We start from the raw sequence: 138,597 nt of genomic DNA on the forward strand, positions 1-138,597 counted from the left end.
TTTTTTGTTTTGTTTTGTCCCTTAAAGTCCAAAGATCATTTCTTTTGCAGAGAAAACAAAGAAAATAAGAGTTGAAGAGTCATTCATTATGTGTAAACAATCTTCCTCCATGTAAATTGGGCTAATTTCTCCTTAAAAGGTTTTATGACCTTCTTGAGACTCAGTTGGCTCAGGGAACTAAAGGATAGCTGATGTCACTTCCTCATCTCCTATGTACAAAGGAACCATGAGGAGCTCCAGCTGGAGCTGGTAGATCAAAATCACCAATTCAGGCAATAGGCTCTAAGTGTCCTAAATACCTATGCTTGCTGAATATACTTATCCTGTTTTGGCTAAATAAATTTCTTTTTCTTAACTGTTGAAGGGCCTACGAGTGTCTCATTTTATTCCAATATTGAACCTAAACTACCACAGAACTGGACTGAGTGAAGCTCGCCTAGAATATTTGGGATACTCTTTCAGGACTAGAACATAATGAACTTGTTGAAGTGGGAAGTAGTCCAGAGGAAGGTAAGCCTCTCCCTTCTGCCTTTTGTGGCTGAACTTGGAAAGGCCATTTACAATAGGTATCATCATTTCCTCTCCTCTTATTCTCTTCTTAACTCTCTACAGTCTGACTTCTGACCTTAATCAAAACTGCTTTCCTCAAAGATATTGATGTTCTCCTAATTGGCCAAATCCAATGACCTTTTCTCATTCTTCATCCTTCTGTGCTCTCAATCACCCTCTTCTCCTTAATGCTTTTATATCTCTAGGTTTTCAGGAGACTGCTCCCTCCTTGTTCTCCTTTTACACATCTGACCTCTCCTCAGTCCCCATTGACAAATCTCAGGCTGCAAGTGGGAAGGGAGTCAGAAGCAGATTACAGGGGTGCTTTTGCTGGCCCTGGGTACACAACTCTGTTGCATTGCCAATACTTAGATCTGAGTTGCAATCCTGGGTTGCACTCCAAAGGCAAGAAAGAGCACTAGCACACCAAAGCTTGTGGCCACAGTGGAGCAAGGACCTCATCATAACTCCAGGGAGGAGAAGAGTGCTCATGGTTGCTCATAGACCAGAGCACAGGTCAGAAGAGTAATAAACACACTTCTCCCTAGATCAAAGGTGGGGAACTTGCAACCTTGAGGCCACATGTGACCCTACGGGTCCTTGGGTACAGCCTTTTGACTGAGTCCAAGTTTTACTGAACAAATCCTTTCATTAAGGGGATTGGTTCGGTGAAATTTGGATTCAGTCAAAGGGATGCACTTGAGGACCTAAAGGGCTAGATGTGGCCTCGAGGCCACAGGTTCCTCATCCCTGGCCTAGTTCATATCATTTTGGAAGAACTAAAATCTAACATGAAGCTTAGTATAGTGCCCACTGTATTTGAGAAACTTTAAGAGATAAAAGCCAAGAAATAACCTGGAAAAATGAGCAAACAGCAGAAAAATATCCTGACTACAGAAGGTTACTAAGGTGACCAGGAAGATCAAAACAAAACCTCAAAAGAACACAACAAAGTCAGAACTACTACATCCAAAGTCTCAAAGAAAAATATGAATTGGTCTCAGGCCATGGAAGAACTCAAAAAGGATTTTTAAACTCAAGTAAGAGAGATAGAGGGAAAATTGGGAAGAGAAATGAAAGTGATGGGAGAAAATCATGAAAAAAGAGTCAAAAGCTGGGTAAAGCACAAAAGCACAAAAAAAGGAAGCACAAAAAAATACCAAAGAAAGTGACACCTTAAAAAACAGAATAAGGCAAATGGTAAAAGAGGCACAAAAAGTCACTGAAGAGAACTCTTTAAAAAGTGGAATTGGTCCAATGGAAAAGGAGGTACAAAAGCTCACTGAAGAAAATAATTCCTTAAAAATTGTAATTGGGCAAATGGAAGCTAATGGCTTTAGAAGACATCAGGGCGGAGCCAAGATGGTGGAGTAGAAAGATACCTATACTCTAACACTTCCCCCACAGACCACAAAATACCTGTAAAAAATGACTCTCAACAAATTCTAGAGCAGTAGAGAACAGAACAACAGAGTGAAAGAGTTTCCAACCAAAGGTAACCTGGAAGGCCTACAGGAAAGGTCTATCCCATGGGACACTAAGTGGAGCAGAGTCCAGCCCTGGTCACATGGCACTGGGAGGAACAGGACCTGAACAGACCTCCAGTGCAGAATTCCCAGCAGGGAGGGTTCCAGATCCCTCAACCTACAAGCAACAAAGAAAACTCCAAAGGTCAGTGTGAGAGGGCTTTCCCAGCTGGATGAGAGGGGAACTGGGTTCTCCCAGCAATAGCCCCAGGCAGCAGCAGCAGCAGCAGTGAGAGTCGGGAGGCTACAGTGACCCTAGAAGCAGCCTGGGTCCATTGTCCAGGCAGCTCAGCTTAAAGCCTCTGGCAGAACTGAACACCTGATCTGAACCTCAGCCCTTAGTGATAGCCCTGCTCCCACCCAAAGCCCCTGGAGGAGTTGAGCAGCTGATCTGAATCTCAGCCTTGAGCATGGTACTGGGGAGAGGAGGAACACTAGGAACCTCCTCTTGACAAAGGATTCAGAAGTCAAGTAACTGGCTGGGAAAATGCCCCCAAAAAGGGAAAAAAAAGTAAGACTGTAGAAGGTTACTTTCTTGGTGAAAAGGTGTCTCCTTCCATCCTTTCTGATGAGGAAAAACAAGGCATACTGTCAGAGAAAGTCAAGGCCTCTGCCTTCAGTACCTCCAAAATGAATATGAAATGGACACAGGCCATAGAAGAGCTTGAAGAGCGTGTCAACAGCCTGCTTAAAGGAGAACCAAAAAAATGCTGAGGAAAATAACACCTTTAAAAAGAGGCTAACTTAATTGGAAAAAGAGGTCCAAAAAGCCAATGAGTAGAAGGAGGCTTTAAAAAGCAGAATTAGTCAAATAGAAAAGAAGGTTCAAAAGCTCACTGAATAAAATAGTTCCTTAAAAGAGAGAATCGAGTGCAGGGAAGCTAATGACTATGAGATAAACTAATAAGTCAGAAAACAAAACCAAAAGTTTGAAAAAATAGAAGAAAATGTGAAACATTTCATTGGAAAAACAACTAACCTGGAAAATAGATCCAGGAGAGACAATTTAAAAATTATGGGACTACCTGAAAGCCATGATCAAGAAAAGAGCCTGAACATTATCTTCCATGAAATTATCAAGGAAAACTCTGCTGATATTCTAGAACCAGAGGGCAAAATAAATATTGAAAGAATCCACCAATCACCTCTTGAAGGAGACCTAAAAAAAGAAACTCCTAAGAATATTGTGGTAAAATTTCAGAGTTCCCAGGTCAAGTAGAAAATATTACAAGCAGCTAGAAAGAAACAATTTGAGTATTGTGGAAATACAATAACACAGGATAACACAGGATCTGACAACTTTTACATTAAGGAATCGAAGGGTTTGGAATATGATATTCCAGAAGTCAAAGGCACTGAAATTAAAACCAAGAATCACCTACCTAGCAAAACTGAGTATAATACTTCAAGGGAATATATGGTCATTCAGTGATATAGAGGGCTTTCAAGCATACATGATGAAAAGACCAGAACTGAATAGAAAATCTGACTTTCAAACACAAGAATCAAGAGAAACATGGAAAGGTAAACAGGAAAGAGAAATCATAAAAGACTTTCTAAAGTTGAACTGTTTACATTCCTACACGGAAAGATAATATTTGTAACTCTTGAGACTTTTCTAAGTATTTGGGTAGGTGGAGGGATTATACATACACACAGATACACACACATATTGACAGAGAGTACAGGTTGAGTTGAATCATAAGAGGAGATATCCATAAAATAAAATAAAAATTAAAGGGTGAGGGAGGAAAATCCTGGGAGGACAAAGGGAGAAATGAAAAATCTTGTTTAATGGAGGAGAAAAGGGAGAAAGGGAGAGGGGAAAAGTGAAGCTTACTCTCTTCACATTTGGCTTAAGAAGGGAATAACATGCTCACTAAATTTGGTATGAAAATCTACCTTCCATGACAGGAAAGTAGGGGAGAAGGGGACAAGTGGGGTGAGGGGGATGATAGAAGGGAGAGCAAATGGGAGAAGGGAGTAACTAGAAGTAAACACTTTTGGGAAGGAACAAGGTCAGATGAGAGAATAAAAAAAGGGGAGGTGGTACAGCGTAGGATAGAGGGCAATATAGTTAGTATTACATAACATGATTATTATGGAAGTCTTTTGCAAAATGACACATATATAGCCTGTATTGAATTGATTGCCTTCTCAGTGGGGATTAGTGGGGAGGGAGGGAGAGAAGTTGGAATTCAAAGTATTAGAAACGAATGTTGAGAATTATTATTGCATATAACTAGGAAATAAGAAAAACAGGTAATGGACTATAGAAATTTATCTTGCACTACAAGAAAAGAGAGAAGATAGGGATAAAGGAAGGGTGGGGTGTGACAGAAGGGAGGGTACATTGAGAGAAGGGGTAATCAGAATGCAAGGTATTATAGGGTGGGGGGAGGGGAGAGACGGGGAGAAAAATTGGAACTCAAAATTTTGTGGAAATGAATGTCGAAATCTAAAAATAAATACAATAAAAAAATAAAATTAAAAAATAAGACATCAAGAAATAATAAAATCACAAAAAGAAAAAATAGGAAACGTAAGCTCCTATTTTTGCCCTCCCCACCTAGATACCTTTATTAAATGGGCTGTGTTGCACTTTAAAAAGTAAGCATTCATTTAAAAAGTAATCATGATCCCCAAATGGCCTTTAAGTCCTTCAAAGCTCAGATCCTCCCCCTCCCCCAATGGAGTGTTCAGACATCTAAGAAGGGGAAAGAATCCCAGGGGGAGGGGAATGAGGAGGGAACTCCCCTTCTTGAGACACAGCCAAGAAGAAAAGGACCCCAACGTTGCCTGGGCTTTGGGAGAGAGCCAAAGTCCACAATTAAACCACAAGTTTTTCCATAGAAACCCAAAGTTCTTATATATTGTCTTTTTGCCTCTGGCCCCAGTTGGAGGACCCAGGAGAGGGAGAAAGAAGGGTAGATATTATTTTGCTTCACTGTTTGTCTTCCTTCTTGCAATTCATGTTTCTGAAGAGTTTGTTCTTTGCATTTTAATCACTTTACAAAGAATAAAAACTGGATTTATCAAAAAAAAAAAACCAACCTGGATAATACATTGAGGAGAGATAATTTAAGAATTATTGGACTACCTGAAAGCCATGAGGAAAGAAAAAAACACAGACATCAAATTTCAAGAAATTATCAAGGAAAACTCAGAATCAAAGGGTAAAATAGAAATGGAAAAAATCCACCAATCACCTCTTGAAAGAGATCCCAAAAGAAAAAAAAAACAGGAATATTATAGGCAAATTCCAGAGCTTCCAGTTTGAAGAAAAAATATTGCAAACAACCAAAAAGAAACAATTCAAATATCATGGAGCCACAGTCAGAATAACACAAGATTTAGCAGCTTCTATATTAAGGGTTTGTAGGGCTTGGATTATGATATTCCAGAAGGCAAAAGAGATAGGATTACAACCAAGAATCACCTATCCAGGAAAACTGAATATAATCCTTCAGGGGGAAAATGGATATTCAATGAAATAGAGGACTTTTAACCATTCCTGATGAAAAGACCAGAGCGGAATAGAAAATCTGACTTTCAAATATAAGACTCAAGAGAAGCAGGGTGAAGCCAAGATGGAGGGCTGGAAGGATGGACCTGTAGCAGCTCCTCTCCATAGCCCATAAAATATCTGTAAAAAATGACTCTAAACAAACTCAAGAGCAGTAGAAGCCACAAAACAACACAGTGAAAGAAATTTCCAGCCCAAGACAACCTAGAAGGCCAACACAAAAGTTCTATCACACTGGGTGCAGAGTGGAGCACAGCCCAGCCTTGGCTGTGAGGTGCAGACAGGATCAGAGCAGGCCTGAGAGGGTGGAATCCCCAGCAGCAGCAGCAGTTCCCAGATTGTTCAACCCACAAACACCAAAGACAGCTTCAAAGGTCAGTGAGAAAGCTCTTTCACTTGGGTGAGAAGGGAACTCGGTCTGGCCCCACGTGCAGCAGCCACTGCAGTGTCCATTTTTGGAGACTTTGGCTTAAAGGCCCTGGAGGAACTGAGCAGCTGATCTGAATCCCAGCCCTGAGTGGCAGCCCTGGGGTGAGGAGGAATGCTGGTGTCGTGGAGGTATAGGTGATTGTGGAGAGGGAATCCTGGGCAGAAGAGTGCTTGTGGTTGCTTCCAGACCAGGGTGCAGGCCAGGAGAGGAGTAAATTCCTCTCCCTGGATTGTGCCACCTTGGAGGAACTGAGAACTTACAGGTCCCCAGAGTATACCCTCCCTTTGACAAAGGACTCAAAAGTCAAGTAGCGGGCTGGGAAAATGCCCCAAAAATAAGACTATAGAAGGCTACTTTCATGGTGAACAAGTATTTTCTTCCATCCTTTTGGATGAGGAAGACCAATGCATACCATCAGAAGAAGACCTAAAAGTCAAGGTTTCTGCATCCAAAAGCTCCAAAATAAATATGCAATGGTCTCAGTCCATGAAAGAGCTCAAAAAGGATTTTGAAAATCAAGTAAGAGAGGTGGAGGAAAAATTGGAAAGAGAAATGAAAGTGATGCCAGAAAACATGAAAAGCAAGTCCACAGCTTGCTGAAGGAGACCCAAAAAATGTTGAAGAAAATAACACCTTTACAAATAGGCTAACTCAATTGGCAGAAGAGGTCCAAAAGGCCAATGAGGAGAATGCTTTAAAAAGCAGAATTACTCCAATGGAAAAGGAGGTTCAAAAGCTCACTGAAGAAAATACTTCTTTCAAAATTAGAATGGAACAGATGGAAGCTAATGACTTTATGAGAAACTAAGAAATTACAAAACAAAGTCAAAAGAATGAAAAAATAGAAGACAAGGTGACCTATCTCATTGGAAAAGCAACTGACCTGGAAAATTGATCCAGAAGAGAAAATTTAAAATTATGGGACTACCTGAAAGCCATAATAAAAAAAAAGAGCCTAGACATCATCCTTCATGAAATTATCAAGGAAAATTGTCCTGAGATTCTAGAAACAGAGGGTAAAGTAAATATTGAAAGAATCTGCCAATCACCTCCTCAAAAGAAAAATTCCTACAATATCATAGCCAAATTCCAGAGTTCCCAGGTCAAGCAGAAAATATTGTAAGCAACTCGAAAGAAACAATTCAAGTATTGTGGAAATACCATCAAGATAACACAAGATCTAACAGCTTCTACAGTAAGGGATTGAAGGGCTTGAAATATGATATTCTAGAAGTCAAAGGAACTAGGATTAAAACCAAGAATCACTTACCCCACAAAACTGAGTATAATACTTCAAGGGAAAAAATGGTTATTCAGTGAAAGAGAGGACTTTCAAGCATTCTTGATGAAAAGACCAGAGCTGAGTAGAAAATTTGATTTTCAAACACAAGAATCAAGAGAAACATGAAAAGGTAAAGAGAAAAGAGAAATCATAAGGGACTTTCTAACGCTGAACTGTTTACATTCCTACATGGAAAGATAGTATTTGTAACTCTCGAGACTTTTCTCAGCATTTAGGTAGGTGGAGGGAGTATACACACACACACACACACACACACACACACACACACACATATTGACAGAGAGTACAGGTTGAGCTGAATCAGAAGAGATGATATCCATAAAATAAAATAAAATAAAAATTAAGGGGTGAGGGAGGAAAATACTGGGAGGAGAAAGGGAGAAATGGAATGGGACAGGTTATAACTCATAAAAGAGATAAGCAAAATCTTGTTCAATGGAGCAGAAAATTCTTGTAATTCTTGAAACTTTTCTCAGTATTTGTGTAGTTGGAGGGATTATATGTACATGCACACACACATCATATATATATATATATATATAGACAGAGAACACAGAGTGAATAGAATAGGAAGGAATGATAACTAAAAAAATAAAATTAAAAGGTGAGAGAGGAATATATTGGGAGGAGAAAGGGAGAAATGGAATGGGGTAAATAATCTCTCATAAAAGAGGCAAGGAAAAGCTTTTTCAATGGGGGGGAAAAGGGGGAGGTGAGAGGAAAAAAGTGAACCTTACTCTCATCACATTGGGTTTAAGGAGGGAATAACACACACACTCAATTAGATATGAAAATCTATCTTACACTACAGGAAAGTAGGGGAGAACAGAACAAGTGGGGTGGGGGGATGATAGAAGGGAGTAAAGCTGGAAGGAGGGAATAATTAGAAGTAAACACTTTTGGGAAGGGACAAGGTCAAAAGAGAGAATAGAATCAATGGGGGGGGGCAGCATAGGATGGAGGGAAATATAGTTAGTCTTTCACAACATGACATTTACGGAAGTCTTCTGCATAACTGCACATGTATAACCTATATCTAGTTGCTTGCTTTCTCAGTGAGGATGGGTGGGGAGGGAGGGAGAGAAGTTGGAACTCAAAGTTTAAAAAACAAATGTTTAGAATTGTTTTTACATGCAACTGGGAAATAACTGTCTTGCCCTACAGGAAAAGAGAGAAGATGGGGATAAGAGAAGGGAGGGGTGTGATAGAAGGGAGGGCAGATTGGGTGAAGGGATAATCAGAATGCATGGTGTTTTGGGGTAGGGGGAGGGGAGAGATGGGGAGAAAATTTGTAACTCAAAATTTTGTGGAAAAGAATGTAGAAAACTACAAATAAATAAGTAAACATAAAAAAGAATAATAAAAATACGAGTGCACATGAATCTGCAAATCTATTATGTGGAATTTGCTATTCCATTCAAATATGTAATAAATTTATCACGTAAAAAAATAAAGAAGCATAAAAAGGTAAACAGGAAAGAGAAATCATAAAGCCTTCAGTAAGGGCAAGTTGTTTACATTCCTACATGAGAAAATGATACTTGAAACTCCTGAAAACTTTCTTATTATTAGGGCAGTTAGAAATAGTATGCATAGGTAGAGAGCATGGTTGTGAGTTGAATATGATGAGATGAATATCTAAAAAAATAAAATTAAGGGATGAAAAAGAGTAATGCACTGGGAGAAAGAGAAAGAGAGAGGTAGAATGGGGTAAATAATCTGACAGGAGGGGAAGATGGGGAGATGAGGGGAGCATGTGAACCTTTCTTTCATCAGAATTAGCTCAAAGGGAAATAACATACATACTCAGCTGAGTATAGAAATTTACCCTACCCTACAAGAAAATTGGAGTGGAAAAGAGTAAGAGAAAGGGTTGTGGGGAGGGAACTAATAGAAAGGAGAGTGGATTGGGCAAAACAGTAGTTCAAAGCAAAACACTTGAGAATGGACAAAGTGAAAGGAGAGAGTAGGACAAACGGGGAAATAGAATGGAGGAAAATACATGGTAATCATAACTGAAAAAAAATAACAGCAAGCTTCTCGGATAAAGACCTCATTTCTCAAATATATAGAGAACTGAGTCAAAATTAGAGAAATAGGAGTAATTCTTCAGTGCTAAATGGCCAATAGATATGAAAAAGCAGTTTTCAGATGAAATAATCAAAGCTATCTGTATTTAGGTGAAAAGATCGCTATTGATTGGAGAAATGAAAATTAAAACAACTCTGAGCTACTACTCTATATCTATCAAATTTGCTAAAATAAGAGAAGGGGAAAATGACAAATGTTGGATATGGTAAAACTGAGACATTAGTGCACTGTTGGTGAAGTGATACTGACACAGCCACTCTGTAGAGCAATTTGGAAGTATGCCTAAGGGCTATAAAACCATGCATACCCTTTGAACAAGCAATACCACTACCAGGTCTGTATCCCAAAGAGATAAAAAAGTGGCAGCAAAAAATTGAAAATTGAGGGGATGCCCATCAATTGGGGAATACCTGAACAAGTTGTGGTATGTGAATGTAATGGGATACTATTGTGCTCTAAGATATGAAGAGCAAGATGATCTCAGAAAAACCTAGTCACAAGTGAAATGAGCAGAACCAGGGGAACATTGTACATAGTAATAGCAATACTGGATGATGATCAACTGTGAATAATTTCACTGTTTTCAGCAATACAGTGATCCAAGACAACTCTGAAGAACTTATAATAAAAAATGTTACCCATCTCCAGAGAAAGAACTCATGGAGTCTGACTACAGATCAAAACATGCTTTTTTTTTTTTTTTTTTTTTTTTTACTTTATTGTTCTTGGAGGGTTTTTTCTGGGGGGGGGGGGGTTCTTTTCACAACATAACATGAAAATACATTTTGCATGCCTGCATATGTAAAATCTATATCAAATTGTTTGCCTTCTCAATAAGAGTTTGGGGAGGGAAGGAGAGAGGAAGAAAATTTGAAACTCAATTTTCAAAAATGAATGTTAAAAATTGTTTTTACATATAATTAGGGGAAAATAAAGTATTAAATAAATACTTTTTAAGAAGAAAAAAATACCTCCTCTTCTCTGACCTGCTGTCCCCTTGGTTCAGATGCTCTTCACCTCAGGCCTGGACTATCACAATAGCCTGCAAGTTACTCTGCCTGCCACATTCCTCACCACTCCAGTCTGTTTTCCATTCAGCTGCCAAAGTAATTTCCCTCTCACCTCCAAGAGCAAATATAAAATCCTTTGCTTGGCATTTAAAGCCTTATTAAGCCCTCTGCCCCTTCTTAATCATCTTACAATACACTGTACCCCACCGTGTCCTCTTCTGCCCTCCCTACTTTATGATTAAGATATTCCTATCTCGTGGCCTCAGGCATTTTCTCTGGCCGTCCTCCACGCATGGAATGCCCTCTCTATCTTTTCCTAATGATTCTCCAAGTTTCCTTCAGGTCCATATTAAAATCCCACTTTCTACAGGAACCCTTTTGTAATCCTTTTTCTCCCTGTTTATCATTTCCTAGCTATTTTGTATACATTTTTGCATGTATTATCTAGCCCATTAAATTGTGAGATCCTAGACATCAGATACTGTCTTTCCTCTTACTTTGTATTTCCAGCACTTACAGTGACTGGCACTTAAGCCTATCAACTGACTTACTCACCTCCATACTTTTGATGGGGTGTTTGGTGATGCCTCCAGAGATGCTGATTGCTGGCCATGACGTGCCTTCCACTCCTGGATATTAAATAGTAAACTGTTTGTGGTCATTTAACAAGGAGGGACCCATGTGAGAATGTTCTTGAGAAGTGTACCTTGGAGATAATTTTGGTAAGCTGTGTTTTAGCCTTCCATAGGTTGGGACTTGTAGCCTGGTAATTTATGCCTTCTTCAAGTTCTACCAGAGGATCTCGTCAGAATTTTGTATTCCTTCAAAGTACACTGGAGGTATTGGATTTGGGGTGTTCAGAAAGAGATTTTTCTCATCAGGAAAATACAAATTCAGAAAACCTAGTAGTACTCAGGCCTTGTTGGAACTGACTGCATTTGTTCTGCTAATAGTATCATCACCCAATTACCTCTGAGGAAGTCTTCTAAAATAATTCCTCTTTTAGCTCTAAAGGAGCTATATTTATACAAATCATTTGGTTTTGAATAGCCGTTTGGAAATGTCAATGCAATTTAACCATCAGTCTAAAGACTATGGACCTATATAGCCTGCCATTATGGCATGAGGTACCCCAGCAATGAGAGAAGGCAAATTCTCTGAAATTTTAGAAATGTCTAACAGTTATGCTGAGGAAACTGAGTTTTGTTTTTTAATTTGTAATTTGAGAAACCAGCTTCAATTTTGCCCCATGGATTTTCCTGTGATTCTTTGACATGAGTCCTTAGGGAAGGTACTTGAAGGAACAATGTATCTCTTCCCAGGAATTAGGGAGAACACAGACTCATTTGAGGAATTGGGGATATCGACCAGTATACCAAACTTCCATTTAATTAGCTGAGGATGGGCAAAGGTACTTCACCAGTTTAAAATGTTTCCAGTCACCTCAAATTGTAATTTGTCTCTCTCCTCTTCCAGTAAAGGTCCCCTGAAGAATACAAGTTGAGTCTTAGAAGCATTTCCCCTACCCAGGCATAATGATTACACATTTCACCTGGCAACTACAGTATATATACTGAACTTGAAGAGATTTTTACTTCGTTACTTTCTGTGTTGATTTGTGTCTTTCTCCAGCATCTGACAGTAAAATCAAGCCCCAGCCACTTGCACATTCAGCACTCCCGCTGAGCTCATTATGGCAACGGCAGCACAGGCCCCAGTAACTTTCTCCATGGGAAGGTGAGGAGAAGGGAAGAGTCAGACCCCAGCAGTGACAGTGGAATAGCGGAATAGGCCTAAACACTCTTCCTGTCTCAGAATAGAACATGAGATCAGGTTAGCAACTGACCACAACAGAGAGGGCAACAGCCACCCCTCTAGGGTCTCACCAAAGGAGGGCATAGAGACATACTCTCTGTACAACATAAATCAAATATGGGACAACTGTTTAAGCCACCATCCTTTCTCTGATCCTTTTGAAATCCACTTTATCAAAATTTAGATGGTGTCATACTTTGCCTAGTTTTTCTATCACAAATTCTAAAATGCAATGGACACTTATCCACAAAGTTCCCATCATCTCTCTCGTCCTTAAGATCCCAAGTTTATGAAGATTTAAAGATGGAAACCATTTAATCCAATTTTCTCATTTTAGTAATTAGGAAATTGAAGTCTGTATTGGTTAAGTGAATTGAGATTTGAACTCAGGTCCTCTGACTCCAAATTCAGTCTCAGATGCTATACTAGGCTGTTGAGAATCAAGTACAGAATGAAAGTTCTTTTCATTGGTTCCTTTTAAAGGAATAAATTATCATTAAGGCAAATCAAGAAATTAGCTGCTTTTCTTGAAGCAGAAAGACAGATGAAGCAGATGTTTTTCTTTCATGAATCAATCCACCATTGTCTACGTGTGAAGAATTATCTAAATTATCTAAAAAGCTGTTTTTCATTGACCGCATTTTTTCTTTAAGTGAATCTTGCAGTTTGGAAAAAGGTCAAAAATTTTTCCTTCCACACTTTCCTCTACTCCTTTGCTTGGGGATTCATAATTATGGAATACTGTACATGTAAGAAGCGTGCTTGCTCTGGGAAGAACAATACTCATTGTTGAAGTCAGGGAAGCTCTCATTTTATTTTACATTCCTTGTGAATGGGTAACTCCCTAAAGGAGCACAGACAAATGCAAGGCTATTTATACCCTGCTCCCAATTCAAATTTCTCCCTTTGTTTTCCATTGGTTAGAGGCAACTTCCTGAACTATATTTCATGTCCTCCTCCTTGATATGTTCCCCCTCCTTTGTCATGCATCACATGTGCATTTAAATTAACTAGCTCCACCCTGGGGGTGTGTTGGATAATATTAAACAGCTCCTAAGCATGTGAACAAGTTTCTGACTTTTACTTTACAGAAGCCTGGTTCTGTTGGTTACACCTCCAATTAGAACCAGTCACCTCTGACTTACATTCTGTTATCACTCCTGCAAAGCTGAGTGTAGTATTAGTTCTGTGGAAGCAGAATTCCTTCCTTTGTTTCTCACATATATATTTTCCTTTTTGATCAGTTTTGCTGATTGTATTCTCTTCATCTTTTTTTTTGTTAAAAGAAATTCCTTTGCTATATGGGATGGCTCCCTGGGAGAGGGAAGAGAGGACTTAGGGGGAAATTCAGGTTATTTAAAAATAAAATATATCAAAATTCATTTTAAAACATTTTCCCCTTTCTTTGGCAATTATCAAGCGCTGAAAGGTACCTCTTAAAGTGCCATATTTATTCACAGGGAGGTAACCACCAGGGCAGAGAGAAAAAAACAAAGAAAAAAACAAAAAAAAAAAACAAAAAAAATGCAGAAAGAAATTTCCAGGAGTCAAGATGGTGGAGTAAAAACCAGGGATTTCCCCAAGCTCTCCCTGAATCTCCTCCAAATACCTGTAAAAAATCATTCTAAACAAATTCTAGAGCTACAGAACCCACAAAATGACAGAGTGAAACAAATCCTCAGCCCAAGACAACCTGGAAAGTTGATAGGAAGTCTTTTGCACTGGGCAGGGAACAGAGCCCAGTCTGGCATGGGCCACACCAGCAAATACTAGCTGGAACAAGCCTCAAAGGACTGAATATGGGCAGTTGTGACCGTTTCCATACTTTTCAACCCACAAGCCCCAAAAAAGTTAGTGGGAAAACTCTGTGGGACCTGGGTTGTTGAGGGCTAGGATGGAGTGCTGTTGGCAAGTTCAGGATAGACCTTTGAGGAAACTGTTCTTTGAGACTGTGCTCATTATCATCCGCCCCTCTCCCCCAGATGTTGCTGTCTCCATGAGATAAACAAGAGAACTACAGAATACAAGGGATATGTAAAATAGATGCCCTCTAGGCCACCTTGACAAAGAGTTAGAAAGTCAAGTGTTTGGCTGGGAAGATGAGTAAACATCAGGACAAATTTTAAACTGTTTTAAAACAAAAGAAAGCACTTTTAGAAGAAATATTTTAAAACAATCTCTCTTGTAAAGCCTACTAAATTTTCATTTTCAAGACAATGTATTGATAAATTAATATGTAATGATCTATAAAGCAGAAAAGATCTTGCTGTTTTAATCTGAATTTGTAGTCATTTCATGGCCTAAGCAAAAGTTAAAATGAGTGTTTGAACTTATTAACAACTTAATTTCTAGAAGTTTTTCTTCCAGAGTAAATGTAATCAGAGGAGAAATTAGCCTGTGAAACAGCAATGTACATCTATTCAGTTGTAAGGTTCAAGTTTGAAATCTCTTTTGTTTAAGACAATACAGTTATGCTAGTGAAGAGTAATAACTTGTGAGCTGTCTTGTTTATGGTAGAAATATAAAGGAAAGTAAAGCAGTCTGAATGTTGGGGTTCAGACTCTGGCAACCTCCCTGAATTCCCCTTGAATCTCCCCACCTGGCTTTTCATACTCAAATTTGTAGCCAGCTCTTCCTGAATCTTCCCACTTAATCTGGCCTTTCATATTCAAATCTGTTACCCTTGGCCTAGCCTGACCTTCCTTTTTCTGTTATGCCAGGGAAATTGTCTTTTATTTATATTCCTTTTGTGCCTGTTTGGTCTTTGTCTAACCTCCATGCCAGGTTTGTCTTTCCCAGAGTGCAAGCCATCAACTTCTAAATAACTGCTCAGGCTATGTATCCCTTGAACAGGACCCATCGAGGCAGGGACAGCTCTACATCCAGTCTCAGCAGGAAGCAATTTCAGAAGCTGAGACCTTTATCCCTTACCCCAAAAGATCTTGGGTCCCATCTCATACACAACTGCCAGGGCCTATGATAGAAGGAAATAGACAAGCAGATAGCTTGCTCACACGGACAGTTTTAGAAGCACAGCATTCCCACAACCAATTTCATAAGTCAGCTTCCATGCTTCGCAGGTAATTTCACATTACTAGAAAACAAGCAAAAAGCATTGTAAAGTCTTGTCCACATTGCATTCCGTTTTTGCCAGCTCCATCAAATACATCTATGAATCCTCGAGGATGCAATCCTCTTGAAATACTGCAAATAGATGTCACACATGTCCCAGAATTTGGAAGGCATAAATACCTTCATGTGACTATAGACACATATTCAGGTTATGCTATTGCCACCCCACTGACTGGGGAATCAACAAAATTTACTATTGATCATCTGTTTAGGTGTTTTGCAACTCTAGGCATTCCACAAATTATAAAAACAGATAATGGTCCAGCTTAAACTAGTCAAGCCTTTATTAAATTCTGTCTGTCATACAGAATACAGCATAGAACTGGCATCCCATATAATCCTACTGGCCAGGCCATTGTAGAATGGCACAATTCCGACATAAAAACTCTACTCCAAAAACAATAAAAGGAGAAGGCAAAAGAAGAAGAGTTGACATGGTGTTGTATACCTGACACCAGATAAAGAGAGGCTTATGCCTGCTCAAAAACAGTTTCAAAAAGGCAAAACACACTTTACTGATTGGAAAAAAGTGAAGGTGAAATGGAATGACCTAAAGACAGGGCCTGTGTTAACGTGAGGGCAAGGGTATGTTTGTATTTCCAAAGGAAATGGTGAAGAAGTGATCTGGATACTGGAAAGAAACATCTGACCTCTGCCATACATTGGAGAAGATATGGATCAAGGAAAAGAGGAAAGAGAAGAAGCCACTCATTCTGCTTCTAGGCACCCTTCAGCTGACCACTGCAGTAGAAGGAACTGATCAAGAGGGAAATAGACGAATTTCTGTGCATAATCCACCATGGGTTAGGGTGGTGACATGGGAGAGGAAATAGAGGAGGAAATTATGGTAGGATATGGGTCAAAGGTTTTTGGGAAACAAATTGATAAAGAAAGAAAAAAAATTTTGCATTTATGATTGGGAAATAACATGCTTTAATTGTATTATCACTGAATGCATTGGTTCTCATATAGCTAATACTAGCATTATTTCTGTAATTACATGTCCTAGGTTTGCTTTAATGCCTATCAAAAGTAAAGGCTGATATGTGTCTGTATCTGATCAAACTTTTAATCCATTAATGTTGAAAGTAAAACAGAAAAGATGTATAAGTTGCATTATTTTAGGCACTGTAAGCTTTGTGGCAGCACTGGCTTCCTCTGTATCAACTGGTTTATCTGTACATATCACTTAATGGATGCTTTAAGTGAAACTATTGTGCTGGTGGGAAATGAAGTTGATGTTCTTGAAACAAGATTGTCCATGAGATGTGATTATAGGTTCATTTCTACTTGTGTTACTCCTATTATAATAGCTCTCTATATAATTAGACCAAGATTAGAAATCATTTGAATGGGATATAGGGGAATAGCAGTCTTGCTTTGGATATTGAAGATCTTACTCAGATTGCTAATGATACAGATCGGGCCTCCAAGGAAAATCTGGACCCCGATGAAGCTGCAAGTGTGATTTAGGATTATTTTGCTAATACAAATCCCTTTGCATCCTTGTTCCATTGGCTCATGTCTATATTACCTCTATCTCTTTGTTTCTCTGTATTGGGCCACCTGTTTATAGGTGCCTTCTCTCTCATGGAAAGATCTTCAAACCCAAGTACCTTATCTCGGGTTACAACAAAAGAAAGGGGGAATTGTTGAGGGCCAGGATGGAGTGCTGTTGGCAAGTTCAAGATAGACCTTCAGGGAAACTTCTTTGAGACTGTGCTCATTATTATCTCTTCAGACACCCCCACCCCATGTTGCTGTCTCCATGAGATAAACAAGAGAACTACAGAATACAAGGGATATGTAAAATAGATGTCCTCTAGGCTAACAATCTTTAAGACAATAAGACTGGCCAAATTACTAGGACAGGGGACAAGTAGAATGTCACATAGACTTGCAGTTTGTGTCTATAAATACCCTGACCCTCAGGATCAATAAATGGAGTTGCCCTATCTTCTCTTGCCTGCCCTTCTTTCTTTTTCACCACTGTCACCGAGCCATGTGGGGAAGCAGGCCGTCCACCACACTGGGTGAAAGAGTAGCATGCAGTCTGGCTGGGCCATTCCCAGCCTCCTGGCACTCCAGGTGGTGGCAGCAGCTGTGACAGCAGCAGCAGCAGTGGCAGAGGCTACTTCTGGAGCTCTGGGTTCACAGATGGTGGGGGATCAAGCAGCTGATACAAAATCCCTTCAGCCTAGAAGAGTATACCCACCCCTACCTCTTCCCCACTGGAAGCAAAGTCCTACCCTGACAAAGAGTTAGAAAGTCAAGTGTTTGGCTGGGAAGATGAGTAAACATTGTAAAAGAACTCAGACTGAAGAATCTTTAGAGACAAGGAAGATCAGGGCATACAACCAGAAGAGGACAGCAGAGTCAAAAGACTCCAAGAGTAATGTGAATTGGTTAAAGGCCATGAAGGAGCTCAAAAAGGATTTTGAAAATCAAAGAGAAGTAGAGGAAAAATTGGGAAGAGAAATGAGAGGAATGCAAGAAAATCATGAAAATCAAGTCAACAGTTTGCTAAAGGAGACCCCCAAAACACCTTAAACATAGACTAAACCAAATGGCAAAAGAGATCCAAAAAGCCAGTGAGGAGAAGAATGCCTTAAAAAGCATAATTGGTCAAATGGTAAGGAGGTCCAAAAGCTCCCTGAAGAAAACAATTCCTTCAAAAGACTTTCTAACTCTTTGTCAGGATAGGACTTTGCTTCCAGTGGGGAAGAGGTAGGGGTGGGTATACTCTTCCAGGCTGAAGGGATTTTGTATCAGCTGCTTGATCCCCCACCATCTGTGAACCCAGAGCTCCAGAAGTAGCCTCTGCCACTGCTGCTGCTGGAGCAAATGGAAGCTAACGACTTTATGAGAAATCAAGAAATTATAAAACAGAACCAAAAGAATGAAAAAATAGCCCTGTTGGCAGGTCAAGAAGACTCCAATGGCTGCATCAATTATGAAGCCTTTGTCAAATACATCATGTCCATATAAATGCAACTCTCAAGAACAAGTGATCTTTATGAAGACTGACTGGAACCTTAAGCTATAAACTTTAGGAACATTCACATTCAACTCTCCAGATCAGTTGACCAACAAGGCAGGAAAAAACAAAGGAATTTGGACCATACTATACTGAAGGTCTCCCCAATTTTTTATGTACCTTTTGAGTTTCCTTCAAATCCTACTGCACAAATCAAATGTTTGCAGAAGCAAGCCAACTGGACAAGGTTTCTACAGGTCTCAAGTCTAAGTTATCTCTCCTTCTGTGCTATCCACCATGGGTAAATGTGTACCCTTGAAAGAATCTAACAATCAATAAATCACTTTGGTCAGTCAAAAAAAAAAAAAGAATGAAAAAATAGAAGACAATGTGAAATATCAACTGGAAAAACGACTCACTTAGAAAACAGATCCAGGAGACACAACTTAAAAATTACTGGACTCCCTGAAAGCCATGATCTAAAAAAGAGCCTAGACATATTCTTTCAAGAAATTATCAAGGAAAACTGCCCTGATATTCTAGAACCAGAAAGTAAAAAATGGAAAGAATCCACTGATCATTTCCTGAAAGAGATCCCAAAAAGGAAAATTCCTAGGAATATTGTAGCCAAATTCCAGAGCTCCCAGATCAAGAAGAAAATATTGCAAGCAGTCAGAAAAACACAATTCGAGTACTGTGGAAGCACAATCAGGATAACACAAGATGTAGCATTGTCTACATTAAGGAACTGCAGGTCTTGGAATATATTCCAGGGGTCAAAGGATCGAGGATTAAAACCAAGAAATACCTACTCAGCAAAACTGAGTATAGTATTTCAGAGGAAAAATAGTCATTCAATGAAATGGAGTACTTTCATGCATTCTTGATGAAAAGACCAGAACTGAATAGGAAATCTGACTTTCAAACGCAAGAATCAAGAAAAGCATGAAAAAGATAAACAGGAAATAGAAATCATAAGGGACTTACTAAAGTTGAACTGTTTACATTTCTACATGGAAAGATAATATTTGTAAATTGAGACTTTTCTCAGTATTAGGGTAGTTGGAGGGATTATATGCATATGGACGGAGAGCACAGGATGAGTTGAATATGAAGGGATGATATCTAAAAAAATATAATTAAGGGGTGAGAGAAATATGTTGAAAGGAGAAAGGTAGAAATAGAATGGGGTAAATTATCTCTCATATAAAAGAGGCAAGAAAGTTTTTTTAATCACGTGAGAGGGAGAGAGTGAACCTTACTCTCAATGGATTGGGCTTAAGGAGGGAGTAACATGGACAGTCAATTGGTTATGAAAATCTATTTTACACTACAGGAAAGTAGTGGGAAAGGGAATAAATGGGGGGTGGGAGGATGATAGAAGGGAGAGCAAATGGGGCGAGGGGTAATTAGAAATAAACATTTTTGAGGAAGTACAGGGTAAAAGAGAATAAAGGGGGGGCAGGATAGGATGGAGGCAAATAGTCTTTTACAACGTGACTATTATGGAAATATTTTACATGACTACACATGTATAGTCTATATCAAATTGCAAGCCTTCTTGGCGAGAATTAATGGGAAGGGAGGAAGGGAAAGAAGTTGGAACTCAAAGTTTTAGAAACAAATGTTAAAAATTGTTTTTACATGCACCTGGGAAATAAGACATACAGGTAATGGGGTACAGAAATCTATCTTGCCCTACAGAAAATAGAGGGGAAGGGAATGAGTGAAGGGAGAGGTGTTATAGAAGGGAAGGTAGATTGGGGGAAGGGGTAATAGGAATGCATGATGTCTTGGAGTGGGCGAACGGTAGAGATAGGGAGAAAATTTAGAATTCAAAATCTTGTGGAAATGAATGTTGAAAACTAAAATTAACAACAAAAAAGAAAAACTAGGGTTCAAGAATCTCTGACCTGTGGGGTGGCCAAGCTCAGCTTTAGAAAGTTATCAAAACTCGTAACAGAATTTCTGCAAATGGAATTGGGAATTCACATGGGATCAGAATATGAGCTGCAGGGGTGTTTTGAGCAGCACAACAGAAAACTACTTCAATGATGGAAGCAGCAAAATGAGGATAATAGGAAGAGCGAGATAATCCCTCCACCTTTTTTGCCCTCCCTCCAGCCTACCTAAGCCTTCTCCTATTTCTTTTTGCACCATTCCCTCAATCCTTTTTGTTTGTATTTCTTGTTTCATAGTCATTGATCTCTGGTCCAATCTAATTCTGAAAGAATCTATTTACCTGAGTATGGCTTTGCACTTCCTATGCTAAGATGCTAATTTTTCATCCAATTCTTTCCTCTAGATCTTTAATTTCCTTTCTCATCTTATCTTCTACAAATTTCATTTCTTTGGCAGTTTCATTTTAAAACTCTTGCTTAATTTCTTCTAGGACTACCTTTCTGAGAAATCTGTAATTTTCTTTGAGGAGTTGCTTATACATGATATGGTGTTATTGTATTCGCTGGAGTTTGTCTTCAGCATCCTCAGTTCCATGTTTACCTTTGGTATTTTCTCCTTTTCTAACTTCATTTCCCTAGATGTTCATTTGTGTTGCTGTTAGACTGTGCACTTCTGGAAAAGATGGTGTGGCCTTCTTTAGCATAATCTGTATTATCTGGCATCTGGATAACAAGTATTATGTTCTTCAAAGACCTCAGCATTTGATCCTGCCAACATATTGCACCCGAGTGGTCTCATCATTGCTCTCTTAGTCTGAGGCCAAAAGGCTTTTGGGCTCTATTTTGGGGTCAGAGTAATACAGCTTCAGGCTCCATGTGTCCTTGGCTAGACTCTGGTCTAGGTTGCCATCTCTCTGTTCCCAACATACAGCTTCAGGCTCCAGATTTACTTGGCTTGCCCCTGGTCCTTGAGCTGGGAGATTACTGCACTCCCAGGCCATTTTTCTGATCAGTTGCCTTATACGATGTTGACAACCTTCTGCATTTTTGTGGCAACCTGGGCTGGCAAAATACAGTTATTACAGTTTCTTCTCATATTTTATCATTTTTCAGTCTGCTATTTTTTTTTAAACCCTACTCCAATAGTTGCAAAAACTGTGCAGTTGTTTTTCCAGTCACTTTGCACCTTAAGGAGAATATCCTGTGTTCTTAATGGTTGAAATGACCTTGTTCCCTGCTCTGTCTTTTGAAATTCTAAAAAATACATAGCTGGGCTCCGTGACATATGGAGCCTTGTTTTGCTGCCAGTTTCTCATGCTATCAGTTATGGCTGAAATCCTGTTGACATCTGATTTGCTTGGTACACATCCATTCTGAGCACTGAGGTTTCAAAAGCCCATTTGTTAGAGGTGAGGGTATGTTCTGATACCCCTGCTGGACTCCTACTCAGATCATTAGAAGTCTTCAAACCCATCTACCAGAGGAATTGACTGAAATTGGTCCTTACTCTTGATCATATTCTATCTGGTGTCCTTTTTAGGCCGGAGTATATTTGGGATGGTTGGACTCCTCTATGTGTTGCCATTTTAACAGAAGTATGAACACGTTAAAAGGTATAATATGAACATGACCTCTTTTTGCTGTTCAAATTTCAGCCAAGCTTTACAAAAACAGACTAAATTGCTTCCCCCGCCCCTTTCTTTCATGGCCTTGTGTTTAAATATAGTCTTGAATATAGCAGCATGAGGCTTTTATGAAAACGTATTTATTTATACTAGAAACCCTTGATATTAGGCAGTTATTTACTCACTCTAGTAATTTTTCCCATTTTATAAATACTTTGAAACTATAGTGATGTCATGTAAAACAATTATAGAATGGAATAAAACAAAATTTCATACATGTGTATATATGTCTATATATTCATACATATTATTGAGGCGGAAAATCATTGTGGAGAATGGGCCTACTTTCCTCATTACAAGCAGCAGCAACTGCCATCAACACGCATATGGGGATATGGACCCAGAAATGGTAACATTTGTGTCTCATATTTTAATTCCATTATATTGTTTTATGCTAGTTATGTTTATGGATTCTTGCTTTGTGGCTTTAATAAATCATTTAATAAAAGCACTATTGATTTAAAAGAAGATACCTAGAGTGTGAAGCCTTATATTACTAGGAGGTTAGCTTCCCAACATGCCCCAAGGCAGGGGTGGGGAACTTCCAACCTTGAGGCCACATGTAGCCTTCTAGGTCCTTGGGTGTGGCCTTTTGACTGAGTCCCAGTTTTATAAAACAAATCCTTTTATTGAGGGGAATTTGTTCTATGAAGTTTGGGTTCAGTCAAAGGGTCACACTTGAGGACGTAGAGGGTCACCTTTGGTTTTGAAGCTGCAGGTTCCCCACCCCTGCCTAAGAATACCAGTCCTCTTTCCAGGAAAGTTCTCACAGCTATTATCTGGGGTAGAAGTATGGAGTGGCGCGCAGTATATGCCAGGTCAAACCATCACCAGTTCCTGATACAGGTTCCCAAGAACCTTGAGAATAGCAATTCTTCCAGCCCAATGAATGCAGTCATTCTGGAAAGCAAGCTCTGGTTAGATGCAGCCAGGAACTGTTCCTGAAAGTGCTTTTACTACAGCTACTGCAGATCCAGAAAAGAAAGCTCTTTCCACCAAAGACTTTGACCTGTCAAATGGGCTGACATCAGAAACTGATAGGATTTTATTAGTGGAAATGACATTAAAGAAAAAGGCATTACCATTACCATATGCTTTGCCACTGTACTCTAAGGACTATGGGACTTTTCCATCTCACTTGTAGCTGAAACCTTCCATATGTGCAGTCTCCTTCACAAGAAGGTGAGCTCCTGGAGAGTAGGGACCATCTTGCTTTCGTATTTGTATCCACAGCACTTAGCCACAGTGCTCTGCACATAGTAAAAAAAAATTTTGAGGGTAGGAAGGGCAGTATGGCCTCTTTATTTAAGAAATCTTTGAGAAACAAAGACATCAAAAAGGTAGACAAAAGTATCAGCATATATTTACAACTTCCCAGAGCACCTAATAAATGCTTCATTCATTCTACCTGGTCAATATACTAGTTTGCCTCTAAATATATTTTTTAAGGGTAAAAAAAAGAGGGGTCTGAATCTGTGATATCACCTTTGGAGGTCTCCTGATGTGAAATCTGTTTTGACCAATGAAGATTAGTTAATGATTAGCCAATGTATAATTTCATTGGGTTGGATGGAATCTTGAGAGGTGAAGTGACTTGCTGAGGGTCGCAGAGACAGTTAGTCTGTGTCAGAGCTAAGACCTGGATGCAACGACCACCTTCTATCTACTTAAAGATGCCTATTACGCACTTTGTTAGCATTAATTCTAGTTCTTCTCAGATTGGAAATTTTGAGCTCCAAACTCTCTCAGAGATATGGTAGTCCTTGGTGGCAATTCTGGAAGATCTTTAGCACAGAAACACGCATTGCTGTCTTTTGATTTGTATCCTCTCTGCAATTTACAGATGTAGAGAGTTGCTTAGAGCACTGAGAGATCTTTACAATTTCTTTTTTTTTTCTCATTAATTTTTAGCAATGTTAACATCATTGCTACAAAACTCTTCATTGTAATGCTTAGGGAAGAAAAGTTAAGTCTAAGGACAAAAAACATTTTTTTTTCCTGCTAAGTAATCTTATTAATCAACACCAAGAAAATCTTTGAATATCAGAGAAAATATATCTCTAAACCCAGTGACTAAAAACACCATATGCTCTAGAAATAGCAGTCAATTATAATTGTAGTTTCTGTGGCATTCAGTTCACTGTGATCAGAATGATAAAGAAAAACAAGTGTATATTTGAAACTTTTACTCCGAGTAAAAGTCTGTCTACTCTTTGAAATTCCCCTTGATTTTTTCATTTCCTCAAACTTTTATCTTCCTTCTTTAAATTCTGCAGAGTTTCAGTGGGAAATTCTCTGTAATGAGGTGATCATCATGAAGCAGGACCACAATGTTAACTTCAAATTCTATAAAAAAGGAGAAAATATAAAGACTTGTATATTTATTGTCATCCCTTTATGAAAACAAAATATAAATTCTTTGTCAGAATCAGCTGGCTCTAAATAGAAGACCTCACTAAAGTGACAGTTTAGTCTGTTATTTTCTTGTTTTTATGTTTAATCTATCATACTTTAGCTTAATCTTTCAATAAAAACAAAACTCCTATTTTTTATCATTTTAAAAAAATGACTTCTGCATACATTTCTATCTCATTTAAAGAGAGATAGTTATTACATTTCAAAAAATATACTCCCTCATCTGTCACCTTTACTCTAACAAAATAAATTATTTTGGAATCATAGGATTCACTTGCACTTTTTTTCTAATTCTGCTTTGTCTTCTGAACAATAATTAGCAATTTATTTCTGTCCTACTCACTTTACAACAGGCTTGCAATAGTCCAGGTGGAATTCTGATTCCTCACATTTGCAAAGCAGAAAAAGCAATTTCTCTAACAGTGCAATTTTTCTTCTCTAGAAAATACATTTATATATAAACAACTTTTGCTTATGTCCTCTTTTTTTTTTTACTTTGAGCAAATGGAGATCTTTACTAGCTCTTTAGATGCTCTAGTTAAAACCATTCAAATTTTACAGTGAAATAATTTGATAGAAAATGAATCCATATCTGCTTCTTACACTGTGAAGAGGGGAATTAGAATCATAAAACTATAAAAGAAATGGATAATACAATTAAATATGCCTGGAGGCCCTGGAAAGATTTTGATCCTTTCAATGTTTGAAATAGGAATTACCCTATTTCTACTTTAAGGAATTCTTTTGCACCATTTAATTCACCAACTGAAAATACACTCACAGGCTCCTCAGTATGGAATACCTTGAATATTCTAAAGTCATTCCGCTCTTCCACAGGAGCTAATGCTCCCCATTCTCCTCAGTCTACTTTACCTTTAACCAGAGCCCAGATCTGCATCCTTCCTTTCTGTTTCAGCAGAAGTAGTGCTGCTTAGGCTAATAAAATCAGTGGTTTTCCCCTAAACATGACATTAAACCTAATTATAATTCTATATTGTTTAATTATGTTTCTCTGACCAAAAACTGAAATAAAACTCAACTTGATTAAACAACAGACAAACTTTGGAATGGGAGGAATTTACAAATTCTACAGCATGAAAACCTATTACAATGCATTTTTTTCCACTGAAAAATATCTGAGAATAAAAGAAACTAAGAAATTGTTTCAAAACTTTAAACTGTGGTCTTAGCTTCAAGGAAATTAAACTTTGAATCTACCTTTTGTTGATGCTCAAACAGTAAACCTATTTTATTTTCATCAACTAAAGCTACTGCCATGACTCCATTACATTATGCTCTATTTATACAGCTCTTTTTACAGTGAAAATTATGGCCTAATTAACTCATAAGACATTCTGATTAGATATATTTGGATTATGCATATAAAATTATGACATTAATAAAAACATATTGGATTAGCTGTCTCAAAGCATAAACTACTATTAATTGCTCAGTGAAAACAGAAGAAAGAACAATACAGTAGAAGTTTCTTTACAGATCTCACTCTGCCTTCCGCTTGGCACAAGAGATCTGATTCCTAAGAATGAAAGAGAAACACCACTCCTTGGAAATGTTCAGTATGTGTGATATGTTAGTTAAAGCCTAAATCATCATTTACACCTTACTAGCACACTATCTCTTTGTCCAATTAAGTTATTAAATGACAACTGAGTACAAAATGTTACATTAAATGTAACATAATGCAACATAACGGGAGCAATTCTAGCAACTTGAGATTATGGATATATTAATACTGAAGTTTGAGAATTTTCTTGCCTACAATAATAAGATTTTGGTGAGGATACAGAATCAAAGAGCACGAATGAGGTTTAACAAATGGACAACTCAAGTATAGTAGCTGTATGTGTGAAACATTTGAAAACAGAAAAACCTTGGGCAGATCCTCTACGGAGGATTGATGGCAGGATATGGAAAATAGAAAAAGATAAATGTGACTTATAGTAGTAGAAGGAATGACAGTGAGATCATGGATCCATTGAAGAAAGAGCAACATACAGATTTTTTAAACATAAGAAGCTAATGATGATAATATTATGGTACAAATACCGTGTTTATATATGATAGACACAAACTTACCAACTTTGAAATTGGTAGTTTCAAGAGTAGGGCAAGTGAAAAGTCTGGGGAATATCATATATATGGGAACAGAAAGACCCCTGCAAACATCCCCATCAGCAATTTGAATATTCTGAATCTCTGTGGCATCTCTGGCATATCCTTCTGCACAACCTTGAGAAAGAAGAAAATAAATTAATAAAGTTAAAACAAGAAACAAGAAGATATTGAAACATTTTAAGCAATATGAAATCTCTGAATAAAATTCCATTTTTCTCTCTAATTTGTTTACCAAAATTCATGGACAGATAAAATTTTTTTTAACAGAGTTCTTTTCTCTTTTTTTGCCCCCCCCAAGAGTATCTTATTTTTTTTTTAATTACACATATGCACAATTTTAAATTCATTTTTTAAAAAAAATTTTTCCTCCTTCTCTTATCTCCTCCCTCCCTAAGATGGTAAGCAATGTTATACAGTTTAAATACGTGCAATGATATAAAACATTTCCATATTAGATATTTTGTAAAAGAAGAAAAAGGCAAAAAGAAAAAAACCACAAATAAAAACATAAAAATACTATGATTTGACCTGCAGTCAAACTCCATCAATTCTTCCTCTGGAGGTGTCTTCTGGAACTGTACTGGACCATTGTGTTGCTGATATTGTGTACAATGTTCTCCTGGTTCTGCTAACCTTACTTTGTATCAGTTCATGTAAGAATTTCCAGGTTTTTCTGAAATCAGGCTGCTTATCATTTCTTATGGAACAGTAGTAGTCCATTACATTCGTACAGCACAGCTTGTTCAACCATTCCCCAACTGATGGGCATCCTCTCAATTTCCAATGCTTTGTCACCACAAAACGAGCTGCTATAAATATTTTTGTACATGTGTATCCTTTTCCCATTTTTATGATCTCTTTGGGATACAAGCCTAGAAATAGTACTGCTGGATTAAAGGTTAAGCATGGCTTTGTAGCCCTTTGGGCGTAGTTACAAACTGCTCTCCAGAATAACTATGTCAGTTCACAACTCCACCAACAACGCATCAGTATTCTAATTTTCTTGTTTTTTCATGTAAGCCAATCTGATAGGTATGATGTGGTACCTCAGAGTTGTTTTAATTTGCATTTCTCTAATCAATAGTGATTTAGAGCATTTTTTCATATGGCTATAGATAGCTTTAAATTTCTTCATGTGGAAACTGCCTATTCATATCTTTTGACCATTTATCAATTGGGGAATGACTTTTATTCTTACAAATTTGACTCAGTTCTCTATGTATTTTAGAAATGAGGCCTTTATCAGAGGCACATGCTATAAAAATTGTTTCCCAGGTTTTTGCTTCCCTTCTAATCTTGGTTGCATTGGCTTTGTTTGTGCAAAAACCTTTTAATTTAATGTCATCAGGATTATTTCATAATGTTCTCCATCTCTTGTTTGATCACAAACTCTTCAGTTCTCCACAGATCTGACAGGTAAACTATTCCTTGCTCTCCATATCTGCTTATAGCATTCCCCCTTTATGTCTAAATCACGTACCCACTGTGACCTTATTTTGGTATACAAGTGTAAGATGTTGGTCTACACCTAGTTTCTGCCATACTGTTTTCTAGGTTTCTCAGCAGTTTTTGTCAGATAAGTTCTTATCACAGAAGCTGGTGATTTGGGTTTATCAAGCCTTAGGTTACTGTGGCCATTTATTACTGTGTACTGGGTGACCTAATCTAATTCCGCTGATCCACCACTCTATTTCTTAGCCAGTACCAGGAAATTTTGATGATTAGCTACTCATAATGTAGCTGGAGATCTGGCAGGGCAAGGCAACCTGACTTTGCATTATTTTTATTAATTCCCTTGATATTCTTGACCTTTTGTTCTTCCAGATAAATTTCATTATTATTTTTTCTAGCTCTGCAAAGTATTTGTTGGTAGTTTAATTAGTATGGCACTGATAAGTAAATTAATTTAGGCAGAATTATCATTTTTATTATATTGGCTTGACTTGCCCATAAGCAATTGATATTTTTCCAATTGTTCAGATCTGATTTTATTTGTGTGAAACGTGTTTTGTAATTGTGTTCATATAGTTCCTGGGTTTGTCTTGGCAGAGAGACTCTCGAATATTTCATATTGTCTACAGTATTTTAAACAGAATTTCTCTTTCTATCTCTTGCTGCTGGCCTTTGTTGGGCAATATCAGAAATGCTGATGGTTTATGTGGGTTTATTTTGTATCTTAAAACTTTCCTAAGGTCGTTAATTATTTCAAGCAGTTCTTTAGTTAATTTTCTAAGTATACCATCATATCCTCTGCAAAGTGTGACAGTTTTGTTTCTTCATTGCCCATTCTAATTTCTGCAGTTTCTTTTTCTCCTCTTATTGCTGCAGCTAACTGTTTTGGAACAATACAGAATAACAGTGGTAAATAACAATGAGAATCCTTGCTTCACCTCTGATATTATTGAGAAGGCTTTTAGCTTAGCCCCATTACAAATAATGCTTGTTGACAGTTTTAGATAGATTTTATCATTTTAAGGAAAACTCTATTGCTTCCGATGCTCTCCAGTGTTTTTACTAGAAATGGGTGCTGTATTTTGTCAAAAGCTTTTTCTGTATCTATAAGATAATCATGTGATTTGTTGGTTTTGTTACTAATATGGCCAATTATGCTGATAGCTTTCCTAATACCGAACCAGCTCCGCATTCCTGGTATAAATTCCACCTGGTCATAATGTATTATCCTAGCAACAATTTGCTGTAATCTCTTGCTAGTATTTTATCTAAAATTTTTGCATCAATATTTATTAGGGAAATTGATCTACATTTCTCTATCTCTATTTTTACTTTTCCTGATTTAGGTATTGGCACCATTTTTATGTCAAAAGGAATTCGGTAGCACTCCACATATATATTTTTTTGAACCTGTATATAGTATTGGAATTAACTGTTCCTTAAATATTTGGTAGAATTCACTTGTGAGTTCATCTGGCCCTTTCATTTCTTTCGTAATTTTTCCTCTGCCTCTCTCATTTGATTTTTAAATTCCTTTTTGAGCTCTTCCAGGAGTTCTTTTTGGGTCTGAGACCAATTCACATTTTTCTTTGAGGCTTTGCATGCAGATGTTTTGACACTGTTGTCCTCTTCTAACTTTGTGTCTTGATCTTCCCTGTTATCATAATAATTTTCTGTGGTCAGGTTCTTTTTTTGTTCCTTGCTCATCTTTTCCAGCTTATGTTGTTAATGTTAAAGTTGAGTTCTGCTCCTGGGGTGGAAGCAGCACTGCCTCAAGTTTCTTGCACTAAGGCCTATACCCTATAGCCCTGGCTGCTTGTCTGGTGATGCACTGAGGCCTGGTGCTCTGCTGTGGCTAGGGGTGGTGGTGGTGGGTCTTTCAGCCTGCCTGTTGCTGTGCTGAGGCCTGCAGGGAGCTGGGGGGAGTGGGAGGGCAATCTAACCATTCCTCTGATGTTATTCTGGGACCTAGTAGGGGTCTGATTTTACACCAGGGCCACAGGGAAACCTGGTTGCTCACCTAGTGTTGTGCTGGAACTCTTTTTTCAGGGGAGTTGGGGTGCGGGGGTTGGTGCTATGCTGGGACACATGATGGGGGATGCGGGAGGCTGGTCCTGCACCTGGGGTGCAAGGGTGGATGGGACTAGCCACCAGCCTGTTGTTGCAAAAGGCCATGGGTCACTGACCTGTACTTGGGCTCAGGGACTCTTACCAGCTTGCTTAGGTTGGGACCGATGCTAGTTTGCCAGGATACTGCCTACCTTGGACTGTACTCCCCTTTTACATGAGACAGACCTTTCCTGTCTACGTTACAAGTTCTTCAGCTAAAAAATTGTTTTACTCCATATTTTTGTTGCTTCTGCTGTACCAGAATTTGTTTTGAGGTCCTATTTTATAGTTGTTTGGAGGTGAATATGGGAGAGTTCATGCCATTTCCTGCTTACTCTGCCACCTTGGCTCCCAGAACTTTGCTCAGACATTGCTGTTGGATGTTTAGTTGTTTCAGTCATATGTGACTCTTCATCACTCCATTTAGGGTTTTCTTGGCAAAGATACTGGAGTGTTTGCCATTTCTCTCTCTAGCTCACTGTACAGATAAGAAAACCTAGGCAAACAGAGTGAAGTGATTTGTCCAGGGTCACAGAGCTAGTGTTTTAGGCCAGATTTGAACTCACATCTTCCTGATTCCAGGTCCAGTGCTCTATTCACTGTGCTACCTAGAAACTCCCTCAAACATATACTGTTTTTAAAGTTGTTTTATTCATGTCTTTGTTTTTGCATTTTAATATCTACCATCACTTCCCATTGCATCATCCCTTATGGCAAGGAAAAATCAATTTAAAATATCTGACATAGTGACTCTGTAAGGTATTGTGTCCTAGTTGTTCCTTGTCTCTTGACATCAGGGGTAATGTATGTTCTCTATGGCCTTCATAAAAAACAAATCTGAATCTCTAAAGTAGAGTTAGCAATGAAAAGGAAATTATTTACAAAAGGAAATTATTATAATTGTTCAAACTCATAAAGTAATTCTTTATAGGTAATATCTAGGGAAAATGAAAATTCACCTAACTTATGAATTCAGCCTCACTTTATGCATCATTCTTTTTTAAAATGTATTTTTATTCCTTTTTATATCATCCATATTTATGTATATATATTATGCATATTATATATGTTTTATGCATATGTGCGTGTAGACACAGAGAGCTTTCCTTCAAAGAGAGTCATCCTTTAAAACAAAGAATTGAAAAACAGAGAAAAAAGTTCAGGAAAACTATCAATAAGCCTGAAATTAAATACATTATTAAATGCACCCATATCCTCCCCCTTCTGTAAAAAACAGAGTGAGATGCCTTGTCCTATCTCTTCTTTGGAAGCAAGTTTGGCCAATGGAATTTCTCATCACTCAGTTTTGATTGTTTCATTACTGTCACTCTATTTTCATTCCTGGTTCTGCTTACTTTCCTTTGTACCAGTTCACAAATGTACTCTCCCAGTGCTTCTCTGCATATATCACATTCATCATGTTTTACAGCATAATGATATTCCCTTCTAGAAATACAACAATTTGTTTAGCCATTCCCCAAATAAAGGGCACCTACTTTGTTTCTCACTCTGTTACAAAAAATGCTACTACAAATATTTTGATGTACGTAAGGTCTTCCTTTCGCTGACACCTTTGTTGTATAAGCTTAGCAGAGGCAGTTCTGCATCAAAGGGTATGGACATTTTAGTCACTTTCTTAGAATGATTCCTGTCTTCCTGAATGGTTGGATCAATTCAGAATTCCACAAATAGTGCTACAGGGTTATCCTCTAAGTTTTTACGTACATATCATATTAACCTTTAAATATAAAAGAGTAACAAGAAACAGCACTCAAATAAGAATGAAGTGACTCACCACAGGTTTCCACTCGTACTAACTGCAACTCTATGTTTTTAATGGCAGCTTCTGAGTACTCAACCACCAGCTCCCCTGTTAGTGGCTGTGTAATAACACAGTTGGTGGAGTTGAGATGTCCTCTGATGAGAAATTTGGGGAGGGAAGCTCTCTAAGGGAAAAAGAAAATAAGTAAAAAGTGGAGAAAATATAATGAGAAACTCTTCATTGATGTAAGTTCCTTGAAGATCTTCTGACCAATGTGGCTGCTTAAAACAGCAGCAGGATGCCCAGCTCCCACATGCTTCTCCCCGAACCTACAATTTGTGATAGACAGAATGATCAAGAAATAAACAGAAACCCCATAGGACCTATAATACCCCAGAACTACATAAAAAAATTAGCTAGAGAACCACAAATAATAGAAAAAGGTGATATTTAATGAAACCAATTGTCAACATAAATAAAAATTCCTATAACCTCCCACTGTTACTAGAAATTGGCCACAAACATATGTTGACTTCAAGAATCTGTCCAGAATAACACCGTAACAATAATAGAGGAGGGCTCCCTAGAGAAAACCTAAAAGAAATCAGAAAGCCCAGGGTAGGTACCACGAAGGTCTGCACAGTAGGGATCAGAGAGGTGTAGCAGTACTTAGACTGGGACAACATAGGCTCCTAAAGTCTCCAAGATGAAGAATACTCTGTCCAAACATGCCATAGTATTCCAAACCTCAAAGATCCAGAATGCCCTCACTCTGGGAGGGCTTTTAGACTAAAAAGTCCAAGACTGGATTTAATGAAAGCAAAAAAAAAATGATTAGAAAATAAAAATGTTGAAAGAGAAGAAAATATAAGATATGTCAAAAATAACTTACTTATATAACTGATTGAAAGATAATCTTAAAATTATTGTTCAAACTTCATTTTCTCTTTCTGATAGTTCCACTATTCCCACCCCCCCAAACCCAATTCCCCCTGACATCCTATTCTAGAGCTGCCCACCTCCTTCACTGTGCTCTCCAGAATGCCTGTTTCATCATAGCAAACTTAATTTCATCAAAAAATGAAAAAGCATAATGTGACAGCTATTCATTTATTCACTATACTCAATACAAATCACTGTACTATCAAAATGAAAATAAAGGTAGAAAGAGGAAGCAAAGATCTGAGCACGATCAATTTATTAGCTAGGCTTTTTGTTGTTGTTTAATTGTTTTTTAGTTGCATCTGATTCTGTGTGACCCCTTCTGGGGTTTTCCTGGCAAAAATACTGGAGTGGTTTGCCATTTCCTTCTGCAGCCCATTTTACAGATAAGGAACTAAGGTAAACAGGGTTAATCGACTTGCCTGGGATCACACAGCTAGTAAGTATCTGAGGCTGACTTGAGTTCAGGTCCTCTTTAATGGGCCCTCTACCCACTGTGCCACCAAACTGTGAATTATTTTTATACTGCTTTAACTGTGTTTTTTGTTGCACTGTTGTTCAGTCCTGACCACACTTGGGGTTTTTTTGGCAAAGATACTGGAGTGATTTGCCATTTCCTTCTCTAGCTCATTTCACAGATGAGGAAACTGAGGCAAACAGGGTTAAGTGACTTGCCCAAGGTCACACAGCTAATAAATTTATGAGGCCAGATTTTAACTCACCACGATAAGTCTTTCTGACTTCCTGTACCACCTAGCTGCCCCATTAGCTAGGCTAGTAGTAGCCAATTAATTGTGTCAATGAGTCCACAGTAGTCAAAGACCCCTAGTGAGGACTATTCAACAGGAAGGCAGCAAAAACTTAAGTAACACCGGTTTGCCTTCTTTTGATTGGCTAGAAAGTTAAAACTTCTGACAATGACTTGATGTTATATCATTTGGAATTCCTCTTCGGAGACCCCCTCAACCATAAACAAGACATGTGATTTGGAGAATTTGGGTATGGCTATAACCACTCTGACAGAATCAGCTTGACATTTAATTTAAGTAAGTTTCTTCAAACTGTGGGTAAGAGGTGAAGTTACAAAGGTGGAGGTACAAGTAAAAGGTCAAGAGTAGAGATATAAGTCATGAGACAAAGGTATAGTAGATACAAATCAAATACAAGTCACAAAAAAAAATTGTGTCCCAAATGACTTGAGTTACCTGAATTAACCTGCAAGGGTAAGAAAAAGCAAGAGAGAATATAAAATCTAGCATGATCAAGTATTAACAAAATAGTATTAAAAATCAATTTTCAACTTCACAGTTCGTAGTATTGGACAATTATTGAAAACACTATTATAGAGAAATAGAATTTTCTTGAAATGGCACACAAAGGACGACATTTCAGTTACTCAAATTCATAGCAATATAATTAAGAAACCACTTACCTCTTTAACATTCTGTAAGGTTTCAGGTGTAATTGTAAAATCCACAGGACTTGGAGTTGATTTGCCCTTCTGAGGCTTAAATTGGAAAGTAAAGGCAAATAATGTTAGTTTAGGACATAAAAAAATTCTGTAAATAGTAGTTTTCTTTCTAAAAAACAAGGTCTATAAATAAACTTAACATTAATGAGAACTTATCTATTTTGAACTTATTCCTTAAAGTCACACATACACAAATCTAGACCTATTTTTTAAAGAAATCTCACCTTTACAATTATATTAGTAATGACTGTGCCCAAACTATCAATTAGAGCTTCCAAATCTGAGTTTGTATATGAAACCCAAGTGCAATGTTTAATTAGAATCAGAAGAGAAATAGATCAAGTAACTTTTAAAGCATAATTAGGAAATGCGTTCTTAGCAAAAAAAGAAAAAGGAATAGCGACAATTAACATAGACAATTTTGTTTACATGAAATAGAACAGTTTCTGAACAAATTAATTCTTCTAAGTAAAGAATGGAAGTAGTAAAATGGGGAAAAATTATTGTATCAATTTCTTCCATAAGGGTTTGGTATCCAAGCTATGTAAACAACACACATATAGTTTTATTATTTTAGTATTTTTATCTTATTAAATTGTTCATAATATTACTAATCACATGGAGTAACTATTCGGAGGGAACTGAGATCAGAACAACAAGCGGTTAATTTGTGGTAACTGAGTGAACCACAATGACTCTATCTTGTGACTCAATTCTGGAGCTAGCTCAGTTCCCTTTCTAATCAATTATGGGTCTAGTCCAAATTCTGTCTTGTCAGAAAACTACTCAACTGCAGGAACTGGGAGAAAACCTTATTGTATTGCTTGAACCTAGCCCTGCATGGCTATGAAACTGAACCACCTCTACTTGCTTTTCAGAGACCTTTAACTAAGGATCTGGGTTATGCTGACCAGAAACTCAGTCAGATCTAAAGACTGATGCAAGGAGTTTTCTCACAATTGCTCCCCATTACTATATCCAGTTTCTTCCCTTAGGGCCATCACTCTGTAATCTCTCCTCCTTTGAGGTTCATGCAATTCACCCAATCAAAATCCTAGTAGCTGTTTTCTACAGACCTCCAGGAGATTCCTCTTCCTCGAGGAATTCAGTACCCAGCACAAAATCTTCTTCTCCTCAATTCCTGGTCTCATATAGGGAGGGGACTTCCAACACAGATACTGATATTCCTTAAAACATCCTAATCACCAGACTCTCCACCAACTCATGTCCCACAGTCTACTCCTCTACCACACTACTGCACTGCCGCACAGACAAAGCTGGTCCTATCCTTGATTCTGCTAATCATTCACAAATATACTACCTCCATGTATATGAACTCTGATATCCTCTTTGGATGTTCAGTCATTCAGTTGTGTCCACGATTCTTCATGACCCCATGGACCATAATGACATGCCCGGTCCTTCTATCCTCCACTCTCTACTGAAATCTGTCCAAACTTATGTTCATTGCTTCCATAACACTCTCTATCCATCTCATCCTCTGCCATTCCTTTCTCCTTTTGCCTTCAATCCTTCCTAGAGTTGGGGTCTTCTCCAGTGAATAGTCTGAATTAATTTCTTTAAGTACTGATTGATTTGATCTCCCTGCTGTCCGAGGGATTCTCAAAAGTCTATATATATATTTGTGTCTAATGATAGCCATCTCTATGGCAGGGTGGAGGGGAAAGAAAAAAAAGGAAAAAAGAAATTTACATGGTAACTTTGTTATACATTTAAAATAAATAACAAATTGTACAAAACAGATTTGCGCACTTTGACCCTAGATGTCATCCTGGGCTCCTCACTATCCTTCACCCTCACATATCCCATCTGTTGTCAAGAGGTGTCAATTTCACCTCTGCAACATTTCTAGAATACACTTCCTTCTCTACTCTGATACTACCACATGGCAAAAGCCTTCATCACCTTAAACCTGGACTATTCCAAAGTCTGCTAGTGGGTCTGCCGCTATGCAAATCCCTCCCCCTTCAGTTCATTTTCCATTTGGTCTAAAATCATTTTCCTAAAGTGTAAGTCCAACCATGCCAACACCCTACAAAGCAAACCCTACCAGGGCCATATCACCCCAGGAGCAAACACAAAACCATCTCTGTGGCATTCAAAGCCCTTCATGACCTAACCCCCTCTTACCTTTCTAGTCCTCCAACACCTTACTCCCCACCACATGTTCTTCAATCCAGGGACACTGATCTCCCTGAATAAGACGCTCTATCTCTCTGTTCCTGGCATTTCTTCTGTCTCTCCTCCACACCTGGTATGTTCTCCCTTCTCATCTCTGCCTCCTGCCTTCCCTGACTTACTTTAAGTCCCAACTAGAATCTCATGTTTTCAGGAAGCCTTTTCCAAACCCTCTTAATTCTAGTGCCTTCCTTCTTTTAATTATTTCCTATTTTTCCTTCATATAGTTTGTTCATGCTTATTTGCTTCTCTGTTTTATTGGACTGTGAGCTCCTTGAAGGAAAAGACTGTGTTTTGCCTTTTTTCTGTTCTTAGCATTTAGCGCAATGCCCAGCACATAGCAGATGCCTAGTAAATGTTTATTAACTAACTGGCAGAACAATAGATAGAACGCTACAATGACAGCCAGGAAAGACCACAGTTCAAATCCAGCCTCAAATACTTACTAGTTTTGTTACTCTGGGCAAGTCACTTAGTTAATTTCTGTCTGTCTCAAGCTCCTCATCTGTAAAATGGGAATAATAACAGTACCAACAACCTTGGGCTATTGTGAGGAAAAAAAGAAATAATAATAAGATGATGCTGCTGATGATAATATTAATAAAAGTAGCTAATATTTATATATCTTTTCTTATGAGCCAGGCACTGTCCTAAGCACTTTACAATTATTATCTCATTTGATCCTTACAATAAAAACTTTGAGACAGATGAGGAAACCAAAGCAAACAGAAAGTGACTTGTCCAGGGTCACACAGCCAATTAGTGTCTGAAGCTGGATCTGAACTCACTGGGCTGCTCTGCAAACCTCAGGGTGAGATACAGATACAGATATGCTGGTTATTATTGTTACATGTTATATGACAGGCTGAAATGAATTGAATTTGATAAGATAAAATTTAAAAGGGATAAGTATAAAGTTTTACATTTGGGTTCAGTTTTATATTTGGTTTTACTTTGTGGAGTAAAACCAGCTTCACAAGTACTAGATGTATGAGACACGGTTAGTTAGTGCGAACTAGATATGAAATGTTAATGGATGGCAAGCTCCACTTGAGTTAATAGAGTAATACACAGCCAAAAGCTACGGCAATCTTAAAATGACATGTAGCATTAGGAAGAAGGCAAGGTGACAGTTCTACTGTACTCTGGGCTAATCAGACCTCAAAGCGGTTATCTATGTTTGGCTTTAGCTGCCCCATCTTAGGAAGAATACTAAGAAGTGAGAGGCAACCAGACTGGTGAATGCATAACAATCATGTTAACCTAAGGATCAGGTAAAGGAAGTGGAAGCCTAGAGAAAGAAAGTTTTATGGGTGGTACACAGGTAGGACATAAAAGTTATCTTCAAGTATTTAAAGGGCAGTTATACAGAAGAAGGTTTAGACTTTGATGTGCATGGTCATACTGGGCAAAACTAGGAACAAATGATTGAGAAATATGGAGGAATAGATTTCAGTTTGATGTAAAAATAAAAAGCCTCACAAAAGACTCACACCCATATATTAGGAACCCTTTCTTTAAAAAGAGAATTGGGAGAAGCACTGAAATACATATTCCAGCAAAACCCTGAAGATCACAACACACCTAAGAATAATTAATAAATCCAGTGGGAACCTACAGTGATTTCTTCCATCCTAGAGCTGCAAGAATTGTCAGTCTAAGATCAACAGGAAAGAGGACTGCCAGCTGGTAAGTAGTCTCTAGTAAGAACGGAAGCACCAAGTAGCCTATAAATTCTCTGTGTCCAGAAGCAGAAAAAAGTGAACAGATCCTCCTGAAAAATCTCAGGGTGGCAGCAATAGGTCAATGGACAGCAAGCAGTGCTGCATAGCAGCTCTCAAATCAAGCCTCTCCAAGTCAGGGGATCTATGGCACCTGAGGCTCAGTACTGAGAGGCAAAAAGTCTCTGAAGATACAGCCCTCTGGACCTCAAAGATGTAGGGAATCCTAAATTCAGGAGTTGGAGATCATCCCAGGAATCCAGGTAACCCACAGCAAGACCAAACAGGCCTGAAGCACCTCACTCCAAACCTTAGCAGAAGATATATCCTGGTCCTGACACAAAGCCCAAATTAAGGAACTAAAAAGGCAGAGATGAGTAAATCAAAGACATTACTAACCAGTATTAAAATTTATCACAAAATGATAAATGTTGGAGAAGATGTGGGAGAGTTGGAACACTAATTCATTGTTGGTGGAGCTGTGCGCTGATCCAACCATTCTGGAGAGCAAACTGGAACTATTTTGTGGCCAAAAGGCCACAAAAATGTGCATAACCTTTGAGCCAGCAATACCACTTCTAGGGCTGTATCCCAAAGAGATCATAAAAATGAGAAAAGGACTCAGAAATAAAAAAATATTTATAGCAGCTCTTTTTGTGGTGACCAAGAACTGGAAATCAAGGGGATGCTCATCAGTTGGGGAATATCTGAACAAGTTGTGGTACATGAATGTAATAGAATACTATTGTGCTAGAAGAAATGATGAACAGGAGGACTTCAGAAAAACCTGGAAAGACTTATATGAACTGATGCTGAGTGAAGCAAGCAGAACCAGGAGAACATTGCACACAGTAAAAGCCAGTGTGCGAGGATTGATTTTGATAAACTTAGTCCTTCTCAGCAATGCAAGAACCTAAAACATTTCCAAAGGATTCATGATGCAAAATGCCACCCACACCCAGAGAAAGAACTATCGAGTTGGAATGCAGAATGAAGCAGATTATTTTATGTTTTGTCATGTTTTGTTTTGTTTTTCTCATGGTTTCTCCCATTTGTTTTAATTCTTCTAAGCAACATGACTAATGTAACAACGTGTTTAACAGGAATGTATGTGTAGAGTCCATATAAGATTGCATACTACCTTAGAGAGGGAGGAGGAAAGTAGGGGAAGAAATTTTAAAACTTATGGAAGTGAATGTTGAAAACTGAAAACAAATAAATTAATAAATTTGGAGAAAAAAAAACTTATCACAAATTTAGAGAACTACAAAAAAGACAGAAATAACAACAGCAAGCAGAGACTCAAATAAAAAAATGGATTTTCAAGGACAACACTATAACCAGAAGAAATGAAGAAATTTTTAAAATGAAATAAATGCTACATAGGGGAAAGAATTAGAAAAATAAATGACTTAGAAATCTTACCCTTGAAATGGACTACCAAAAAGCAGAATGGATGAAAGAGAATCAAGAGCACCATGAAACATCAAGAAATATTAAAACAAAATTAAAATACTGGGGAAAATGGAAGAAAATATAAGTTATCTGGTATCAAATACAAATGACCTGTAAACACAAGTCAAAAAGAGATAATTTAAGAATCAATGGACAGCCTAAAAATTTTATTTTTAAAGTTTTAAAAAGTCAAAACACTACATGTCAAGAAATCATCAATGAAATCTACCTAGAGCCAGAAGAAAAAGTGAAGAAAAAATCTATTAATTACCTCCCAAAAGAAACTTCAAAAGGAAAAGTCCCAAAATGCTTAGCTCCCACTTCAAAGAAAAAATACTAGGGACCCAGAGAGAATTAATTCATGTAACAATGAACAGTCAGGATCACACAACACTTAGAAGGCTTCTATTATTAATAAAGATCTTGGAATACACATTTACAAAAGGATAACAGAAAAATTTAGTCTGAGAAAGATTATAATCCTATAAGGGGAAAAAAGTGGACTTTTATTGGTATAGAACACTTTCAAGAATTTCTGGTAAATGGAGCAGAGCTAAATACGACCTCTGAAATACAAGAATACAGAAAAACCTAGAAAAGATAAAATTATTTGAGCAATTGGAAGGGGCTACATGATGTTGTAAAACTAACATTCTAATAGGAGGAGGAAAAAACATGCGTCCTTTTAGAACCATGATGACTTCAAAGGGTACTGAGAGAGTTAAATAAGAAAAATGGAGGTCCTGGTGGTTGACTGTTACTGTTGGGAGGGTTTAAAGAAAGAAAAAGTTGGGTAAAAAGAGGAATACATTAGTGTAGAAAAAAAGAGTGTAATTTGCTATTTTTTTGTAACTGGAGTGAATGAGTACGCATTAGATAAACATCTACAGAGGATGGGATAGAGGAAATAAATAGCCACTAGATAAACCTCATTCTTACCTAAAACAGGAAGAGGATCTCTCTCTCTCTCTCTCTCTCTCTCTCTCTCTCTCTCTTTTTCCCACACAATTTCATGTAGAAATACATCAAACTGAACAGGAAAACGAGATCATGTGGGAAGGATGAACTAGTAGAGAACAGTCACAAGCAAAACAACCTTGCTGATCCTGAAGGGGGAAGTAAAAAGGGGTCGGGGGATGAGGGAAGAGAAGAATTAAGCATGTGCCTTAGTCCTCTTGGATGATGGGAATGGGAATGTATATATCACATGATATACACATGTAAGGGATTGTTACTGTGCCATAAGAAATGATGAAAGACAACTTCAGAGAATCCCAGCTAACATGAACTGACACAGAGTGAAATGAGCAGAGCCAGGAAAAGAATTTATCTAAGGACAACACTGTAAAGACGTAAAAAGATTTAAAACTCTGACCAAGCTTTAACCAAGCATGTTTCTGAAGCACCTATGACAAGGCATGTCACCCACCTCCTGACAGAGGGGTGACATGGACACAAGGTGTAAAAAGTGGCCCTCAGTTCAGGACATTATAGCTACTGTATGGATGTTTTGCTTGATGGTGCCTATTTGTTACAAGGGGCTTTTCCTCCCCTTTCTTTCTCTTGGTTACTAAGGATATGGGTAGGGTAGGGAAAGGGATGTTATCAGTAGTGATTTTCCTCAAAAGAGGGACATTGTAACATTTTCAACTACCCAGAAGAGAGGAAGTTCAAAAGTAAACAGGATAGTTTTCAAAGTAACATGTGGAATTTATTGTTTCTTTTTTAAAGCAAAGTTTTGAAATGAAAATTCATGGTTTCATATGGAATTCACATTTTCTCTTTTGCTCTGTGTATGTAAATGCTTTTTTGTGTGTTAAAATTCACAGGGAAAAAATGAAAGTTAAAAAACACAGAAGTGAAGAAAATTCTGAATGAAAAACAATTTTGAAATTATGTGTAGAATTTATTATACATTTTTTAAAAAGTAAGCTGATATAAAATAGATTCATAGCTTCACACAAAACCTGTTCTGCTTTGTATAGAAATTCATTTTTTTTGTATTTTAGTTTAGATTAAAAAAAATTTTTTAATGAAAAAAATGACCATGTAAGAACAGGAGGAAGTAGATAAGGCCTCTGGGAAGTAACATGTAGATATAACATGCAGATTTTGTTTTTCTTCCTTTGTCATGGGGAAAGGGAGGTAGATGGGGCAGATTTCATAACTGAAAATTTAATTGAGTTTTTAAAGTATTACATATTTTCAAAATCTTGAGAAATGGAGATTCAAAGTTTCATTAAAAAATTCATTCTTGTGTTCTGATGTGTATATAGAAAGCCTCTTTCTTTGGTGTTAAAGTTCAGAATTTTAAATTAAGCTAAAAAAAACTCCAGTATTTAGAAAGCAAAATAAACAAGCAAAAAATATAATTAGGAGTCAATAAACATGGTGGACACTGAATAACATTTTTGGCAAAAGAAACTAACATGATCTCTTGATTGATGACCTCGTCTCTGTATTGCTAAATTTTCAGGACAGCCTCAGCCGTCCTTCACTTCATTCCCTCTCCTCTGACCCCTCAGAATCCTCTACCTTTTCCTTGCCAACCTCCTTATCTCTGAGGACATATTCTGTCTTCAACTTCCCACTTTGAAACTATGAACTGTGACCCTCCCTGACATTTCAACTGAGGGGTGAAGTAGAGTCGGAAAAATATCCTAACCCCTCTCTCACTTGTTCCATGCAGGTTAGGCCTGCGTTCTATTAGGCTTCATAATTTGAGTTAGAATATAGATCTTTGGTATGATTATTTACAGGAAATGGTTATTCAGGAAGCTCCACCTCTCGGCTGAAAACTTTTCAAGTTCTTCTAGAGCAGAGGTGTCAAACTCACGGTCCCCCAAACTCTTGAATGAGCCTGAATCAGATGAAAAGGTAATTGGGAAATGTCTAAAAAGAAATAAGGAAAAATAGAACATAGATGGTATTTTATGGTACTCTAAGTCTATATGCAACCCACAAGGATCTGTTTCTATTTGAATTTGACACTATTAGTTTAGAGGACCTTCTACTACTTAGGGGCAGTGAGGTGGCACAGTGGATAGAGCACTGGGCCTGGAGTCAGGAGACTCATCTTACTGAATTTAAATCTGGCCTCAGACACTTACTAGATTGTATGACTCTGGGTAAGTCACTTAACCCTGTCTGCCTTAGTCTTGTCATCTTTAAAATAAGCTGGAGAAGAAAATGGCAAAGCACTCCAGTATCTTTGCCAAGAAAACCCCAAATGGGGTTGCGAAGAGCTGGCCAAAACTGAAAAGGGCTTAACAACAACAAACCACGACTTAACTGATTTTAGGACTGCTATCACTCAATCCTGACTTCAGATGCTCAAAATACTTGATACAGACAGCATTAAAAGAGGAACAGATAAACTAAAACAGAAATATAACAAAGATAAAATAATTTTAACATTTCCCTAAGTAACTCAATCTGAGAGAATCCAGGAACGATGTAGTCCTAAGACTAAATGATCTGGTCCATGTGGTGGGTATTAGCAAATTTCTGCAATTCATAGTGATTCCCTCAATTAAAAAGAGGTGATTCCCTAGTAGCACTGGCACCAGGCTACAGTCAAGATGATGAAATTTCCAGCACAATCACCAATATTCATCACATGTCATAAAGAATTGTGTTCTCATAACATTCCTAGGATGGGGAGAAAAGAAATACAAAATTTTTGCCTTACAAGAGTACTCTGAGGGCCTGTCCCTTATATTCTCTGGAGGTTCACCAAGGGTGAAGATAGGGAAAAGAAGAGAGAGGCTGGTGCAAGAGGCTGGCCTAGAAAGGAATTAAGGAGTCAAAGGAGGTCACAGTGAGGATAAAGAACAGGATTTAGTAAGAGAAGGCAGAGGGAAAGGTGAAAAGCCTATAAATTAGGTTCTGACATGAGGGTTCTGGAAATGGCAAGAACAAGGGTTTGACCATCTTTGTGTGCAGCAGAAGTAGGACAGAGGTTACCAAGAGAGTACAGAAAAACAAGATGGCAGCTAGGACAGAGCCTTGTTTTACACCTATGATTGGGGTGCATGATATACTGATTATCTAGCAAAAGAAAGCAAATAGTTGCAGTGTCTACTGGATGACTCTTTTAGGTACTGCTTTTGGTTTATCTACCTGTTCCACTCACTCCTACTTGAGGTTTTTTTTTAACTTTCCATCATTAAAGTGGCTTTCATTAAACTAACAAGATGATTTCAGATGTTATTCTAGAATAACATAATGTCTCTATGAAAAAGTTGTTTTTCTTTGCAACTGTTTCATCATGCTTGATTTATAGTTTGCCACTTATATGTATTTAGATGTTATAGATTTTTCACATGACCTAAAAATGTCAAATTTTCAGTGGTTTTGCTTCTTGCCATGGTGTCCCAGGCTGCCTCACATGAGGTATGTGGATTCAAACTCAATAGTAACTCTCCTCAGGAATCTAACTCCTCAAACCAGAGTTGCACTGCACAAAATCTGGGCAAGAAGGAAAGTTTGGCAAGAACTATATTTGAAATTTGTGAATCTGGCTGGTAATTAGGAATTTGCTCCCATCCTGGCAAAACAGAAAACTGATTGTAGCTGATCGTTGGTTTTCATCCACTTTTTCCAGCCTACTCTTCTTTCCTTCAATACATTCTCTTTCTCCCTGCAGGCAGAACCTAGCCAATGCTTCAAGGCACATTTACATTTAAAAATGGAACCTGAGAGGATGGAAAAATCTTTAAGAAACTCCTCTCCAAAATAACTGCTGAGCGCCCCTCAAGGCTGTGTTATGTAAATGGCTGCTGGTTAAGAAGGCCCTAACATCTCTGGTGAGAGAGGTATTGTCCTAGTATTTCTTTTACTTCTTTTATAAAGTAAGAAAAATTAAGCTATACTAGAAAATGTTATAACTTTAGGATCCAAAAGACCTAGAAGACATAAATTAGCCATGAACTTAGACATGAATGAAACCTAGTATCATATAAACAAATTCTCCTGATTTCCTTTCTTATCAGTCCTAGTTTTGGGGAATGTTTGAGTTGAACCTGATGACACAGCAATCCATGCTAACACTCCATATAATATCAGGAATAGCCCCCAAATGTCCTATGCTAGTCTAGGTAAAAGATAAGTTCCTTGATGATAGGAAATCTTTTGTACTGTTTGTGTCTTGAATATCCAGCATGGTAACTTGTACAAGGAGGCACTTAAACGTGGTTGTGGAATTGACTGACTGATTGATTGATATGTTCATTCTAGAATAAATGCAAGAGCAGTGAGGGTCGTATCAGTCTCTGAGTCTCTCAGCATGGCATATACAAAGTAGATTATATATGCATACTTTATTACTAAAAACGTGACATGTAGCTCCTCTACCCCAGTAGCACATAAGTTCCCTGGGGACACTGTTTTATTCTTTTCTCTTTATATCTTTAGCATTCCTGTCACAAAGTCCTACTCTAATGTCTTCCTGTAGGGTAAAGGTAGAAGTATCCAAATATCCCCATGCCTTAAATACTTAAGTACTTGTGTCTTAAATACAGGGGATAAGCACTAGCCCTAAGAATTCATTACAACAGGGAACTCGTGAATGAGGAAATTCTAACAACGCAGGTCAGTATCTTTCTGGCCTTTTCTTTTTTCCCAACACCATGAAGCTTCTCATAAAGTAAATACTTAAAAAAGTGTTGAACTGAAAGAACGTTTCTATTTTCAAATATTAAAATGGAGAGGAGATACCCCCCCCCCCAACCATATCTTACAGCAGAATGAATGATGAATTCACATATCTTTGTCAAGTCCTTGGCCAAAAGAGAGCGTCTCAGGTCACACCGGAGGGTATACTGTAGGAAACAAAATTGGAAGGAAAATGTTGCTTCAGTGAAATTTATTTTCAACTTCGCTATACATGTTTAAGGCAATTTTCTTTTGAAATTTTATACAAATTTTTATAAACTTGATTTTTTAGTAGTTCTACAAATATGAACATTTAAACACATTTAATAGAATCCCAATACATAACTACAATGAGTTATTACCTATTTAGGTCATGTTCTTTCTACCTTCTTTGTCCATTTTATTTTAATGTATCAGATGTCAATTTAGAATTTTTTCTGCTAATTCAGCTTTCTTTAACTTCACATTATTTGATAAAAGTCTTCTATTTTTCTTCATATTCTTTGAATTTACTATTTTCAAAAGAATTATCACATCTCATTAAACTTTGTGGTACAGTGCTAAGAGTGTTGGATTTGGAATCAAAGGACCTAGGTTTAAATCTTAGTCTTGAGTTTCTTCATTCATAAAAAAATAAAGTCAACAAAAACTTATTAAATATTTACTACGTACCTGACACTGTTCAAAGAGCTGAATATATAAATATAAGCAAAAAAGAAAAGCATTCTCTGAGGAGGAGATAGAGAAATCTAGTCAGGAGAAATGCTGGAATAGTGAAGAAACATATACAGTTGACTTGGGACCTTCCTAAAAATGGAGGTTCCAGGAGGAACTCACAATTGGAAGATGGGACCTCAGGAGCAAAGGGATCCTGCAGGGTAAGAAGGCTGCACAAGTATGATGAAAAGCGCAGGGTATGGGACTTAGATGACTTCTAAGATTTTCTCTAGCTCTAAATCTATAATCATGATATATACCACATTTTGCTTAGACATTTTCCTACCATTAGATACCTTTGTTGCTTCCAGATTTTTTACTTTTACTTATAAGCAACTATAAAGACTTTGATAATGTTCAGCATTTTTTTTTTTTTATGATACCCTTAGGATGCATTCCCCAAAGAGGAACTCTGACTGGGTCAAAGGGCATGATTATTTTCTAAAAATATCTCACAAATCCGTAGAACAGCCCACTAATTCTGTCATTTTTGCCGTATGGCTGTGTGGTAGCATCTTAGCTTTGTTCCAATGTTCATCTCTTTGGAAATTAAAAATGTTTAACTTTGGGGAGAAGAGCAATTACTTGCAATTCAAGATAAATATTAAACATGACAACATGAAATTTATTCTAGTTAATAAATTATATAAAAGTCAAGTCAATAAGTATTTATTAAGTACCTATGTGCCAAATACTGTACTAAAGTGCTGTTAATAAAAAACTAAAACATATAATTTTAGAAGACTTAATTCTCAAGAAGAAATTATTCCCACATAGATAAAATATACTATTTTAATATAAATCTTCAGTCATCCCAATAGTCAACTTAATCCATTGGAAAGTAGATGTGATGGTTTTTAAAAAATTTTTATTTAGTATTTTATTTTTCCTCAGTTACATGTAAAAACAATTTTTAATATTCATTTTTAAAACTTCTGAGTTCCATATTCTCTTCCTTCTTCCCTCGCATCCACCCCTCACTGAGAACCCAAGCAATTTGATATAGGTTATATATGCATAGTTATGGCAAAACATTTCCATAATAGTCATGTTGTGAAAGGAAACAAACAATTTTAAAAAAGAACTGAAGAAAAATAAAGTTAAAAAAATGTATGCTTCGATCTGTATTCAGACACCATTAGTTCTTTGTCTGGAGATGGATAGTACTTTTCCTAAGTCCTTCAGAGTTGTCTTGGAACACTGCTGCATTTCTAAGAATACCTGAGTCATTCACAGCTGATCACCCTACAATATTGCTGTTACTTTGTACATACATCAGCTCATGCAAGTTTATCTGAGAGCATCCTGCTCATAACTTCCTACAGTACAACAGTATTGCATCATAATCACATACACAATTTGTTCAGTCATTCCCCAACTGATGAGCATCCCCAACAGAAAAGACCTGCTACAAATATTTTTGTACATATAGGTCATTTTCCTTTTTTTAAAAACCTCTTTTGGAATACAGACTTAGTAGTGTTATTGCTACATCAAAAGGTATGCCTGGTTTTATACCCCTTTGGGCATAGTTCCAAATTGCTCTTCAGAATGGCTGAACCAGTTCACAACTCTACCAACAATGCATTAATGCCTTGTTTTTCCCATATCCCCTCCAACATTTGTCATTAACCTTTTCTGTCCTATTAGCCAATCTAATAGGTAAGAGATAGCACCTCAGAATTGTTTTAATTTGCATTTTTGAAATCAATAGAAAGTTAGACTATTTTTTCATATGGCTATAGATCTAGCTTTGATAACTTCATCTGAAAATTGATCATATCTTTTGATCATTTATCAACTGGGGAATGGCTCTTAATTTTTATAAATTTGACTCAGTTCTCTATATGTTTAAGAAATGAGAACTTTATCAGAGAACTTCAAAATTTTTTTCACAGGAACTATTACTATTTTCCCCTCCATCCTACCTCCCCCCATTTATTCTTTTCTCTCACTTTTGACTGGTCCCTCAAGTGTTTTGCATTTGACTACTCCCACCCCCAATATGCACTTCTATCACCCCCCACGCACCCCTTCACTTATCCCCTTTCCCACCTACTTTCCTGTTGGGTAAGATAGATTTCTATACCCAACTGAGTATGTATGTTATTCCTTTTTTAAGCCAATTCTGATGAGACTAAGGTTCACTCACTCCCCATTTTCTCCCCCTCCTCCCCTAAACTGTAAAAGCTTTTTCTTGTCTCTTTTATGTGAGATAATTTACCCCATTCTACCTTGCCCTTTCTCTTTGTCCCAGTACATTTTTCGCTCACCTCTTAATTTTATTTTTTAGATATCATTCCTTCATAATTCAACTCACACCTGTGCCCTCTGTTTATATATACTTCTAACTACTCTAATAATGAGAAAGGTCTTATGAGTTATAAATATCATTTTCCCATGTAGGAACATAAATAGTTTAACTTTAATATGTCCCTTATGATTTTCCTTTTCTGCTTATCTTCTCATGTTTCTCTCAAGTCTTGTTTTTGAAAATCAAATTTTCTGAGGGCGGAGCCAAGATGGCGGAGTAGAAAGACGCACATACACATAGCTCCGAACCCACAACCCATAGAAGGGCTACAGGCAAGTACCTCACGGCGAATTCTGCACCCAGAGGCCACGGAATATTGGAGCGAGGGAGATTTCTGTTCCAGAGAGACCTGCAAACCTCTCGTGGGGGGTCCTTTGCACTGCGGACTGGGCGCTTGGGACTGGGAGCTGAGTGCAGCCCTGCCGCGGCCGCGGCACCAAGAGGAAAAGATCCGAGCGGGCTTCAGGGACGGGATCTCCAGCGGCCGCACAAGTCCCTCCACCCACAGGTGACGGGGTCGGTGAGAGAGTCTCTTTGGCGGGTCGAGAGGGGAGTGGGGTGCCCCCATATTTCAGGCCCCCCCGGGAGGTAGAAGCTGAGAGGCAGCTGCAGAATGGGGCTCCCCAGGCGGGCGGGAGCCCAGATCCATTGTGGAAGGTCTGTGCATAAACCCCCTGAGGGAACTGAGCCTGAGAGGCGGCCCTGCCGCAACCTGACCACCTGATCTTAATCTCACACTGAATAGCAGCCCTGCCCCCGCCAAAAACCCTAAGGCTAGAAGCAGCATTTGAATCTCAGTTCCCAAACGCTGGCTGGGAGGATCAGGAGGTGAGGTGGGTGTGAGGAGAATATTCAGAGGTCAAGTCACTGGCTGGGAAAATGCCCAGAAAAGGGAAAAGAAATAAGACTATAGAAGGCTACTTTCTTGGAGAACAGACATTTCCTCCCTTCCTTTCTGATGAGGAAGAACAATGCTTACCATCAGGCAAAGACACAGAAATCAAGGCTTCTGTGTCCCAGCCCACCCAATGGGCTCAGGCCATGGAAGAGCTCAAAAAGAATTTTGAAAATCAAGTTAGAGAGGTGGAGGAAAAACTGGGAAGAGAAATGAGAGAGATGAAAGAAAAGCATGAAAAGCAGATCAGCTCCCTGTTAAAGGAGACCCAAAAAAATGTTGAAGAAATTAACACCTTGAAAACTAGCCTAACTCAATTGGCAAAAGAGGTTCAAAAAGCCAATGAGGAGAAGAATGCTTTCAAAAGCAGAATTAGCCAAATGGAAAAGGAGATTCAAAAGCTCACTGAAGAAAATAGTTCTTTCAAAATTAAAATGGCACAGATGGAGGCTAATGACTCTTTTCAAAACCAAGAAATCACAGAACAAAGACAGAAGAATGGAAAAATGGAAGATAATGTGAAATATTTTATTGTAAAAATAACAGACCTGGAAAATAGATCCAGGAGAGACAATGTAAAAATTCTGGGACTACCTGAAAGCCATGATCAAAAGAAGACCCTAGACATCATCTTTCATGAAATTATCAAGGAAAACTGCCCTGAGATTCTAGAACCAGAGGGCAAAATAAATATTCAAGGAATCCACAGAACACCACATGAAAGAGATCCAAAAAGAGAAACTCCTAGGAACATTGTGGCCAAATTCCAGAGTTCCCAGGTCAAGGAGAAAATATTGCAAGCAGCTAGAAAGAAACAATTCAAGTATTGTGGAAATACAATCAGGATAACACAAGATCTAGCAGCCTCTACATTAAGGGATCAAAGGGCATGGAATAGGATATTCCAGAAGTCAAAGGAACTAGGACTAAAACCAAGAATCACCTACCCAGCAAAACTGAGTATAATACTTCAGGGGAAAAATTGGTCTTTCAATGAAATAGAGGATTTTCAAGTATTCTTGATGAAAAGACCAGAGCTGAAAAGAAAATTTGACTTTCAAACACAAGAATGAAGAGAACCATGAAAAGGTGAACAGCAAAGAGAAGTCATAAGGGACTTACTAAAGCTGAACTGTTTACATTCCTATATGGAAAGACAATATTTGTAACTCTTGAAACATTTCAGTATCTGGGTACTGGGTGGGAGTACACACACACATGCACGCACACACACACACATACATACATAGAGACAGAGTGCACAGAGTGAAATGAAGAGGATGGGATCATATCTTAAAAAAAAAAAATGAAATCAAGCAGTGAGAGAGAAATATTGGGAGGAGAAAGGGAGAAACTGAATGGAGCAAATTATCTCTCATAAAAGAGGCAAGCAAAAGACTCCTTAGTGGAGGGATAATGAGGGGAGGTGAGAGAAAAACATGAAGTCTACTCTCATCACATTCCCCTAAAGGAAAGAATAAAATGCACACTCATTTGGGTAGGAAAACCTATCTCACAATACAGGAAAGTGGGGGATAAGGGGACAAGCAGGGTGGGGGGGATGATAGAAGGGAGGGCATGGGGAGGAGAGGCAATTTGAGGTCGACACTCATGGGGAGGGATAGGATCAAAAGAGAATAGAAGTAATGGGGGACAGGATAGGATGGAGGGAAATATAGTTAGTCCTATACAACACAACTATTATGGAAGTCATTTGCGAAACTACACAGATTTGGCCTATATTGAATTGCTTGCCTTCCAAAGGGAAGGGGTGGAGAGGGAGGGAGGGAAAGAAGTTGGAACTCAAAGTGTTAGGATCAACTTCGAGTAATGTTCTTGCCACTAGGAAATAAGAAATACAGGTAAAGGGGTATAGAAAGCTATCTGGCCCTACAGGACAAAAGAGAAGAAGGAGACAAGGGCAGAGAGGGATGATAGAAGAGAGAGCAGATTGGTCATAGGGGTAATTAGAATGCTTGGTGTTGGGGGGGGGGGGAGGGGATAAAAGGGGAGAAAATTTGGAACCCAAAATTTTGTGAAAATGAATGTTAAAAGTTAAATAAATAAATTTAATTTAAAAAAAAACAAATAAAAAAAATAAAAAGAAAAAAACGAAAAAAAAAAGAGAAAATCAAATTTTCTATTCAGCTCCGGTATTTTCTCAAGAATCCTTGAAATTTCTCTATCTCAATGAATGTCCATTTTTCCCCTCGAAGGATTATACTAAGTTTTGCTGGGTAGATGATTCTTGGTTGTAATCCTAGACCTTTTGCCCATGAGAATACCATATTCCAAGCCCTCCTTCTGTTATCCTGACAGTAGCTCCATGATACTTGAGTTATTTGGTTTTGGCTGCTTATAATATTTTCTCCTTGACCTGGGAGTTCTGGAATTTGACTATAATATTCCTGGGAGTTTTCATTTTGGGATTTCTTTCAGGAGGTAAACAGTGGATTCTTTCAATTTTTAGTTTACTCTCAGTTTCTAGAATATCAGGGCAGTTTTCTTTGATAATTTCTTGAAAAATGATGTCAAGTTAACCCTTCTCAGCAATGCAAGAACCTAAAACAATGCCATCCACATTCAGAGAAAGAACTATGCAGTCTGAATGTACAGTGAAGCAGACTATTTTCTTTGGTTTTGTCTCTTCTTTCTCATGACTTCTCCCATTCATAATAATTTTTCTATACAATGTGACTAAGGTGAAAATATATTAATAGGAATGTATATGTAAAGCCTCTATCAGATTGCAGGCCATCTTGGGGAGGGAAGGAGAGAAAATTTAAAATTTATGGAAGTGAATGTTGAAAACTAAAAACAAATTAACTAAAAAGAAAAAATTGATGTGACATGAAAAGAAAGATGATGTCTAGGCTCTTTTTTTTTGATCCTGGCCTTCAGATAGTCCAATAATTTTTAAATGATCTCTCCTAGACAGATTTTCCAGGTCAGTTGTTTTTCCAATGAGATATTTCAGTCTTCTATTTTTTTCATTCTTTTGGTTTTCTTTTAGTGGTTCTTAATTTCTCATAACGTCATTAGTTTCCATTTGCTTCATTCTAATTTTGAAGGAATTACTTTTTTTTTAGTGAGCTTTCAGACCCCTTTTTCCATTTGGCTAATTCTGCTTTTTAAGGTAGTCTTCTTTTCATTGACTTTTTGTACCTTTTTTTACCATTTGGCCTAGTCTATTTTTTAAGGTATTGTTTTCTTCAGTATTCATTTGTGTCTCCTTTACCAAGGAGTTTTTCATGATTTTCTTGCATCACTCTCACTTCTCCTCCCAATTTTTCATCTACCTTTCTTACTTGATTTTCAAAATCCTTTTTGAGCTCTTCCATGGTCTGAGACCAATTCATATTTTTCTTGGAGGCTTTGGATATACAAATCTTGACTTTGTTATCTTCTGAGTGTGTGTTTTGAGCTTCCTTGTCACCATTGTAACTTTGGTCAGATTTTGGATTTTTTTTCTATTGCTTATTCATATTCCCAGGCTATTATTTGACTTTTTAACTCTTTGTTAAAAGTAGGGCTCTGCTTCCAGGGTGGAGGGCCCATTCTCCCTCGATTCAGAGGTTTTGTGCAGTTGTTTTCAGAGATATTTTCCAGGACCTGTAAGTTTTCAGTTCTTCCAAGTTCTTCCTTCAGTTCTTCTATGATCTAAGGGAAAGTGTTTATTCCTGGCCTGAGTTCTTGTCTCTGAGCGACCACAAGCACTTTTTCTGCCCTGGGACTGTGAGGAGGGTTCCTTCTTCACTGTGGCCACTAGCTCTGCTGTGCCACTCCTCCTTGCCCTGGGACTGCCACCTGGGACTGCAATCCAGATCAGACTATGGGCAAAGCAACAGAGTCCTGCCTTAGTGACCCCTGTAATCTTCTTCTGGTCAGTTCTTGAATCCCTTTACTGTCTGTGGACTGAGAGCTCCAGAAGCAGCTGTTGTTACTGCTAATTTAGTCACTCCCAATGTCTGCTCCTGGTTTGCTGTGAGCAGGGCTAAGCTGGCACAGCCAGCATTCCATTCTCACCCAGGTGCAGTAGATCTTTCCTACTGACTTTCTAAGTCATCTTTGGTATTTGTGGGCTGAGAGGTCTGGAAACCACCACTGCTGCCAGTGATTTAGTCTCTCTCAAGACCTGCTCCTAGTTTGCTGGGGTCAGGGCTGTACTGGCATGGCCTGTGCTGAACTGCACTCCTCTCTTACCCTGGTGCAACAGACCTTCCTGCTGACCTTTCAAGTAGTCTTGGGCTGGAAATTTGTTTCACTCTGTCTTTTTGTGGGTTCTGCTGCTCTAGAATTTGTTTAGAGTCATTTTTTAAAGGTATTGGGAGGTGCTCGGGAGAGAGCTCAGGCAAGTTCCTGCCTTTACTCCACCATCTTTGACAGGTAGGCTTTTACAAGTCAGCAGATATGATTTTTATCAGCATTTAGCTAATAATAAAGTTAAACTTGCAATTTCACAGAACCTATAATTCCTAGTTTTGTGGAAAAAACAAGCCAATAACAAATAGCGAACAGATCTTAGAAATAACTTTTGCAATTTTAGCCATTAAGAAAGACAGAAAAGGAAAAGGCATTCTCACATAAATTCAACTGATCAATTGCATCTGTGATCTTACCAATTTACTGGTTTTTTCCAATGATACAGAACCCAACCCATTCACATCTACTAATCCTGAATGACTCTCACCCCTGTCCTCCAAAAAGTTTGCCACAGGGGTTCTATGCAATGAATTGAAGTCCTTTTAAACTTTCTTCCAATGTTGTAAGACCATCAACAGTATACTTTGCCTGTCCACCTCCTCTCCCTCATTTTTGTCATGTGACTAATTCACCTTCTTTTCCTATTATTCAGTTCTTTCTGACTCTTGTTCTTATTAGGAGTTCCCCATTAGTTATATGCTGTGGCCTGCTTACACTCAACATATGAATCTCTCCACACTGCTCAATGATACTTATTCGCTTCCATAAAGCAATACTGTAAGTTTTGCTCTTGTGGGAGTTTTGAGAGTCAATGAAAGACCTTTGTAATCTCTCAAGAACAATCCAGTTTGCTCTCTTCCTTCTGTTCAATTTTTTGCTCAACTTGCTGTCCATCTGTATTTTCTGTCCCAAATATACAGAGAGTTCTCATTTTACATAAGTGGACCCTTCTGCAGACCTCTATTAAAGGATTTTTACATATGCTTTGCCTTGGACTTGGGGAAGGGAAGGAGGGAAGCAAGGAGGAAAGGGGGCTCAACCCTATGGAGCGAAGGAGCCAGCAAGAGTGGCAGGTGAGGGTTTAGGACAGAAAAGTAAGGGTAGAAGGCAGGTCAAGGCCAGGTACATGGATGCTAGATCAGAACCTAGAGGAAGACTATGGGGGTGGACATGTGGGGACCAGACATGGACACAGACAGGGTAGAACAGCATAGGGGTAGGGGACAGACAAGGTACCAAGCCCAGAGGATGAAAGACAGACAAATAGTGGCCTGGACACAAAGGCAGGTCGGCAGAGTGCGGCAGCTGTGTCTGCGAAGTCTCTCTGTATCTATTCTTTTGCTATCACTTAGAAGTCTTTTTTGGGGGTGAGGAGGGGAGGAAGGGGGAGGCACAAGTGTGGAGAGAGAGAAAGCACAATACAGTTAACATAGGGCTTTTTATGGAATGCAGATTTCTTACATAATTTTTTACATAAAGCTGAATTTGAATAATGAGGACTTCGATTGAGAACTTTCTATATTACTGAACAATATCAACAGGGCATCCATTTCAATTCAATTCAGTAAACATTTATTAAATACCTACTATGTGCCAAGCACTGTGTTAAGCACTGGTGATATAAATAAGAAAAAAGATAGTCCCTGCCATCAAGGAGCTTACAATTTAAAAGGGGAAGACAAAACACAAAAGGAAGTTGAGAAAGGGTGGGATGTGGCAGGGGGGATAAGAGGGGGAGCACAAAGGGTTGTTCCATAGGTTCCACAAGTTTGAAACCAAGCAGAACTCCAGAAGGAAATTGGAGTGGAGGCTGAAATCTGGCCAGTAGTCACCCTTTATCCACTTGGTCTTTGGTCATGGATAGATAAACAAATTGTTTTTTTATTATTTTAGATCATCCATTACTTAGTGCAGTAATGCCATCTGAAACAGAAACATCTGGAGGAACTCAATATCCAAATAAATCTCTCTTCTACCAGGTCACTAAACTAGATTGTCTCTATTATGGTGGCAAATACCTCTGAAAAGCAGATACCATCCTGTTTTATGCCTCACTTTATGTCTATTATGATCATCATTTTATCTCTCGTTAAATCTGAATAGAAATCTTAGATGATCTCAATATACGGATGGAAGATAACTTGAAAAAGCACCTAAATTGCCTACAGTAGTAGTACATATACAAACGTATATATGTGTGTGTTTGTGTGTGTGTATGTAATAAACACAATGGGATCTTATGTTCTCTACATCTTTTCAGTTAAATGCAGAATGGCAAGATGGATATTACCCTACTTTTGTGAATAGTTGACTCTTAAACGATTTTTTTTAAAGATGGGACAGTAGACCTAGAGATCCATAGCTACTTATGGTTTCAATTCCCCTTTTTCAATACTAATTTTTTTTTGCACACAACACTGGTATCATTCCTTCTTTCAGATTGCTTGTGTATTGTGCTTTTTGTTTAGTCTAGCTGTGTGACCCTGGGCAAGTCATTTAACCCTGTTTGCATTAATTCCTCATCTGTAAAATTTCAGTTGTGTCTGATCCTCCATGACTCCATCTGGGATTTTCTTGGCAAAGATACTACAGTGGTTTGCCATTTCCATCTCCATTTCATTTTATAGATGAGGAAACTGAGGCAAACAGGGTGTCAGGGTATTGGGGTCACAAAGCTAGTGTCTGAAGCCAGCTTTGAATTCAGTTAAATGACTCTTCCTGATTTCAGACTTGGCAGTGTATCCACTGTGCCTCTAGCACATAATACCCTTTAATACCTAAGGTCTAATCTGGCTGCTTTTCCTGTCTTTGTCCTCAATAGAATAATTTCTTTTTGTTGTTGTTCAGTCATTTCAGTCATGTCTGACTCTTCATGACTCGATTTAGGATTTTCTTGGCAAAGATACTGGAATGGTTTGTCATTTCCTTCTCTATCTCTTTTTACAGATGAGGAATTAATGCAAACAGGGTTAAGTGACTTGCCCAGGGTCACATGGCTAGTAAGTATCTGAGTTTGGACTTGAACTCATGAAAATGAGTGTTCCTGACTTCAGGTCCAGCACTCTATCCGCATAGCCACCTAGCTGCTCCAGTGTCATTTCTACCTTCTCTTTAAGTACATCTAGAACTGTGATGTTAGGGTACAAATGTGAAAGTGTAAACATCCTTGATTGGGAAAACAACATGTTAAAATTATTTTTGCAAATCTTTTCCATTTGTCTTCTGCCTGTATTCTATTTTCATACTTGAATGTTCCTGACCATGCTTAGCTGAACATCTTGCCAAGCTCTCTTTCTTTTTAAATTTATTATATTCTGAACTTTAGAAATAAAACAACCATTTCCATAATGTAAGTGTTAGACAAGAGTTAAGTCTCCATAAATGTGGGTTTAATACCCATAGATGTTTCCAACACAAAGAAACCATATATCCTCGCAGGTGCCTGCAGTCAATCATATTAGAGTTAGTGGGTATGCTTCAATCTCAAAATCAAGATATAGACTGATCTAGCTTAAACCACTCAGGGTTAACTTGGTAACCAGGTCAAAATATAATTGTGCATACTTAATGAGCTTCATGAATATTAATTGACACACCTTAAGGGTGGAGACTGCTGCCATTTTTGAATATGTGATATATGATGAGGTGGGCTACATGCTTACATAAAGAAGGAGGGAAAATGGGAGGGGAGTATAAGGAAGTCTGTAACCTGGAAGAAACCAGCCCAATCCAGTGAAGGGAGAAACCTCACCAGCTAACTGCTAAAAAGCCTTCTTGCTTCTGTACTCAGTGCTCACTCCTCCCGAAAAGCAGCAGAACCCACTTTCTGGCCAGGAAGTGTCCATCTCTGGACTCTCTCAATAAAAATTACCTTGATACTGAGATTTGGTGTCAGGTGCATTTCTAACACATAACAAAATAGAATAGAAAAAAAGATGAATGCACATGAAATTGCAAATCTGTCATGTACAACTTATTATTCCTTATAAATATAAGTTATCATATAATTTTTTTTCTTTCTTTCCTTTCTTCTCTCACCCTAGAAATGACTACCATTAGACACAAGTGTGTGTGTGTGTGTGTGTGTGTGTGTGTGTGTGTGTGTGTGTGTGTGTGTGTAAAATCATTTTATACATTCTTCTCATCACTTCTTTCTCTGGATGCAAATAGCATCTTCCTTCATAGGTCCTTTGTAGTTAATTTGGGTATTAATAATAATTAAAATTACTCAGTCACTCAAAGGAGTTATTAAAACAACATTGCTGTTATCATATACAATGTTCTCTTGGTTCTGCTCATTTCACTCTTCATTATTTCGTGCAAGTTTATGTTTTTCTAAGATCGTCAAGCTCATCATTCCTTATAGCACACTAGTATTCCATTGTGATCATATACCACAACTTGTTTAGCCATGCCCCGACTGTTGACATCACCACAATTTCCAGTCCTTTGCCACTCTTCACTGTTTCTCTCTGTTTTATGAGATGATACTACTCATAACTGTCCATCATGTTTGTTCACAGGATCTTACTAACATGTTTCTATAGTAACCTAGTGTTGCCTTTGGCAGTCCTTTCTCTCCATAAGTCAAGTAAGTCAGATGCTTCCTCAATTTGCTTTCTTCACTAACGTAAATAAAAATTATGTAGGTTAAAAAAAACCATAAGTTGTGAGTGGTTTCCCCCAATAAAATATGGAAAGAGTGAATTCATAACACAATACGCAAACACCTACACTTTGGCCAGTCTTCAACTCTGAATTAAAAAGAAACCAAGTATTATTATAAATAAATTGTATCAGTTACAAAAGCAGCCATATTTACACATTCACACTTGAATACAGCTGGAAGAAGGGGAGAGAGAAGCAAAAAAAAGAAGAACTTTCATCAAGGCAGAATTTTAATCCTTCATTGATTATGATTTGTCTCTCTCCTTCTCTATGCAAACCAACTACCCCCAACCTCAAAGTAAGAAACAACCTGGGGGAATAAAAATTTTAAGAATTGTAGTCATCCTTATGCTGTATTCTTTGAATTGGCTAATAACTTATGAAGGCAGGAAAGATACGTCATTACCAAAAAAGAATTAACAACTATTCTTTCAAAACATGGAGTGTCACTGATGCCCTAAACCAAAAAATTAACGTACACTGGGAGTGATTTTACAGTCTTCTCCATGATGTAAAACCAATAAACAATAACCAATGTTATGTTTTGTTCACCTGTTTTTTTACTTAAAAATTCTGTTGTTTCATTTCTTTGTGTTAAAATCTTTTATGAAGTCATATGTCAACTTTTCTGGAGGAACACACTCCTCCTATGTAAATTCTTACCAGTGCTAAACCAAAAAGCAGCTACATGAAGCAAATTAATTCAACAGGGTAGCAGGATAGTTTGATGGAAATTTCGATCACTGCACTAGTTGTCAAGACCAGGATTTAGCATCAGTTCTTGAGAGAGTTTCTCAACCTCTGGGAGCCTCAAATTTCTAATCTATAAAATGAGTGGTTAAGAGGTGCTTCCAATCTCCAACTGATAAACAGTCAAAGGATATGAATAGGCAGTTCACATATATAAATTGTGATTGCTGAATTGATAAATTCAACAAGAATCTGAATCTGTTTCAAATTACTAAAAATTAGAAAAATACAAATTAGAGTAACTCTCAAGTTCCACCTCACACACATAGTTTGGTAAAACTGTCAAAAAAGGAAAATGACAAATGCTGGAGGCCCTTCAGGAAAACAAACACAAGTGAAGCTGTACCACTAGTGGGCCTATACCAAAAAGAGGTCAAAGAAAGAAGAAATGGTACTATCTGAACAAAAAATATTTAAAGTGATTTTGCAGTTCAAAGAACTGGAAACTAAGGAAATGCCCATTAATTGGGAAATAGATGAACAAATTATGGCATTTGAAGACAATAGAAAATACTGTGCTATAAGAAATAAAGATACAGTTTCAAAGAAGTTTGAGAAGATTTACATGACCTGATGCAGAGTGAAGTGAGCTAGACCAGGAGAACAACTTATACTACAACAACACTGAAAAAATGAACAAAGGAAAGACTTGGGAACTATGGTCAACACAATGGTCTACCATGATTCCAGAAGAGCTAATGATGAAGAATGCTACCTACCTCCTGACAGGGAGGTGATGGACTAAATAGGAAGAATAAGACCCTCATTTTTGGACACAGCCAATATGGGAATTTATTTTGTTCGGTTATGCTTATTTTTTTTTATAATGTTCTTTTTTTTTTTCAGTAGGGAGCAGAGGTAAGAAAGAAAAAAAAAAGACACCTGTCAAATGAAAAAACAAAATTTTTTTAAAGAAAGAGACAAAAGGCTTTTTCCATCCCTGAAATGACAACAGACAAAATTTCACACCATGTTTGATGTATTTGTGATCTTATGAATATGGGTACTTCTATCCATGGTGCATATTACAGCCTAGATACATCTTCCAATCTGTGTAATGCTTATCTGTTCTCTAGTAAATATGCCATAGGAGTTCCACCGTGCTGCACCAAATTTGGCTTGAAGCCTTACTTATATATCTGGACACTGCACATGTGCCAAATGAATTCATTAGTTATTACTTGCTCTTACTATAAAACAGATCTGACTTTTTAAAAGTCATATTCTGGTTTCATTTATAGTAGAAAAATAAAGACTGTTATGTAAGTTTCCCAAGTCCACTGAATAAGAATTTCACATTATCAGGTGAGTTAAGTTACTGTTTATAAATTAAACTATTTCAGCTATTTAAGGTACTGTTTATAAACTCTCTAAAAATTCTGTTATTCTTGGCACCTTATTTCCCATCTCCCATCGTTACAGAAGAAGAACTAATGGTCAAAAATTTTTTTAAAAATGACTATTAAAAAAAAAAAACCTTTAAGAGAGGGGCGGAGTCAAGATGCCAGAGTAGAAAGACGTACATATACTAGCTCTTCCCACACAGCCCATAAAATACCTGTAGAGAAAGATTCTCAACAAATTCTAGAGCAGCAAAAGTGGAGAACAACACAGTGGAGGAGATTTCCAGCTCAGGGTGACCTGAAAGGCCAATGGGAAACGTCTGTCGCACAGGACTCAGAGCAGAGCCTAGTCCAGCCTTGGACACTTGGCTCTGGGAGGAGGATACAAGCAGGCCTCGGGCCAGAATCCCCAGTCAAAGTAGCAATGAGTTCACAGATCCCTCAACCCGCAGGCACCAAAGATCAGTGATAGGTATTTTTCAGCTGACTGAGAAGGGAGAAGGGCCTTTCCATAGCTCCAGCCTCAGGCAGCTGCCACAGAGGCCACATTGGCAGTTAACCACAGCAGCCCACATCCATTGTTGGACTATGAAACCCCTGGGGGCACTAAGCAGCTGATTCTTACCTCAGCCCTGTAACAGCTAATCTTTATCTACATTGAATGGCAGCCCTGCCCTTGTAGCTTATCTGAATCTCAGCCCCCAGTGCTGGCTTGGCAGAACTAGAGGCAAGGTGGCTGTGAAGAGGAAACTCTACTAAGATTCTGGGCACAAAAATCTTTTCTTGCTGCCAGAAAACTGTACATGCTTGATTGTGCCACCTTAGAGGAATTGAGATCTTACAGATCCCCAGAGTATACCCTACTCTTGACAAAGGACCCAAAAGTCAAGTAACTGGTTGGGAAAATGCCCAAAAAAGGGAAAAAAAATAAGACTGTAGAAGGTTACTTTCTTGGTGAACAGATATCTATCTTCTCCCATCCTTTCGGATGAGGAAGAACAATGCTTATCATCAGGGAAAGACATAAAAGACCAGGCTTCTGTATCCCAAACATCCAAAATAAATATTCAGTGGTCTCAGGCCATGGAAGAGCTCAAAAAGGATTTTGAAAATCAAGTAAGAGAGGTGGAGGAAAAACTGAGAAGAGAAATGAGATGCAAGAAAATCATGAAAAGTGAGTCAACCTGCCAAAGAAGACCCAAAAAATATGATGAAGAAAATAACACCTTTAAAAATAGGCTAACTCAATTGGGAAAAAAGGCCCAAAAAGCCAATGAGGAGAAGAATGCTTTAAAAAGCAGAATTAGCCAAATGGAAAAGGAGGTTCAAAAGCTCACTAAAGAAAATAGTTCTTTCAAAATTAGAATGGAACAGATGGAGGCTAATGACTTTATGAGAAACCAAGAAATCACAAAACAAAACCAAAAGAATGAAAAAATGAAAGATAAAGTGTAATATCTCATTGGAAAAACACCTGACCTGGAGAACAATCCAGCAGAGACAATTTAAAAATTATGACCTTTTCCCAGAACTGATCCCATTGAGTGGGCTGGGATGCAGAAACACTGACTTCCGTGTCTTCCCCTCATGGTGAGCACCGCTCTTCCTCATCAGAAGGAAGGGGAGGAGAAACCTGCTCACCAAGAAAGTAACCCTCAATAGTCTTGGTTTTTTTTCCCTTTTCTGGGCATTTTCCCAGCCAGTGACTTGAGCTCTGAATATTCTCCTCACACCCACCTCGCCTCCGGATCCTCCCAGCCCGCGCTTGGGGTCTGAGAATCAAATGCTGCTTCCCAGCCTCAGTGCTTTGGGAGGGGGCAGGGCTGCTATTCAGTGTGAGATTATGTTCAGGTGTTCAGGTGGGGGCAGGGCTGCCTCACGGGTTCAGTTCCCTCAGGGGGTTTATGTGGAGACTTTCAGCAATGGATCCAGGCTCCTGCCTGCTTGGGGAGACCCGGTCTGCTCCTGCCTTCGCTGTTGCCTTCCGAGGGGGCCTGAGTATGGGGGCACCCCACTCCCCTCTCGACCCACCAAAGAGACCTTCTCACCGACCCCTGTCACCTGTGGGTGGAGGGACCCACGCGGCCGCTGGAGATCCCGTCCCTGAAGTCCGCTAGGATCTGTTCCTCTTGGTGCCGGGGCGGTGCAGGGCTGGGCTGGGCTTCACGTCCGCAGCGTGACAGACCTTTTGGGAGAGGGGTTTGCAGGTCCCTCTAGAACAGAAATCTTATCCGCTCCACTATTATGTGGCTTCTTCTGCTCCCGAATTTACTGGCGGCTCTTTACTACAGATACTACAGATACTACAGATATTTCATGGGCTGTGGGTTCGGAGCTAGCGTATTTGTGTGTTTCTACTCTGCCATCTTGGCTCCGCCCCCCAATTTAAAAATTATGGGACTACCTGAAAGCCATGATCAAGAAAAAGAGCCTAGACATCATCTTTCATGAAATTATCAAGGAAAATTGCCCTGATATTCTAGAACCAGGGGGCAAAATAAATATTGAAAGAATCCACTGATCACCTCCTGAAAGAAATCCAAAAAGAGAAACTCCTAGGAACATTATAGCCAAATTCCAGAGCTCCCAGATCAAGGAGAAAATATTGCAAGCAGCTAGAAAGAAACAATTCAAGTACTGTGGAAATACAATCAGGATAACACAAAATCTAGCAGCTTCCACATTAAGAGATTGAAGGGCATGGAATATCATATTCCAGAAGTCAAAGAAACTAGGACTGAAACCAAGAATCACCTACCCAGCAAAACTGAGTATAATACTTCAGTGAAAAAATTGGTCTTTCAATGAAATAGAGGATTTTCAAGCATTCTTGATGAAAAGACCAGAGCTGAAAAGAAAATTTGACTTTCAAACACAAGAATGAAGAGAAGCATGAAAAGGTAAACAGCAAAGAGAAGTCATAAGGGACTTACTAAAGTTGATCTGTTTACATCCCTACATGGAAAGACAATATTAGTAACTCTTGAAACTATTCAGTATCTGGGTACTGGGTGAGATTACACACACACACACACACACACACACACTCACACACACACTCACACGCACACACGCACACACATAGAGACAGAGTGCACAGAGTGAATTGAAGAGGATGGGATCATATCTTAAAAAAATGAAATCAAGCAGTGAAAGAGAAATATATGGGAGGAGAAAGGGAGAAATGGAATGGGGCAAATTATCTCTCATAAAAGAGGCAAGCAAAAAACTTATTAGAGGAGGAATAAAGAAAAACATGAAGTTTACTCTCATCACATTTGACTCAAGGAAGGAATAAAATACACACTCATTTTGGTTATGATAACCTATCTTACAATACAGGAAAGTGGGGGGGAGAAGGGGATAAGCAGGGTTGGGGGGATGATGGAACAGAGGGCAATGGGAGGAGAGAGCCATTAGAAATCAACACTCTTGGGGATGGACAAGGTCAAAACAGAGAACAGAAGAAATGGGGAACAAGATAGGATTGAGGGAAATATAGTTAAGTTTTACACAACATGACTATTATGGAAATCATTTGCAAAACTTCACATATATGGGCTATATTGAATTGCTTGCCTTCCCAATGGCGATGGGTGGGAAGGGAGGAAGGAAGAGAAGTTGGAACTCAAAGTTTTAGGAACAACTGTTGAGTATGGTTCTTGCATACAACTGGGAAATAAGAAATACAGATAATGGGGTATAGAAATTTATCTTGCCCTACAAGACAAAAGAGAAGATGGGGATAAGGGAAGGGAGGGATGTTAGAAGGGAGGGCTGATTGGTGATAGGAGTAATTAGAATGCTTGGAGTTTTGGGGTGGGGGGAGGGGAGAAATGGGGAGAAAATTTGGAACTTAAAATTTTGTGGAAATGAATGTTGAAAACAAATTTTAAAAAATCTTTAAATGTAATTGGTAAATATTTAAATAAATAAAGATATGATAAAAAGAAAATATTATCCATTAAAATACTATCCATTTAAATAATCGGAACATTAAAGGTTTTGGTTCCATTGTAATTAATGTTTTTAAACAAGTACATTTTAAGCAAGGAAAAAATTATTGCTCACACAGCAATAGTAATATTAGAATATTAATACCACAAATGGAGCTTTCTACTGAATGCCCCAAATGGAATTCAAGAAGCTTAAAAAGCAGATTAAGACACCAAATAATTTGCCACTCATTTATTTAGCAAAAATCCACTTTTTCGCTCTCCTATTCCTACTCTCCATAAGAAACAAAATAAAAATAAAAACAAAACTATTAAAAACATGTATGGTAGAACAAATTTCTACCCTGGCCACATCAAAAAATAACACATATCTCATTCAGCACGCTATCCTTCACCCCTCCATGAGGAGATGAGTAGCACGTTTCATTGTTTGTCCTCAGGAATTATAGTTGGTCATTTTGCTGCAGAATTCCTAATTCTTTCAATGTTTACCATATTGTTGTCGATGTGTTAATTATTCTCCTGATTCCCAGAGTTCTCTGAAGCCATCATCTCATTATTTCTCATAGGACAACAGTATGCTGTCACATTTATATGCCATAACTTGTCTGGCCATTCCACTACAGATGGGCACTTCCTCAGACTCCTATTCTTCACCACTTCAAAAAGAACTTTAACTACTTTTGTACATCTTTAGAGGTTTTTTTACATAAGACATAAAGAAAACCACTTCCGGTGCTTGTCTAATTGGAATAACTCTATGATCCCTGATGATGATAGGCTTCAATAGGGCTATGTATATCATTCTTCCTATATTTGAATGTAAGCAGCTTCTCTGTGTTTGTTTTTTTGTCTCTCAATTTCTGTGTTTCAATTTCAGAGTTTCTGCACAGGTATGGTCTTTTCATCAGGAACAATTAGAATTCCTCTATCTCATTTTTCCCCTATAGTATTCAGTTTGGCTGAGTAGGTTTGTGCTCCTTTATCATGGTGGCTGGTGAAGCATGTATTTGATTTGATTCTTTGGTTCTGACTGTCATTCATCATTCCATTCTGACTGCTTGCAATATTTTTACTTTGACATGGAAGCTCTTGGCTTAGACAATAATGTTCCTGGAAGTATTCATTTTGGGGTTTCTTTCAGGAGGTGATAGTAGATTCTTTCTAATTTCCCTGTGCCCTATCGTTCTGAGAGATCTGGAAAGTACTCTTTTAAAGATTTCTTGAAACATAATGCTGTGGCTCTGTTTTTGGTCACTGCTTTTCGGTAATTCCATGATTCTTAAATTTTTTATCCTCAATCTGCTTTCTAGGTCAGTTGTTTTTGCTGTGAGATATATTAACATTTTCTTCAATTTTTTTGAGTATTTTTGACTTTGCTTTAATGTTTATGTCTCATGCTTAACTATTCTCAGCAATATAATGATCCAAGATAATTCCAAAGGCCTTACGATGAAAAATACTACCCATATCCTAAGAAAGGAGTGATAGAATCTGAATGAAGATTAAAGCATCATGTTTTCTTCATGTTTTTTTCTTTTGATCTGTTTCTTTTTTCACTACATGACTAATATGGAAATGTTTTACATGATTACATGTATGTATTCCTATATCAAACTGCTTATTGTCTTAGGGAGAGGGGAAGAAAATTTGGAATTCAAAAATTTTTTTAAATCAATGTTAAAAATTGTCTTCACATTTAATTAGCTTGAAAATAAAATTTTTTAAAATTTATGTCTCATGGAATCATTGGCTTCTATTTGGTCCAAATTTAATATTCAAGAACTTAATTGCTTGGACAAGGTTTTGCATCTCTTGTGCCAAACTGCTAATTCCTTTTCCATAGCTCTCATTTCCTTTCCAATTTTTTCCTCAAGCACTCATTTCATTTTTTAAAAGATTTTTTTAGCTTTAAAAAAACCTCTTTCTTCACCTTTTATAGAAAATCTAGCTCAATTTGTGCTCAAGCCACGTTGTTCTCTCAAACTTTGCTTGTAGATGTTTAGGAGTTCTCTTCTTCTGGGTTTGTGTTTTGAGTTTCTCTGCTATTATAATAGCTCTTAATGTTGGTTTTATTTTTTTGTCTGTTTGCTTATTCTTTCAGCCCACTTCCTAACTTGGAATTTGACGTTAAGGTTAGGCTCTGCAGCACTTCTGAAGGGAAGGTCTGGACTGGTCCTGCTGTTGCTTTCTTTGGATATTTAGTAGGCTATCAGAGATATCCAGGCTGAGGCCCCTTCAAGCTTTCGGCTCACAGAGCACTATTCATGCTCCCAAAATGGTCTGATCCAGGGCAAAGTCTGATTGAACTCCTTGGTCTAAATAAGTTTTGTAATATATTTGATATTGGTTTGGATCTAAGCAACAGCAAAATGCTTCTGGACTCAGGCCTTATGAGCCAGCCAGGAAGCTTGGATGGCTCAGTGATGGCTCAGTGATAGAACTGTAGATTCTTCTTTGGTAGGAGATCTCTGCACTCCTTATTCCTCAGCAGGCTTCAGACTAGGCTAGAAGTTGGAAGTGAGACACTGCTCTGCTCCTGGAGGGCAGGGGAGGAAGGAGTCTGAGTCACACTGCTACTGCTTACTTCCAAATTTGCTCCTTTCTAGGTAGACTATCCTAAGCTTCTCTACCCAGGCACAGCACCCCAGGGACAGGTCCCCTTCTTAGTCTACACTGTCTCTGTGACCTAGAACTGAATAGTGGGTGCTAATGCTGCTAATCAGTCCCTATCTGTGCACCTTGCAAGTGGAGCTCTGATATGAGTCTAGGACTTCCACTTACTCTGGTGGCACAGACTGTCTCTGAGCCCTAGAGTCTTCCATGTGCAGCATGCCTGTGGCCAGACCCCATGCCCAGTCTCTACAGAGCTCTCAGTCTGTCTCTCTCTAATGACCTGGGCTAGATAAATAGCTCACTGTTTTTCTGGAATCCCGGATCAAGCTTCAGTCTGGTGCATTTTCCAGATCTATTTTAAGGAGTTGTGAGGGGAAGCTTGCTGTATTGCTTCCTGCTACTCCACCATACAGATTTCCACCTTCTTGTTACTCGTTTTTAAGATTTACTCAATAGAGAGCACAAACTTAACTTAAAGCAGTAACCTTTAGCTCTCAAGCACACAATTATGTTTAAGCATGAGAGAAGCATGTAAAGTACAAGTGCCTTTGTTCCAAAGCAACAAAAAACTAACTCAGAGCATGAGAGCAGATTAAAAAAAAAAATGTTGTTGGCAAAAGGAAAAAACAGGCTATCAGATGCCAGAAATGAAGAGGAAATCAAGTATGTAGTATGGCTTCAAATATTTACATTAACAGTAAATACCTACATTTTGAAATTAAACAGAATAAAATGAGAAATTGATACATTACATACACTAAAAAAGAGCAGAAAGAAAACACAGAACCAATTGGTATGTTAAATTAATTTTCCCCATTGCTTTTCAGAAGAAAAGCTGTGAACTGACTATTTAAAAATAAAGAAAACCTCACCTGAATGTTGACAAACACACCATGATAGGTCTCATACAAAACTTTGTTGCCCTTCACATGCAGAGGGAACTCAAAAGGAATTTCGGTTTTGCCACTGGGAAATTTTCCTGGCTTCACAATTTCTATTGAACTGGTAATAACTTGGATAGGCTGCAAAACAAAGTAATTTAATCATTCCATCAACATTTTCTTTATTTAAAATAAAAAGCAACTTTGAAATGATCAATTTACAAAAGGCCCATTAAAAATCCCAGTGTTCCCTTAACATTTAGAGAATACGATCAATGTCTGGTCAATTTGATTCTATGAACCTAGTTAGGATGAACGGACAAGCACAAAAGGGTCCCTTCTCAATTTTTTCTTCTATTTCAAGGTAGCTATTGAACAATATCTCTGTTCTTCTCTGACACAGAATATGTTGTTATTAAAAAAATACAGGAGTTGGATTTGGTCCTACATTCTCTGACTTAAAGTCTTTGGAACACTGATACCGCAATAGAAGTCAAACAAATAAAGCTTTCAAAATGACCAACTCCTCTAGTCACTAGCCAGTGGCTATGATGTGCAATTTGATCTGCTGCCTCCAGAAAGGAGAGAGATGAGCAGCAGGTGTAACTATATTTAACATGAATTATTTATTAGGGGGCTGGGAGTGAGAAAACAAGTTTTGACTTGGCACCAGTTTTAAAAAAAAGTCTACAAATTCTTTGAGTTTTGTTTCTAAGACCTAAAGAAGAAAAATGAGGAAAATTTAAAGAAAGCAAGGGAAGTCATTGAAGAGGTGAGTTATTAATGATGATATATCATGGACTATAGGATTCATAGTTGGAAGGAAGTTTAGAGACTAGTCAGTCAGTAAGACTAGGTAAATCCTCTTATTTTAGAGATAAAAAAACTAAGTACCACAAAGATTAAAAGACCTGTCCATGGTCATAAATCTGAACCCAGATCAATTAACTAATTAATAAATATTTACTAAATGCCTATTACGACACCATACTAAGCACCAAGTTGAAAGACAAAGACAAAGACAAAAGAAAGAAAGTCCTTGTTCTCAGGGAGATTACATGAGATAGGTGAAACATAAAAAAAAGTATGCATAAAATATATACAAAATAAATACAAGTGTTGGTATGGTTAATAATGAGCATCTAGATGGCACAGCGGACAGAGCACTGGACCTAGCATCAGGAAGACCCTGAGTTCAAATCCAGCCTCAGACACTTACTAGCTGTGTAATCCTACACATGTTATTTAACCTCTGTCTGCTTCACTTTCCTTGAATGTAAAATGGAAATAATAACCATAGCATCTACCTCACAGGGTTATTCTGGGGAGGTCAAATGAGATCATACTTGTAAAGTGTTTAGGACAGTGACTGGGATACAGCAGGTGCTACATGAATGCTTATTCCCTTCCTTTCCCCACAGAATATATTCACTGGTGAGTGCTGATGTGGTAACAAAGTGTTAACACATAGTTATCTCTTTTACCAAGAATGAAAATCTACCTCTGATTAAATCAAAAAGGGAAATAAGATGGTTGCACTAAAACCTGGACTTGTCTTTGGGGACTTTAAAATCATGACTAGAGAAGCTGGAGAGTTCTGAGCAGCCAAAGATGATAAAATCATGGAATCAGAGCTGAAAAGGCCCTTATGCAGGCCATCAGTCCAAAGCCTTCATTATAAAGATAAGGAAATCAGAGAAAAAAATGGCTACTTGATTTGTCCAAGATCACAAAGCTATGCAGAACCTGGTTAAGGCAGAATTTAAACATACATCTTCCTGAGTCCATTACTCTAACGTTTCCACCTCTTGAAAGAAGCAGAGAGAAAATGCTGCCTCCAACAGAACACCCTATCCAGCAGTCAGTTCAAGAGAGTGAGGAAGACCTGAGATTTCAGAGACATGCAACAACCAGGCTTGAATAGAGACACACACTTGCTTCAAGGAGCATAACTTCTGGCAGCAGACAAGATTTGGCTATGGACTCACAAGAACTATGAAGCCCTGCTGGAGTAGACCCCAGGAGACCAACTGAGTAGGCAACTTGTTTAGATGAGGCAGTACACCCAATAGGAAGCACTGTAAGGACTCCACAGGCAAGAAAGGACTTTGAGGCCTGAAAGTATCAAAGGAGTGAACTACCTTGGCCATATGTTCTCTACATGTGTGATTCACTACTACCATATTATAAGAATTCAGAAAAGACCATTAGATTTGGTAATTAAGCAAGTCCTCCAACTTTAAATTACCATTTTGTAATCTTTTCTTCATAGATAAGGGCAGCTAGGTGGTACAGTGGATAGAGCACCAGTGCAGGAGTAAGGAAGACCTGAGTTCAAATCTCACCTCAGACACTTGACATTCACTAGCTTGTGTGACCTTGGGTTAGTCACTTAATCCCAACTGCCTCATTTTGGGTCATCTCCAGTCATCTAGGAATCACTAAAAACTCTACATTTAAATGAACTTTTGAACAATAATTCTTAAAAGCATTTACTTTACTCTTTAAAGTTTTTGTATAACGATAAATAAAAGTAAATTGTAAGAGTACATTAAAAAATGTACAACGAACCTCATACCAAATTCACATGGATGGGCATGGAGGTGCATACTGGACATGTGCAGGTTGCAACACATAAAGAAAAACTCTGAAAGAGAATAGGAGCAAAGGAGGCTATCAAGGAACTGTGAAGGAAGCCAAAATGGGAGTAAAGGCAGTGACTTCCCCAAATCCCTCCCAATACCATTAAAAAATGTCTCTAAACAAATTCTAGAGCAGCAGAACCCACAAAAAGACAGAGTAAAACAAATATCCAGCCCAACTTCAAGACAACTTGAAAAGTCAGAAGGAAAGTCTGTTAGACCAAGATGAGAAAAGGTAGTGCAGTCCAGCACAGACCAGGCCCTAGCAAACTAGGAGCAGGCCCTGGGAGTGGCTGAATTACTGGCAACAGTGGCAGTTTCCAGACCTCTCAGAACACAGAAGCTAAAGACAACTTAGAAGGTCAGCAGGAAAGATCTACTGCACCTGGTAAGGAGAGGAGCGTAGTCCAGCACAGGCTGTGCCAGTACAGCCCCAGCCCCAACAAACCAGGGGCAGAGCTTGGGAATGACTAAATTAGCAGCTGCAGTGGTTGCTTCTGGAGCTCTCAACCCACAGACAGTAATGGGATCCAACAACTGATCAGAAGAAGATCACAGGTTTTTGCTAGCACTGGGGCAGGATTCTGTTGCCTTGCCCATACTCTGATCCAGGTCACAGTCCTAGGTGGCAGTTGCAGGGTGAGGAGGACCACTGGCATAGCAGAATTTGTGGCAGCAATGGAGGAGGGAACCTCCTCACAGTTCCAGGGCAAAAAGAGTGCTTCTGGTCACTCACAGACAAGAGGACAGACCAGAAGACACAGATATGTGACACATATATAACATAAAAGGGCACAGACAACACCTCTCCTTAGAACATACCACCTTGGAAGAACTGAAAACTTACAGGAAGTATCTCCGAAAACAATTGCACAAAACCCTTCAACCTAGGAACAGTTCACACTTCACCCTGGAAGCAGAGCCCTACTTTAACAAAAAAATTAAAAGACAACAGAATGGGAAAATGAGCAAACACAGAAAAAACTGATTATAGAATTACTAGGGTGACAAGGAAGATCAACAGACTCAGAAGAAGACAAGAAAGTAAAAGCTGCTACATTCAAAGCCTCCAAGAAAAATATTAATTGTTCTCAGGCCATGGAAGAGCTCACAAAGGATTTTGAGAATAAAGTAAGAGAGGTCGATGAAAAATTGGGAAGAGAAATGAGAGAGATGCAAGAAAATCATGAAAATCATGAAAAACTCATTGGTAAAGGAGACACAAAAGAATACTGAAGAAAATAACACCTTAAAAAAGACTAGGTCAAATGGTAAAAGAGGTCCAAAAAAATCAATGAGGAAAAGAATGCCTTAAAAAGCAGAATTGGCCAAACAGAAAATAAGGTCCAAAAGCTCACTGAAGAAAATAATTCTTTAAATATTAAAATGGAGCAAACAGAAGGTAATGGCTTTATGAGAAACCAAAAACCAATAAAAGAAAACCAAAAGAATGAAAAAATAGAAGACAATGTGAAATACCTGATCAGAAAAACAAAACAAAACTGACCTGGAAAATATATCTAGGAGAGATTATTTAAAAATTATTGGACTACCTGAAAGTCATGATCAAAAAAAGAGCCTAAATATCACCTTTCAAGAATTTATCAGAGAGAGACCTGCTGTAGTTCTCCCCCCATAGCCCATAAAATACCTGTAAAAAATGATTCTAAACAAATTCTAGACCAGCAGAACCCACAAAACGACAAAGTGAAAAAGATTTCCAGCCCAAGACAGCTTGGAAAGCTGACAGGAAAGGTATATCACACCAGGCTCAGAGCAGAGTGCAACCCAGCCTTGGCTGCACAGCACAGCACAGACAGGACTGGAGCAGGCCTCAGGGCACGGAATCACAGGTAGCAGCTGCATTTCCCAGATTTCTCAACCCACAAACACCAAAGTCAGCTTCAAGGGTCAGTGAGAAAGCTCTTTCACCTAGATGAGAAGGGAATGAGATCTGGTCCCAGGCCCAGGGTTACAGCAGCTTCCATTTTTGGAGCCCTCGGCCTGAAGACCCTAGGGAAATTGAGCAGATGATCTGGGTCTCAGTCCTGAGTGATGGTCCTGGGGTGTGGAAGAGCACTGGCATGGTGGAGCTGGAGGCGATTGTGGAGAGGGAACCCTACTCACAGTTCCAGGACAGAAAAGAGTGCTTGTTGCTCCCAGACCAGAGTGCAGGCCAGGAGAGGAGTAAACTCTCCCTTGATTGTGCCACCTTGGAGGAAGTGAGAACTTACAGGTCCCTAGAGTATACCCTTCACTTGACAAAGGGCTCAAAAATCAACTCACTGGCTGGGAAAATGCTCAAAAAAGGAAAAAAAAAAATAACACTATAGAAGGTTACTTTCTTCGTGAAGAGGTATTTTCTTCCATCCCTTTGGATGAGGAAGAACAAAGCATCCCATCAGAGAAAGACATAAAAGTCAAGGCTTCTACATACAAAACCTCCAAAAAAAATACGCAATGGTCTCAGGCCATGGAAGAGCTTAAAAAGGATTTTGAAAATCAAGTAAGAGAAGTGGAGGAAAAACTGACAAAAGAAATGAGAGTAATGGAGTTTGCTAAAGGGGACCCAAAAACATGCTGAAGAAAATAACACCTTGAAAAATAGACTAACCCAAATGGCAAAAGAGATCCAAAAAGCCAATGAGGAGAAGAATGCTTCAAAAGGCAGAATTAGCCAAATGGAAAAGGAGGTTCAAAAGCTCACTGAAGAAAATAGTTCTTTAAAAATTAGAATGGAAGCTAACGACTTTATGAGAAACCAAGAAAATACAAAACAAAACCAAAAGAATGAAAAAATAGAAGACAATGTGAAATATCTCATTGGAAAAACCACTGACCTGGAAAATAGATTCAGGAGAGATAATTTAAAAATCACTGGTCTACCTGAAAACCATGATCAAAAACAGAGCCTAGACATCATCTTCCAAGAAATTATCAAGGAAAACTGCCCTGATATTCTAGAAACAGAGAGAAAAACAGAAATGGAAAGAATTCACTGATCATCTCCTGAAAGAGATTTGAAAAGGAAAATTTCTAGGAATACTGTAGTCAAATTCCAGAGCTCAAATCAAGGAGAAAATATTGCAAGTAGCCAGAAAAAAACAATTCAAGTATTGTGGAAATACAATCAGGATAACACAGGATTTAGCAGCTTCTACACTAAGGGATATAAGGGTTTGGAATATGATATTCCAGAGGTCAAAGGAGATAGGATTAAAACCAAGAATCACCTACCCAGCAAAACTGAGTATAATACTTGAGGGAAAAAAAAATGGAATTTCAATGAAACAGAGGACTTCCAAGCATTCTTGTTGAAAAGACCACAGCGGAATAGAAAATCTAACTTTTAAATCCAAGAATCAAGAGAAATATGAAAAGGTAAACTGGAAAGAGAAGCCTTAAGGAATTCATTAAAGTTGAACTGTTTACATTTCTACATGGAAAGACATTATTTGTAACTTATGAGACCTTTTTCAGTATTAGGATAGTTAGAGGGAATATATGTGTGTGTGTGTGTGTGTGTGTGTGTGTGTGTGTGTGTGTATGGGTATAGTATATATGTGTAGGTATGTATATGTACATGTGTGTATACGCAGAGGGCACAGTGTCAGCTGAATATGAAGAGAGAATATCTAAAATAAATAACATTTACTGTTGAATGGAATATACTAGGAATAAGAGAAAGGAAGAGGTAGAATGTAGTAATCACCTCACATACAAGAGGGAAGAAAGAGCTTCTATAATGGAGGGAAACAGGGAGGAGATGAAAGGAAATAATTGAGCCTTACTCTCATGGGATTTGGCTTAAGGAGGGAATACACACCCAATTGGATATGGAAATCTATTTTACCCTGCAGGAAGGCAAGGGGAAAGGGGATAGGAGAGGGAAGACAATAGAAGGGCCGATAAACTGGGGAAAGGGATAATCAGAAGCAAGCACCATTGTGGGAGGACAGGTCAAGGGAAAGAATGGAATAAATGAAGGGCAGGATAGGACAGGGGGAAATGTGGTTAGTCTTTCACAACATAACTATTATGAAAGTGCTTTGCATTGTTACACATGTATGACCTATATTGAATTGCTTGTTTTCTCAATGGGAGTGAGTAGGGAAGGTGGGAGAGAATATGGAACTCAAAGCTTAAAGAATGAATGTTAAAAATTGTTTTAGCATGCAACTGGAAATTAAGCTATACAGGCAACAAAGTACAGAAATCTATTTTGCCCTACAGGAAAACAGAGGGGAAGGGAAATGGAAGAAGGGTGGGTAAAGAAGGGAGGACAGACTGAAGGAAGGAGGGCATGGGGTGCATTCTGTCCTGGGGTGGAGAGACATGGGGAGAAAATTTTGAATTCAAATTCTTGTGGAAGTGAATGTTAAGAACTGAAAAATAAATAAACTATATATTAGAAGAAATTATCAAGGAAAACTGTCTTGATATTCTAGAACCAGAGGGTAAAATAGAAATTGAAAGAATCCCCTGATCACCTCCTGAAAGAGATTCCAAAATGAAACTCGCAGCAATATTACAGCCAAATTCCAGAACTCCCAAGTCAAGGAGAAAATATGGCAAGCAGTCAGAAAACAACAATTCAAGAATGTGGAGTCACAGTCAGGATAACACAAGTTTTAGCAGCTACTACATTAAAGGATGGGATGGCTTGGAATATTATATTCTGGTGGGCAAAGGAGCTAGGATTGTAACCAAGGATGATCGACCCACAAAAACTGAGTATAATCCTTCAGGGGAAAAAAAATGGACATTCAATGAGATAGAGAGCTTTCAAGTATTCTTGATGAAAAGACCAGAGAGCAACAGAAAATCTGACTTTCAAAGACAAGACTCAAGAGAAGCATAAAAAGGTAAGCAGGAAAGGAAAATTATAAGGGTCTTAATAAGGTTAAACTGTTTACATTCCTACATGGGAAGATAACATTTATAACCCATAAGCCCTTTCTCATTATTAGGGTAATTAGGAGTATATATAGACATAGGACATAGGTATGAGTTGAATTATGAAGGGGATATCTAAAAAAATAAAATTAAGGTGTGAGAGAAGAATGTACTCAGAGAAAGAGAGTGAGGCAGAATGGGGTGAATTATATCACAAAAAAGAGGTAAGAAAAAGCTTTTACAGTGGAGGGGAAAGGGGTTAGGTATGGGGGAGTGAATAAACCTTACTCTCATCAGAATTGGCTCAAAGAGGGAATAACATACACATTCAATTAAAGTATAGAAATCTATCTTACTCTACAGGAAAGTAGGAGGGGAAGGTGAAGGGTGAGGTTGATAGAAGGAAGAGCAGACTGGGGGAGGGGTAGGCAAAAACAAAACACTTTTGAGAATATTATGAATTACAAAAGAGCAGGTAAAAAAATATTTATAGCATGTCCATTCTGGAGACAAAGAATCAGAAAACTGAATCAGAAATTGAGGAGATGCCCATCAATTGGGGAATGGCTGAACAAGTTGTGGTGTGTGATTATGATAAAATACTATTATACTTTAAGAAATGATGAGCAAGATGCTCTCAGAAAAACCTGAAAAGGCTTGCATGAGCTGATGCAAAGTGAAATGTACTGTTCAAAATAACAGCAATACTGTAAGAGGATCAGCTGTGAATGACTTAGCTAATTCTCAGAAATACAACTATCCAAGACAACTCTGAAGGACTAATGATGGATGATATCCATTCCCAGAGAAAGAACTGATGGTGACTCAATATGGACTGCAGAATACTTTTTTTTAATTTTATTTTTCTTGAGTTTTTTTATCTATATTTTCTTTCACAACATTACTATTATGCGTAAGTTCTGCATGACTACACATGTGTAACCTATATCAAATTGCCTGCCTTCTCAATGAGGGGGATGAAGAAGGAAGTAGGGAGAGAATTTGGAACTCAAAGCTTATTTTTGGTTTCCTGTCTTACTAATCACAAAAAACATGCAGTACATGCTAAAGACATTTAGACTCTAAATACTTTGCTGTTTCTTTAAGCAAGCTGATGATAGAAATTGCAGGAATTATTAAATCAGTTTCTATTTATGAAAGAACCCCAAAATAATGGGTAACGACTATATTATATATAATACCATATATATGTATATGTGTGTGTGTGTGTATATATATATATATATATATATATATATATATATATATATATATATATATATATAAAATCACTGTGATTTTTTTTAAATATTAGCCCAATCACTCAAAATATAAGCATTCTTACCTTAACAGAATTACAGAAAGCCTCAAACATACCAACACTTTTGGCACTGAGCTGCAGGTTTACCAATCCTTCCATTGTTAATAAAATACCCTGGTGTTGTACTGGATCTTTGCTAGATATAACCACTACTCCAGAGAGCACCTCCTACAAAGAGAAAAAAAGAGTCACAATGTAAATTAACTAGTTCATTCACCTTGACTCACTTTTGCCAAGAATAAAGTTCTAAAAGGTAAATCGCACCTATTCATACACCATTTCACAAGACAGAAGAATACCAACAAATGTTTGTTATTATAGCAACAACAAAGATTCTGGTGACGTTAAATTTCATAACTCCAAATTAAGTAATTTATATATTAGAACTCACAACAATCTTTTAAGCTGAAGAAAAATCACAGTCAGTCCCAATGGAGTTATTTGTTAATTGCTGATAGGGACAGAAAAGATCTGTGATTTTACTGATACATGAAACTTCTGGATAAGGAAACTCCCTATACAATGCCAGTTGGCACCTTTGCAATTTAGTCTTAGGGAAAGGGTTCATAACCTTTTTTGGGTCATGGAGTCCTTTGCAAGCCTGTGAAACCTAAAGACCCCTTTCAGAATAAGATTTTGAAATAAATAAAATACCTAGGATTACAAAAGAAACCAATTATGTTGAAATACAGCAATCAAAATATCAAACAAGTTCAAGACTCTAGATTATGAACTCTTGTCTTAGGTAACTGCCTAAAATACAGAGAGGTTAAATGACTTACTCAGAGACATACCACCTGAATGTGAAAGAGACAATTCTTAAACCCAGGTCTTCCTGGTTCTGAAGCCTGCTCTTTATCCACTACTCCACATTCCAATTACCTAAGCAAAAAATTTGGTGAATCCTCTCAATAAAATAAGTTTCATAAAAAATACTCAACATTGTCAATAAAATACAAAGGTCATCACAGAACCTATATGAAAAATTTCCAATAATTCCCAGATTTCCAGATTTATAATTTAGGCTTAATGTCCATCTAAAAGCAAGATTTCAGATGGTCCTTCAATCATTTAAGAAAGATTTTGCCATACTATTTACTTAAGGATATTTAACAATACCACTTTCTTTACTGGATGATACTTCTTAATTTGGAACAGCTAAGTGGCAAAGTGGATAAACATCAGACCTCATTTCAGGAAGACTCATCTTTCTGAGCTCAGACACTTAATAACTGTATGACTCTGGGCAAGTCACTTACCATTTACCTCAGTTCCTTATCTGTAAAATGAGCTAGAGAAGGAAATGATAAACCACTCTAGTATCTTTGCCAAGAAAACCTCAAAAGAATCGGACTCGACTGAAACCAATGAACAAGAGAACAACTTAACTTCCTTTCCACTGTTCTTATACCAAATTTGAAGGTCCTTAAAATCAGTAGGTTTGTATGGCATTTAAAAAATATATTTCTAATAATAATATGACTCCTGGAAAATACTACACATATGCACACACATCAGTTCTGCTACAAGACTTCTTTTGAAAATACAGATTTGTTCTGTCCCAAGTGATATATTAGGGAATGATTTAAACAACACAGATTTTCCATTTGCTCATACTTGATTTCATCTTTAAGAAACAGGTAGAATGCAGAAAACTTGCCACAATCATCCACACCCATAAACACCTCTGTAGTGCTAATGCAATATTCACAGAACCTACAGTGGCCATGAATATGACAGCACACTTCTGAATCGTGAACTACAACAGACTCTCCGCACGGAAGACAGAACCAAAACATTTATTCAGACTCCAGAAAGCCAAATCCCACCACCGGAAAACCAAGTCCATCATAGTAAAAAAGACATCTACACATAACTATGCAAAGGACAACACCATCCCCAAGCCTTCCCCCTGCTAGGCTTCCCACAAACCAGCTCCCTTAAACAAATCACAAACAAGCTCTCACATGCTAGCCAGCTGCCTGCATCCTTCCTAGCTCTGACTGTTCCGGCCAATTTTCCTCTCAGCCCTGCTCTAGCTCTGCCTCTTCCTGTTCCACCCTTCCTGCTCCACCCCTTCAGTGAACTCCTCCCTCCATAGACTTATGTGACTCAGGATTCCATGTGACCAGAGCAGGTTACATGGGCTTATTAATGAATGGGAAAGATCTTCCCCATTAAATTACCAGTACAGCCTTGTGTTACAACTTTCCTTCCAATTTCAAACAATCCTTCTTCTACCACTTCATAATAACTCACAAGCTACAACTCTGCCCACTTCTACAAGCAAACCAGATCTTTTTTTAAGGTAAAATGTCATATGTTGTATATCTTCTACTGCAGCAGAAACTCTGAGTGGAGGAAAGCTGGTTCTTACCAATGCATTCCACCTCTCCCCCCACTTCTATCATGTCCTAGGACATTTCTCACCCAACAGTCTGAGGAAGGCCTAGAAAATCCCTAGTTTCATTCTATTAAATAATTTCAATACACTTCCCCACCAAACCTTTAACCATTAATAAAATTAACATATGTGAGTCCTAATCTAAGTGACAAAGTAGAGCACATGTATGCTATAGAAAAAGATACATGGTGCTAAGAGAATAGGAGAATAAGTTGTATGTGTTGGCCATTCACAGTTTGTAATGTAAAGGAAAACAACACTGAAAGACTTCACCACTCAGGGAGTTGTACAAGTCACGCAATGATCTGTCACATCGAAGACTTCTCAACAAAGACACAACAGACTATGCAGCATGAGGCTGATACATGGCACTTCTTTGCTAAAAAGAAGAAGTCTATGTGGGAGGAGGGGAATGGATGGGAAGTGGCAGATGTTAAAAAAAAAACCTAATAAAATTAAACAACAAAAAAAGTAACAAACATGAAACTTATAACCTTTTTTTTTTTTTTTTAAGCTGGGCAAGGTGGTACACAACAATAGTCCCTGCTCCTGGGGAGGCTGAAGCTGGTGGAACATCTGAGTTCAGTAATTCTGATTTGTAGCAAGGCTAAAGTCAATCTGGTGTTCGCACTAAGTCTGTCATCAATATGGTGAGCCCTAGAAATAAAATACTAGGATCAGTAAGGAAGGGTGAATCAGTCCACTCAGAAACAGAATAGGTCAGAACTTCAGTGCTGATAAAAGGTTCAGGACAATGAATGGCTGTTCGTAAGAATTATGATTTTTGAAATATATTATTTGATGTAGTCCTAATAGTACTTTAAGTGGTCTTAATGCTTATAAAATATATAGGCAATAATACCGTTTTATACTTTTCCATTGTTTTGACTCAAGCTAACCCTGTGTCAAACAACCATTAATTGCTTGTCAACTGCAGTGACTTGAGAGGCACTAAATCAACTCAAACTTTCATCCCCCATCCAAGCCAAGTTACAGATAGATAACTTCAGGAAACATCTGGATCTGATTAGGAATGCCCTCTTCCACATCTTGCATTGATTATATGTTCTCAATCAAGCCCATTTTTAGGATATAAAACTTCTCTGCTTAGATCGTTATTTTGAGTGTATACTACCCTGGGATGACACCTTCTCCCTTCAATGGGGTGAGTTTCCTTGAATGCAGGGCGGACAAACCTCTGTCTGTATTGCCATAGCACGTGTGTGTGTGTGTGTGTGTGTGTGTGTGTGTGTGTGTGTGTGTGTGTGCATGCTTATTGTGTATACTGGCTATACCACATAATAATAAAACTCATTTTGTACTAGCTTCCCAAGTACCAATTTCCTGTGAATCTACAATCCAAGTCTTTGCTTTAACTCCAGTGGTGAGGTCAAATACAGCAATTGGAATTTCTGGAAAAAGAGACTGGGTTTCTGGAAAACAGGAAAGAGAATTAGTAGTTTGGGGTTGGGCAAATGGGAAGGAATTATGAAACTGGGTAACAGTATTTTGAATCCTCTGTCAGTGTTCAGAGAGTCACTAGTACAATATTAGAGGCACTCTACATAACTAAAGGAGTACATCCCCTTTGTACAATTGCTTGTTTCATATAATGCAACAAGCAGGAATCCTCAGGATCCTTCTGAATCAGAAGGAAGACGTGTTGCCTCCTACCCAAAGCTAAAACTATTCTGTGTTAAAAAGCAGACTGTATTAGAAGACAGTTTAAAGGAAAGCGCAGAGTTTGCTGTTTCCCTTGTGGTAAGAGAACCTAGTCCAGGTTTCTGACCCCTAACCCTTGGCACAAGGCTTCCAGGTATAGTCATCTTCTCTCTTTTTTTTTTTAAGCAGTTCAACTTTTTATATTAATAAAATCAGAAAATGTGCAGAACATACAGTACCAGCATCTAAACTAATAAAATAAGCAATTATTAAACCAACAGTGACTTAAAGTTCAATCTTTACATTCAGCAAGTTTAAATACATTTTTGCATATATCTGTGTCAATTCCTCTTAAGAACCCTGATGAAGTTGTCTGTTCTATCCAAAGATGTAAATTCCCCAAGATCTCTGCTGGAAACTGCTAGCAACCACCTGCCACCAAAATAAGCAATGTAGGAAGAAGAGTGTTAAAATTTTTTCAATAACAGGGCTGGTTAAAAATAACCATTTTAAAGACTCCCCTAATCTCAATTCCAACCTTGATGAGATGACTGGGGACTTCTTGATGAATGACACTGCCTACTTCCAGGGTCACTCCAAAACTTTTTAGTGACAACTCAAAGAATAGTCATCAAGACAGATACTAGTAGCCTTTCTGAGCATCAGGAAAAAAGCAGGTCGCTAAGGTGCCCTGAGCTCTAGGTTCTGCTCAAGCAGAAGCCAAAGAAGTTTTGCTATTGGCTAAATAAACTATGCTGAGCTCTGTCAAGCTGCTGCCATTTGCTCTGTCACTGCAGTCTTAAAAAATCTCCAGGATCTGCCGAGGAGATCTTGGCAAAACTGACACATTGGGGCCAAGGAGGGAGCAGCTCCTGTGATGCCCGCTGCCTTTCAATGGACACTGGTGGCTTAGAGAAATACTCACCGTATCCTGTTTTCTTTGCCTGCTCTAAAATCGCCTGAGGGACCCTCTAAGAGAAATGTTCCCTGGTGTGGGAAATAGGGATGATTTTGTGGCTAACCCACAAAACGGATGAGCAGCAAGCATAAGACAGGAAGGACCTGAAGAAGCCACCCTGGATGCAGTTGTTCACATCCTGTTCCTCAAAAGTATAATGGCCCCCTCCTAATGATGGCTCAAACTGATATTACACTGTGTCCATCTGTGTTCATCCTCTGTTTTTGAAGACCATAGTATCAGAGAAATGATGACATGACTTGCACCTGACTTTATTTTGAGTGAGGGAGGGCTGTGCAAAGTCACCTGCCTCACTTTCTCCTCCTGAGACGTCTGGATCCAGTGACCAGATATTCATCAGGATGAGTGGAAACAGCCCAGGATGCAATGGGAGACATTGGCCTGGATTGTCTGCACACAATGAAGAGAAATAAGAAGGGGCAGGACCCTCAGGTACTCCCAGGAGAAGATTCAGGGAGCCAGAATACTGACCTTGGGACAGTGCACAAAAATACCCAAGGACACCCAATCTGCCTTATAAGGGCACTTCTGAGAGCTGGGTGCTGCCAACTGGATGCTTTCAGTTAAGTCAGTGAGTAAACTGAGGGCTGTCCTGTCAAGGAACATGAAGAAAAGGGAGTACAGGTCAGTCTAATTCCAAGGAATACTGAAATTCATCATGGGATACCCAAACCAGTGCAGGTACTACATGGACACACTATCATGGGTAAATGTACTACAGGTAACTTAGAAGCGGGTCTCCCCTCCTCGTTCTCCAAGCATAGGTTGTCATACCTGATAGTCATCTCCCTTAACCCATTTTAGGCAAGGAAGGATGTTAAGAGGTGTCAGTTTCAGTCTTAGGACAAATCCAAAGCCCTGATACCAATAGCAGGCTAAATTCACTGGCAACTAGTCTAGCTCTCCTTCCCTGAGTTACTAATGCTCCTCAGTACAAACCTAGGCAGGAGAAAAAGGCACAGCACCAGTAATTAAGGATTTATTGCATGAAGGTACTATTATCCCCACAGCATCCCCATTCAACTCTCCTATCTGGCCAGTCTAGAAAGAGGAAACAAGGACTGTTACTTCACAAAGGATTACAAGAATCTTAACAAGGTTGTTTCCCCTATTAAGTCTCTTCTGCCTAACATCATAGAGACTACTGAGAGTATCCAGAATGCTCGATGTGAATGATTTGGCATGACTGATCATGCTAGCATGTTTAATTTGGTTCCTATCTCCCCATAAAGTAAGTTTCAGTTTGCTTTTATTTTTGAAGGATCATGATTCATGTTCACATGCTTGTCCCATGGGAAAAACAGCAGTTGGAGACAGGGACAATCATTTTGTGGTCAAAGGCAGTTAGTTTCCCACCTATAGACTACAAGGCAGTGGCTTCTAGACACCAGCAAGGGCAGAACTCAGCTCTGGTTGATATATATTTTTTTTTCATTTTTCCATTCTAGAACTGCTTTGAAAGACAAGACTCCCATACTATGCTTCAGGAGGAGCCATAGCACAAATCATAATCCAAAAACTAAGCTGCAGATGAGCAAATGGCAGCAAACTCTTACTAAAATAAAGAAAGACTAGGGACTAAAGAATTCCAAGAAAGAATCTGAGAGGAAAGAAATAACTCTGAAATAATCAGGTAGAAACTCAGAAAAAAAAGACTGGTCACAAGAACTCCATGACTGATCTGAAAAAAATGAAAGAATGGCTGAAATAAGAGTTAAAAAATAAAAGTAATACACTTGGAAAGAGAATGGCTTAGAGCAAAAACCAGAACACTTACTTATTCAGTTAGGTGATAACCTACAAAAGACAATCATCCAAAAGTAACTCAATGATTCAATGAGGTAATAAGAAATAAATCAAAAGATTCTTCTTGGAGCAGAGCCAAGATGGCAAATTAGGGGCAGCCACCCAGCTATGCTCTTCCCAACATTCCCCTCTAAACCATTTTAAAACAACATCTCAAATCAAATGTTGGAGTGGCAGAGTCACTAAATGGTCAGAGTAAGACACTACTGATTAAAACAACTCTTCGGTATCACTTCATTTCTATCAGAAATGACAAGTGCTGGAGGGAATGTGGAAGAAGAAGTACATCTATAAACTTGTTTGTGGAGTTGTGAACTGATCCAACCATTTTGGAGAACAATTTGGAATTATGCCCAAAGGGCTAAAAAAACCCATGCATACCCTTTGACCCAACTACTAGTTCTACTACTGCCCACTACTAGGTCTGTATCCCAAAGAGACCAAAGAAAATATAAAAGGATCTATATGTACAAAAATATTTATAGAAGCTCTTTCTGTGGTGTCAAAGAATAACAAATCAAGAGGACGCTCATCAGTTGGGGGATGGCTGAGCAGGTTATGGAGTATGATTGTGATGGAGTACTATTGTGTTATAAGAAATGATGAGGGGGTGGTTTCAGAAAAACATGGTAAGACCTATATGAAATGATGCAAAGTGAATTGAAAAGAACTGGCAGATCATTATGCACAGAAACAGGCAATGTTGCAATCAATGATGGTCAACTGTGAAAGACTTAGCTACTTTCATTAATACAATGATCCAAGATAACTCCAAAGGACTCATTATGAAAATAATGAGTTCTCTCCCTTCGACTTGTCTAACAGGTAAACACAAAATGAAGTATAATTTTTTTCACTTTATTTTTGTTGCTTTAAAAAAAATAAGGTTAACATGGAAATGTTCTGCATGATTTCACATGTATAATTAATATCATGTTGCTTGCCTTTTCAGTGAGTGGGGAAGAGATGGGAAAAAAAAGAGAATTTGGGACTCAAAATTTCAAAAGAAAAAAATGCAAAAAAAAAGTAAATAATTGAAACATTTTAAAAATAACTTTTTTCCTACATTTGAAACACGAATGCAGGAGACAAGAGAAACCTTGAAAGGTGGAAATATTAAGGAAGTTAAAAGGAAATGATGATCAAATGAAGCAACTAGGTGGCATAGTGGGAAGAAAAAACTTCGCTGGAAAAGTCTGGCCAAAAATAGGTATAGACCAAGCACACCATACGCAAAGACAAAGCTCCAAGAGGTACATGATTTAGACATGAAGGATGACATCATAATTAGATTAGAGAAGATAAGATGATTCACAGGAGATAAAATAAGCAATTTTAATTATATGAAATTAAAATTTTGTTTTTGCACAAGCAAAAGAAACCAAAAAAAAAAACCCCCCAAAATTATTTTTGCACAAACAAAACCAGTGCAGCTAAAATTAGAAGTAGAAAATTAGGGGCAAGGAGAAATCTTTGTAACAAGTTTCTCTGATAACCATCTCATTTCTAAGATTTATAGAAAAATGAGTCAAACTTAACAGAGCCATAAGCAGTTTTCAAAGAAAGAAATCCAAACTATCACTAGCCATTAAAAGAAGTTCTAAATCATTAATAATTAGAGAAATGCCAATTAAAATGACTCTAAGGTACCACTTCACACCCATTACATTATCCTCTGTCCCCCTCCTCTCCTATCCCACTCCCCCTCACTTTCCTGTAGGGCAAGGTAGATTTCTATACCCCAATGCCTGTACATCTTATTTCCCAGCTGCATATAAAAACAATTATTAACATTTCTTTTTCAAACTCTGAGTTCCAAATTCTCTCCCTTCTTCCTTCCCCATCCACCTTCATTGAGAAGTCAAGCAATTCAACATAGGTTATACGTGTGTAGTTAGACAAAACACTTCCATAACAGTCATTGTGAGTGTGCAAGGACTGTTTCTGATAGACTTGGCCCTTCACAGCAATGCAAGAAATCTGAAATATTTCTAAAGGACCCTTAATGCAAAATTCCATCCACATCTAGATGAAGAACTATGGAATTGGAATGCAAAATGAAGCAGACTCTCTTTTCTTGTGTTAACTTTTATTGTATTTTTTTCTCATGGTTTCTCCCATTTGTTCTAATTCTTCTATGCAACATGAGTAATGTGAAAATGTGTTTAATAAGAACATATGTGTAGAACCCATATAAGATTGCATGTCATCTTGGGGAGGGAAGAGGAGAAAATTTAAAAAGTTGGAAATGATTGCTGAAAACAAATTAATTTTTTAAAAAATAGCCATGTTGTAAAGATTATATTTTCCTTTCATCCTATCCTGATCCCATTTATTCTATTCTCTCCTTTGACTCTGTGCCTTTTCAAAAGTATTTGCTTCTGACTATCCCTTCCCCCAATCTGTCTTCCCCTTCTATCATCCCCCCTTCTTTCCTATAGGGTAAGATACCCAATTGGGTATGTATGTTATTCCCTCCTTAAGCCAGATCCAATGAGAGTTAAGGTTCATGCATTCCCTCTCTCCTCCCTGTTCCTCCACCTTGTAAAAGCTTTTTCTTACCTCTTTCATGTAAGGTAACTTACCCTATTCTATGTCTCCATTTCTCCATCTCCCAATATACTCCTTTCTCATCCTTTAATTATATTTTTTAGGTGTCACCCCTTCATATTCAACTTACCCTGTGCCCTTTGTTTATACATACATACCCACATACATACCTATATTCCCTCCAACCACCCTAATACTGAGAAAGGTCTCATGACTTATAAATACCATCTTTCCATGTAGGAATGTGAACAGTTCAACTTCTATGAATCCATTATGATTTCTCTTCCCTATTTACCTTTTCATGCTTTACTTGATTCTATTTGAAAGTCAAATTTTCTATTCATCTCTGGTCTTTTCGTCAAGAATGCTTGAAAACTCTCTATTTCATTAAATATCTCTTTTTTTCTCTGAAGTATTATATTCAGTTTTACTGAGTAGGTGATTCTTGGTTGTAATCCTAGCTTCTTTGCCCACCAGAATATAATATTCCAAGCCCTTCAATCCTTTAATGTAGAAGTTGCTAGATGATCTTGTGTTATCCTGATTGTGTTTTCACAGTACTTGAATTGTTTCTTTCTGGATATTTGCAATATTTTCTCTTGACCTGGAAACTCTGGAATATGGCTACAATATTTCTGGAAATCTTATTCATTTTATATTTGTGTGATATATATCTGTATGTATGTATAGATTTTCTGACTCCCCGATTAGGATAGGGGATTAAAACTTTTATACTTATACCCACAGTGCCTGACACATACATAGTAGGTACTTAATACTTGTAAACTGATTTTCTTATAGTACAGTAACATTCTATTACATTCATGTGTTCATCTCTTTGTATTCTGCCTCAAAATGTCTCCACTGAAAGCCAAACACTGGTCACAAATCTCCTTCCTCTCTGGTAGTGAACCCGTTCTTGTCCAAAAAGTCTCGAAATCCATTGGCATCCCAGATTTTCACTCCTTTGGCAGAGAGCTCTTTAGCATTTGTGGAACCCTCAATAAACCACAGCAGTTCCTCCAGCACACCCTTCCAGAATACACGGTTGGTTGTAGGCAGAGGAAACTCATCTCTGAAGTTGTAGCAGGCTTGCAAGCTGACTTGCAAGCTGAACAGGCACTGCTGGTGTCGGTGCATTCTTCCTTCTTGCAGCCATGCTGGATGATGTGCTCGATCTGACCCAGATACTGCTTCTCCCTGAGCAGTTCAGGTGGCAGGCTGGGGCCAGGACTAGGGCTGGGGCCCGGGTCAGAGTCCAGGTTGGCGGTGTAGGCATCCTGGGTCTCAGCTCTCGCCTCCAGGGCCAGTTGGCTCTGCAGCTTGAAACCTGAGGCAGGTATGACTGGAGCACAGGGAAAGAGACCAGGGGAGTAGAGAGCCTAGGCCGGCCCCCTCATTGGAGTCTTTTTTCAGGTTAGTCTATTTTTTAAGGTGTTATTTTCTTTGGTATTTTTTGGGTCTCCTTCAGCAAGCTGTTGACTCAATTTTCATAATTTTCTTGTATTATTCACATTTCTCTTCCCAATTTTTCCTCTACTTCTCTTACATGATTTTCAAAATCCTTTCTGAGCTTTTCCATGGCCTACGACCAATTCATATTTTTCTTTTAGGCTTTTGATGTAGGAGTTTTGACTTTGTTGCCTTCTTCTGGTTGTATGTTTTGATCTTCTTTGTCACCAAAGTAAGATTCTACAGTCTGAGGCTTTTTTTTAATACTGTCTGATCATTTTCCTAATCAAATACTTAACTTTCTAATTCTTTGTCAAGCTAGGACTCTGCTTCCAGTGGAGGATGGATGGTGTACTTTGGTATCCCAAACTTCACAGGTTTTATGCAGCTGTTTTTAGAGATACTTCTAGGTGCCTGTAAATTTTCAGTTCTTCCAAGGTGGTATGATCAAAGGGGAGGTGTTTACAGTATGATCAAAGGAGAGGTGTTTACTCCTTTCCTGGCTTGTACTCTGGTCTGTGAGTATCCATAAGTACTCTTTTCTGTCTTGTAACTGTAAGGAGGAATCCCTCTCCACTGCACCACAAGATCCACCATGCCAGTGTACCCCCTCACCCTAGGACTGTCACCCAGATCGAAGCAGGGTAAAGCAAGAGAATCCTGCCTCAGTGCCAGCAAAGAGATTCCTGCAATCACCCTCTGATCAACTGCTCGACCCACAGTGTCTGTGGGCTAGAAGCTCCAGAAACTGTTGGTGCTGCTGCTGTTACCACTTCTACCTCCGCCAGCCTGAAACTGGGGTCAGACCATACCCCTCTCTCACTCAGATCTAACAGAGTTTTCCCACTGACCTTCTATGCTGTCTTTGGCATTGGCAAGTTGAGATGTCTAGAAACCACCACGGCTGGCAGTGATTCAATTCCCTAAGACCTGCTCTCATCTGGCCATGACTACGCAGGCATACCCACATTGGATTGTGGTGCTCAGCTCCCAGCCCAGTGCAACAGAACTTTCCTGCTGACCTTCCAGACTGTTTTGGACTAGAGACTTGTTTCACTCATCATTCTGTGGGTTCTTCAGCTCTAGAATTTGTTTAGAGTCATTTTTACAGGCATTTAGAAGGAAAGCTTAAGCAAGTCCTCGCTAAAGCAGGAATTCTTAACCTTTGTCTTCTATAATAGACCCCTCTGGAAGTTTGGTAAAGTCTATGTACCCCATCACAGAATAATGTTTTTAAATGTACAAAATTAATCAATAAATGTAAGTGCTACTGTGTGCTTAGCACTGTGCTAATAAAATTCATATTATTACAAAGAAAATCAATTACACTGATTTTTAATTTTTTAATTAAAATTTTATTTTTTCTTTTTCCCATTCCCAACCATTGAAAAGAAAAAGAAAACCCTTAAAACAAATAGGCATAGTAAAGTAAAACAAATTCCTGCATCAACCATTCCTCATTCCGAATCTTGAGTCTATCATGTTTCTGTCAACACTGAAATGCAGCTATCAAAAATTTTTTTAATTTAAAACTCCCCACCTAAAGAAAAATCTAATTGAAATAGAAGAGCTAAATAAATAGTAAAATAATAATTGCTGAGGATATGTATGTGCTCTTTCTAGATTTAAATAAATCTAAATGAGAAATAAGAAATCAAAATTTAAAAGATTAAACTAAACTAAAAATCTGAAAAGAATTTTGTAAAGCTGAATGATAAAATAGATGACTACTGAATGGGAATCATAATGGTGATATATGGGAATCACATTTGCCTAGAATCATTACAAAAACTGATGATGATCACAAAAGATAAGATATGTATAATTCAAAAACTTTTTCACAAGCAAAATAATATTAGAAACTAAAGGAAAGCAACTGGGAAATTTTCTCACATTTTTGGAAATTTCACACCAAATTTCATTGATACAGAGCTAATATTCAAGATACATAAAGAATGAATATAAATACATAAGGACAAGAGCTATTCCCCAGTAGAAAAGTGGTCAAAGGATTGCAAACGATTAACAACCACATGTAAAAATGTTGCAAATATCTAATAAGTGCCAAAACAACTCTTTTCACTGAATACATAGTAAATTGGCAAAGATGACAAAAGATGTAAATTATCAATGTTTGGGGAGTTGTGAAAAGACAGGCACACTAATGTAGTTTTTGTAGATCTATAAACTGGTTTATACCTTTGAAAAGCAACTGAGAATTATTCAAAGAGAGTAATTATACTGTCCACACCTTTTGATCCAATGGTAGGCATATATACCCTAATGAATTCAATGACAGAAAGAAAATTTCATATACAACAAAATCTTTATCGCTACTACACTTTTTGTAGTAGCAAAGAAACGAAAACAAAGTATATTCTAATCAACTGAGGAATAGATAAACTAATTGTGGCACATGAATGTAATCGAATATTACTGTACTATAAGAAAATCAATTTACAAGTATTTATTAAGTACCTACTATGCATCAGGCACTGTGGATATAAGTATAAAAAAATTAATCCTCTATCCTAATGGGGGAGTCAAAAAATCTGTACATACATACAGATATACATCACATAAATATATAATCAATAGAAATATCTATCTGTAAAAGATAATTTGGGAAGCAGGATACTAAAAGTTGAAGGGGAAAACAGTCTTTATGAAGAAGACAGTGCTTAAATATTTTTTAAAAAGAGAGGGATTCTAGAGGATTCTGAGAAGATGGTGGAGTAGGTCAGAAAATTCCAAGCTCTCAAGATTTTCCCCCACAAAAGAGATAAAATAACACCCCAGGGAGAAGAAAGTTAGAGTAACAATAAATAAGAATAGGAGCACAAAGGGGGTCCTCCTGGGACAATCTGAGAAGATCTGAAGGAAAATCCCTAGAAGAAGTAAGAAGAGTATGAAGTTTGAGAAGTGAAAAGTAAATACCTACAGGCTATGGTCCACTGAAACAACAAGCAGTAAGCCTGGGGCTAGTTGGGTTGAGAGGCCACCAGACCCCAGCCACAGGAACTTTTATCTCCTCCCATTTCTTCTGAGCCCCAGCCCCCAACCAGTGATGGGAGCCAGGTGTCTGAGCCAGGGAAGATGGAGGGAACTTCTGCTAACAATGATCGCCAGACCCAGCTGTGGTGTGGAGAATGGCAGTGGGGAGAAGGAACCAGCACACACCTGGTGAGTGCTGAATCAGTGCGGCAGGTGGGCCCTGGCTGTGGATGCTTACAGAAGACTGGAGGTTTGGCTTTGGCTCCAGTCTAGAGAGGAGAACTGAAGATCTAAGGCCAGAGGTATCACCCCCCATTCTCCAGGACTAGAAGTGACTACAAAAATTAATTAAGCTATTATTCCAAAAAAATGCAGCACAGATAAAAAAGAAAGACTCCAACCACAGAAAGTTACTGTGGAAATAAAGAAGACTAGGGTTCATCTTCAAAGGCACCCTCTTCTACCCCAAAGAGTAATATCAAATGGTCACCAGCCAAAAAGAACTTTAAAAAAGCTTTAAAAATCAAATGATAGAGATTGAGGAAAAACTAAAAAAAAAAAATTAAAAAAAACTATCCAAGAAAAACAGGATTATGAAAAGAAGACCAACCAATTAAAAAAGGAGATCCAGAATCTTAAGGAAGAAAATAACACCTTGAAAATTAGAATTAGGCAAGGAGAAAAGTCATGAGACCAAGAAATAATTAAACAAAATATAAAAAATGAAAAAATAGAAGAGAAAATGAAACATCTTACAAGAAAAACAAATGATCTGGAGAACAGATAAAGAAGAGAAAACATAAGAATAATCAGAACAGTTGAAAGTTAGAATCAAAAAAAGAATCTTGATACAATAACATAAGAAATAATTAAAGAAAGGACAAATCCTGAAGCATTAGAACAAGGTGGGAAAGTAGAAATAGAAAAAAAATCCATCAATCACCACTTGAAGGAGATCCTATGAGGAAAAACTCATAGGAATATTATAGTCAAATTCCAAAAACCCCCACTCAAGGATAAAATATTAAGTGCAATAAGAAAAAATCAGTATAAATATGACAGTGCCACAATTAGAATCACACAAGACCTAGCAGCAGAGACATGAAATGAACACAGATCTTGGAACATTATATATCAAAGACCAAAAGAAATGGGGTTCTGGACAAAAATATCATACCCAGCAAAGTTAAGCATAATCCTGAATGGAAAAAAAAATGGACATTTGATCAACTGTCAGACTTCCAGGACTTTGTTAAAAAAAAGAAAAAAAAAAGCAACTGAACTTAAGGGAAGATTTGACATACAAGAACCAAAAGAAACAGGTACATACCAAAGACTGATTATAAAGGATTCCATAAGGACAGACCATTTACTTTTATGTATGTAAAATGTAAAATATATGTCATTAGCAATTAGGTAGTTTGTAAGAAAGACTGGGGTACACCTGAGTATGATATGACTTTAAAAAGTAAAATAATCTAAGAACATTTAAAAAGGGTAACTACCTTATACAAATGAGGTGCAAGAAGAAGAACCAACACAGAGGAATTAGATGGGGGAGGAGGACTGTTAGCTCTAGAAATTTACTTTCATCAGGAATAAGTTCAAAAGGAACAATACATATATATCTAGAAGAGCATAAAAATCTTCTAAATTCACAAGAAATAAAATGGTAAGTGGTTAGGAAGGAGTGAGAAGATAAGGGAGGGTGAGGAAATAGGTTAAAAGGGGAACAAATAAGAGTGTTGAGATCAATGAGAATGGGAAGATAGAGCAGGGATCTTTAGAGGGGATGCTGAGAGAATAGGTTAAAGGGGGTATAGAAGGATGTTTAGATTTACGGGAATGGGAGGATATGGAGGGATCCTTGGAAGGGGGGTAGGTAAAGTAATAGGAGGACAAGGCAGTGGGTAGAAGAGGAGTCAGGAAGAACAGGAAACAAAAGATACACACAAACATAGAAACAAAAATCCGATGTAGAATTTGTTAGGGAAAGTATATGTCTATATATGTATGTGTGTGTGTATATCCACGCTTAATTGTAGCCTTTTGGGGGGAGGAAAGGGAGGAAAAAAGAGAGAGGGACTCTATGAGGCAGAGATAAAGAGGGAATATATTCTAGCCATGTGGAACAGTTAGTGCAGAGGCACAGAGACAAGAGATACCATGTGCCAAGCAACATACTAAGTGCTGGGGATACATAAAAGAAGCAAGACAGTCCCTGACCTCAAGGAACTTATAATGTAATGGAGATTATGATATCTTAATGTAAATATTATTGTTTTGTAAGAAATGACAAGAGGGACAGTTTCAATGAAACCTAGGGAGTCATATGAACTTGAGCTGAACCCAGGAACAATTTATACAAGAACAACATTGTAAAGAGAAAAAACCTTGCAAGAAGCATGCTATCTACCTTCTAACAAAGAGGATTACCTGATGAACTCAAGACTCAGCATAGTTTTGGACATGGCCAATGAGGAAATTTATTTGCCTGACTATGTATATTTGTTACAAAGGATTTGTTTTTCTATTTATTTAGCAGGGGTAGGTGAGGAGAGAAAATAAATGCTTGTTAACTAAAAATAAAAGTTTAATACAAAAATAAAAACATTCCTAAAACTGGTGAGGGTTCTGTAAAAACAATTCACAGTAATCCCTTGCTGCCAACTGCTGAATGAGATGGACTCCTTGCTGGGCAAGTTTAGCTAGACTGACACACATCGTAACAAACTAAGAGACAGAGACTGCCAGTCAAAGACTGCCTGACCCAGGCAATGGTTCAGAAAAAGAGATTTCAACTGAAAAGGACTCTCTGTACTGCACCCCCAAATGATGGTAGAGGACAGAATCCAGAAGGAACATGCATAGTAATTTATGCATAGTAATTTAGCCAAAATCTTCTAGTTTACAGATAGACCCTTCAGAACACAGCACCACTGCTAGCTAATGTAACTGCTCTACCAATAAAGCTTTAGGTAAACAAGACCACAATATTGATGATGAAGACTGAGATCATACATACATCAACCAATACAGGGATAGGGAGAGCAGCCAGCAGGTCACAGGAGACAGAAGACTTTCCAGCCAGTAATAAGACTAACTTACAACGTCACAGGGAGACCTAATGAAATTGTTACACATATAGCCAGGTAATTATGCTAATGTTTAGCTATGTAATATGTGCCTTGCGTTCACTGAAGCATATTTAAACATGTTTAATTATGCTTATTTTACTGTTTTTTATGCTTATTTCCTCTGTACTGACCTTATGTCTTCATACTGGTATTATGCCTGTATCTGTAGTTGGATTCATTTGTTAATTGTTTAGTTTTACCGTTAGCTATGAAAGCGTAATGGCTTATTTTGCTATTTCGTAGGCCTACTGATAACTGCTTTATTTATGTTTGCTGTTACACATATTTGCTTTCATTTTGAAATGAAATACTGACGTGATTATGTGTACATCATGTATTCTTCAAGTTACTCAGACAGCACTGCAGCCTGAAAACTGATGCTGTGCACTAAGCTTTGTATTGTTGATGGCTATTTGTTGTGAAGGACTATCTAGAGTGATTACCTGGGATGCTGTGCTAATTATCTTTGTTCTGTGGTGATTAAGACAACCAGGTCTGGACAAACTGAATCCTAGGATGTTAAAAGAAATGACAGATACGATTGCTGGGTTACTGTATTAATGATTTATAAAAGATCCTGGAAGACACAAGAGGGTCACATCACAGGCTCAGAGAGAAGCAAAAATTCTTTCAGTTTTCAAAAAATGTAGGAGGGTAAATCCACAAACTTCAGGCCTCTGAGCCTACCTTCCATTCCAGGAAAAAAATTTTCACAATGTATTACTACAAGTATTGTTTGTGAGCACTCAGAAAAAAATCAGCAAAGCTTCATCAAGGACAGATCATGCCACACAACCTCATTTCCTCTTCTGACAGGATAAACAGAATGGTGGATAAGTAGAAAGCTATGTTTAAACTTGACAAAGTTTTTCATGCTGTCCACTCATATGGACAAGATAAAGATGAAGTTTAGCTAAAAAAAAAAATACCTGCTCTAAGCTGCAGGATGAGAAAAAAGAGGCAATTTGAGAATTGATGTCAACTTAGAGGCTGTCACTTATCACTGCTTTAAATTAATCAACCAATCAACAAGAAATTTATTAAACACTTACCATGCACCAGGCACTGCCCTAGGTACTGGAGATACAGAAGACAAATGTGAAACAGTCCTCGTCCTCAAGAAGTTAATGGGAAAATAGAACCACGAGGAGCAGTGTGTATGTGTGCATACATGTGTGTAGCAAATGAAACATACACACAAAATAGATAAAAAGTGATTGAGACCACTAGCAGCTGGGAGGAATTAGAAAAGGTCAAATGAAGGAGGTAGCATTTGAGGTGAGCAAAGAAACTTGGCATTATGAGTCTAAAGAAAGAAGAAAGTGAGTTCTACACATCGAAGTCAGCTTGTGCAAAGGCACAGCGATGGACTGTTTTCTACGAGTACATGGAATCATAATTATCTTAAGCTGGAAGAGGCCTCAGAGTCCATTTACTCCAACATCTACATTTTACAGATGAGGAACTTAAGGCCAACACAGACTAAGCGATCTGCCCATCTGTCACACAGATAATAAACATCAGAAGCAGTATAGGATAGCTTAAATGATGAAAGCCAAAGGACACCACAATTCTGTTGTGTCGTTGCAGAGATTTCCTAATGTTGACATTTTTTAAGAAATATCACCCACAGCCCAGGTGAGGTTATTGCAAATTCTCAAAGTCAAGAGACATGTTCAGGTGGTTTTGTAGCTCTTTGAACACAGACAGCTGATTCAAAATGAATCTCTCAGCATAATTAAAATCACAAATGACAAATTACAGGGCTCATCTCACTTAAGAGTTTTACCCCTGATAGGAGTGGACTGAAAATTATTTTTGCGTTATTTTAATATAAATTCCTTTATTCCTGCTTTCATAAACATTAGATGTTACATACTCAATTAAAATCACAACCCAGAATTCTACGGTGGCCACAAAGTATCTTTACTCCAGTCCATCTCACAGAGCTATGGATACTATTATTCAGGTATCATGTTGTATCACTCTCTTGTAATTCAGCTTTTCTTCACGTCCTTGACTAGAGTCCAGGCCTCTTGAAATATCACAACAGCAACTTCAGCTTGAAAATCTAATCATCCGTTTCGCGCTAAAATCAATAATTTCAATTTCAGTGAACACAATAGCTATCAGTGGCTGAATCTAACTTCTCTCTACCTGACTACTTCAAATGAAACGTATTTCCTAAAACGAGTAGGAAGGCACCAAAAGATTCCCACCACGGAAAAGAGCAGTTTTCTTTTTTTTAGAATTTAGCATGTATTGGGATTTTTTTCTCTTGTGCTCTACACCGCCACAGACGCTGCTACTCTCCTTTATGAGCAGTTTAAGTTATAAGTAGCCTGAATTAGGACTGAGCAGATGGGCATTTCTGCTTTTCGAGGTCAAACTTCCCGCTGGTGTCCAAACGTGGAAAGGGAAGGTGCGTCTACGTCCATCTGCTCCCCCCTGGGGCGCTCCAGCCTAGGCGCTAGGGGGCGCTGTGGAAGGAGCCTCGTCAAGGGTTCAAGCCTGACCTCAGACACCGACCCTGATACCTCCTGTGTAAAATAAATTGGAGCGGAGAATGGCAAACCCCGAACCGGGTCAGGAAGAGGCGGACACGACTGAACGAGGGACGCCACCAAGACCACCTGAAAATCAGTATTTCTCCCGAATTGGGGGCAGGTTTCCCGACAAATTAACATCCGGCAAGGCTCCCGTGCCCGCCAGCTACGGGGCTACAAACCACGCACGGACGGTCCGCGGGGGGGACTCTTCTGGTCCCAAACCGGTCCCGGGGCTCCCCGCAGCTCCCCTCCCCAGAGGCCCTGCGGCTGAGGGGGCGAGCCCCCACTTACCCCCGCGTAATACACTTTGTTGGCCCTTTTGATCTTGATGTCCACGACGGTCCCCATGGCCGGGTAGCAGGCCGCTCCCCGCCCCGCAGGCTCCCCTCCTCACTCTCTCGTCTCCTCCTTCCCAGCAGCCACGGAGTCACGTGACAGCACCTCGGGTCACGGGGCAGGTTCCACTACCCTTCCTCTTTCCCTTCCCCTGGTTCATGGCGCGCCTCTTAGCCCCTGGCCAGTACACGGAGCGCCCCCCGCGGCGGAGCGGGCCTCGGCCGGGTCCAGCGGGCCGGGCCAACCGCTTCCCGAGACCGTCACCACAGCAACGAGAGAAGCCCCCGGCGCCGGAAGTAGGGAGAGAAGGGCGGGCCGCGGAGGCAGCCCCGCCTTCCTTCGCTCTCTTCCGGGTTAGAGAGGAAAGAGTCTGGAGGAACCAATGGGGAGTTGGTTAAGAGGGGCGCCCTCTGGTGTGTGGAGGGAGCGCTCAGGAAGACACCCGGCCCCAGGCGGCTCCGGATGTTTCAAATAGGTGCGGCAGAGCTGTGTGGCTCCGCCCTCACCTCCTCCAGCCCCGCCCCGCTCCGCCCCCCGCCCATCTGCGACTGCGCGCGCAGCGGCGGTTCCCCGCCCCCCCTTAAGGTTGTGCTCAGGTCGCTTTGTAATGCTACATATTATTATGTACAAGGTTCCTTCCAGGTTCATTTTATCCACGACTAAATTTCCTAATACAATAGAAATTTTATGACTCGAATAGATATAGACAAATAAATGTAACTTGGGCTACTTTTAAATCATCTTTTATGTATATAAAATATGAGTCAAGTGATATACATTATCAGATAGTGTATATGCTCTAAAGTGTAAAAGGACAAATAAATACTGCCTATTACCTTTTAAATAAACATGTAAGACAGCTGGCTGGTAGAGTGGGCAGACTTAAAGTCACCAAGATCTGAGTTCAAATCCTGCCACTTATTTAAAATTCTAGCTGGAATTGTCATCATTATTAATATTATTGAAATATTATTATTATGAAATATTACTATTATCAAAATATTACTATTGAAATGTTACTATTATTATGAAATATTACTATTATTGAAATATTACTCCCTTAAGTAATTTAAATGTATCTTAACGTATCGAAAAGCAAAGAAACCATCTTTAATTTGTCATCAATCAAGCAGTCAATAAGGCTTGAAAAAACCAATGGGGAACAGTTCCTGCATTTAAGAAGCTTACAGCAGACCAGCAGAAACAAAATATATATACACACATAAGTAGACAAAAAAATACATGAACAGAATGTGAGATGATGGGAGAGACCAGCATGGTTGGAGGAAGGAGATGTGGAGAGCAGAAAGGTTGCATGAGGGTTCTTGAAGATAACCTTTGTGTGGGATGGCTCAGGTCCCTACTTCAATTAATTACTCAGAGGTCTCTCAAAGTGATGACAGAAAGTTTATTTATTCGATTCTCGAGAAGCAGGACAATCCTATACCAGTTCACCTGGAGTAGGAAAGCCGAAGACAAAGGAGAAGCAGTGATATTTATAGACCCTAACGCAAGACCCACCTCCCTCCACTGACTATTATCCTCATTGGCTGAGAATATGATCTTACATTCTAGATGCGAAATCTAACCAATCTCTTTTGAAATGAAGACATGGAAGAATTATGTAAGTTTCATCCAATCACTGAGACCCTGATGTACTACACAGTTTTATATCCTTATATGGAATTATTCCACTCTAAGAATATTGTAACCTTGAGCCTCTTGGTCTTACCTCACCCCTGGGAGAAGAATTACAGTCTGAGAAGTCTTCACTAAACCTATTTCACTCACCTTTAAAAGAGGCTTTTTGGTGTTCAGTCCTTTCAGGAGTGTCCAACTCTTGGAGCCCTAGTTGGGGTTTTCTTGGCAAAGACACTAGAGTGGGATTTGCCATTTCCTTCTCCTGCTCATTTTACAGATGAGGAACCAAGGCAGATAGGGTTAGGTGACTTGTCCAGGGTCACACAGCTAGTAAAGGTCTGAAGATGCATTTGAGCTGGTGACGATGAGTCATTCACTCTGCCACTTAGCTCTCTTTAAAGAGGATAGGGATTCCAAAAGGAAGAAATGAAATGAAGTTTGGGAATGGAAACAGACATGGAGATGGAGTATCATACGTGAGATAAAGCAAACAAGCCTTGGAATTTCACTCACAGTAGAGAGAGTAAAGAGGAATGATATGTAAATGAGGCTGGAAAGGTAGACTGGAGCGAGGTTGTAAAGGGCCTTAAATATCAAATAGAGGAGTTCGTAATTGATCCTAGAGGTAAATATATAGCTACTGAAACTTTTCCAGCAGAGGAATGAAAACATTGGTCACACAGAAAAACTGTCAATATAATGACAGAGAGTTGTTAATGCCAAACATAATATTATCTACCACTCCATTAAATAATCCTAGTAATGTCAGAATTTCAATAAGTCCTTGCATTTGTTTTCTTAAAATATTACTCTTGATTAGGTTGAGCTGAACCACACCCTAAGTCCCTGCCCTGGGATCTTCCCTTGTAGAGGAACCTAGCTTGAGCTGGATCTCAGTTTCTAATGTCCTTGTCCATCCTGTTCATTGAGATATACGGCAAGTTAGATCCTGAAGGGTAAATTATCCATAATGAGTGGGTATTCTTGCCCAGATTGCCAAGAGCAACTGGGATATAATGACCAGGCTTTGCCAAGTAATGTGACCCTCCCTCCCCATTTTCTCCTAAAAATACAAGAACCTTTTAGGGTAAGTCTGGTGAGGAAGGGGGCATCCTCCAGACTGGCAGGTTTGCTATCCTATCATCTTGATTAAGGATGGATTTATTCCTCTTCTCATGAGTTTTATTTATTTCAAGACTTGACATTAAACAGTGGCAGCATTCATGGGATTCATTGAAGATTACATCTTCTAGGGTCCCAGAAGTGAGCTGCTTTTTTTCTGAAAATAGTGAATACTATAATATGAAATGCTTGTAATAAATACCCCTTTGTATAAAATATAATACTAAATAATTGAAATTATCAACTGAGATTCTATATGATATCATTTGGAAAATAGATCCAGGTGAAATTGAATTTATTCTGGTCTCATTTTAAGTGAAATGTGTCCCTCTTAGAATTTATTATACTATATGAATCAGGAAACTTGTTAGCTGTATGGTTTTGAGAGTATTTTTTTTAATTTTTTTATTCGCTTTAAACATAAATACAAGATGAGAAAAGTAAAAAAAAGAGCATTTCCATGTACACGGCAGAACATGAGAGGATTCAACATAAAACAATAAATTTTTGTTTCATGAAAAGCTATGTAATAAATCCTACACATTGTTTTCAAAGCAACCCAACTTTTCTGTGCTTCCTTCTAGGTTTTCTTTTGCTTTCTGTTGTGTACTTTTTATTTTTTTTCTCCCTCTTCCCCCCCTCCCCTAGAGGGAAAAAATATGTATATACATGCATGCACACATATGCATATATACATATCTATAAGCACATATATTCATATACACACATGTATACATATATGTAAGACCCTACTATGCTTACTCTATTTTTCAGTTCTTTCTCTGGAGTTAGATAACATCTTCCTTCATAGGTCCAAGTCTTTCCATGTTTTTCTAAATCAATCAACTTATCAAATCTTATATCATAGCAGTATTCCATCACAATTATATCCTATCTGAGAGATTGTCTATTAAAGTTTTCCCCCCATTTTCCTGCTTTCCTTCTACTTTTAGCTACATTGGTTTTATTTATACAAGAAAATTTTAACAAGGTGTAGAAGACTGGAAATATAAAAGGAAAATCTTTAAATTCCTAACAGAGGATTTTATATTTGCCCTTATAGGTGATAGGGAGCCCCTGGAGTGTCTGGAGTTGGGGGTGGGGAGAAGAATGAGTTACATGGTCACACTTGTGTTTTAGGAAGATTACTTTGATAACTGAATGCAGAATAGACTGGAGTGAGAAGAAATTTGTAGCAAGCAGATCAGCCAGCAAGCTATTGCAATAGTCCTGGAATGAGGTGAAGTGTGAAGATCTGAATTAATTTATTGGGTATGAAATTAGAAATTTTTCTGCTTGTATATTTTATCAACTTTGAATGTGATTTCTAATCCAAAACAAAAATCTGCAGAAGACTAGAATTGTCATCATTTTGTTTTCTTTTGTTTTTAACCAGATCTGTAATTTCAGTGGTATAGAGAACTCACTGTAAGGAAACTCCCTTTATTAATTATTAATTAATTAATTAACAGACACCTGCTCTGGTACTACACAAAGTCTTAGAAAATTGCCTGAGCATTAATTTATTTACCCCCACACAACCAGTATGTCAGAGACAGAAACTGAACCTAGTTCTTCCTAGTTGTGAGGCCAGATCTTAATCCACTACATCACTCTACCTCAAAACTTGTCCTTTTAATGTATATATGATTATATATGTGAATATATATGTACACACATACACATGCACACACACATATATTTGATGATAGTGAAGTACTATAAGTCTAGATTAAGTATATTAAGAGTGGAGGTTCATGGTTCCCTCATGAAATAGGGATGAGGTTAGGACAATGTCAAGCAAGACTGGGTGCCAACAATAGTGTTAAAAGGTGCATTCAGCTACACCACACTCTACCTTCCACACTACACTTACAGGTTTGTCTCCTAGTGTAATGGAAGCCTGGAACTTGCACAGACCCCATTAGTTTGCTCAGTTGATACAACTTCTCCACATGGAGAATACTTCTAGAAGAGTTCTGATGATGTATAAAGGAAGGAACTTGGGTAGACTATGGAGCATGCGTAGCCATTGTGTAAGTGTTTATCGTTCTTTCAACTTTTGGAGGCAATCACTGTTAAGTGACATGCCTAGAGTCATACAGCTAGTAACTGTCTGAAGTCACATTTGAACTCAGTTCTTCCTGACTCCAGGGTCGGTACCTATCCACTGTGCCACCTAGCTGCCAGCCTGATTTTCTTTTATATCTCATCGCAGCTCTAAGCGTCTCTCCCATTCTTCACCCTTCCATTACAACATTATGTATCTATTGACTGAGGGTTATTATGACAGTTTTAAAGCAACTCCTCATAAATAATTCCTATTTTAAAATGCCCAACAAAATTAAAGATCATCAGTAGCCATCAGTTGTGTTGAGTCTCACTTTGCATGACTACGACATAGCCACTTATTTAGAAAATATAACTGCTTAGGCTTCCAGAATCAATTCATTTTTTATCTTTTTCCCAGTATACTTCAAAAAACACAAATATGCACTTCTACAGAGAGCTGCTTCTGGTTTGACACTGCCTAGCAATTAAAACCTATCTATTAACATCCAAAAGATAAACTGTTTAAGGAAAATGAAGGAACAGTATTTAAAAATATGCTTAATCATGCTCTTTTCTAGAAATTGAATTAAAGCAGTGTGCAAAACATGTGATTGTGATAGGAAAATTGTGCACCATGGGTTTAAATACTTACCTGTTCCATGTTGTTGTTCCATGTTTATATGGAACACATTCCATGTTATTCCATGCTGTTTCCTTTTTTTTTTCAGTTGTACCTGACTCTTCATGACTCCATTTAGGGTTTTCTTGGCAAAGATACGAGAGTAGTTTGCCATTTCTTTCTCCAATTCATTACATAGATGAGGAAACTAAGGCAAACAAGAGTAAATGACCTGCCTAGGTTTACAGAGCTAAAAAGTGTCTAAGGTCACATCAAACTGAGAAAGATGAGTTTTTCTAACTGTAGGCCTAAAACTCTCTCCACCATGTTACCTAGCTGCCCAACTATTCTAAAGACAACTAGAATCATGCTTTATAACAGAATTAGACAAGATCTCTTGAAAACATAACTGACATTTATATTATTACATTTATATCATATTTGAAAAGAACTTTACGTCTATGATCTCATTTGAGTCTCTGCAACTAGGTACCCCATGTTATAGATGTCTCAGAAAGATTAACTGTCTGTGTTTTTTTGGTTCTAATTTAATATTTTATTTAGTCCCCAGTTACATTTAAAAACAATTTTTAGCATTTTTTTTTTTAATTTGTGAGTTTCAAATTCTCTCCCTTCCTCCCTTCCCACTCATCATGGAGAAGGCAAGCAATTTGGTATAAGTTATACATGTACAGTCATGCAAAACATATTTCTACGTTATTCATGTTATAAAAGAAAACACAGGAAAAAAACAAGAAAACTAGAGAAAGAAAAAGTATACATTGATCTGAACTTAGACTGCATCAATTCTTTCTCTGGAGATGGATAATATTTTTCATTATAAGTCCTCTATAATTGTCTTGGATCATCGTATTGCTGAGAATAACTAATTTATTCACAGTTGATCGTCATACAATATTGCTGTTACTGTTCACCTGGTTTTGCTCATTTCACTTTGCATCAGTTCATATAAATCTTTCTAGATTTTTCTGAAATCAATCTGCTTATCATTTCTTATAGAACAATAGTACTCCATCATGATCATATACAACATTTTTACCAGTCCCCAATTGATGGATATCCCCTGAATTTCCAGTTCTTTGTCACCACTAAAAGACCTGCTACAAATATTTTCAAACATGTAGAATCTTTTCCTTTTTATCTCTTTAGGATACAGATCTAGTAGTGGTATTGCTTGGTCAAAGGGTGTGCATGGTTTTATAGACCTGGGGGGAGCATAGTTCCAAATTGCTCTATAGAATGGTTGAATAATATATCACTTAACCAATAGTGCATTAGTGTCTCAATTTTACCACATCCCCTCCAACATTTGTTGTTTTACTCTTCTATCATTTTAGCAAATTTGATGGGTATGGGGCAATAGCTCAGAGTTGTTTTAATTTTCATTTTTCTAATCAAGAGTTATTTAGAGCATTTTTAACCTGAACATAGATAATTTTATTTCATCTAAAAACTACCTATTCAGGGGCAGAGCCAAGATGGTGGAGTAGAAAGGTACATATACTCTAGCATTTCCCCCATAGCCCATAAAATACCTGTAAAAAAATGACTCTCAACAAATTCTAGAGCAACAGAGAGAGTGAAAGAGATTTCCAGCCAAAGGTAACCTGGAAGGCCTACAGGAAAGGTCTATCTCATGGGATGCTGAGCACAGCCCTGGTTATGGGACAGGGAGGAACAGGACCAGAACAGGCCTCTGGGGCAGAATCCCCAACAGGGAGGGTCCCAGATCCCTCAACCCACAAACGACAAAGAAAGCTTCAAAGGTCATTGTGGGAGGGCTTTCCCAGCTGGGTGAAAGGGGAGCAAAGTCCTCCCAGCAATGACCCCAGGTGGTGGCAGAGGCAGCAGCAGTAGCAACAAGCAGACTGCAGCCATTGTACAAGCAGCTCAGCTTAAAGCCCCTGAGGGAATTGAGCAGCTGATCCAAATCTCAGCCCTGAGTATGGTCCTGGGGGGAAGAGAAGCACTAGGACCCTCCTCTTGACAAAGGATTCAGAAGTCAAGTAATTGTCTGGGAAAATGCCCCCAAAAAATGGAAAAAATAAGATCATAGAAGGTTACTTTCTTGGTGAACAGGTGTCTCCTTCCATCCTTTCAGATGAGGAAGAACAAGGCATACTATCAGAGGAAGTCAAGGCTTCTGCCTCCATTACCACCAAAATGAATATGAAATGGACTCAGGCCATAGAAGAGTTTGAAAAGCAAGTCAGCAGCTTGCTAAAGGAGAATCAAAAAAATGCAGAGGAAAATGACACCTTTAATAATGGGCTAACTCAATTGGAAAAAGAGGTCCAAAAAAAACAATGAGGAAAAGAAGGTTTTTAAAAAATCAGAATTAGCCAAATGGACTAGGAGGTTCAAAAGCTCACTGAAGAAAATAGTTCTTTAAAAATGAGAGTGGAGTTCAGGGAAGCTAACGACTATACAATAAACCAAGAAGTTACAAAACAAAACCAAAAGATTGAAAAAATAGAAGATAATGTGAAATATCTCTTTGGAAAAACAACTGTCCTGGAAAATTGATCCAGGAGAGACAATTTAAAAAGCATGAAAACCAAGATCAAAAAAAGAGCCTAGACGTTATCTTTCATGAAATTATCAAGGAAAACTGCCCTGGTAATCTAGAACCAGAGGGCAAAATAAATATTGAAAGACTCTACTGCATCATCTCCTGAAAGAGACCCAAAAAGAGAAACTCCTAGGAATATTGTGGCCAAATTCCAGAGTTCCCAGGTCAAGGAGAAAACATTGCAAGCAGCTAGAAAGAAACAATTTGAGTATTGTGGAAATACAATCAGGATAACACAGGATCTGGCAGCTTCTACATTAAGGAATCAAAGGGCTTGGAATAGAATATTCCAGAAGTCAAAGGAACTGGGATTAAAACCAAGAATCACCTACCCAGCAAAACTGAGTACAATATTTCAAGGGAAAAAATGTTCATTCAATGATATAGAGGACTTCCAAGCAATCATGATGAAAAGACCAGAACTGAATAGAAAATTTGACTTTCAAACACAAGAATCAAGAGAAGCATGAAAAGGTAAACAGGAAAGAGAGAAATCATAAAGGACTTTCTAAAGCTGAACTGTTTACATTCCTACATGGAAAGATGATATTTGTAACTCTTGAGACTTTTCTCAGTATTTGGGTAGGTGGAGGGACTACACACACACACACACACACACACACACACACACACACACACACACACACACACACATAGACAGAGAGTACAGGTTGAGTTGAATCAGAAGAGATGATATCCATAAAATAATATAAAATTAAGGGGAGAGAGAGGAAAATACTGGGAGAAGAAAGGGAGAAATTGAATGGGGCAGACTATCACTCATAAAAGAGATAAGAAAAATCTTTTTCAATGGAGGAGAAAAGGGAGGAGATGAGGGGGCAAAAGTGAAATTTACTCTCTTCACATATGGCTTAAGGAGGGAATAACATGCTCACTAAATTTGGTATGAAAATCTATCTTACACTACAGGAAAGTAGGGGAGAAGGGGACAAGTGGGGTGAGGGGGATTACAGAAGGGAGGGCAAATGGGAGAAGGGAGCAACTAGAAGTAAACACTTGGAAAGGGACAAGGTCAAATGAGAGAACAGGAAAAAAAGGGGGGGACAGGGTAGGATGGAGGGCAATACAGTTAGTCTTATACAACATGACTATTATGGAAGTCTTTTGCAAAACGACACATATACAGCCTGTATTGAACTGCTTGCCTTCTCAGTGGGGACGGGTGGGGAGGGAGGGAGGGAAAGAAGTTGGAATTCAAAGTATATAGCTGGGAAATTAGAAATACAGGTAACGGGGTATAGAAATTTACCTTGCCCTATAAGACAAAAGAGAAGATGGGGACAAGGGAAGGGTGGGGTGTGATACAAGGGAGGGTATATTGAGGGAAGAGACAACCAGAAGGCAAGGTGTTATGGGGTAGGGGGAGGGGAGAGATGGGAAGAAAAAATTGGAACTCAAAATTTTGCAGAAATGAATGTCAAAATCTAAAAATAAATAAGTAAAACTATTAAAAAATAAATAAAAACTACCTATTCATCCTTTGACCATTTATCAATTGAAGAATGAAACTTATTTTGATAAATTTGATTCAGTTCTCTATATTTTTGAGATATACAGTCTTTATCAGAGAAACGCTGTAAAAATTTTTTCACAGTTATAATTACTAATTACATATTTCCCTCCATCCTATTTTACCCATTAATCCTTTTCTCTCTCTCCTTTCACCATGTTTGTTACATTCTCATGGTTACTTCTGACTTTTATCTCCCCTAATACGTCCTCTCTTTTATCAGGTTCCCCCCCTTCTCTTATCCCCTTTCCCTCCTTCTCTCCTGTATGGTAAGATAGATTCCTATGTCCAGTTGTATGTGTATGTTATTTCCTCTGAGCCAATTCTGATGAAAGAAAGATTCCGTACTTCCTCCCCACCCCATGTCCCTATCTTCTGCTTCACTCTTTTGCACCTCTTTTATGTCAGATAATTTATCTCATTCAACTTCTCCCTTTCCCTTTTTTCCAGTGCATTTCTCTTTCTCAACCTTTAATTTTATTTTTTTAGATAATTATTCCATCATATTCATTTCACACCCATACCTTCTATGTGTAGTCCTTCTAACTACCCTAATGATAACAAAGTTTTTAGGAGTTACAAATATCCTTTTCTCATGTAGGAATGTAAGCAGTTAACTTTATTGAAACCCTTAAGATTTCCCTTTCCTGTTTACTCTTTTATACTTCTCTTGAGTCTTATATTTGAAAGTCCAATTTTTTTATTCAGCTCTGGCCTTTTCATCAGGAATGCTTGAAAGTCTTCTACTTCATTGTATATACATTTTCTCCCCTGAAGGATTATATCCAGTTTTCCTGGGTAGATGATTCTTGTAATCCTAGCTCTTTTGCCTTCTTGAATATCATATTCCAAGCCCTCCTATCCTTTAATGTAGACACTACTAAATCTTATATTATCCTGACTGTAGTTTCTTTTTATGGCTACATGCAATATTTTGTACTTGACCTGGGAGTTCTGGAATTTGGCTATAATTCCTGGGAGTTTTCATTTTGGGATCTCTTTCAGGAAGTGATCAATAGATTCTTTCTATTTCTATTTTGTCTTGTCTTCTAGTTCTAGCCTATCAGGGCAGCTTTCCTTAATAACTTTTTGAAAGATGATGTCCAGGCTCTTTATTTGATCATGGATTTCAGGTGGCCCAATAATTCTTAAATTATCTCTGCTGGATCTGTTTTCCAGGTCAGTTGTTTTTCTAATTAGGAATTTCACATTTTCTTCTATTTTTTCATTCTTTTGGTTTTATTTTATTATTTCTTGGTGTCACATAAAGTCATTAGCAGCTACTTGCCAAATTCAGTTTTTTTAAGGAATTATTTTCTTTAGTGAGTTTTCATACCACTTTTTCCATTTGGCCAATTCTACTTTTCAAGACATTCTTCTCTTCACTGGATTTTTGTACCTGTTTTGTCATTTGACTTATTTTGGCTTTTCAGGTGTTATATTCTTGTGCCTTCTTTAGCAAGCTATTAACTCTTTTTTCAAGTTTTTCTTGTGTCACTCTCATCTCTTCCCAATTATTCCTCTGCCTCTCTGATTTTAAAATCCTTTTTGAGCTCCTCCATGACCTGAGACCAATTCATACTTTTCTATGAAGCTTTTGCCATAGCATTTTTTGCTTTGTTGTCTTCCTCTGAGTTTGTGTTTTGATCTTCCCTGTCTTCATAGTAACTTTCTATGGTCAGACTCTTTTGTTGTTTGCTCATTTTCCAGCCTCTTTCTTGACTTTTAACTGTATGCTAAAGTAGAGTTCTGCTTCTCAAATGGAGTGGGCACTGTCCCAAGTTTCAGGTCTTTTGTGCAGTGGTTTTCAGTGACAATTCAGGGACTTGTAAGTTTTTGGTTTTTCCAAGGTAGTATGATCTAGGGAGAAGTGTGTTTACTACTCTCCTGTTCCTTGAGTGAACACAAGCACTCTTTTCCAGTCTGGGACTGTGATCAGAGTTCCAGTTCCTTGTGGGTATAACTGTGGGACAGAGATCTAGGACTATGATCCAGATTCAAGTATGGGCAATCCAATAGACTCCTGCCTCTGGTACCAGAAAAGGGATCCTTGTAATATCCTTCTGACCAATTGCCCGACACCCTTACCTTCTGTGGACTGAGAGGTCCACAAACTGCCACTGCTGCCACTGACTCAGTCTTCCCCAACGCCTACTGCTGGTTGACTGGGGTCCTGCTGCTCTAGACTACCTTCCATTCTTACCTCAATGCAACAGATCTTTCCTACTGACTTTTTAAGTTGTGGGTTGGAAAATTGTTTCACCCCATTTTTTTATGGGGTTTACTACTTCAGAATTTGTTTTGAGGCATTATTTAAAGTTTTTCAGAGCAGTTTGGGGGAAAGTTGAGATGAGTCCCTGCCTTTTCTCTGCCATCTTGACTCTACTTCCCCCCCTTGTTTAAATGTTTTTCACATAATTAAATAGCCAGTAGATGTTAAAGGCAGGATCTGAACACAGGTCTTCCTAATTCATGGTATGATGGAAAGAGTGCTGACTATGGAGTAATAGTTTAGGTTCAAATTCTAGCTTTGTTACTACCTACCTATGTAAACTTGGGCAAGATTTTTAATCTCTCTGGGCCTCCATTTTCTTAGCTGTATAAGAGATAGGTAGGACTAGATGACATTTAAAATTTCTTCCAGCTCAAATCTATGACCTTATGACTTCAAGTCCACCACTTTATCCAATATATCATGCTTCTTTTCTGTAATCCATTCCCAAAGAACAAAAGAATGTCTAAACCTAAAATTTCTAAACCAGATTTTGATGCATTTTCAGAAAAGCTCCAGTAATGAAAACTCTATATCTTTTACTGGTAGTCCATTATCTAATGTTCAGTCCAAATAATCCTTAATTACTAAAATCTTAGAACTTATTACAAAAACATACTTAAGGCCTGAATTTCTATAATAACCTTTGAAGAAAACTAAATTATTACTACTTTGAATCCTAGTTACTTATCTATGGCCTTGAGTTGAGTTCAGGAATTTAGCTTTCCCCCTGAGTTAGTTAAAACTTGCAATTAAAAGAAAAGGTGCTATTACTCATGAAAAGAGACATCTTTTTGTTAGCTTTAAGCCCCACAAGCTAACTTGGTACCATCCCCAAAAGATATATTGTTTGCCTTTCCTATCTTTGTGTAATTATGGGTTTTGATCTCTTCCAAAGAGATAGCAAGTCTGGTAGTTTTGATCCTCTAGCAAAGATTACAAGATGTAGATGAGACCCATAAAACAATTTACACTCCTTAATTGGTAGAGAGAGGCAGTGGTTAGCCTCATGTGAATGCCAGCCCACGTTTCTTAGCATAACCAATTGCAAGTTGTGTGTCAATAAAGACAGTTCCCTCCTTCTCATTGCGGTCACTGGTTTTACTGAGATTGCCAGTATAACCTACTTCATTAAGTTATATACATGCCTGCTAATAAATTGATTTTGTTCAGAACTCTGTACCTCAGTTTACTTTATTAATTTTGTTTGTCACAATGGGGATTAGTTGTCTAGGATTAGGGGAGAGAGATTGGTCCCCAAAATCTTCTTAGGGAACCTCTCCATTTCTATGTATTCCTCAGTGAGACTTTTTTACCTGGACAGGGTGGGGAACTTCTCCTGGAGAATTGTAAATGGAGATCTGACTCTGCTCTCAACCTCAAATTCCACAATTTTGACTCCAAGCTAGAAGGTACCCAACCACTCCCTTGGGGAAATGTTGCAACTTTTGTCTGTGTGTGACTGTCTTGGGTGCTTTCTGTGTTTAGTTTGATAATTTTAACAATAATTGGCAATATAAAGACTGGGAAAATCCTCAACTGACAAGCCCTTGAAGATATTTTTTTTCTCAAGAAAGACCCTAGATTGAGGTTAGGGAAAGGGAGGGGATCAGAGACTGTGCACCAATTAATGTTCTTCAGAGCCTAAAGAAAGTTGGGGAAACCTTATCTTCCTAGTTGGATAAGGGGTTAACAGCAACACAGTAAATTAACTGAAATCCCAATAGTCTGGTCTCTGGCAACATCTTGTGGCCAAACTGGAAGTAGCAACATGCTTGTCTTTTAATGTTTATATGTAAGTTTCATCATTGTTGTTTAGTATTTGCTATATGACAATATCCCTTTAATTCAGGCCTGCACAGCATATGGCCCATGGATGTCCTGTTAAAGGACTTCCAGCAACCTGCAAAAAATATGGAGGATTGCCACTGCACACTCTCCTGTTTGTCACATGACCTGTGGCAACCAACCATTGTTAGTCTGTCTCTGGTCTTACCTATCTATGACTGGAACCTGCTGTCAAGTTCTGCAAGTCTGCTTTAATTCTTTTAAGAAGAGAGAAGGTCTCCAGATTTTGCTCTAATACTGTCCTCTGTTAGCTCATAAACTGAGACCCCAGACAAAAGGAATAAACCTATTAACAGCTGCACCTATGCTGAGGTAGTATGACACTGTGAACCCAGATGTAGAAAACAAGGGTCAAAAGAATGCACTTATGACAAAAAGCATTGAGTTTTTTCTTTAGTCATTATCTGACTACCTATTCTGGCACTAAAACTGGTTACCAGTTTGAATGCCATGAACTGTCAGGGAGACTTCTGTTAGGGATTCCTTAACCCTTATTGAAAGTAAACTGATGACCAGGTCTGTGACTAGACTACTCATTGTTGAACCACATTGCCCCTTGAGGAAGGGTTCCTAAAACTATTAAAACTTTAGAAAGGCACTCTCAAAGACCGTATCTCTATTGGCCACCCACATTTTTCATTGAAAATTAGACTAGCAAAAGATCTTTTTAACTTCTCCAAACTGAAAAAGTACCTTACCTGACTAGGAGAGGTAAAAGTCATTCCATAAAGGAGAAGCAGAGATTTCTACTTCAGTAGAACTCAAATTAACTCCAACTAACACCAGAGATGAATCTTTACATTTATTTATAGTTGGGACTTATGGAGCACACTCCACAAAAGTCCTTCAGTTCTGTCTGTTTATCTATTTCTGTGTGGGTAGTATCTGAAATTTTTCTTCGACCAAGATCTAAGCTGAGGATTGTTTTTTCCAAGTCTCAAGAATGATAGTCTCTGTCTCCTGACTCTGGCCAAACTAGAAAGCAGACAAGAGACACAGATAGGAAGGAGTCTGCAGGGAATTTATGGCATCATAAACCAGTTAGAGACTATTTAGAGACTAAAATGCAGTTTGTCTACTGAGAATTTCCAAATTGTGTTGTGAATGCTTTTACAAATGCTAAAATATCTAAGTGAATGTTGGGAACACATTCTGTAGAAATTTGTTTCAAAGAAAAATTTTTTAAAATAGGAGATAAACAGATTTTAAATAAGCACTGGATTTCTTTCTCTAGGTGCTTCCTTTAGGGTTAGATCCACTCAAATCACATAATGCAGAAATGATCAGTCTTGCTTTTGTTAATCAATCCCTGCCACAGATCAAATGGCATTGTATGTTTTCTGCACTAATTGGCACAAGAAGGGCATTAGGGGAAACAAGACCACCCAGAAAGACAATAAGTCTTCTAATATATTTCATGTTTGACTTTACAAGAGTGCTAAAAAGTATTTTTTACAAGCACTGTCCAAGGTGGCATGAGAAATGCTTTTCCCAGGATGGCATGAGAGATATTTTTATATTGTCACCCAATATTTGACATCAGGACAAAAAATTTAAAGATTACATCATTGGACTTATGTGTAAAATGTAAATGAATCAGGATACTTTATATTGGTCTTGTACATGATCACTACAGAGTGTCAAAAACTAATGGTTGAAATTATTTAATTCTCATTCAGTTGAATATCTGATTGGTAGTATCATGTTTTTAGATTTTCTCGCATTAAAAGGATATTGTATCAGCCCTCGTGAGGGCTAGGAAAGGAAGGAGTGGAATTATGGGGATGTGCCTTGCTTTCTAATAACATGGAGGAGGTAAAATTATCTCTGGATACCCAACCCCTTCAGAAAGAGAAAGTCTCTCAGCTGAGACCTCAAAAAGGGTGAAGATTTAGTATCTTACTTCGCCCAATGCGAAATTCAAAGAAAGAGATATCTTTCCTGACAGGATAAATTTTGACATAAACTCAAGCACCAGTCCAGGTTGTATGCAGATGAGTAATGGCCTTTATTTCAAATGCCCATAACCACTGATGAGGATCAGTGACTATGCTGGAGGCATCATCTTAAACTTTTTATTTTTCCCATAAACCCTGTTGGCAGTCTAGGGAAGACTTCTCAGAAAAATGCACTTTAAATGCATAAAATAAAATACATAGGTTTCAAAGGCAATCAATTATATTGAAATAGTTATTAAAATATTTTTTTAAAAGTTCACAGACTCCAGATTAGGAGCCCCTGATTTCTACCATGGCTGTGATGTTCCTATTATTGATCTTATTCATTGTCACAACCTTATATTGGGAGACCAACTGTGAACTGGAAGGATTTGGCATCACCCACCAAATCAAACAAATCCATAAGATCTTGGATTCAATCCTTCTAAAGGGAGAAGACAAAGATGTCTACTTGTTGTTCTCTTTAGTTTCATTCAACAAGCAATGTTATAGCCTCATAAAAGTGTGACCAGAAATGAAAGAGAACAAGGAACTCAATAGGATTGTTTATTTCTTATATGGGAAAATGTTATCTGCACTCTTAAAATTGTTATTATTTGGATAGTTTGAAAGATCATACATTGATAAAAAGCTTGAGGTTGAGTTGACTAGGATGGAAAGATTATAAAAAAATAAAATTGGGTAGGGAGAGGTAAAGTAGAGTAATACAAATGAGTAAGAAAGAAAGAACTGTTAAAGCAGAAGCAGGTAGGAGTGGAGGGCTGATCATGCTGAAATCTTACTTAAATTGTAAGTAGCTTAAAGAGGGAATAACATATCTTTAAGGACACAAAAGTCTTCTAAACTTATAAAGAAATAGGATGAGAACACAGGAGGAGGGAGGGACTTATAGAGGGGAGAGGAAGAGAAAAAGAGAGAGACTTAGAGGAGTAAGTAGATGAAGGAATAGAAAGGCAAGCTAGTGGACTGAAGTAAATTAGATGCATGAGGTAGGATAGGATAAATAGGGCAAGAAGGATGAATAGTGAGGAAAACAGGATGAAGGGAAATATATAACTAATAATTATAACTTTGAGTGTGAATGGGATCAACTCACCCATAAAACAGAAATGGATAGTAGAATGGATTGAAAATCAGAATCTAACAACAATTTTTTATAAGAAACAATTAAAAATAAGAGATACACATAGATTTAAAATAAAGGGACGACAGTAGAATTTATTTTAATATAAAAAGCAGGGGTAGTAATCACGATCTCAAACAAAGTTAAGGTTAAAACAGATTTAAGTAAAAGATGATAGACAGGGAAACTACACTATGTGTCATCAATATTGTTCAATATTGTAGAAATGACAGTGATAGTAATAAGAGAAGAAAAAGAAATTGAAGGAATCAGAATGGGAAATGAGATAATAAACTATCTCTTTTGGAGCTGATATGATGACATACTTGGAAAATCCTAAAAATTTAACTAAAAAGTTAATTGAAACAACAATTTTAGCAAAGTAGTAGAATATAAAATAAACCCACATAAATCATCAGCATTTTTAAACGTCACCAATAAACCCTGCAAGAAAAGATAGTAAGAGATGCCTCATTTAAAATAAGTATAGATGGTATAAAATACCTGAGATTATGACTGCTAAAACAGACCCAGGAACTACATGAAGTCTATATACAAATAAAGTCAGATTAAAATAATTGGAGAAATATTAATTGTTCATGGATAGGCAAAATTAAAAATGACGATTTTATCTAACTAATCTATTTATTCAAGGTCATCTCAATTAAATTATCAAAAATTATTTTACTGAATTAGATAAAATAAAATTTATTTGGAAGAGCAAAAAGTCAAGAATTTCAAAGAAACTAATGAAAAACAAGATAAAGGAAAGAGGTTTAGCAATATCAGACCTTCAACTATATTATACAGCAGTAATTATCAAAGCTGTCTGGTAATGGTTAAGAAATAGGTAGGTCAGTGGAACAGAGGAGACATAGAATACACGGTAGTACATGATTATAGTAACCTTGTGTTTGACAAATGTAAAAATTTAAGTTTTGGAGATAAAAATTCATATTTGTTTTAAAAAATTGTTGAGAAAACTGACAACAGTCCAGCAGAAATAAGGCATAGAACAATATCTTGAATCATTTACCAAGACAAGGCCAAAATGGACATATAACCTAGATATGAAAGGAAATATCACAAGAACATGAAACATATTACTTATCAGACATATGGGTAGGAGAATAATTTGCTAATAAAAAAGACAAAGAGCATTGTGAGGGGTAAAATGGATCATTTCAATTACATAAAACTTTAAAAGTTTTTGTACAAATAAAACCAATATAGCCAAGATTAGCAGGAAAGCAGAAAATTGTGGGGGGGTGTGTGTGTGAAGAATTCTTATAGTCTCTCACATAAAGGTCTCATTTCTCAAATACATAAAGAACTTGGTCAAATTTATGAGAATACAATCATTCTTCAATTGATAAATGGTCAAAGGATATGAACAGTCAACTTTTCAAGGAAGAAATCAAAACTATATATAGTTCTATAAAAATGCTCTAAATCATTATTGACTAGAGAAATGCAAATTAAAACAACTTTGAGATATCATCTTGTACTATCAGATTATCTAAAATGATAAATATCCTTTAACTGGAGAATGACTAAACCAGTTGTGGCATATGATTGTGATGGAGTACTACTGTGCTGTAAGAAATGATGAGCTGGTTGATTTTATAAAAATATGGAATAATTAAAAGTGAAATGAGCCAGTACCAAGAGAATATTGTACAAAAATTTTGTCCTAAAAAGAACTTTGAATGACTAATTCTTCTCGAGTATCATAAATACTCATCAACTACAAAGGACCTATGCAGGAAGATGCTATCCACCTCCAAAGAAAGAACTAATAAATAGAAATATATATAGTATATTTTTTATATACACAAAGTTTTAAGGATCTTCTAGCAGTATTACTTAAACTGTGGGTCATATGGGACCATATAACTGAATGGGGGGGGGTTGTGAAAAATTTGGCAATAGTAAAAGTTTTCTGAATGCACAATGACCAAAAATTAATTCAAAATCAAACTCTTAATGAATCCAAGGTGTTTTTGGCAGTGCTTGCCCATATTGCATCATATGACTTCACTGCACCCTTGTTTCTGAACACAAGCATGACACTTTGCACCGCACATGTCATTAAATCATGCATCGCCATCAGATGCTGGCAGAAACACCTTGGCTCATATTTTAAACTATTGTATGTTATAAATTGCAGTGTTTTTTTGTTTTTTTTTTTGTTTTTTTACTATATATACAGAGTTTTCTGCTCTTATAAAAACATAGTAGTTTAATTGTGGAAAATAAAGACTTTTAATGTTTTCCTATCATCATTCCTCAGAATATACACATCAAATTAGTATGTCCTTGGATTGTATTGTGTTAGAATGTTTGATATTATCTCCTTCTTTTACAGAAATGTAAGTGTTTAATTGCAGCAAGTAAAGACAAAAATTCTTTAATAATATTCACCATCACCACTGCTTGTGTATATAAATGTGAACATCAGTTTTTTTTAAATTAAGCATAAACAAATGTAATTTCATACATTAAGGCTAGTATTTATTTGAGAAATTATTAGCAATGTTTATTTATATTTTAGGGCAAAAATATTTTTTGGATAAGTGGCTAAATTCAGACAATCAGCAGAGTCTTTGCTACCAGGTTGTAGTACACCTAAACTGATAAAAAAAAAAAAGGAAATATGTTGAATCATTTTTGCAATGTGGATTTACTTCTAATAATGATGATGGTGTGGCAAGACCTCTTTGCTTAATTTGTAATGAAGAGCATGAAACTAGCCAAACTAAAATGACATCTTAATAGCAAGCATGCAGCATTATTAAACCAAAAGAATATTTTGAATGACTTTTAAAATCTTCAAATAAAGAAAAACAATGTCTTGAGAAATTTGTAACTGTTAGTGAAAAGTATTTACTTGTATCTTACAAAACTTATTCAATTGCAAAAACTAAAAATTCCTATGCAATAGGAGATCTCATGTTACCTGCTGCTATTAAAATGTCAGAAATAGTTCATGGGAAAAAGTATGGGGAAGAAATTCATGAAATTTCTTTATCAAATGATACTGTTTCCAAAAGAATTTCTGAAATTAGTAATGACTAATTCCAGCAGCTTTTTACTAGGCTTAAGGGCGGCCCAAAGTTTTCAATTCAGTTAAATGAAACAACGGATATTTCTAACATAGCACAATTGTTACTTTATGTAAGACATATTTATGAAGGAAGCATACATGAGGAATTAATGTTTTGTCTCTTTTTGGAAGGGTACATGAGAGAGGATGATATATATCTTAAAGTCAATGAACTTTCACAAATGAAGATTTACAATGGAAAAAATTGCAGATGGTGCTGGAGAATATTGGATTTGTGGCAAAAGTTAAACCTGGTGGCAATGAACTTATCAGTTTTACTCACTGCATGATCAGTTCAGGGGCACTCATAGCCAAATAGCCATGCCCTTAACAGTTGTTTGTTTTCAAACCTTTGGAAGGGTATGGACTCTAATTACAAAAGCTTATTACTACAGGCAGAGGTAAGGTGACTCTCAAGAGGGTGAAATTTAAACAGATTGAACCTGAAAGATGAAACCATATTTTTGACTGAACAGAAATCTGATTTTGTTCATTTTTTTCATAATGACTTGTGGCTTTCAAAACCACTATTTGTTGGATATTTTCAAAAAAATCAATGATTTAAACATGTCACTTCAAGGAAAAAATTGTAACATTTGTGCTAAAAGATAAAACGGAAAGTTTCACTAAAAAAATTAACATATGGAAGAATAAGATGGAAAAAATGGTTCTTTGGAAATATTTGCAGAAATTCTAGAGCAGCAGAAGCCACAAAACGACAGAGTGAAAGAGATTTCCAGTCCAAGACAGCCTGGAAGGCCGAAAGGAAAGGTCTATCCCACTGGGCTCAGAGCGGAGTACAACTCAGCCTTGGCTGGGCAATGCGGCAGGGACAGGACTGGAGCAGGCTTCAGAGCATGGAATCACTGGTAGCAGCTGTTCCCAAATTACTCAACCTCCAAATGGCCAAAGACAACTTGGAAGATCAGTGAGAAATATTTACAGTTACATATGATTTTATAATTGAAAATAACCTTCCTAAAGATTTAATAGTAAGAGTTGTAATTGATCATCTGAAGTGCCTGAATACACAGTTTCAGAAATACTTCCCTTCATATTTTGATCCTAAAAAACTAAATAGGGTTCATAAATTATACTCAATTGAAATAAAAAAGTCAGTTGTCTGCCATTAAAAGTTCAAGAAGAATTTGCTGAATTGTCAAGTGACTCAGGTTTAAAACTTGAACTTCCTTAAAATTCATTAAATGAATATTGACTTGGGATTAGGACAGAATTTCCAACAATTTTGTGAAATGGCCCTAAACATACTTCTGCATCTTGTACTATGTTTTTGTTCAAAGCAGTGTTCTCAGCATTGCCAGTTACAAAATCAAAATATTGATCAATTCTGAAAAATGTCACAGATGCTCTGCACCTACTATAACAAATATGTCACCAAGATTTAATTCTTTATAATAACTATAATAAGTAAGCACTTCCATCTCATTAGTGTGCAAATTTGCTTTCATTTTTAATAAATGGTAAAATTATATGTGTATCAAAAAATTGTTTTAAAATAAATTTCTTTATGATTTATTATCAGTAAATGTTTGATTTGTTACCTATTTTATATACCTAAATACCCAGGATCACATAAAAACAGGATCCTGAGTGGAAAAAGTTTAAGAAGTCCAGCCCTAAAGGACCGTCCTTATAAATGTCTCATACATATATTCTACTTGATAATCCTAATCTTGCAAATGAGAGGAACCTAGCAGAGGAGAAGAGGGGAAAAAAAAAACTATACTAAAATGATAGCAAAAAAAACTGAAACGCAACAAAAATTAATGATGACTCTCAAAGTATTAGCCAAGAAATATAAAAAAAGAAAAAAGAACAGAAACCTCAGGCTTTTCTATGCCTCCCTTCTTTCAAAAGGACTGAGCCTAAGATATCCACAATGTGTTCCATGTAATGGATGATATCAAGTCTTTGTATTTCCAAGGAATTGATGTCTTGATATAAGATGATAACAATGAGCGGAAGAAGCAACAGGAACATCAAGTCCACCAAAACTATAAGATTCTTTTCCTGTTATAAGGTCATGACAATGAACAAGAGCCATACCAGGAACACCAAAGCCATAGAAGAGATGATGACAACTCTGGCACAGTTTTTTATCACATGCAGGGTCATTTATAGTTAAGTGACTAAAAGGTCATACACCTCTTGCGTGTAATCTGTCCTGGAATCTAAATCAAGGCTGAGGCTTTCTCTACACTTCCACCCATTCACATTCCCTCACTCACTCCTTGAGAGCCACATCAGGGTATTTATGTCAGGGTGATTATATTAAATCTTCGAACTCTTAAGGATTTCTGGAGGGGCTGAACCTTTCCTCTATAGGAGATAAATAAGCACTGTCCTTCACTTTCATCCAGGCATCCAGCATTACCACGAAGTCAGCTAGAGGATCTCATTTATTCCAAGTAAATACACATTCACTAAGGTTATATAGCTACAGTTTTACTTCATCCATGCTGTTAGAAAGCAAAGCTCTCCCCAATAATACCATCCCTTGGTTTCCTAAACCCTTTCTGGAATGAAGGAGTTATCTGAATCATCTCAAAAAAGAAAAAAAGAAGTCTGTCAATTGAGGGGAACATGATATATTTCTTCAGGGCATAGGGATCCCTCTGAGGGTACAAGGATCAGTAGATCCAGGTGACTTTGAGCTAGAGAAGGAATATGGAAGGGAGGGAAGGGATCAGCCAGAATTATGTCCAAAAATAGTCTCCTTTTATCAGGTAAATCTACCTTGAGATTGGATCTGAGAAACCGTTGGACTAAAAAACCCTTCCCTTCCTAGAATGATATTGACATGGCTTCTAGGAGGTTGGACACCTGGCCTTAATAGGAAGATTCATGGCAGTGCAGTTCACCTGCCTTATATCAGTAGATCAATTCCTTTGAAATGCAAAGATTTGAGATTACCCATTATATGAACCAGATTGCTGATATCTCAGACTCAGTCCTTTTGAAGGAAGAGGGGTATGAAAAAACCTGGGACTTCTGTTCTTTTTCTTTTTTTATGTTTCTTGGCCAATTCTTTGAGAGTTATTAACTTCTTGTTGTGGCATAACAGTTTTCTTAGGAATATCTGCTTCATTTTTAGTTAGGTGTATAAAATATCATCCCTTGCCCAGCATAACATGGCATGACTACTCAAAGGCCCAGCTTAGTAATGAACTCACTCTCCAATCTGCTTATTTCCAAATAGGATGTCTCTGAAGGGTGCTGAGAAGACCCACAAATAACTATAGGCAGTGGAAGGCATAAACACAATTCTTCCATTGGTCCTAACTCCAAAAGGGTTAGGACCTTCAATTTTCCAGTCCTGTTCCAGTCCAGAAACCCATGACCATCAACTAGTAATCTGTAGATGAAGACCTTCTCTTCCCCATCCCTCAAGGCTCTTTTACATGTCAGGTATGCTAGAGCTTGGCTCAGTCAGCTCAGACTCCTGGGAGGACCTACCAGGTCCCCCATTCCATAAGTTATCCTCTCTTACCAAGTCAATCACTGCTGAAGTCCAGTTGCATATACCTCTTTGGTAGATGATGGAGTGATTAGTAAAACAGCCAAATGCCATCACTCAAGATCTAAGGTCTTGTAGGTGGAGACACACTGGACTAACAGAAGAGGTAGACTTACAGGGCAAGGAGTGGGTTCCTCAGCCACTGGCATAGTCATCACCTGTTTGTGAAGGGGACTAATACTGGAGGGAATTGATACATTTTGGATGTACCATTTCCATTTAACAATAGATGCATCATATGCTCTAACCATTTGTTAGAGAATCTTTTCTGTATTTCCCAACACTTAATAAGCAGTTATGGACAAAGTGTAATTGCATGAACCTGCCTTATCTATTTATTAGCAACTAGGACGCAGTAAGATGTGAGCAACTGCTTGTTTAAAAATGGTATAGTGAGTGGCTTCTCTATGGAACTTGGAGCTTCAGAAACCTAACAAGTTATGTATTCTGCCACTCTTTGGTGCCTACTAAATCCTCCACTTGGCTTGGTCTTTGTCAACAGAAACTTGCAGAAACATGGGTCCTGTAAATTCATAAGGCCCAAGGGGAGAGACTGCGGGATAGTCTATTAAATCTTTCAGGACTTCTAGTGACAAAAATAAGAATAATAACTAGCATTTATATAGCACTTTAAGGTTTGCAAAGTACTTTAAAATTTCATCTCATTTTATACTCACAACCTGGTAAGGTTATTATCATCATTGTTTAATGGAGAAAGAATCTGAAAGACACAATTAAGTGGCTTTGCCCACGGTCACACAGCTAGTCAGTATCTGAGGCAGGATTTGAACTTGGGTCTTTCTGACTTGAAATCCAGAGCTCTATTCACCTTCTCACCTAGTTGTCTCATATCAATGAGCAAAAAAAAGAACCTGGGTACCATATTTCAAGAAATCATTAAATAAAATCACCCAGACATATTAAAAGGGGGGAGCTATATAAAAGTAGAAAGAATTCACTAACCACTTCCTAAAAGCCCCAAAATGAAAACTCCAGGGAATGTCATTACCAAAATCCAGAACTTCTAGGCAATAGGAAAACATATTGCAAGGAACCAGGAAGATAGAATCTAAATATCAAGGGATCTTAAAGACTATTGCACAGAATTTGGCAGCTCTTACCATGAAGGACCAGAAAACATGGAATAAAATTCTAAAAGGTAAAAAAACCAAGAAGTCTAAAATCAAGAATAACTTACCCAGCAAAACCAAATATAATTCTAAAAGGGGGAAAATGGATCTTCAAAAATAAAGGATCTTCAAATATTCCTGATGAAAACACAAGAGCTAAAAAGAAACTTTGAAGCATAAAAATTAGAGTTAAGATAAAAACCAAAAGATAAATACAAATGGACAATCAAAATGAACTTTTTAAGGGTGAACAGATTACTTTCTAATGGAAGGTGAACTGGTAAAAGATTTATTTCAAAATTCTATAAATAGTTTTGTTATGTTTGATGATATCATAAGAAAAAAGAAAAGGAAGGGAATTATTTCATTATGGGAAAATGGCAAAAAGAATGAAGGACCTTAATATTATACATACTTGGGGTGCATAAATAGAAATTTATACAAACATGGAAGGATTGGGAGGAGCGGGAGTCACTTGTACTTCACTTTCATCTAAACTGGATAAAAGAGGGCAGAACAGAGAGAGAGAGAGCTAAAGAGAGAGAGATGAGAGAGTGTGGTATAAGAACACATTTAACTCCAGGGATACAGATAAGAATAGGAAAAGCGTAAAGAGAAATATAAGAGGAAGAGTAGATTCAGAGAGGGATTAGTAATAAGGGAAAAAAGCCCAAAGCTTGGGGGAAGGATAATGAAAGCAGATGAGAGAAGGGAAGAAATGAATGGAGGGAGAGAAGAAAGAAGGGAGAAAGGAAGAAGGAAGTGAAAGAAGGGGAAAAGGGAGGAGGGAAGGAAGGAGGAAAAGAAGGAAGGAATTGTGGAATATGTATAAGGTATTGACTTAAGCCTAATTTCTCTCAGATTGATTTCCATTTTTCCCAGAAGTTTTATCAAAGAAGTTTTTTTCATAGGGAATTTATGTTTTCCAGTTTATCAAACACTAGGTTTTTGAGTTCCATTATTTCTGATTCTCTTTTGTCTAGTCTGTACTTCTCCGTTTTTAAACCAATATGAATGGTTTTGATGACTGCTGCTTTATAAGACAGTTTGTGGTCTAGAAGTGCTATTTTCTTTTTATCTCTACTTCTTTTCATCATTTCCCTTGATATTCCAGAACTTTTATTTTTCAAATGAATTTTGTTATTATTTTACCATTTTATCCATAAAATATTCCCTTGGTTATTAAATTGGTATAGCATTGAAAATATAAATTAACTTTGTAATATTGGTATTTTTCCTATATTGGCATGAGCACAGAATTTTCCTCAGCTATTTAAGTTTTTTGTTTCTTTGAGGAGCACATTGTCATTGAACCTACATAAGTTTTTTGTATGCTTTGGTAAGTTGATCTCCAGATAGTTTATGCATATTGTAGTTGTGTAGGGTTTTTCTTTCTATTACTGCTTTTGGGGTTTTGTTATATACAGATAAGGTATTAATTTTGGGGAGGTTATTTTGTAACCTATAATTTTGCTGAAGTTATTGTCTCTTTTAGTATCTTTGAGGATTCCCCAGGATTTTCCAAGTATACCATCATATCATCAGCAGAGAGAGTTTTATTTCCTCTTTCCTTACTTTATGCCTTCAATTTCTTTCTCTTAGTTTATTGCTGTTAGCATTTTCAGAACCATATTAACAAGAGTGGGGAGAGAGTGTATACTTGCTTTTCTTTCATATTTATTAGAAAAGGTTCTACTGCATCCCCATTGCATGTGATATTTGCATTTGGTTTTAGGTAGATGCTTTTTATGACACTAAAAAAGATCTCTGTGTATACTTTATAGTATTTTTTTCCATAAAAAGCATATTGTCAAAGACTTTTTCTGCATCTATGAGAAGGTCATATGGTTGGGATATTTTTGTTTTTAATGTGATTATACTAATTATTTTCCTAATGTTGATCTTCTTTGTATTCCTAGTATAAATACCACTCAATTTCTTGGATAATGAATGATTTCTTGGATAAATGACTATAGTCTGGCAGAATTCTGCTTAAACATTTTTGAATCAGTGTTCATTAATGATATTGACCTATGATTCTCTTCCTGTGTTTTATCTTTCCCTGGTTTAGGCATAAGGAGTATTTTTTTTTCTACAAAAGGATTTTAGTAGAATGCTTTCTTTTTCAATTTTTGAGAATAATTTGTAATGGGCGTGTAATAATTGTTCTTTAAAAGTTTGATGAAATTTGTGAATCCATCAGGACCAGGAGTTGTCTTTTTTTCTTTAGTAATTCCTTTACAACTAGATCTATTTCCTTTTCAAATATTGGAGCATTTAAAAATCCCTGTCTGGTCTTCTTATAGTTTGGGTATTTTATATTTTTCAAGGCACTATAGTATTTTTTGGGTGTTCTCAGTTTTGCTATCATACAACTATTCTTAATATTCTCTTCCTTCTAGGTTTGTGATTTCACTTTGATCATTTGTAATTTTATTGGCATAATTTTTGCCCTCTTTTAAAAATCAGTTAGCTAAAGGTTTATCAATTTTATTAGCCTTTTCAAAACACTAGCTTTTATTTTTACTCTTCATTTCTATAATTTTTATTGCCAATTTATCAATTTCTTCTCTAATATTTAATATCTCCTGTTTAGAGATTATTTTAGGTTTGTTTATTTGTTGGCTTCCTACTTTTTAAAATAAGTATTAAGTTCCTTAGTCCCCACCAAATTCCATGTGGTGTTGAGAAATACACACATACACACATCTTTTGCAATCCCATTTAGAAGATGCCATGAGTTTTTTAATTTTAGTTTCTCCAGCAGTTTGTTCAGTTTGTTTTTCTGATAGTTTCCTTTATGAATTTGGATGCTAAGGTATTAAGGACACTTAATTTTATTATTGATATTGGTTTGTTATCTATGATTTCTTTCACTGTAATGCAGTTTGTCCTTTAATTTTTTTTCTTTATCAGATAGCATGATTGTAATTACTTTTTTTGGAATCATTTAATGAATAGTAAATATTTTCTATCCCCTTAATTTTGTTTTGTCTATGTCTTTGCTTTTAAATGTTTTTCTTTTAACTAACAGATTGCACAACTTTGTTTTTATCTGTTGCTTTTTCATTTTATTGGATTCTTTAATCCAATCACATTCAAAGTTATGAGAGCTGGGTTTATATTTTCCTCCATTTGCTTCTGAGACTTTTTTAAGTAATCATTTTTTCCCCTTTCCTTCTGTAAATATAGAACTGTGTTCCTTCAGTTACTTCAGGTTAATCTTTTTTAAGGGTCTCTTTCCCTCATCTCTGATCCTTTCCTCTTGTTACTCCTTTACCTTTCATTAGTTCCATTTAGTTCCAACTCCCTTCACCCATATTTGCCTTCATCAAAGGAAGAACTCCTTTTGTCACTCTTTTTTTGATCTTTTACTCCTCACTTATAGCCCCACAAGCTCTTTTCTTTCTGAGACCACCGGAGTCACCATCCCTTCATTCCTAGTCTTTAATTTGACCCAAGCAAGTCACATTCTTTCCTTCATGGTCCCCTGCACCCTTTCTGAGTACCCTCCCATTTTGTAAGGCAGTCTCCAAAAAAAAACAAAACAAAAACAAACAAACCACTTATTCACCTGTGGGCAGGATATCACCAGGTTTTGTCTAGGATGCATCAGGCCAGACTTTTCACTTTTATCTCTACCTGACTTCCTCTTTTACTCCAGCTCTTTATGTACATTTAGAAAGAAGTCTCTTGCTTATCTCTGTATTGTCTCTCTTTTGCTATAGCTATCCTTATCTTCTGCATTTATTTATGCCTCCTGTGTTTTTGTTGTCTAGGGGTATTCAAGAAGCAAACAACCTCTTTGCTTCTAGTTTCCTTGGTAAAAAAAAAAAAATGTCCCTTTATTATTGAATTCTTTTTTCATTTGTGGAGATGTGAAGGGTATAACACCCTGGGCTGTACCCTGAGTTTTATTGCTCTTCAAGACATATACCATTCCTCCTTGCATCTTCTAGTTGGTGCAGAGAAGTCTCATATGATTTGAATTTCATTTTCTTTATATTTGATGGTCTTTCTCTTGATTGCTTGCAGAACTCATTGTTTCTGTATTTAGTTGTTAAATTTAACCACTATGGACCTAGGAATTTGCAGTCTTGGTTTTTTTTTTTTTCTGGAGATCTATGAATTCTTTTGATTGGTATTTCATTTTCTGTGTTCAGAAATTCTGAGTTATTTTCTTGTATTATTTTTTGCATTGTGGTGTTCAGGTTTTTCATTCGTCATGCTCTTCTGGGAGAGCTATGACCCTTAAGTTGCCTTAATTTTTCCTATCTTTGAGATCAATATGTTTTGCTTGTATGAACAGCATACAAGAATAATAATAACAAGAATAATGTTATTATTTCTATGTTATTGCTTTTTGCTTCTCTTCGTCCTCAAACATTCACTTCATTTCTGTATATTTCCATTCCCAATCTATCATTCTACTTTTTATCTTTTTGTTGAGACTTGCACGTTGAAGTTTTTCTGTTATGTCCATTATTTTTGCCGTGTTGGTCATAAGTTCTCCTTTTATAATTCTCATTTTTCTTCTGAACCATTCAGGAATAGTGTATTATGGTTCCACCTTCTCACTACATTCCATAGGGTCTTCTGTCTCATCAAGCATTGTGTCATTTTCTTTTTTTGGAGTATTTATTCATAGGTGCCTGAACTCATTTGCTAGATCTGCACACAGTATTTCTTTCTGTAAATATTTTCCTTGTTGATTTATTGACTTATGCTCAAGATTTCTTCCTGAGATCTTTGGTAATTTCAATCTTCCTTCTCATCTCTTATTTTTCCCTATTATTTCCTTTTTGACTCCCTTCCCTCCTTTAGACCTAACCCTGAAAGAGTCTCAGCCTCCTCCTATGTTAGGCAATAGTTCAATAATCTAGGTCTTTGTTATAGGTGACTTTGGAGTTCACAGAACTGGTCCCAGCTAGGTGTGGAACTCTTTTGCTCAGGCTTAGTGGAATGAAGAACTCCCTAATCTCCAACCCACCCCCAACTAGTATCCTGTGTCAACATCCTGTCCTGCTTCTTCTGTTCCTAAATTGTCTATCCCAGCACCAATAGTTCAAAGCATTGCCACATTAGTGCCATGTAGTTGATTTCTATAGTTTGGGTCCCTGAAACTCTGGGAGTAGGGTATGTAGGGGTGACTGGGTGAACTGAACTCTATTTCAAGTCCAGGAAAAGTCCCCTTTTCTTTGTTATGCTTTCCTTCACAGAACTTTTGCAGTATAGACTCTGCTGCCCTCAGCACTAACTGGCTGTCTCTACCCTAAGCAGCCTTCTGCCTCTGAACCACTGCTGCTGTGTTGTCTGTCTGTTAGAGCTGAGAAAACTTTTATAACCTACAATCAGGATCTCCATGGCATTGGAAAGAAAGGGAGGATGTCAGGGAACAGTGAGTGCAGTTGGGATTTGCTATAAGCCCATGTATCCTCATTTTTGTTGTAATCTCATATGTTGGGTCCTTGGATCAGCTAATACATCTTCACAGCTGGTAGCATTCTGGCAGTCAGGGAGAGGGGTGCTGAGTGAGCTGAGGGTTGATATCAGGTTATGTGTTTTTTGGTTTGTGTTTTAAAAATCTTCCTTTGAAATGCTTGTGTCCTAGACCTAGAGTATTGAGACAATTAAGGTTATTTTGTCTATATAATTTCCATTTTGTAGAATTTTGAGGGGTCATGGGAATCAGAAAAAAGTTGTTCTCCATGTTGTTCATCATATGAACCAGAAGTCTCTAATGCAAACAAAATGTTTGCAAAATAAAGCTAGTTAAAAGGTTAAACAATATATCAAAGATTATACAACATGACCATGATGGAGGTATACCAGAAATGGGTTGGTTTAATATCAGTAAAGCTATAAGCTTAACCATATTAATAACAAAATAAAGAAAAATTATATATTTTTATTAATAGTTTCAGATAGAGCTTTTACCAAAATGCAACCTTCATTTCTATTGAAAACACTAGCAACATAGAAATAAATAGTCTTTTCCTTCAAGTAATACACAGTTTATATCTATGAGGAATGACCTCTTTACTAGCACCTAGCTGACAGAAGGGACTACGTTTGACCACTGATTGACCTACCTATCTATTGGGAAGACCCTATATTCCCAATAATTGGCTTGATCAGCCACATTTAGAATTAGGAATTTAATTTAGAGTTAGGGCTAGACTGCAAGGTTAGCAAATTGTCAGTCTAACAATCCTCATCTAATCCACACATGCAAGGTGAAATACTTTCCAAATCATAGTGCCCTTGAGTTTTGGGGGATGGGAGGGAGGGTCATAGTCTAGGTTTATTTACTGACCCCCTTCTCCCACTTAGTTAGTCACTGTGAATCTGCCTACAGCAACAATCACAAAAAAAGACAGAGACCCAGAAGACATGGCTTCTTACTAAGGGTCCCACACTCGTCCCACAGTACACTTGATTCACCATTTCTTCATGTGCCTGTGGGACTATAAAGAGAGGGAGCCACCTGCTTGTATCCTTCTTAGTAATGAAATGCCTGACTTGTGATTCTTTGAGTGCTTTTTATGTTCGTTGTGTTCATTATGTTCAAGTACCATCTTATTCAAGATCCCCTCATGATATATAAAATACATAATTTTATATATGCTATATATAATATCACATAATAACATAACATATAAAACCAAACAATAATATAATATATAAAACCAAAGTTATCTTTTTATATAACAGAGATAAATTATAATTGTTTTAAAAAATTAAGGGTAAAAACAAGGATGTCTATTGCAACAATTTGTATTTGACATAGTACTATAAGTGTTTTCTATAGCAATAAAATAACAAAAAGAAATTAAGAGAATAAGCATAAGTGAAAAAGAAGCAAAATTATCAGATTTGTAGATGATATGATGGTGGATCTAAAGAAACTAGAGAGACAACTGAAAATTAATTGAAACAATAATTTCAGCAAAATTGAAGTACATAAAATGAATCCACACAAATCATTAGTTTTTCTTATAAGACCAATAAAGTCCAACAGGAAAAGATAGAGAAATTTCATTTAAAATAACCACATAAAATATAAAATACTTGAGAGCCTACCTACTAAGATACACACAAGAACTATGTAAATACAACTACAAACCAGTTTTTATAGAAATAGAAACCTAAATAATTCTAAAAACATTGTTTATGAAGATAAGCTAATATGATAAAAAAATTACCTAAATTAATTTACTTATTCAATATTGTACCAATCAAGCTACAAAAGAATTACTTTATAAAACTAAGGAAAGGTAATAAAATTTATATGAAAGCAAAAACAAAAAGTCAGTAATCCCCAGGGAATTAATGAAAAAAGTGGAGATGAAGAAGGTCTCATAGTACAAAGATCTCAGACTTTCCTACAAGGCAGCAGTTCTCAAAACCATTTGGTACTAGTTAAAAACAGAGACCAATCACTAAAACACATTAAGCGTACAACATATAGAGGTAAATGGATCTAATAGCATAGGTTATAACTTTTATTTTTGTTTTCAGTTATAAATTCCATTCCTCCCTCTACACCTTCTCCACCTTACCATTCAGATGGTAAGAAATATAATACCTATCGTACATATAAAGCAATGAAAAACATATTTCTGCATTAAACATATTCTGGGAGGGGGGAAGCAAAAAATAAAACTAAAGAAAAACTGTTCCAATCTACACTGACTGTCAGTTCTGTATCTGCATGTGGATAACTTTTTCATCATGAGTCCTTTGAAATTGTAGTAGATCATTTTATTCATCAGTTACTAAGTCTTTCACAGTTGATCATTACAATATTGCTGCTAGTGTACATATTCGTCTCCTCATTCTGCTCACTTCATTTTCCATCAGTTCACTGAAGTCCTCCCAGGTTGGGTTTTTTTTTTTTAAAGCCAATCCCTTCATCATTTCTTATAGCACAATAACTTTCCATCACATTCTTATACCCTAAGTCATTCAACCATTGTCCTATCGGTAGGCATCCTCTCACTCTCAAATTCCTTGCCACCACAAAAAGAGCTGCTATGAATATTTTTGCATATGTGACTTCTTTTCTTTTTTCCTTGATATTCCTAAGGAATAAACCAAGTAGCAGTACTGTTGAGTCAAAGGGTACGCAAAGTTTTATAGTCCTTTGAGTATACTTCCAAATTATTATCCAGATTGGTTGGATGAATTCACAATAATAGCATAGACTATATTCCAGAACCTCTGGTGTCAGGTGAATGAGATGATAGTGCAAGCCAGTGCAGCAAAAAGAACTTCAGATACTGGAGAAGAGTTGGTGAATGAAAGCCAAGAGGATGAAAGAGTTGTCATCAGTGACAAAAGTCAAGAATGAAATTCAACAAAGGTGGATTGAGGCATGTTTTCTCCAAGCAAGATAACAATTTATTAGCAGAGCATAAAGTTGTTACTAAAGTGGATCAAATGGCTATCTCAGGTCAAAAGACTCCAAAGAGGAGATGCAGCTCTTTTTTATAAGTATAGAAAAAAGAACAAAATAGATAGAGGAGGAAAAAATAAAATTGGTTATAGTGTTGGCAATATCATGGGGATGAGGACAATATGATTGGTCACATTAAGTAAAGTGGACCAACATTTATGTGGGGCTAGCAACCCCCTTCTTGGTCTTACAGGAATGCTGGATTGATGTACAGAACTTATCTGCATCCTGAAGCTATTGATAGTGGACCAGGGATAGCAGGTTCTTTGGCTTCTGAGAGTGAGATAACTCTTTTTAAAAATGTATATTTTTAAATTTTAGACAAATACTAAAACCTAAATATATAATAGGAAAAGAAAAAGAAACATCATAAACTTAAATATAAAATAAGAAAAAAAATGTCATGTGTGCAATAGAACATAAGAGAGAATTCAGAACATATAGCAAGCAATAACTAACCATTTCTAGAAAGCCTATATATTAAATACTGTGCATTATGTTGAAAGTTGTCCATCTTTTCTTTGCTTCTTTGTAGGTTTTCTTTTGTTGTCTGCTGTACACTTTTTACCTTGTTCTTGTCCCCCTTTCCTCCCTCCTACATACTACTGATAACCTATTCCCTCATCCGCCCCTCTAGAGATCACTCCCTTATCTTTCTATTCTCATTGATCTAAGCACACTTCTATACCCCCCTTAACCTATTTCCTCACCCTCACCTCTAGGAATCCTTCCTTTGTCATCTTCTCCCTTCCTATCCCTTTACAGTTTTATTTTTTCTGAATTTAGAAGACTTTTATACTCTTCTAAATATACAGGTATGTTCCCTCTTAAACCTATTCCCAATGAAAGTATGTTTCCAGAGGTAATATCCGTGCTCCCCCATCTAATTACTCTCTATCAATTCTTCCTCTGGCACCTCAGTTGTATAAAATAATTTCTTTTTAGCTGTTCCTAAATGGTTTTACTTTTTATTTTTTTTAATTTATTTATTTAACTTTTAACATTCATTTTCACAAAATTTTGGGTTCCATATTTTCTCCCCATTTGTCTCCTCCCCCACCCCAAAATACCGAGCATTCTAATTGCCCCTATTACCAATCTGCCCTCTCTTCTATCATCCTTCCCTTACCTTGTCCCCATCTTCTCTTTTGTCCTGTAGGGCCAGATAACTTTCTATACTCCATTACCTGTATTTCTTATTTCTTAGTAGCAAGAACAGTACTTGACTGTTGCTCCTAAAACTTTGGGTTTCAACTTCTCTTCATCTCTCCCTCCCAACCCATTCCCTTTGGGAAGGCAAGCAATTCAATATAGGCCATATCTGTATAGTTTTGCAAATGACTTCCGTAACAGTCGTGTTGTGTAAGACTAACTATATTTCCCTCCATCCTATCCTGCCCCCCATTGCTTCTATTCTCTCTTTTGATGCTCTCCCTCCCCAAGAGTTTTGACTTCAAATTGCTTCCTCCTCCCCTTGCCCTCCCCTCCATCATCCCCCCACCCTGCTTATCCCCTTCTCCCTCACTTTCCTGTATTGTAAGATAGGTTTTCATACCAAAATGAGTGTGCATTTTATTCCTTCCTTTAGTCAAATGTGATGAGTGAACTTCATATTTTTCTCTCACCTCCCTCTTTTTTCCTCCACTGAAGTCTTTTACTTGCCTCTTTTATGAGAGATAATTTGCCCTATTCCAGTTCTCCCTTTCTCTTCCCAATATATTTCTCTCTCACCACTTAATTTCATTTTTTAAGATATGATCCCATCCTATTCAATTCACTCTGTGCTCTGTGTGTGTGTGTGTGCGTGTGTGTGTGTGTGTGTGTGTGTGTGTGTGTGTGTAATCCAACCAACTACCCAGATACTGAAAAGTTTCAAGAGTTACAAATATTGTCTTTCCATGTAGGAATGTAAACAGTTCAACTTTAGTAAGTCCCTTATGACTCTCTTTGCTGTTTACCTTTTCATGCTTCTCTTCATTCTTGTGTTTGAAAGTCAAATTTTCTTTTTAGCTCTGGTCTTTTCATCAAGAATGCTTGAAAGTCCTCTATTTCATTGAAAGACCAATTTTTCCCCTGAAGTATTATACTCAATTTTCCTGGGATGGTGATTCTTGGTTTTAGTCCTAGTTCCTTTGACTTCTGGAATATCCTATTCCATGCCCTTCAATCCCTTAATGTAGAAGCTGCTAGATTTTGTGTTATCCTGATTGTATTTCCACAATACATGAATTGTTTCTTTCTAGATGCTTGCAATATTTTCTCCTTGACCTGCGAACTCTGGAATTTGGCCACAACGTTCGTAGGAGTTTCTCTTTTTGGATCTCTTTCAGGAGGTGATCAGTGGATTCCTTGAATACTTATTTTGTCCTCTGGTTCTAGAATCTCAGGGCAGTTTTCCTTGATAATTTCATGAAAGATGATATCTAGGCTCTTTTTTTGATCATGGCTTTCAGGTAGTCCCATAATTTTTAAATTGTCTCTCCTGGATCTATTTTCCAGGTCAGTTGTTTTTCCAATGAGATATTTCACATGATCTTCCATTTTTTCATTCTTTTGGTTTTGTTTTGTGATTTCTTGGTTTCTCATAAAGTCATTAGTCTCCATCTGTTCCATTCTAATTTTTCAAGAACTATTTTCTTCAGTGAGCTTTTGAACCTCCTTTTCCATTTGGCTAATTCTGCTTTTTAAAGCAGTCTTCTCCTCATTGGCTTTTTGAACCTCTTTTGCCAATTGAGTTAGCCTATTTTTAAAGGTGTTATTTTCTTCAGCATTTCTTTGGGTCTCCTTTAGCAAGGTGTTGACCCGCTTTTCATGATTTTCTTGCATCGCTCTCATTTCTCTTCCCAGTTTTCCTCCACCTCTCTTACTTGATTTTCAAAATCCTTTTTGAGCTCTTCCATGGCCTGAGCCCACTGAATATTAATTATGGATGTTTGGGATACAGAAGCCTTGACATTTATGTCTTTCCCTGATGGTAAGCATTGTTCTTCCTCATCAAAAAGGATGGGAGGAGATATCTGTTCACCAAGAAAGTAACCTTCTCTGGTCTTATATTTTTTTCCTTTTCTGGGCATTTTCCCAGCCAGTGACTTGACTTCTGAGTTTTCTTTCCACTCCCCCCTTGCCTCCAGATCCACCTAGGTAGCACATAGGGGCTGAGATTCAAATGCTGCTTCCCAGCCTCAGGGCTTTGGGCGGGGGCAGGGCTGCTATTCAGTGTGGGATTAAGTTTAGGTGCTCAGGTGGGGGCAGGGATGCCACACAGGGCTCAGTTCCCTCAGGGGGGTTATGCAGAGACCTTCAACAATGGATCCAAGCTCCTGCCTGCTTTGGGAGCCCTTGTTTGCTGCTGCCTCTGCTACTACCTCCCAAGGGGGCCTGAGTTATGGAGACACCCTGCTCCCCTCTCCTCGAGCTGAAAAAACCCTCTCACTGACCTTTGGCACCTGTGGGTGGAGGGACCTGTGTGGCTGCTGGAGATTCCATCCCTGAAGCCTGCTTGGATCTGCTCCTCTCAGTGCCGATGCAGCCAAGGCAGGGCTGGGCTCTGCTCTGGGTCGGGTGCATGATGGACCTTTCTAGTCAGTTTTTCAGGTCTCTCTGGAACAGAAATCTCCTCTGCTCCATTGTTCTGTGGCTTCTGCTCTTCCAGAATTTGTTGGGAGTTCTTCTTTACAGGTATTTTATGGGCTGTGGGTTGGGAGCTAGCATATGTGTATCTTTCTACTCTGCCATCTTGGCTCCTCCCCCTCTGGTTTTACTTTTTTAAAGTCGTATCATACTCAGGACTACCCCAACCTTTCTTACTAACTACCCAGTTACTAATGACAGTCTTAGACATATGTTTTACATTTTACATACACAAAAAGCAAACTGCCCGTCCTTACGGAATCCCTTGTAATCAGTCTTTGATTATGTTTCTCTTGGCTCTTGTATGTCAAATCTTCTAGTACTTTCAGGGTTGTTTTTCTTTTCTTTTCTTTTTTTTAACAAAGTCCTGAATGTCTGACAGTTGATCACAGGTCAGTTTTTTTCATTCAGGATTATGTTTAACTTTGGTTGATGTGACAATTTTGGCCAGAGTCCCAGTTTTTTGCTCTTTGATATATAGTGTTCCAAGAGTTGGGTTCCTTTAATGTCTCTGCTGCTAAGTCTTATGTGATTCTAATTGTGGTGCCATCATATATGTAAATGGATTTTTTTCTTGCTGCTTTTGATATTTTGTCATTTAACTGGGGGTTTTGGAATTTTGATTATAATATTCCTATGAGTTTTCCTCATAGGATTTCTTTCAAGTGGTGTTTGATGGATTTTTTCTATTTCTACTCTCCCCCCTGCCTTCTTGTAATGCTTCCAGACAATTTTCTTTAATTATTTCTTGTATTATTGTATCAAGATTCTTTTTTTGATCATAACTTTCAGGTAGTCTGATTATTCCTATGTTTTCTCTTCTCAATGTATTCTCCAGATCATTTTTTATAAGATGTTTCACTTTCTCTTCTATTTTTTCATTCTAAATATTTTGTTTAATTATTTCTTGATCTCTTATAACTTCACTGGCTTCACCTTGCCCAATTCTAATTTTCACAGTATCATTTTCTTCCTTAAAATATTGAATCTCCTTTTGTAATTGATTGACTTTCTTTGTATAATCTTCTTGTTTTTCTTGATTAATTCTTATTTTTTCTTTAATTTTTTTCTCCATCTCTCTCATTTGATTTTTAAAGTCTTTTTTAAGTTCTTCTGTGAATTTTTTTGGGGCAAGTGACTATTTGACATTACCCTTGGGGGTAGAAGAGGGTTTCTTTGCTTCAATATCCTCTTCTGAAGATTAACCCCTATCTTCTCTATTTCCATAATTCTATGGTTGGATTTTTTTTCTCCTTTGCCTGTTCATTTTTGGTAGTAATAGCTTAATTTTTATAATCACCTCTAGCTCTGAGGTATGGGGGATGGTGCCTCTTGCACCAGATCTTCAGTTCAACCCTCTAGCCTGGAACCAAAGCCAAACCTCAAGTCACCTGCAAGTACCCACTACCACGGGTATTCTGCCCCTCTGCTTCTGTACTCACAAGGTGTGTTCTGTTTCCTTCTCACTCCTGCCACTCTACTGGATCTGGTATTCCTTGTCAGCATAGGTTCCCTTGATCACCCCTCTCTCTGATGCCAAACTCCTTTTAGTATGGGGGGGAGGGAAAAAGAAGTTCCTGTGGCTGGGGCTAAAGTGGCTTCCCAACCCAGCTATCCCCAAGGCTTGTTGCCTGTTGTTTAAGCAGACCGTAGTCTGGAGGCATGTACTCTTCATAGGGAGGAAATCTAGTCCTGGGATTTTTCTTCAGATCTTCTCCCCAGGAAGACCCCTGTTGTGCCCCTAGTCTTCTTTATTTTTACCAGCACTTTGTTTGCCTTAAGGCGCTATTTTATCTCTTTTGTGAGGGAAATCTTGAAAGCTTGGAATTTTCTGACCTATTCTGCCATCTTCCCAGAATTCTCTCCATAAGAGTCTTTTTTACTTGGCAAGGGTGGGCAAAGATAGCCAGTAATTCTTGTGAGAATATACCAGGTTAGCTTGTAGGCCTTGAAAAATAGCACCCAGATGTCGTATTTTTTTCAGAGCTGAAGATATGAGGAATAACAAGTTTCCTTGGAATAAAGTGACTTGCAGGTAGTGCTTCCTTTATAATTAAAATGTTTTATGAGAGTATTGAACCTCTAAACTTAGTTCAGAGTTTTTCTTTGATTAGAAGTGATTGATGAGAAAACTAAACTTTTGCATCTAACTCAAGGGAGGAAGACTGAACTTTTGAACCCATGAGCTTCTTCATTTAGAAACAGAGAAAAGGATGTAGGTTGTTATAAAAAATATAGACTAAAAGTTACAGAATAGAACCAACTACATAGCAGAACCGAATATAAAATGAAAAATCAGTATTTGGTTTTCTCACAACTATTTTGGGTCTCATTTGACTGATGAACTTGGGGGAAATGCTTTCATTTTAGTCCATGATAATGCGCCAGAGAGTGGAAAGCCCTCATCACCATCCTTGCTTAGCTTGGACCTTGAGTCTGAGATGGAACTGAACACTCATTCCATCCATTCTTTTCCACTAGATGTAGTAAAATATGTTATACATATACACAAATATATCTGCATATATATACAAAACACAATAAAATATATAAAACATATGTATAAATACAAGGTGATTTTAAGATGGGGATCACTAGAAACTGGGTGATCAGGAAAGACTTCAGTTAAAAAGTGTTTGAGCTGAATTTTGAAGGAAAAAAAGGACCTCTGAGAGCAGAATGCACATTCTGAATTTTGGGAGATAGAGATAGAAAATGCACAAAATTGTGAGATAGAATAATGTGTATGAGGAACAAGAAGGCCAATTGGGCTGTGCCATAGAACATGGGAAGGGGAGTAGCAAATAATAAGCCTAGGAAGGTAGGTAGGAAGCACTTTCAAAAGGGCTTTAAATGATTATTATTTGATATTAATTTATGGACCTTAAGCATTGTGGTGACTCTGCTCTGGTATTCTTTAGCTTGTCAACACTTTTTAAGATATGGCACCCAGAAGTACATACTGGCAAAACTGATAGTTTTGAGCAAGCAGGTGACATGATCATGCCTCAGGAAATTTATTTTGCCTTTGCTTCAGGAAAGTTATTTTGGCATTTTTGTGTGAAGATATGTTGACTATGAGAGGCACTGAAAACAGGAAGACCATATAAGAGCCTACTGCAATAGTGTGTGTGAGAGGTAATGAGGGGTTGAACTAGAGTAATGGTAGTGTAAAATAGAATTGGGGACAAATGCAAAGGATGTTGTGAAAGTAGAATTAACAGGACTAATTGGATGCAGAGGGACAAGAGTGACAGGCTCAATGACAACTTTGAGGCTGAGGATCTGGATGACAAAGAGTTGGTTATACTCACCTCTGAAAAAGGTAAGGTAACTGGAAAATAGGATTAGTAAGAAAGATAATCTGTTTCTCTTTGAACAAACTAAGTTTTAGATGTTGTTGAGAAATTCAGATGGAGGTGCACAGTGGGCAGTTAGTAATTCTTCTGAAAGATTAAGTCTATAAAGTAGATGTGGTGGGGATATGTAATACAAAGATGTTTGACTCATGTGGATAGATCTGGATCTGGCCCAAGCTTCTACAAGATTCCCTAAGAAAGGCTGTGATATCCACCTTTGTATGGGGCAAGAAAAGAGCTGTGGCTGGATACTTGCTCCTTCCCTCCAAGAGGAGTATTGGGCTAGAACTATATACATCTCCAACACCTCAAATAATTGTACTTTAAAGGTACAATACTTGTCAACATAGCAACTCCCCAACCACCAAGCTGCTTTGAAAAGACTCAGGAATTCTAACCTCTTAAACTCATAAAGTTGACTGCAGGTGTCAATTTTGAGATTTTTTTTTTTGGTAATTTATGCTCAGGAAAAAAACCACATAAAATGGATAAAGGCGGTCAGAGTCCCCCTCCTCCCCCCATGAAGCTCACCACTGAATATTCCAGCTCTAGTTGCCATGTGGGAGTGTTCACCATATTGCTTGCATAAGGGAAGATTTGCTTTCCTCCTTACACACCCCTCATGGGATAGATCTGAATTGTCCTGACACCATTTGTACCTAGGAAGAAAACAGAAAATGAGAGTATGTCATTCACTTGTAAAGATTCACTCAGTCAACAAGTCTTCCTAATCAGTGGCCAAAAAGGGGATTGTTCCATCATCTGCAAAGTACCAGAGTACTTCGGTGCTGAGTCATACATAACTGGTTGGAATTAACTAGGAGCTTAATAATCCCCAAAATACCCAAGTATTGAGCTACCACATATGGCTACTCAGAAGTAGGCAGGGCAGCTCTTCATACATGCTGTTATATTAATAAACTGGGTATTATTGAATAAAATATTGAAAAAATAATTGTCCCTATATTTTAAGTTATTACATGTAATTTGACATAAGGATGGGAAACACCTAGTATGAGGTAACTCTTTAAAATGGTATGTTGCTCTACCAGATCAAAAACTTCTATATAACCAACAAACAATAGACAATGTTATCTTGTATTTACAATAGCTTTAACCATATATGTATAAAAATGTAGTTTTGCTTTAAAGTTTTTCTTGTAAAAGCCTCCCTTTTCTGGTCTCACATTTTCATTGAAGATGCCCTAAAACATATGCAGATTATAATTCTCATAATTTTTTAAGACATGGAAAAGTAGACATATGGATTACTGTCTATTAACATTCTGTCAGTAACCTTTTAAAAATAATAAGGTCTGTGATTTTCTTTTTGCTTTCTCCTCTCTTTCAGAACTGATACTTCAGCTTGTCAAAATTATGTCACCTCCAGAACAGGCTTTCTTTGTAAACTTGATTTAGTCCAACTGTTCTTTGCATCTTTGTTTTCTTTAGCACCATTACTACTTCCTCCACTTCTACATCAGCATCCAAATGCGAGTATTATATTGTTATTAATGAAGGAAAAATAGGTTTTCATAAAGATTTTTACAGATCTTTTCTAATTTAATCAATTTGTTGTATTCCTTCCAATGTCATCCTTAAATGCTTTGGGGATGATTTTGCTGAACTGGATTTCTCTTGCCAAACTTTCCATAAGACTTATTTTTCTTTCCCCTCTTGCTTGATGCCTAATTTTGCTCATAATCTTCTGCCATTATCCTTTACACAATCTTACAAATAAGTTCCTACTTTAGACCAGTACTGTCCTTATTTGTCTATCTCTTCTCTTGGAAGAGAGATCAAGTTTAGTGACTAAATAGATTTTTAGATTCTTTTGATCTCCTTGTAGTAGCAATAGATTTCAGATCCTCCTCCTTATCAAGGTCAACCTCTCTATATGTGCCCTTTATCCAATCCCTTTTTATCTTCTCATAGAATAATGAATAATGAAATAGAAATAGAAATAAAAAAGGTTTTGGACAAATAAAAATAATGCTGCCAAAATTTTCCCTATCGACTTGTTCTTTTTTTCTTGTCTTTGAACATGCCTACATTCTCCCATCCTTAAAACAAACAAATCTCACTAGACTTTACCATTCCCTCGAGATATCATCCTCTATCTCTCATCCCTTTTTCAGCCAATCTCCTTGGAAAAAGTTGCCCACAATTGTTGTCTGCACTTCCTTTCCTCTCATTCAGCTCTCAACCCTTTGCATTTTGACTTCTGTTTTACTCATTCAACTGAAACTGCTCATTCCAAAATGGGCAATGATCTCTTATCTGA

The 138,597-nt window shown here is 37.6% G+C and overlaps 1 protein-coding gene and 1 pseudogene across 2 annotated transcripts; both read right to left on the reverse strand.

Annotated features, from left to right (window-relative positions):
• Positions 1 to 22,009: 22,009 nt before the first annotated feature.
• VPS26C (VPS26 endosomal protein sorting factor C) lies at positions 22,010 to 96,604 on the reverse strand. 2 transcript variants are annotated; one of them, XM_072614969.1, is made up of 8 exons: positions 96,289 to 96,600; positions 76,489 to 76,632; positions 67,597 to 67,746; positions 45,349 to 45,429; positions 34,194 to 34,268; positions 31,853 to 32,003; positions 26,458 to 26,610; positions 22,010 to 24,291 (listed from the first exon to the last, which is right to left on the reverse strand). In XM_072614969.1, the coding sequence occupies exons 1-8, from the start codon at positions 96,343 to 96,345 to the stop codon at positions 24,209 to 24,211; spliced, it is 894 nt and encodes a 297-aa protein (XP_072471070.1). In that variant the 5' UTR covers positions 96,346 to 96,600; the 3' UTR covers positions 22,010 to 24,208. The 2 variants fall into 2 exon arrangements, with proteins under 2 accessions (XP_072471070.1, XP_072471071.1); XM_072614970.1 differs by lacking the exon at positions 67,597 to 67,746 and having other exon boundaries at positions 96,289 to 96,604.
• On the reverse strand, positions 76,642 to 87,914 carry LOC140504070 (thymidylate synthase pseudogene; annotated as a pseudogene).
• Positions 96,605 to 138,597: the final 41,993 nt, after the last annotated feature.

Source organism: Notamacropus eugenii, chromosome 5, assembly GCF_028372415.1.
Source record: "Notamacropus eugenii isolate mMacEug1 chromosome 5, mMacEug1.pri_v2, whole genome shotgun sequence".
In the NCBI taxonomy this organism is placed as follows: Eukaryota; Metazoa; Chordata; class Mammalia; order Diprotodontia; family Macropodidae; genus Notamacropus; species Notamacropus eugenii.

What these genes read in the sequence shown, in the direction of transcription:
- VPS26C (XM_072614969.1), bottom strand. Translation starts at nt 96,345, where the DNA reads ATGGGGACCGTCGTGGACATCAAGATCAAAAGGGCCAACAAAGTGTAT. An exon ending in AATTCATCATTCATTCTGCT is followed by an intron (nt 34,269 to 45,348) that starts GTAAGATATGGT and finishes TTCCAATTTAAG; the next exon opens with CCTCAGAAGGGCAAATCAAC. An exon ending in AGTACGAGTGGAAACCTGTG is followed by an intron (nt 26,611 to 31,852) that starts GTGAGTCACTTC and finishes TTCTTTCTCAAG; the next exon opens with GTTGTGCAGAAGGATATGCC.